The sequence below is a fragment of the Planococcus citri genome, chromosome 4 (genome assembly GCF_950023065.1).
Source record: "Planococcus citri chromosome 4, ihPlaCitr1.1, whole genome shotgun sequence".
Classification (NCBI taxonomy): Eukaryota; Metazoa; Arthropoda; class Insecta; order Hemiptera; family Pseudococcidae; genus Planococcus; species Planococcus citri.
Genome location: NC_088680.1, coordinates 64,909,861 through 65,054,039, shown reverse-complemented (window position 1 = coordinate 65,054,039; position 144,179 = coordinate 64,909,861). Strand labels below are relative to the sequence as shown.

The 144,179-nt window shown below is 34.4% G+C and overlaps 8 protein-coding genes across 14 annotated transcripts; 4 read left to right on the top strand and 4 right to left on the bottom strand.

Annotated features, from left to right (window-relative positions):
* Nucleotides 1–55,045: 55,045 nt before the first annotated feature.
* On the bottom strand, nucleotides 55,046–66,040 carry ssp3 (short spindle 3). The gene is made up of 21 exons (XM_065359940.1): nucleotides 65,726–66,040; nucleotides 65,461–65,619; nucleotides 65,253–65,378; nucleotides 65,056–65,162; nucleotides 64,822–64,968; nucleotides 61,793–64,750; nucleotides 61,499–61,711; nucleotides 61,236–61,352; nucleotides 60,998–61,107; nucleotides 60,666–60,873; nucleotides 60,258–60,481; nucleotides 59,968–60,169; nucleotides 59,768–59,880; nucleotides 59,563–59,686; nucleotides 58,045–58,108; nucleotides 57,788–57,920; nucleotides 56,470–56,598; nucleotides 56,131–56,362; nucleotides 55,873–56,025; nucleotides 55,609–55,779; nucleotides 55,046–55,539 (listed from the first exon to the last, which is right to left on the bottom strand). The coding sequence occupies exons 2-21, from the start codon at nucleotides 65,573–65,575 to the stop codon at nucleotides 55,468–55,470; spliced, it is 5,718 nt and encodes a 1,905-aa protein (XP_065216012.1). The 5' UTR covers nucleotides 65,576–65,619; nucleotides 65,726–66,040; the 3' UTR covers nucleotides 55,046–55,467.
* A 135-nt stretch (nucleotides 66,041–66,175) lies between these two features.
* LOC135844405 (zinc finger CCHC-type and RNA-binding motif-containing protein 1-like) lies at nucleotides 66,176–70,981 on the top strand. Its single transcript, XM_065362606.1, has 4 exons — nucleotides 66,176–66,432; nucleotides 66,566–66,677; nucleotides 66,759–67,067; nucleotides 69,524–70,981. The coding sequence occupies exons 1-4, from the start codon at nucleotides 66,320–66,322 to the stop codon at nucleotides 69,629–69,631; spliced, it is 642 nt and encodes a 213-aa protein (XP_065218678.1). The 5' UTR covers nucleotides 66,176–66,319; the 3' UTR covers nucleotides 69,632–70,981.
* A 9,622-nt stretch (nucleotides 70,982–80,603) lies between these two features.
* On the bottom strand, nucleotides 80,604–101,914 carry Pur-alpha (Purine-rich binding protein-alpha). Of its 4 annotated transcripts, XM_065362605.1 has the most exons (8): nucleotides 101,710–101,914; nucleotides 101,520–101,587; nucleotides 100,571–100,633; nucleotides 84,539–84,651; nucleotides 84,346–84,448; nucleotides 83,962–84,086; nucleotides 83,540–83,767; nucleotides 81,506–83,255 (listed from the first exon to the last, which is right to left on the bottom strand). In XM_065362605.1, the coding sequence occupies exons 2-8, from the start codon at nucleotides 101,560–101,562 to the stop codon at nucleotides 83,103–83,105; spliced, it is 828 nt and encodes a 275-aa protein (XP_065218677.1). In that variant the 5' UTR covers nucleotides 101,563–101,587; nucleotides 101,710–101,914; the 3' UTR covers nucleotides 81,506–83,102. The 4 variants fall into 4 exon arrangements, with proteins under 4 accessions (XP_065218674.1, XP_065218677.1, XP_065218676.1 ...); XM_065362604.1 differs by lacking the exon at nucleotides 101,710–101,914 and having other exon boundaries at nucleotides 101,520–101,667; XM_065362602.1 differs by lacking the exons at nucleotides 100,571–100,633; nucleotides 101,520–101,587; nucleotides 101,710–101,914 and adding an exon at nucleotides 94,067–94,737 and having other exon boundaries at nucleotides 80,604–83,255.
* An 86-nt stretch (nucleotides 101,915–102,000) lies between these two features.
* LOC135844403 (uncharacterized) lies at nucleotides 102,001–105,685 on the top strand. Of its 3 annotated transcripts, none has more exons than XM_065362600.1 (17): nucleotides 102,001–102,127; nucleotides 102,235–102,450; nucleotides 102,517–102,690; nucleotides 102,764–102,862; nucleotides 102,944–103,072; nucleotides 103,157–103,242; nucleotides 103,379–103,527; nucleotides 103,605–103,699; nucleotides 103,783–103,946; nucleotides 104,020–104,148; nucleotides 104,254–104,329; nucleotides 104,415–104,512; nucleotides 104,586–104,719; nucleotides 104,796–104,843; nucleotides 104,948–105,175; nucleotides 105,262–105,438; nucleotides 105,538–105,685. In XM_065362600.1, the coding sequence occupies exons 3-17, from the start codon at nucleotides 102,529–102,531 to the stop codon at nucleotides 105,666–105,668; spliced, it is 1,905 nt and encodes a 634-aa protein (XP_065218672.1). In that variant the 5' UTR covers nucleotides 102,001–102,127; nucleotides 102,235–102,450; nucleotides 102,517–102,528; the 3' UTR covers nucleotides 105,669–105,685. The 3 variants fall into 3 exon arrangements, with proteins under 3 accessions (XP_065218672.1, XP_065218670.1, XP_065218671.1); XM_065362598.1 differs by having other exon boundaries at nucleotides 104,251–104,329; XM_065362599.1 differs by having other exon boundaries at nucleotides 102,056–102,127; nucleotides 102,219–102,450; nucleotides 104,251–104,329.
* Nucleotides 105,686–106,434: 749 nt separating this feature from the next.
* On the bottom strand, nucleotides 106,435–107,914 carry LOC135844406 (uncharacterized). 2 transcript variants are annotated; one of them, XM_065362608.1, is made up of 4 exons: nucleotides 107,603–107,914; nucleotides 107,080–107,206; nucleotides 106,818–107,018; nucleotides 106,435–106,748 (listed from the first exon to the last, which is right to left on the bottom strand). In XM_065362608.1, the coding sequence occupies exons 1-4, from the start codon at nucleotides 107,697–107,699 to the stop codon at nucleotides 106,625–106,627; spliced, it is 549 nt and encodes a 182-aa protein (XP_065218680.1). In that variant the 5' UTR covers nucleotides 107,700–107,914; the 3' UTR covers nucleotides 106,435–106,624. The 2 variants fall into 2 exon arrangements, with proteins under 2 accessions (XP_065218680.1, XP_065218679.1); XM_065362607.1 differs by having other exon boundaries at nucleotides 106,435–106,746; nucleotides 106,813–107,018; nucleotides 107,603–107,900.
* Nucleotides 107,915–108,662: 748 nt separating this feature from the next.
* LOC135845994 (mitochondrial-processing peptidase subunit beta) lies at nucleotides 108,663–110,974 on the bottom strand. Its single transcript, XM_065364910.1, has 8 exons — nucleotides 110,795–110,974; nucleotides 110,435–110,665; nucleotides 110,192–110,363; nucleotides 109,951–110,107; nucleotides 109,685–109,878; nucleotides 109,322–109,602; nucleotides 109,032–109,235; nucleotides 108,663–108,904 (listed from the first exon to the last, which is right to left on the bottom strand). Exons 1-8 carry the CDS (start codon nucleotides 110,861–110,863, stop codon nucleotides 108,764–108,766), a joined length of 1,449 nt encoding a protein of 482 aa, XP_065220982.1. The 5' UTR covers nucleotides 110,864–110,974; the 3' UTR covers nucleotides 108,663–108,763.
* A 182-nt stretch (nucleotides 110,975–111,156) lies between these two features.
* On the top strand, nucleotides 111,157–113,734 carry LOC135845997 (uncharacterized). Its single transcript, XM_065364912.1, has 9 exons — nucleotides 111,157–111,639; nucleotides 111,722–112,026; nucleotides 112,111–112,270; nucleotides 112,347–112,459; nucleotides 112,531–112,671; nucleotides 112,752–112,956; nucleotides 113,044–113,188; nucleotides 113,263–113,377; nucleotides 113,458–113,734. Exons 2-9 carry the CDS (start codon nucleotides 111,835–111,837, stop codon nucleotides 113,611–113,613), a joined length of 1,227 nt encoding a protein of 408 aa, XP_065220984.1. The 5' UTR covers nucleotides 111,157–111,639; nucleotides 111,722–111,834; the 3' UTR covers nucleotides 113,614–113,734.
* A 604-nt stretch (nucleotides 113,735–114,338) lies between these two features.
* Gen (XPG-like endonuclease) lies at nucleotides 114,339–116,815 on the top strand. The gene is made up of 9 exons (XM_065364911.1): nucleotides 114,339–114,495; nucleotides 114,575–114,727; nucleotides 114,818–115,013; nucleotides 115,103–115,192; nucleotides 115,349–115,620; nucleotides 115,689–115,748; nucleotides 115,876–116,029; nucleotides 116,107–116,413; nucleotides 116,502–116,815. The coding sequence occupies exons 2-9, from the start codon at nucleotides 114,576–114,578 to the stop codon at nucleotides 116,690–116,692; spliced, it is 1,422 nt and encodes a 473-aa protein (XP_065220983.1). The 5' UTR covers nucleotides 114,339–114,495; nucleotide 114,575; the 3' UTR covers nucleotides 116,693–116,815.
* Nucleotides 116,816–144,179: the final 27,364 nt, after the last annotated feature.

Below are 144,179 nucleotides of genomic sequence, written 5' to 3'. Positions count from 1 at the left end.
TCTCTCTACTCGCTATACGAGTATAAAATACACATCAAACAACTGAGCCGCTTTTGTAAGTAGGCATTATGGAAAGGCGAGTCGAAAAAGCTTCTTGAAATTTCAAAAAGGGGGTGCAAATTTAAATACGCGTCAAGGGGCGTTTGATCGGCTAAATTTTAAAATAATAGACGTTCATTGACCGAAGGGTGCGTATCGCAATAATACATTGTAATTTAATACGCGTTGATACATTTTAGCGACATGCTTTCCACAGGAGCAGGTGGCTCCAGCTTCACTTGGCAAAACGGGGTTAGGATCGCGAGCAGCGAAAAAAAAAAGACGAGAAGATATACGTATATAATAATAATAACAACAATAATGATGATGATAATAAACGTATAAACGAACGAACATATTGATGTTTTTTTTTTTACTTTTTTTATTCGCATCAAAGAAGTTAGTTTTAAAAAGGGGGTGAATAAGTCTGACAACTTAATCGGCGCATCTGCGCGAATCGTATACGCGGAACTTTACTGCTGTAAAAAAAAACAAAAGAGAAGAGGGACGTGGTTTGACGATTTTTTTTTTAATGCTAAAAAGAAAGTATAACCATTTTTTAGCCCGCCTGGTATAATATGCATGTAGATGTTGTAGGCAATGTATTTTTAATGAAGGCGTACACGAAGCTTAATAGGTGCCTAATTTAATATCTTTGTAGGCTCGACTCGTATAGTACAGTAAATGAGAAAATACTGCGTCGGTCCATCAAGTCAGTCAGTGATGTAATTATGCTAAAGGGTGGAACCTGGCGAAAGGAGTAAACCTGCTACATTCATCCACCTTTCATATACATGACTTATCTATTTTGCAACTGTATGAAAAAAAAAAAAACTAGAATAAAGTAGGTATGTATAGTGCTAGGTACTCTGACTATGAGTCTATTAAACGAGTTGAATTTTTTCCACGTGATTGAACTTTTTATATGCATGCATAATCATTACTTACAGATGGTTTTAAATCGAACGACCTTGCCCTTTGTATCTAAATAGGGTGGAAATTCTATTACAATGAAAGAAATTAAGTGGTCAAATCTTCTTACCATTTGTTGAACCTTAAAAAATCAAGTCTAGGAAGGGTGTCAATGAACATTGAACAACGTGGGGAATATTTTTCATCCTTTTGAAACTAAATATCCGTTAAAAATGTTTATTTTTGATAGAAGATGAGATTTTGGAAATCAGAATATTACAAATAATTGAAAATAATAAGTGTTCCTCTTTTTTAGAGCTTATAGTGGAAAATAGGTAGGTACACTATATGTGAGAATGGAAATTGAAGATTACCTAGTTAAAACATTGTGATTTTTAAAAGTCCAATTCGAGTTTCTCACTGAATCAAATCATCTCCAGAAGTCATTTTTGAAAAAAATGAAAAATTTACTGTTCTCGAACAAGTGGATGAAAAAAACTGAAATTTGGTTTGCACCCTATTTTTGACCTTCTCAATCGATTTACCTATTATGATTTCGAACAGTTCTCTAATTGAAATTTAGTACCATATAAACTTGGATTTACCACTCAGGAGATTGACAATATCCAAATTCGAGCATTTTTCAATCAAACGTTCGCGAATGCCGAATTTTTTATTTTTTTTTAAATGACAAAACGAGAAAATGTTGTATTTGGACCATACAATCTACTTTTAAAAATATGTGCTCGAGTCAGTCAAGAGGGTCACAAGTATGGTAAATTCGAGTTTGAAGAAAATATCAACAGAATCATCTTCAAAGCCTTTTATGGCACGGTATACCCTCAAATTCCAACTGTGATAACAGAACACGTAGATATATCCATACAACTATCCTGTTATTTATAACATTGCGCCAAAATATTTACGTATTTCAATTCTCCCATGGTGAGGAGAAGAATTGGAGAGGTTAAGGATAGACTGAGGAAACATACTGTCAGGCTCTGGCAAAGGGACTGGGATAAAGTTGAAGGAATGGATAATTTTGTCAAGGAAATGTTTCCTAGCTTAACGAAACGCTTAAAAGTCCCTGATATTGCTGTTCTTCTCAGATTCTAACTGGATATGGTAGCTTTAGAGACCACTTGTGTACAATTAAGTGTACCTTCAGCAGGGGTGGACCGGCCCAAAAGGGCCTACTGGGAAATTATAGAAATTGGGGCCTATTTGTACTTAAAGGGCCCATTTTCCATAATATTTTCAATCAGGGGGCCCCCAAACTCTTACTCAATACCGAAAAAAGTTGCATACTTTTGAATTTTATCCAAAATTTATAACTAATTGGGCCCATTTTTCACCAAATGGGCCCACTCTCTACTCAAGGGCCTACTTTTTTCCAGGGGCCTACTGGGATTTCCCTGGTAGCTCTTATGGTCAGTCTGCCCCTGACCTTCAGTTGTAACTGCCCCTGTGGTAGTGAGGTCCAATACAATGATCACATAGTCTACAAATGTCTGTATTCTCTGCCTATTACTTCCAAATACCAGTTCATAGACCAAACAAATAAGAAGATTACTTTTGATGAAAGGTTTCACGCCGTGGCTCACTGCTCAATAGGTTCAAATCAGAATATGAGGCTCGTTTACTTAACTAGCAAGACTAGCCATGCCCCTGACACTGACTAGTATCCCAATTAGGGCTTCACATGGAATAGGTATTCTTCTCTTCTCCACGTTGAGAGGTCATTCCCATACTTTTTTATTTTGTTTATTTTATGTAGATTGACACTCCTTCCTAATTTTCCTTTTTTATACCTCGTTGATTTTACAATGTGCAAATCCAAGAAAGCACAATTGAACAATTGCATGATTGCACAAATGCATATGCACGATTGCACAGCTGCACGATTCCACAGCTGCACGATTCCACAGCTGCACAATTGCATGACTGCACTATTGTACAACTGCATGATTGCACAACTGCACAATTGCACGATTGCACGACTGCACAATTGCACGACTGCACAATTGCACGACTGCACAATTGCACGACTGCACAATTGCACGACTGCACAATTGCACGACTGCACGATTGCACTACTGCACAATTGCACGACTGCATGATTGCACAATTGTACGATTGCACGACTGCACAATTGCATGATTGCACAACTGCACGATTGCACGACTGCACGACTGCACGATCGCACAACTGCACGACTGCACGATCGCACAACTGCACGATTGCACGATTGCACCATCGCACGACTGCATGATTGCACAATCGCACGACTGCACAATTGCACAACTGCACGACTGCACAATTGCACAATCACACAACTGCACGACTGCACGATCGCACGATCGCACAACTGCACAACTGCACAACTGCATGACTGCACGATCGCACAACTGCACGATTGCACGATTGCACGATTGCACCATCGCACGACTGCACGATTGCACAATCGCACGACTGCACGATTGCACAATCGCACGACTGCACAATTGCACAACTGCACGACTGCACAATTGCACAATCACACAACTGCACGACTGCACGATTGCACGACTGCACGATTACACGACTGCATGATTGCACAACTGCATTATCGCATGACTGCACAACTGCATGTTTGCACGATCGCATAACTGCAAGACTGCACGATTGCACAATTGCACAATTGCACAACTGCATGACTGCACGACTGCACGATCGCACAACTGCACGATTGCATGATCGCACGACTGCACGATTGCACGACTGGACGACTGCACAATTGCACGTTTGCACGATCGCAAGACTGCATGACTGCAAGATCGCACAACTGCATGACTGCACGATTGCACGACTGCACAACTGCATGTTTGCACGATCGCATGACTGCAAGACTGCACGATTGCACGATCGCACGACTGCACGACTGCACATTTGCACGATCGCACAACTGCACGACTGCATGATCGCACAACTGCACAACTGCACGACTGCAAGATAGCACAACTGCACGACTGCACGATTGCACAACTGCACAATTGCATGACTGCACGATTGCACAACTGCACGATCGCACGACTGCACAATCGCACGACTGCACGACTGCACAATCGCACGACTGCACAATCGCACGACTGCACGATCGCACGACTGCAAGACTGCATGATCGCATGACTGCACGATTGCACGACTGCACGATCGCTTAAATGCAGGAATGCTTTGGAAAATAATATAGCACAATCGCACGACTGCACGATCGCACGACTGCTAGACTGCATGACCGCATGACTGCACGATTGCACGACTGCACGATCGCACAAATGCAGGAATGCTTTGGAAAATAATATAGCACCTAAAAAGTCCAAAATAATTTATACACCCTTCAAGACAAGAAAATGGGGAATTGGTCACAGTGCATCTGATGATGCATGAATTGTGGCCATCCACCCTGAAATACAATTCAAACGTCATCCAGCCTGTACCTACATCACCTCCAAATATATCTGCTACAGAACAAAACTAAAACAACACTCAAAAGTCAAATACCAAAAATCACAATCTACAAAGTTAGACAAATTGTCAAATAAATTAAAAACAACAAATCACCTGGATATGACAAAATTGATGAAAAAATCCTCAAAGAAGTTCCACCTTGGCTGATTTGGTATATCACACAAATTTTTAACATGCTACTAACAACTTTACTGGATTCTATCCCAATCAATGGAAATATGCTGAAGTTAATCTCATCCATATGCCAAAAAACCAGAATATGAAACCTCATTGTACAGATCTATCAGCTTATTGCCAACCCTACCTAAAATCTTTGCAAAACTAATTTTGCAATTAGCTATGGCCAATTATTCTGCAAAAGAGAAAGCTGATTCCAAATTACCAATTCGGATTTTGTTTGAAACATAATACAGTAAGCGCCGCTTAATATGATCGGGTTGGGATCGAGTGGTTGCTATTCTATTAACCGAATTATTCCAATAAACGAAGAATAAAAAAAAGATGATTTATTGAACTGAATGTTCATAATGGTACTTAAAAACATATAAAAAGGTGGGAAAATGCCGGCAAAAAGCAAGAATGACAATTTTGGCAAAAAGCAGATTTTTATTGGCAAAAACATTGTACTTACTTTTAATTGCAAGAATTTTTTTAAAAAGCCAAAATGTGGAAATTTTGGGAATTACTGGGGAAGTAATGACACTTCTTCATAATTTTTTTTCGAAAAATGTGAGAAGTTTTTTGCATTTTTTAAGTGAAAGAATGACATTTTTTTTTGCAATTTTTGGCTATTTCAAGGGAAAACAAGAACTAAAAAGATGGATTTTTTGATAATTTTTTGAAAATGCAGATCTTTGAACAATTTTTAGAAAAAAAAGGCCCTTTGAACTTTTTTTCAAAAAGCAGAAAAATTTGACAATTTTAGCAGAAAACAAGTTTTTTTTTCAATAGGTAATTGGCAGGAAACTACTTTTTTGCAATTTTCGTTGAAAATGGGAGATTTTTTCCAATTTTTCAGTTAAAAAACGAGACTTTTGTTTGTTTGTTTGTTTGTTTTTTTGACAAAAAGTATTCCTATTTCATTGATTTTTGAAAAATTTCCAATTCCATTAACCGACTTCATTCACCTTCGATTACCACATAAAGCGAAATTCTATCAATGTAAAAAGATACAACCGTTCCGTCCCAACGACTTTCCATTCTATTAAGCGAATTATTCTAATAACCGCAATGATAATAAGCGGCGCTTACTGTACTACATATTTTAGCAAGTAGGTACATCATCTTGTCAAAAAAATTAACAACTCAAAGATTAAAAAAAATTATGCTGCAGCTTATCTTAATGTAAGCCACTGATAAGACTATTCGCCGTCCCCACCCTCCTGATCAACTTGAACGTACTTTTCAAACATGAATTTTCGTCTGTTTTTCATTTTTATCAAAAAATTAATTATGTAGGAGTAAAATAAAAATCATTAGGAACAAAAATGGGTAAAATTTTTAAAAAAATTAAAAGTGCACTTTTTTCTTAAAATTGTCTCAATTTTACAAAAACTTGGTGAAATTGACAAAAACATATGAAATATTTCTTTAAATTTTGAGATAAATAACAAATTGGTCAAAATGCAGGGAAATTTTGAAAATTAAAATTGTAATAATTTCAATGCTCATAAATCGTCACAGATGAATGTAAGCACTACATCGTAAATAATAAGATAGCTGATAATCCAGGCAGCATAGACGAATTGCAAACACACCAGTGTAACTATTCAACACACAAAGTGGGAAAACTTGTCGCGGAATCGCGCTTAAAGCTTATCAGTATGTACATCGTAAGTATGGCAGTATGCACTATACACATATGTAGTAGCAGTATAGCTATAGCCAATAGGCCTACTACGATTATAAGCCGAGTAAAGAGGATTAAAAACGAATCGTTTGCGTTGTTATAAAAAGAAGGGACTTTTTATTTTGTACTAAACTCGTTCCGACTTCTCGCGTGCTCGACTGCTTGTATACACATCGACAAAAATATCAAAGTTATTCGTCCATCTGCCATATGAATACAACAACAAGTTATCACTTGTTGTTATCAGTACGACATATGGAGCTTCGCTGTTTTCCTTCTGGCTTTATGGGAATACTATATAGGATGCATCACCAATCATCAAATTACCTTTCTAGTGTCTGATGGTCACCCTGTATTGTATGTGCAGCTTTCGCACTTCTTTCTAGTCTTCTTGTATCTCTAATTGGTAATTGAGTATCTGCAGCTGAATTGAATTGGCATCTCATTTTGATATTTTTCAAGCAGACTTGAAGGAGAATCTTTTGGGAATGCCCTACTCGATTGGATCTAAAATTTACGAATAATTTGACCAAATTAGCTTCACAATATTAGGTAGGTGCATTTATTAAAAATGTCGACCATTTTATGAAATTTTTAAAATCTCACAAAGATGTAACTTTGAGTAATTTTAGGCCGTTTTTTAGGCTCCAGCAATTTTTTTGAAATTAAGTACACAAATTCTCTGAAATTAGTCAGTCCGGTCAGTCGTTTTTGCAGCTAGAAAATGAGCAAAAAAAGTTTTGGAATAGGTATTCTAATTTTTATGACGGATTCTGATTAATTCAAAGCCGCTGATTTCAAATATAACGTCAAAATCAACGCTGGCATTTTTGATTCCGAGATAAATGCCAAATTTCCGTGAAGGGAGGGCGAGCGCTCAAATGGGACAGCAGATTCGGACTAGGTGACCTCGAATTAGTCGAAAACGACACTTTACTCGATTTTCCTGGAATTTAAAAAAATCCAAAAAATGCAAAGGGCTAAGATTCCTGCATTTTTTTTGGGCAAAAAAACTTCAGGTCTCAAATCGAGCTGAAAATTAGGCTATGGAGTTTTTTTGGGACGGCGAATTTATTTCCAGTGTCAGATTGTCCCGATGACGCTTACTTCTACTTACTGATAATTTGCCATTTTTTGGACTCAAAATGAGCGAAAAAAATTGTCAAATTTTGTATTTTTTATGACGTTTTCTGACTAATATGAGGTCGCTGAATCCAAAAATGACGTTCGTTTTGCAATCGGACTCGTATTTTACGAAATACAACTGCATGACTGCACGATCGCACAACTGCACGATTGCACGATTGCACGATTGCACCATCGCACGACTGCACGATTGCACAATCGCACGACTGCACGATTGCACAATCGCACGACTGCACAATTGCACAACTGCACGACTGCACAATTGCACAATCACACAACTGCACGACTGCACGATTGCACGACTGCACGATTACACGACTGCATGATTGCACAACTGCATTATCGCATGACTGCACAACTGCATGTTTGCACGATCGCATAACTGCAAGACTGCACGATTGCACAATTGCACAACTGCACAACTGCATGACTGCACGACTGCACGATCGCACAACTGCACGATTGCATGATCGCACGACTGCACGATTGCACGACTGGACGACTGCACAATTGCACGTTTGCACGATCGCAAGACTGCATGACTGCAAGATCGCACAACTGCATGACTGCACGATTGCACGACTGCACAACTGCATGTTTGCACGATCGCATGACTGCAAGACTGCACGATTGCACGATCGCACGACTGCACGACTGCACATTTGCACGATCGCACAACTGCACGACTGCATGATCGCACAACTGCACAACTGCACGACTGCAAGATAGCACAACTGCACGACTGCACGATTGCACAACTGCACAATTGCATGACTGCACGATTGCACAACTGCACGATCGCACGACTGCACAATCGCACGACTGCACGACTGCACAATCGCACGACTGCACAATCGCACGACTGCACGATCGCACGACTGCAAGACTGCATGATCGCATGACTGCACGATTGCACGACTGCACGATCGCTTAAATGCAGGAATGCTTTGGAAAATAATATAGCACAATCGCACGACTGCACGATCGCACGACTGCTAGACTGCATGACCGCATGACTGCACGATTGCACGACTGCACGATCGCACAAATGCAGGAATGCTTTGGAAAATAATATAGCACCTAAAAAGTCCAAAATAATTTATACACCCTTCAAGACAAGAAAATGGGGAATTGGTCACAGTGCATCTGATGATGCATGAATTGTGGCCATCCACCCTGAAATACAATTCAAACGTCATCCAGCCTGTACCTACATCACCTCCAAATATATCTGCTACAGAACAAAACTAAAACAACACTCAAAAGTCAAATACCAAAAATCACAATCTACAAAGTTAGACAAATTGTCAAATAAATTAAAAACAACAAATCACCTGGATATGACAAAATTGATGAAAAAATCCTCAAAGAAGTTCCACCTTGGCTGATTTGGTATATCACACAAATTTTTAACATGCTACTAACAACTTTACTGGATTCTATCCCAATCAATGGAAATATGCTGAAGTTAATCTCATCCATATGCCAAAAAACCAGAATATGAAACCTCATTGTACAGATCTATCAGCTTATTGCCAACCCTACCTAAAATCTTTGCAAAACTAATTTTGCAATTAGCTATGGCCAATTATTCTGCAAAAGAGAAAGCTGATTCCAAATTACCAATTCGGATTTTGTTTGAAACATAATACAGTAAGCGCCGCTTAATATGATCGGGTTGGGATCGAGTGGTTGCTATTCTATTAACCGAATTATTCCAATAAACGAAGAATAAAAAAAAGATGATTTATTGAACTGAATGTTCATAATGGTACTTAAAAACATATAAAAAGGTGGGAAAATGCCGGCAAAAAGCAAGAATGACAATTTTGGCAAAAAGCAGATTTTTATTGGCAAAAACATTGTACTTACTTTTAATTGCAAGAATTTTTTTAAAAAGCCAAAATGTGGAAATTTTGGGAATTACTGGGGAAGTAATGACACTTCTTCATAATTTTTTTTCGAAAAATGTGAGAAGTTTTTTGCATTTTTTAAGTGAAAGAATGACATTTTTTTTTGCAATTTTTGGCTATTTCAAGGGAAAACAAGAACTAAAAAGATGGATTTTTTGATAATTTTTTGAAAATGCAGATCTTTGAACAATTTTTAGAAAAAAAAGGCCCTTTGAACTTTTTTTCAAAAAGCAGAAAAATTTGACAATTTTAGCAGAAAACAAGTTTTTTTTTCAATAGGTAATTGGCAGGAAACTACTTTTTTGCAATTTTCGTTGAAAATGGGAGATTTTTTCCAATTTTTCAGTTAAAAAACGAGACTTTTGTTTGTTTGTTTGTTTGTTTTTTTGACAAAAAGTATTCCTATTTCATTGATTTTTGAAAAATTTCCAATTCCATTAACCGACTTCATTCACCTTCGATTACCACATAAAGCGAAATTCTATCAATGTAAAAAGATACAACCGTTCCGTCCCAACGACTTTCCATTCTATTAAGCGAATTATTCTAATAACCGCAATGATAATAAGCGGCGCTTACTGTACTACATATTTTAGCAAGTAGGTACATCATCTTGTCAAAAAAATTAACAACTCAAAGATTAAAAAAAATTATGCTGCAGCTTATCTTAATGTAAGCCACTGATAAGACTATTCGCCGTCCCCACCCTCCTGATCAACTTGAACGTACTTTTCAAACATGAATTTTCGTCTGTTTTTCATTTTTATCAAAAAATTAATTATGTAGGAGTAAAATAAAAATCATTAGGAACAAAAATGGGTAAAATTTTTAAAAAAATTAAAAGTGCACTTTTTTCTTAAAATTGTCTCAATTTTACAAAAACTTGGTGAAATTGACAAAAACATATGAAATATTTCTTTAAATTTTGAGATAAATAACAAATTGGTCAAAATGCAGGGAAATTTTGAAAATTAAAATTGTAATAATTTCAATGCTCATAAATCGTCACAGATGAATGTAAGCACTACATCGTAAATAATAAGATAGCTGATAATCCAGGCAGCATAGACGAATTGCAAACACACCAGTGTAACTATTCAACACACAAAGTGGGAAAACTTGTCGCGGAATCGCGCTTAAAGCTTATCAGTATGTACATCGTAAGTATGGCAGTATGCACTATACACATATGTAGTAGCAGTATAGCTATAGCCAATAGGCCTACTACGATTATAAGCCGAGTAAAGAGGATTAAAAACGAATCGTTTGCGTTGTTATAAAAAGAAGGGACTTTTTATTTTGTACTAAACTCGTTCCGACTTCTCGCGTGCTCGACTGCTTGTATACACATCGACAAAAATATCAAAGTTATTCGTCCATCTGCCATATGAATACAACAACAAGTTATCACTTGTTGTTATCAGTACGACATATGGAGCTTCGCTGTTTTCCTTCTGGCTTTATGGGAATACTATATAGGATGCATCACCAATCATCAAATTACCTTTCTAGTGTCTGATGGTCACCCTGTATTGTATGTGCAGCTTTCGCACTTCTTTCTAGTCTTCTTGTATCTCTAATTGGTAATTGAGTATCTGCAGCTGAATTGAATTGGCATCTCATTTTGATATTTTTCAAGCAGACTTGAAGGAGAATCTTTTGGGAATGCCCTACTCGATTGGATCTAAAATTTACGAATAATTTGACCAAATTAGCTTCACAATATTAGGTAGGTGCATTTATTAAAAATGTCGACCATTTTATGAAATTTTTAAAATCTCACAAAGATGTAACTTTGAGTAATTTTAGGCCGTTTTTTAGGCTCCAGCAATTTTTTTGAAATTAAGTACACAAATTCTCTGAAATTAGTCAGTCCGGTCAGTCGTTTTTGCAGCTAGAAAATGAGCAAAAAAAGTTTTGGAATAGGTATTCTAATTTTTATGACGGATTCTGATTAATTCAAAGCCGCTGATTTCAAATATAACGTCAAAATCAACGCTGGCATTTTTGATTCCGAGATAAATGCCAAATTTCCGTGAAGGGAGGGCGAGCGCTCAAATGGGACAGCAGATTCGGACTAGGTGACCTCGAATTAGTCGAAAACGACACTTTACTCGATTTTCCTGGAATTTAAAAAAATCCAAAAAATGCAAAGGGCTAAGATTCCTGCATTTTTTTTGGGCAAAAAAACTTCAGGTCTCAAATCGAGCTGAAAATTAGGCTATGGAGTTTTTTTGGGACGGCGAATTTATTTCCAGTGTCAGATTGTCCCGATGACGCTTACTTCTACTTACTGATAATTTGCCATTTTTTGGACTCAAAATGAGCGAAAAAAATTGTCAAATTTTGTATTTTTTATGACGTTTTCTGACTAATATGAGGTCGCTGAATCCAAAAATGACGTTCGTTTTGCAATCGGACTCGTATTTTACGAAATAGTCGCAATTTCTCACTAAAGCAGAGTCCCACGACACAAATGGACACTAGATTTGGACTCGGCGACCTCGAATTAGTCGAAAACGACCCTTTATTCGATTTTTTTGAAATTTAAAAAAATCCAAAAGATGCAAAAGAGACATCAGTTTATGCATTTTTTCAGGCAAAAAAATTTTTTGTCGCCAATCGAGCTGAAAATTTGGCTGGGGAGTTTTTGGGGCGGCGAATTCATTCCCGGCGTCAGATTTTCACCAGTGTGCACCGTTCTTGCGGAAACATCCTTTTTTTTGGGCTCAAAAATGACCTGAAAAAAATAGTAGAATCTTGCAATAAATTTTTTTTGGCAGTAGAAAACGGCTGAACCAATTTCGATGAAACTTGAAAATTTTTGGTGAATCATTCATGAACGAATTGATCAATTTTTTGAAAGAATTCCATTCGCTAAAGAATCGATTAATTCTTTAATTTATGAATCAATTCGTTCGCAAATGATTCACAAAAATAATTCAATTCGTTCGTCAATGATTCGCCAAAAATTGAGTAAATGAATCGATTCGTTCGCGAACAAGTCACTTATACGAATCAATTCGTTCGCGAATGATTCACCAAAAATTGAGTAAATGAATCGATCAGTTCACGAACGAGTCACTTATATGAATCAATTCGTTCGCGAATGATTCATCAAAAATTGAGCAATTGAATCGATTCGTTCGCGAACGATTCGTCAAAAATTGAGTAAATGAATCAATTCGTTCGCGAATGATTCAGTAGCTATTGATCGACTCGTTCGTGAATGATTCACCAAAAATTGAGTAAATGAATCGATTCGTTCACGAACGAGTCACTTATATGAATCAATTCTTTCGCGAATGATCCACTAAAAATTATTCAATTCGTTCGCGAATGATTCATCAAAAATTCAGAAATTAAGTCGATTCGTTCGCGAACGAGTCACTTTTACCAATCAATTCGTTCGCGAATGATTCAGTAGCTAGTGATCGACTCGTTCGTGAATGATTCACCAAAAATTGAGTAAATGAGTCGATTCGTTCACGAACGAGTCACTTATATGAATCAATTCGTTCACAAATGATTCATCAAAAATTGAGTAATTGAATCGATTCGTTCGCGAACGAGTCGCTTATACGAGTCAATTCGTTCGCGAATGATTCAGTAGCTATTGATCGATTCGTTCGTGAATGATTCACCAAAAATTGAGTAAATGAGTTGATTCGTTCACGACCGAGTCACTTATATAAATCAATTCGTTCACAAATGATTCGTCAAAAATTGAGTAAATGAATCGATTCGTTCACGAACGAGTCACTTATACCAATCAATTCGTTCGCGAACGATTCGTCAAAAATTGAGTAAATGAATCGATTCGTTCGCGAACGAGTCACTAATATGAATCAATTCGTTCGCGAATGATCCACCAAAAATTATTCAATTCCTTCGCGAATGGTTCATCAAAAATTGAGCAATTGAATCGATTCGTTCGCGAACGAGTCACTTATACCAATCAATTCGTTCGCGAACTATTCGTCAAAAATTGAGTAAATGAATCGATTCTTTCGCGAACGAGTCACTTACAAGAATCAATCCGTTCGCGAATGATTCAGTAGCTATTGATCAACTCGTTCGTGAATGATTCACCAAAAATTGAGCAATTGAATCAATTCGTTCGCGAACGATTCGTCAAAAATCGAGTAAATGAATCGATTCGTTCGCGAACGAGTCGCTTATACGAATCAATTCGTTCGCAAATGATTCAGTAGCTATTGATCAACTCGTTCGTGAATGATTCACCTAGAAATGAATCAGTTTGTTCAATCGCCAATCGGTTGTGAATGATTCGATTCGATTTGATTCACTTCACTTGAAAAGAGATCAATTTCTTTACAATAGTTTCACAAAAACTGAATCATTTACTAATTGATCCGTTCGCGAATGATTCACCAAGAAATCATTCAATTTATGTAATCGCCGATCGTTCGTAAATATGATTCGATTCGATTATAAACAGATCAATTTCTGTACAAAATATGTTTCAAAAAATGTGAATCAATTCGTTTGTAAAAGATTTTTATTTGAAGAAAAGTCGGTCTTCTCACGGTAAAAGCGTGTGTTTTTTTAAATAAATTTCTTTATCGTTTTCAAGGATTTTTTGTATGAATTTGACTTATTTTTGCCCACAGTTCAAGGTTTTTAAAAACAAAGACTTTAATCAAAATTTGTGGGTACATAGCCCTTTTTTCATTTTTTTTTCTTGTTTCTTGCTTTTGTCTTAGAAATGGAATTTAAAAACTGTATTTTTGAAATTGAGTGATTTTTACCCCTCCATCTCTCTTCTCTTCCACTTCTCTCCAAAAAATAATCTGTTCTATTTCGAAAACTACCCTACTAATTTTATCACAAAATTATGAAAGTTTTCAAGTCCTCATCTTCCAACCTTTCTAAAAGTTCATCATTTTTGGCTAAAATGAACTAATGTAAGAAATATTGTTTCAAACACCTCAACCTGTTGCCAGAATTCTACTACAGCCAGCAAAGGCAATGATATGAAGCTCAGATCTACTCGCACATATACCTAATTGACTCGGTGAGCTATGCCTATTGTGTTTAATATCCCACCAGTCCCCCCCTCCCCCAAAGAAATCCTCGATTAAAAAGACCAACTATTGTCAATACAAATAAATGCTGATACGATGATCGAAAGTCACTTTTACTGGTCGCAGCGAGTCCTTTTTAATTATTTATAAACGAACATCGTATACGCGGAGTAGGTACTTGCAATTATTATACTCTCGTACAAAAAAGCTTAACTGCGGGGTGTCCTCGACCTCGTACCCCTCTCTACTCCGATTTTTCATCTTTATTACTCGTGCTGGCTGCTCTATCGGTTCATTTTGCCTCGCAATCGAATCATATAGTAGGCCTATACTGTACACGACAAATATACTCGGAGCAGTTTCGAATTCGACATTCGGCTCGATTGGCTTCTGTCCCACGCCCACGATATTTGCCATCTCTTTCTTCACTCTCGAGTCGTCGTCGTCTCTGTCTATTTCATTTTTATTATTTGCTCGATGCTCGTCATATTTTTCGCATTATAAAAACCAGCGAATAATAGATAGCGTATTTTCGAACGCAGCGCCGCTTAAAAAAAGCAACGACAAAATTTGTTGAAAGAGACAGAAAAACGTTTTTCCCATTTTCCTATTCACTTTTCTTTTCTTCTTCTCGTTCATTCATTTTTTTTCACGGTCGTGCTCGTCGTCGTTTTGTTTTTCTTTTCTTTTGTTATATTTGTACGTAGTGTATAGCTAAGTATGCTGGCTTTTTTTTGCGCGTGTACGATGAAGGCGCTGCGCAGCGTGCTGCGAACTCTAAAATAGAAAGCTCCTGCTCCGGTGCCTCTGTCACAATAGGGACAGTCGACAATCGCATCGAACAAGTGTTATATTAGTAATAATGAAAACATTACGCTGTCGCGATGCGGCAGGGTCTTTTATTTGTTTAAGAAACTGCGAATGGGAACGACGTCATCATCACCTCTTCCACACAAGTACTTAGTACTTTGGATATATACACAGTATATGTGTATAGGCTCTAAGGTTATATGCTATATATACATACCATAGTTGGCACTTACTTTCTCTTTCTTTTTCACTCCCTCGACTTTTCTGTCTTTCTCATTTTGCTCGACTCGATCCCTCGCTCGCCCTCGTTGTAGGCATATACTTGAGGCATTACGAGACACTAGGTAAGTATTTTTTGTCACTAACGCATCCAAATGTGGGGTGTCTCGGTGTCTGTGTTCCCTCATCTTTTTTTTTTGTCTCTTCTTACTTATACGTGTTTACTCACTTACTTACTTATACTTATTCGGATACTTAGCGACGTTAAGCCCGCTAGCGCTATCTTCGTATAGTGTGAACTTTCCCTTATTTTATCTTCTTTCGCGTTTCCCCTTATTTTTTCCACATTCATTTTTACTCCCTTGGATGTCATTTCATCGTGTTTTTTTTGTTGTTGTTTTACGGTATTTTTTTCCTTACTGCAGTGTGTGCATATCGGATGAAAATGGCTTAAAAATGAATTGCATGTGCAATATAGTTATTGCCATGTGGCAAATTTTGCCAGCATCTTGTGGTTCAAATTTGGGTAGGTGCTTTGATTTCCCTCGATTGAAAAAAAATTCTCCGGAGTAAAAACTTGGGAAGTCATTTGATAATTTTTTCCCAATTTTTTGCATGAGATGAGAAAATACAGTCTACGAATGGTCTCTCTGCTTTTCATATCTTTATCCAATGGGAAGGGGAGGGGAAGAGGTAGGTGAAATGAAGCACAAAGAGGATGTAGGTACTCAAATTTGGTTTTACAATGGATCCCTTCTGAACTGACACTCTTTGATTTGAACAAAAACAAGCTAGATACAGAGAACATGGTCTAAACTGCCCCTTTCATAATCAAAATTCCAAATGTTAAAATTTGTTTTTGGTTTTTTGTTGAATTTTTGAAAATTCAAAAAATGTAAAAGAGTTGTTTTAACGGTCTGCGCTGCTCCTGAAAATCCAAGAAAAAAGAAAACTGAGAAGAAGAAATTAAATAAATCATCTAAGAAATTGAAGGAGCTCAAATTAAAAATAGATAACGAAACTTTCCAAAGTTATCTAGAGAATTTATCTCTAGACAAGCATGATGACTACTCTCTCTGGAAAGCTACAAGATCATTAAAATATCAAAGCAGGCCCTCCCCTCCCATTAAGGACGAAAATGGAAAATGGGCAAGGTCAAGTATGGAAAAAACTGAAGTATTTGGAAAACATCTTCAAAAACTTTTCACTCCTAACCCTTCAGATCAATTGTCAGTGGAAGATCATATTCGTTCTAAATTGGAGGAACCCTTTCAGATGACTCTACCAATGAGATGGGTAAATAGCCAAGAAGTTAAACCTCATATCCAGCAATCTTCCACTAAAAAGGCACCAGGTTATGATCTCATCACCTCAGAAATTCTCAAAATGCTGCCTAAAAAAGTTACATCTTTCATTACCTCACTATTCAATGCCATAATTCGACATAATCATTTTTCATCCCAGTGGAAAGTAGCTCAAATCATACTGATTCCAAAGCCAGGAAAACCTGTCAATTTACCAACACCTTATTGGCCAATCAGCTTGCTTCCATTGCTGTCAAAGATATTTGAAAAAGTTTTGTTAACTCGTTTAAAAGAAGACCTTAATAAGCACAAAATAATCCCTGATCACCAATTCAGATTCAGAGAAAAGCACTCCACAGTTGAGCAAGCAGAAGGAAAGAGGTCTGTGCTGCCTCCTTTCTTGACATTCAGCAGGCCTTCGACAAAGTGTGGCATCTGTGCCTCCTCTACAAAATAAGGCAATTACTTCCCTATCAATTTTACCTGTTTTTTCAATCCAACTTAAGCAAGAGGAAGTTCATAGTAAAGATGGATAATGAGCTGTCCTCACTTTTCGAGATCAATGCTAGAGTACCTCAGGGCAGTATTTTGGGCCCTTACCTATATACGTTGTTCACTGCAGATATACCCACCAATGAGGCAACAGTCTTGTGCACATTTGCAGATGATACTGCAATTTTGAGCAGGAGCAAATGCATAAAGGAAGCTACTCAGCAGATGCAGAATCATTTACAAGATATTGAAGCATGGTTACAAAGGTGGCGTATTGAAGTACATAAATCCCACAAAATCTACAAATATTACCTTCACAATGAAGAAATGCTCTACTTTACTAATTAGGTGGAATGGTACAGAGTTGCCAATAAAAGAATCAGTAAAATACCTTAGTCTGCATTTTGATAGGACTATGACATAGAAAACTCATATCAAGACAAAGAGAAAGGAAATGGATTTGAAATTCAAGAAAATGCTTTGGTTATTGGGCAGAAAATCCAAGCTTTCTCTAGAACACAAACTAGAAACTACTCTTGTACAAAAGCATAATTTGACCAATTTGGACCTATGACTGCCAGTTATGGAGCACTGCTAAAGGCTCCAACATTGAAATAATTCAACGATTTCAAAATAAAACCCTGCGCTGTATTGCTGAAGCTTCATGGTTTGCAACGAACCAGTCCATCCACGATCATTGCAACATTGAAGCAGTCAAACCAATTATCACAAAAATTAGAGAAAAATATAAACTCCGGCTGGAAAAGCATGAAAATATCAACGCTGTTATGCTATTAGACAACAGCACAACCATAAGAAGACTCCAAAGACAGCATGTGCTGGACTTATGATTAAAGTGTTGCATCCAATGGGATGTAGCGCAGATGTTAATTAATTATACGTATGTGTTCACTAAATTAATTAAGGCCCAAGGCCACTGTAATTTTAAATTGTAAATTAAAAAAAAAACGGTGGTTTTTAGATTTTTCATCGAATATAAATTTGACTTGAAACTGCGTCCAAACCCCAGCAAATTCAGCTCGTGACTATAAAAAAGATGTATCTTGGTACAGTATGGTTTCATACAATAAAACTGATAATTCTTTTTAAAAAAAAAGTCTTCGATTTATTTCATCAAAAATTACAGTTTTTTAATTCCCTAGTTCAAAAAAAAAAACTACCTACTTATAATTTTGTAATAAAAATTGGTAGGTAGGTAAATTTTGAAATACAACTGATTATTTTTTGGAGAGGGATTTGAAAAGGAAAACAGGAGTAAGGAAGGTCAAAATCACTCAATTTCAAAAACACAATAAGTTTTCAATTTGCTTCATTAAAGATTACAGTTTTTAAATTCCCTTTCTCAAAAAAAAGGGGGGAAGGGAAGAAATTGAAAAAAAAAGACTACTTCACAATTTTGATTAAAATCCTTGTTTATGAAAACGTTGAAATCTGGGCGAAAATTTGGAAAATTGTAACGAAAATCGTTGAAAACGATAAGAAATTTAAAAAAAAAATACTTACATAACCAATCAAAATTTCAAGCTTTAAAGTACATTTTTTGATTTTTGGTGAATTTTTAAAAATCAAATATACTTACTTACTTGAGTCAAAAATAGGGTTAAAAAAAAATCAAAATTTCACCAAATTAACATACAACGCTGAAATTTGGTATGCACCCTGTCTTGAGACCCCTGAATTGACTGGAAAACGGTTTTGAACCACTTCGAGCAGTTCTGAAGCCTCCAGCAAATTTTTAAGAATTGAAATTTCCATCAAGTTTGACCAAATGAAGTTGAAAAGTTAAAATTTCGTGTATACCTTTATTTAAGCATGTTGAGTAAATTGAAGTTGGTTTCAAGACGACCTGGAGCCTCCAGCCATATTTTGGAGATTCCATGTTATTAAAAAATGTCATTTCAAAGATTTCCAAAAAATTGCTGGAGGCTACAAAATGGCTTAAAATGACTCGAAATGTCAAAAATAAGAAGTAAACTGAATTTCACATCTTAACGTCAAATGATATAAGGAAAAAGTGAATTTAATAAAAAATTTCAATTATGAAATTCGCTGGAAAAAAAATTATGGTTTCGAACTGGCAAACACTGATTTTAGAAACATGGGGGTAAAGTCTCCTCGTCAGGGAAAGTTTAAAATTATTAATAATAGTCTGAAAAAATAGGAGGAAGTATTTTTTTTTTCGTTTCAGCTCCCTTAAAAGTCGATCGATTTTCTTTCAAGTTTGTAAAAATCTGGCCTCTGTCTTACAATTTTTGAACTGACCTCCGATTTCAAGTTCAGGAAACTTAGACACAGGTACTACCTAATATTAAGAATTCGATAATTTTTTTTCAAAGTTTTCAAAGTCAGTTCTTAAAAAGTTTGGACAGACCCCCTCGACTAAAAAAACATTTTGGATCGTAGCCTACGAATGAAAATCCAAAAAGGATCCCAAAATACACCTTTAAACGAAATTTTGGATGGCGAACTTTGTTTTTTAATTTCTGGAAAATTTCTAAAATTCTAAATTTGGCTAATTTTTTATTAGGTATGTACCTATACTAATAAAAGAACCAAAATTTGGTTACATTGAGGTGAATATTGAAATTAAGTTTCAACTGGATTTTCAACTTCTCAAATCGGTTGGTGATATTTTCGAATCGTTTTTGGTGTTTTTGACAAATTATTGAATTCTTCAATATTGGAAATATTCCATTATGAAAAGAGACACAACGAAATAATAAATTACCCGAATCAAATTGGAATAAAAGATAGAAATTTAATTGAATTAAACAAATCAAAAATGAATTGAAAGTAAAATAATTTAAATCAAACCGAATTAAAATCATTTTCTATTGAAATACCTATGACAAAAGAAGCTCCTTCGAGTACATATCTCTCGTTACATTCTACCTACATATGTGCACTAGTAGGTACAAGTACACATCACATAGGTACGTGTACAATACATTATGTTCATCTAATCTGGTATTTGGCTGGGTGGATCAGGTTAAGAAACACGATGCGAGCTCATTGGTTACCATAATATTACCGCATTTACTTCGCCATAACATTCATTGGAGAGATTTTATTCATTTTTTGTCTGGTTCACAGACTATGATCTCGTAAGAACAACATTTCTGTCTCTAGCAGTCCTCCCAATAGGTAAAGCACCTTACCCCGTACTCTGCTCTTTGCTTTGGCACGAAGCCTCCCATGCTGTGCATTACCATTACCATGAATACCTGAAACCTTTACCATTACCTATCTCTTCATCATCTATGGTATATCTAGGTGTAGATATTGTTACCACCACCATCACGATCATCGAAATTACTACGTACCAATACACAGGTATCTCAGGTATGTGATTTAGGTTTGCCTGCCTATATATTATTGTGTATTAGTGTTCATATGTATTATGAGAACACATATTGTACTCGTGAGTATAGTTTATCGCTCGTACGTACGCAAGTTTACTTACTTATGACCGCGACCTATATTCATGCGTATCAAGTATCATGGGCGATATGGTGTGCAGCGAACAGGTAATTAGGTATATTTACCTTCATTATCAGTGAGAGGAAGGGGGACTGGGTGCATTGCAGCGGAACCTCGGTGCATAAATATCTATACTGCATTTATTTGCCGAGGCATACACGTGAACCTTCATGGCATACATTTATCATCGAGGAAATAATGACACCGTGACACATACCTACTGATAAACGCCAACTAAAAGCTCAGAAAACTTTCATTTGAAAATAAAAAAATTTTAAAAAAAATACCGGAGGTCACTTCTTTTGTTCATTTTAGCGAATTAATTTTCAAAATGAGATTTCAGAGGCAGGAGGCTTTTAATTTTGACCAAAGTTTTATAAAACATTCTCAAACTAAAATTTCAAATTGATTTCTACTGAAAAGTTTAAAGCGCTGAGTTCGAATTTTTTCATCTAGTTTCATTTTCTCATGTGTTTAAGGATGCTAAATTCAACGATCTGTAGCATATCACCCAAACTTCAGAACCTTTTCACCTGCCAAAGTTGATTTTTTGATTTTTGAGGAATTTTTGAATGTGGTGGAAATAGCTTCTTAATAAGCAGGCATATCAAGAGTAATTTTCAACAAAACAATTAAACGTACTAACGTAGGGATAAAAATCTAGTTGAAAATCAACCTTCAAACAGCACTTTTAAATATTTTGAATTTTCAAAAATTCAACAAAAATCCAAAAATGAATTTCCAGCATCGAAAATTTTGGTTATGAGAGTTTTAGAACATGCTCTCTTTAAGTATGTAACTTTTCTTTCAAGTATTATTCACATTTTATAATTACTTATTTCTGCCCGGGGGAAGGGGGGTATACGAGGTAAGTTCGATATTCTCAACACAGGTGAGTAAAATTTCTTTCGATTATAAGCATCATTTCTCAAGCCTATCAATATGGAAGAGGAAGAATAGGTAGACTAATTAGGCCCCAGGTACCATATACGCATGTAAATGTAAATGATACGCATAGTGAATTATGGATTGTCGGACAGGTGCGTGCAAATAGACGGGTAAGTACCCACAATTAATAATCGTATATTAAGGTATTCACACTCGTACGTAGTTCGTTGACTAGGAACTCGTATGTACAACCAAAGCTACCAGACTTTATGCTGTGGGTTCTGGAAACGTTTTTCCGGTATTTAGTCGTATACGACGATGTAGTCATCATTTAGCACCTGTTAGAAAAGCATATGACTCTAGGACTTTACATACGTGTACATGGTTTCGCATGTAAGCATCGCGGTAGTGCTCAGGCATCGACTCTCGCAGACAGGAAGCTAAATTCAAAAAACATGAAACGTAAAATCCGCCGACAAACATATTTGTACATTTCTTCAGCACCCATTCGTAATCGTATGTATGTATTAATGTACTACAACGTGGTTAACAACAAGTTCATCGCGGTCCGGACAGAACGATGGTAATTACTCGACGGTAATTTGTCGTCGTTATGAAGCTCTTTTAACCTTTGGTACCTACCTTAAGGTACATCAAGTTCATCCACACCGGTTTCGTTTCCACATCTAAATCATAAATGTGTAACTTGACCATATCCAGACCATTTTGAAAAGACTTACGAGGGATCTATGCTGTCAAAACCTTCGTTGGTTGAAACTGAACAAGCACTTGTTTTTAAAAAAATATAATAATTATTATTAATGTTTAAAGTTTAAAAAATTGTTCAAATCTATGTTTAAATTTTTTGATATTTTGAACGTTTGATGAAAAATTGAGAAAACAAAAAAAATTGTTGAAATTGAAGTACCTTCTTAGATGGCAACAAACATTGAAATGATTAAATTTTGATAGACTTTTTTTCGATACCATGGTCCAAAATGGTAAGTAGGTATCTCTGCCCGACTTAACTCCCTAGAGTTGTCACCTCGGGTGAGAAAATCACGCCACGAAATATTCAGCCCCCTCGATGAGAAATAAGACGTGAAGTTAGTGAGCCTCTCCAATTTTACAACACATGAAAAAAATCGAAATATCACAGAAAATCTTTAAAATTGCATACTTTCTAGTTCAAACACCTCAGTCAAGTCCCTACTTAATTTCTTTTTCACTTTCCCTAATCCTTAAATTTGGTTCATTTTCATTAAAAATATTGTTGCATTTTTTTTCACCCCTCTACATGATGAAAAAGTAAAACTCACCCTCTTCCTTGAAAACAAAAAGAAGAATATTTTCATGTTTATTATTATTATTATTATTATTTTTTTTTTTCAATTTTAATCTTTGAATTTGGTAGATTTTTATCAGAAAAACTCCAAGGTTAATTATTCCAACGGCCCGCACCACCTACGCGATGAAAAAGTGGAATGTGGTCCTTCCCTGAATTTCTGAAAATAATATTTTGATTTGTTGAAAAATGAATTTCAATACTTAATAACTTATTTTGATTTTTCAAGTTTTATTGACTTATCGAAATGAGTTGAACTGGCCAAGATTATTGCTTGGGAGACCGAGAAATGAAAGTAGATACTTAATTGATCACTTTCAGCATTATAATTGCCAATTTTCCAAAATGATAACGAAACATTAAACAAATACCTATTAAGGCATTTTTTCTGGAAGAAAGATCATTTAAAAGAAATCTGAGAAATTATATTCACAAAAAAAAATTCTGATTTGTTCAAATTTTTTATTTTTTTCAACTTTGGAGATCTGTCCATGTACGTGGCCAACATTGTTAGAGATTTTCTCGAAAAAAGAATTATCCAGAAGCAGGGTGTGTTTTGTGAAGACACACTGAAGAAATATCGAAAAATTGCCACGAACACTGAAAAAATATGAAATAATTTAGTGGAGGATAACACTTGACAAAACAGAAAAACTTTTGAAGTAATTTTGTAAGGAAAACAAAAAAAAGAGGACTTTCGATTGGTAAACTTCGAAACAGAAACAGGACTTTTTAGGCAGGCAAGGCAAAAATCAATTCTTTTCGGATATTTTAACAAAAAAGCGAAAATTTCAGATCAATTTTGGCAAAAACTGCAAACATTTGACTAATTTATCAGAAAATTACTTCCTGAGAATTTTGACGAAAAAACATTACAATTTTTCGTAAACTCGCCAAAAATTGACTCCCTCTGACAATTTTGACAAAAACGGGGATTTCTTGACAATATTTTAGTAAAAATTGGCACATTTGACAATTTCACCAAAAATGGTCACTTTTGACAATTTTGACAAAAATAGTCACTTTATTTGACAATTTTGACATAAATGGTCACTTTTTGAAAATTTTGCCAAAAATGGTCACTTTGGGCAATCTTAACAAAAATTGGCATTTTTGACAATTTTGACATAAATGGTCACTTTTGGCATTTTCGACATAAATAGGCATTTTTTGACAATCTTGCCAAAAATGGTCACTTTTTAACAATTTTGACACAAATGGTCACTTTTTAACAATTTTGACATAAATGGTCACTTTTGGCAATTTTGACTTGAATGGGCATTTTTTGACAATCTTGCCAAAAATGGTCACTTTTGGCAATTTTGACATAAATGGGCATTTTTTGATAATCTTGCCAAAAATGGTCACTTTTGGACAATTTTTCCAAAAATGGTCTCTTTTGGCAATTTTGACATAAATGGGCATTTTTCAACAATCTTGCCAAAAATGGTCACTTTTGGCAATTTTTACATAATGGCATTTTTTGACAATCTTGCCAAAAATGGTCACTTTTTAACAATTTTGAAACAAATGGTCACTTTTTAACAAATTTGACATAAATAGTCACTTTAGGCAATTTTGACTTGAATGGGCATTTTTTGACAATCTTACCAAAAATGGTCACTTTTGGCAATTTTGACATAAATGGAATTTTTTGACAATCTTGCCAAAAATGGTCCCTTTTTGCAATTTTGACATAAATGGGCATTTTTTGACAATCTTGCCAAAAATTGTCACTTTTGGCAATTTTGACATAAATGGCATTTTTTGAGAATCTTGCTAAAAATATATCTATCTAAAAATGGTTACTTTTGGCAATTCTGACATAAATGGGAATTTTTCAACAATCTTGCCAAAAATTGTCACTTTTGGCAATTTTGACATAAATGGGCATTTTTTGACAATCTTGCCAAAAATGGTCACTTTTAGGCAATTTTGCCAAAAATGGTCACTTTTGGCAATTCTGACATAAATGGGCATTTTTCAACAATCTTGCCAAGAATTGTCACTTTTGGCAATTTTGACATGAATGGGCATTTTTTGACAATCTTGCCTAAAATGGTCACTTTTAGACAATTTTTTCAAAAATGGTCACTTTTGGCAATTCTGACATGAATGGGCATTTTTCAACAATCTTGCCAAAAATGCCAAAAATGAATGGTCACTTTTGGCAATTCTTGGCAATTCTGACATAAATGGGCATTTTTCAACAATCTTGCCAAGAATTGTCACTTTTGGCAATTTTGACATAAATGGGCATTTTTTGACAATCTTGCCTAAAATGGTCACTTTTAGACAATTTTTCCAAAAATGGTCACTTTTGGCAATTCTGACATAAATGGGCATTTTTCAACAATCTTGCCAAAAATGCCAAAAATGACAATTTTTGGCAATTTTGATATAGATGGTCACTTTTTGACAATTTTGACATAAATTAATGCTTTTTGACCATTTTTGAATTGAGCAAATTTAGGTAGATACTTACTAAGCTGAAAACAATAACAAAATTTGAGCAATTTTGTCAAAAAATAGGGGCTTTAGAACAAAAATAGGAATATTCAAACAAATAAGGCGAAAATCAATATTCTCTTGGAGGTTTGTAGTAGGGTGAGGAGGGAGGTGCAAAAATGATGAACCTACAGTTTTCGAGCATTAGCATGCCCCCAAAAAAGAAGTGAAAACAAGGCCCGTTTAAAAGTATTCTACTCAGATATGACAATTTTTCAATTATTTTGTACCTACAGACATCAACTTGGCATATTTATTGTTATTTTTCAATTTTGGGGGCTTCATACAAGGAGACCAACATCATTTGGAGGACCAAGAGAGGACTTTTCTTGAAAATGTGCTTTTTTGAAAGATTCTGCACACTGAAAAATTTTCAAAAAATGTCTACAAACATCAATGATTTCGAGGGCTCCATATACAAGACAGCCAACATTATTTGGGGGTCCAACGAGGCATGTATGTAGAACAATCATAAAGTGGTAATGAAATATACATACCTACCTATTTTCAAGAAAAAATTTCTGATTTTGATTTATTCTCATTTTTTTTATTTTTTCATGGTTTGAAGGCTCGGGGGAATTTTTTCTTTAAAAAAGGATTACATAGGTGTTTAGAAAAATTCTGACGCAGAAACATTGAATTTTCATAAATTGAATTTTTTCTTTTTTTTCATTTTTTTTAACTCGAGGGGGGAGGCTAACGGCGCTTTTTTTTTGCCAATGGGAAAAATATAAAATAAGGAATTATTTTCTCACCCGAGGTAACAACTTTGAGAGACGAGAGGTGGAAAATTCCAACTTTGCGAGGTAAGGTACGCCCTAGAATGCATAAAGCTGTACATATAATATGTAAGTACTGTAGGTAGCGTGGGTTGCCTAATTTCACTTTAAAAGGCACTCGCAGACGGCGAGTTGTTTTAAAGCTCAGGTGCCGGTTGTTTTGTATTATTTGATTATCAACTTGGAAGGCAATCTTCCCTTCTGCGACTTTCGATGTAATATTTAATAGGCCAACTGGAATTTTCCGCTGCAATGAAAGCGATATGGTACTTGCTGTGCGTTCGTCTCGCATAAATGACACGTGCTTGCGCACTTGGGTATACTATACGATGATGCGTTGCCCATTGCCCATAGGTATAGATATACCCAAGTTTTCTATTCGTGCATTCCCAAGTGTGCACTCATTCACAAGCACGTGTAAGATTTACGCCAGTGTGATCCTCATCAGCGTTTTGTTGGAGTTATTATTTTCTCTGTATTCTGATAGAAATTACGAGTGTGGTTGAGTGTAGATTGAATTTTCAAAACGCAAATTATGAGTAGGTGGTACTTGTGGATTAGACTCGTTTTTCTTACTCCTACATTGGCATCGAAATCTTACTAAAAACTCAAACCTCACCAACCAAAGCTGCATATAGAATTTAAACGTTCAAATTGATAACTAAATAAATTGACTAAAAATAAAATAAAAATTATTATTATTTCATAAATTAAAAATAAAATAAATATCCTCTTTTCAATCAAATTTTAGGTCCTTGTATCTGCTATTCCTTTACTCAGCTCGGTTATTCATTTCTTCTTGTTATTGTTAGAATGTTAGGTTACGTACATCATCTTATTCCTTTGATCACACAGAACTGAAAAGACGCTGCCGCTTGTAGCCAAGCTGAGATGAGAATAACACGAGTAAGTAGAGAAGGCGGAGTACACCGCTTTAGCGTAATTGAAAATAGAAGCGAGATTTTCATTCGATTACGAATGTCAGATTTGTTTACAGTATGTCGGTCGGCGTGTATCGCTCATATCCAACATCGAGGGGTGTCGGTGTCGCAGCCCTGTAGTCATAGATGCATTATTCGAATTTACAGAGAACGGTGTATACTGTACAAGTGTTGTAGTAAGTCTATGTATAGGTACCTCTGCTTATACATAGACATACTGGATAATACGCTGTTTGCAATACAGCAAGGGAGAGAGAAAAAAAATTAAAGAATCAGCGCAAAAGAGGGTCGTGATTTCTTTCTGCCGTCGCCGCTTCGCAATTCCGTCTACTGTCTGACTTGCATTAAGTAAATAACATTATATATTCACGAAACGAATTTATCGCGCGTATAAACCCAAAATAGACCATAAAATGCAGAGCCATCAACTATAAAGCAGATCTGACAATTCGACGTATGAGCTGGTGCGTTCGAGGCCCAACTGCCCAAGAAGCGGAAAATGAAAATTGGTTGATTGTAGGACTATCTATTGGCTGAAGTTCATCTTTATATCGTGTACGATTTATGTATTTGAATTGATTACCGCATATTGCAGCTGGTAATGGCTGAAAAAATACCAGTTTTGAACTGACTACAGACTTCAATTTGAACCATATCAAGATAGATCAAAAGGATATGCCCAGTGACTCTCCCCCCTCTCCCACCCAAAATTTTAAGGTCTAAAGTTCATTTTTAGATTACATAGATATTTTTGAAAATTTAAAAAATTCAAAAATGCTGTTTCAAAGTTTTGCGAATGTATGAATTTTTTTGAGCAAAATGAACAAAATCCGAATAGGTAATAATGACCTTCAATTCAACACTCACACATCATAGGTACCTCCTAATTTTGGACCATTCTGAGGCTCCCAGCGATTTTTCAATTTCTCCAAAAATTTCAAATTTCTCTTAAAAGGACCCAAAATGAACTGCAGCTTCTATAAATTTGGTCAGGGGTTCATTTTCCCATTCTTGATCGTTTTAGGTGGTTGTATCAAAATTCCGGGAGTGCTAGTTCAAAACTGAGTTTTTGGCCGACTTGTTAATTCTAGAAAAAGGGGGAAAAGTCAAATTTTTGGAGAAGAATATGAAGAGCGAATTCCTAAAAATACATCTGGCGAGTCTACATATACGATCATTTGACCCTAAAACAATTCCAATTTGACCTCTTTGGAGTCTCCGACGATTTTTCAAATTTCTACGTAAATCTAAAATTGCTCCGGAATAAAGTTTAAATCACTCTTGAAACAAATTTTTTGGAATTTTTTTCATTTTCAAAAATTAGCCAAAAATCTAAAAATAGGTTCAACATCTGAAATTTTGGTCATGAGATTTTCAGGAATTAGAATCCGCTTTTTTGATTCAAGTCGAAGAGTGTCAACTCATAAGGTTTTCTTGTAGGTGAGTTGAACAATCATGAATAAGAACTCCTTAGGGTGTCCAACTGTCCATCTCTGATTTGAACTGGAACCTGGAACCATAATTTCTTGAAAAGAATCATGGTCTGATACATCCTTGACTAGAGTTTCAACTGCCAAAATTTATTTTTCGATTTTAACGAAATTTTGAACATTTACGATTGATTATTTCTCACGATTCGTGATTTTTAGTAAAATTGAAAATTTTCAATTTCTCCAGAAATCGCGAAAATTATTTTAGGAGGCTAAAAATTGAATTAAGGCGTTTCCTGTGCCAATTGCATTTGCAATAGAGATTATTTACACTCATAAATTCAAAAACTTTCTGTTCTCAGGAAAATTGTTGAAATTTGCAGCACAAATGTCTTTACCTACCTGGTTTGAAATACATTGTCACATTAAAATTTCACCATTTCAAGTCATTCTGGAGCCTCTACATACGTATGTAGAACGATTTCTGATTTTTCCATACTCGTAATTTTATAACTTCTGTAGAAAGCGTAGAAATTATTTTGGGCGCATAAAAATCGAATTGTGACTCTTTCAAGGCTCACTTGAGGGGTTTATCCAGATTCAAGCCAATTTCCAGGTGGATACCTCATTCTCGAGTTGCACTGATGATTAAAAACATGTACTCAGCTCAAAAAAAGGCACTCGATTCAAAAACTGGTAAACCCTTCATCCATTTTTACGCCTTCTGGAAAAATTTTCAAATTCTGGAGAAATCTAAAATCGCGCTGGAGGCTCCAGAATAGCTTGAGACGGGTGTAATTTGGATTGGGAGAGGGGGTAGTATTAGTTTCAGTTTAATAATGTCAGGACTAATTTTGATCATTTTTTTTTTTTTTTTTTTGCACAAATCACTGAAAATGGTCAATTTTGGATTTTTTAAAGTTTGTCGAAAATGAATTTCAGCTGCTGAAATTTTCATTATGAAGTTTCAGACATATGATCTTCCTTCTTACTAAAATTCAAAAACTTTGAAAAAAATCCCAAAGTTGTACCTACTATTAGTAAAAGGTCATCTCTCATCACTAAAATTCGTTCTAGATCATGGATTGGTTCAAAATCAGAATATTGTCCCAAAATCAAGATAGGTAATTCGTTCGTTTTGGCAAAAATACAGTTTTTTTTATAACTACGAAAAAAATAAATTTTGACAATGATTGGGCAAAAAACTGGAGTTTTTAGGATACCTAATTTTGGCAAAAGCAAGAATTTTTGCCAAAATCTTGGCAAAAAGCAGGAGTTTTTTTGGAAATTTTTACAAAAGTCAATTTTTTTATAATTTTGACTAAAAAGGAACTTCTTTACAATTTTGGCATGAATGAGATTTTTTTGACAATTTAGGCAAAAACAGAACTTTGCGGACAATTCTGGAAAAAAACATAAAGACTTACAGGAATTTTCGAAATTTTGGCTAATTAAGTACAAAGCTTTTTGGTCATTTCTGCAAAAAATATTAGGACTTTTTAAATAACGTCAATAAAAAGGTATTTTTCGACGATTTGGACAAAAGTATGGATTTTTTAATAATCTTTTCAAAAAAGAAACTTCTGTACAATTTTAGTAAAAATGAGACTTTTTTAACAATTATTCTGGCGATAAGATTTTTTGACATTTTAGCAAAAAAACATGTGCTTTTTTGGGAATTTTTACAAAAAGTTGATATTTTTTGATAATTTAGGCCAACAACAGGGTTTTTAATTTTCCAAATCTGGGAACAGGGCCATTTTGACTATTTTACCTGGGAATACCTTTTTTCTGTGAGGGTGGGGGGGGTCAGATACCCCCTTTTCGGCACGTCTCTAAATTTGTATCACTTTAACATTTTAGGCAATTTTGAGTCACCTTTAGAGTTCCTCTGCATCGATTTTTCAAAATTTTCACGGTTTTCTACCTCATGCCTCAAAAATACAGTCATTGACTTATCATCGCATTATATTTTGTAAATTCGACGAAAATTAGTTCGTATTACTCGCGCTAACGAGGGTTGTTATAAAAAAAAAAAAGAAGAAGAAGAAGCGACAGCACAAACAGCGGTAGCAGCAGCACTAGTAAAATAGAGTAAATCGGGGAAAGCAAAGAGGAAGCAAAAAAGAGAGAAGAGACCACCGCGATGCGAATGTAATATCAACATTAGTATTCAAATTAATTCTCTTCAACATCAAATCAAACAAAGGTAGACCAGATTTTCACCCTGCAAACAAACACCGACGAGCATTGTATAAATACGACATCGGCATCGGCAGAAGAAAACAAATAAATCTTTTTCCAAGGCAGGCGATGAAGGGGTTAACGTCACGTTCCGTTTACCGTTCGCCGTTTGCGTACACTTCAGCCCCTGCCCCCAGCCCCCGTGTCTTTCATCAGGAAAGCAAGCCGAATAAACAAAATTAAGTAGATAGCACATAAAAATTAGAAAAGAGGGTAGCGGTATATGGTACGAGTATTATGTGACAGCGACACGTATACATATGAGACTGTCGTGAAAAAAAAACATACTTATAAGTACTATCTTGTAGGTATCTTTTTCTCGAAGAATCGATTTTGATGTTTTTTTTTCAGGATTTCTGGTAACAGAAAAAATATGGAATGTGAATTTTTTCGTGCAATTTAAGTCGAAAAAATTGAAGGAAAAAATTTCTGAGATGTGATAAGACAGATAATGGGACAATCAGGTCTTTAAAATTGAGATTTTTCATCTCTCAGAATTTTTTTCACTTGATAGTTCTACTTCCTTGATTTTTCACCCGAAAATACAGGTAGGTATTCGGTGCTTTATTTCGATGTGAAATGAAGAAGACACCTTATATTCTTCATCGGGAAGCAATAATAGGACCACTCGAGGCTTGCAAGCATGCACAGCCAGTTTTCCATTAAAACTAACAAATTCGATTCGCAAACAACGAAAGATTAAAATTTCATTAAAACTCTATTTCTAAAAAGTAAAAGTCATCACGTTTCAGTTTTCACGTTGTTTGCGATTACAACACGCGTCGAGCAAGTATGCTTAGGTACACATTATGCCCTTTATTCATCACCCCTACTGAATCATGCAGATTAACTAGTTCATCTTATTCAAAATAGGTAAATGCGTTTATTCGAAGAAGGTGTATTGATGTAATCGCTAAGCTAACGGTATTAGTCTGATGGTTTTGAAAAAATTTTGGGCTGCACTAAAAAACATCTTGAACACAAAACTATTTTTTTTTTTTTTTAAGTAGGTAAAGGATGAACCAAAACTAAGGAGTCCAATAATTGAGTGCTCTTGCCTGATGATAAAAAGTTGTACTTTTTGAAAAGATCTTTGCAATATAATAGTCCGGCATATGGCAATAGGTTCAACATAGGACTTGTACGAACTTTTTCATACTTTACAAAGGTAGATCGAAAGATCATGCAAAAATTTACCACCTGTCAAAATTTCAAGTGCTAAAGTGCGTTTTTCGATTTTTGGAGATTTTTTGAAAATCGAATTTAGGCCAAAAATGAGGGGAGAAATCCAAATTTTACTAAATTGACCAAGAAAGCTGAAATTTGGGATATAGGTACCCTATTTTCGACATACCAAATCGATTGGAAACGGTTTCAACCCGTTTTGAGCAGTTCTGGAGCCTCCAGCAGATTTTTGAAACTCGAAATTCCCACAAAATTCCATCAAATTGGAGTTGTAAAGCTAAAATTTATTCTAAAAACTAATTTCAATACGCTACGAAGTACTGCAGGTGAATTTCAAGTCGTTTTGGAGCCTCCAGCGACTTTTTGAAAATTCCTTAAGCCTCCAGCAGATTTTTGAAACTTAAATTTTCACAAAATTTCATCAAATGGAGATGGAAAGCTGAAATTTACTCTACACTCCAATTTTAACACCCTCTGAAAACGACTTCTGGCGGATTTCTAGTCATTTTGAAGTCTCCAACGACTTTTTTGAAAATTACTGGAGCCTCCAGTAGATTTTTGAAACTTTATATTTCCCCAAAATTTCATCAAACTGAGATGGAGAGTCGAAATTCATTCTGCAAACTAATTTCAATACGCTACGAAGTTGACTGCTGGTGAATTTCTAGTCGTTTTGGAGCCTCCAGCAACTTTTTGAAAGGTTGTACTCGTATGACGTTTTTTTGGAAAATTGAAACTTCCTAAAAGTAGCTGGAAGCTTCAAAACCATTTGAAACCACCATGTAGCCTGCGAAGTAAATTTTAGCTCGCCAACTCCATTTGATAAATTAATGTTGGGGAAATTTCAAGTTTCAAAAATCTACTGGGGGCTCCAGTAATTTTCAAAAAAGTTGCTGGAGGCCCTAAAATGACTTGAACCCACCTGAAGTCGTCTTCAGAGAGTGTTAAAATTGTAGTGCAGAGTAAATTTCAGCTTTCCATCTCCATTTTGATGAAATTTTGTGAAAATTTAAAGTTTCAAAAATCTGCTGGAGGCTCCAGTAGAGTGTTAAAATTGTAGTGTAGAGTAAATTTCAGCTTTCCATCTCCATTTGATGAAATTTTGTGAAAATTTAAAGTTTCAAAAATTTGCTGGAGGCTTAAGGAATTTTTAAAAAGTCACTGGAGGCTCCAAAACGACTTGAAATTCACCGGCAGTACTTCGTAGCGTATTGAAATTAGTTTTTAGAATAAATTTTAGCTTCACAACTCCAATTTGATGGAATTTTGTGGGAATTTCGAGTTTCAAAAATCTGCTGGAGGCTCCAGAACTGCTCAGAACGGGTTGATACCGTTTCCAATCGATTTGGCATGTCGAAAATAGGGTATATCCCAAATTTCAGCTTTCTTGGTCAATTAAGTAAAATTTGGATTTTTTCCCTCATTTTTGGCCTAAATTCGATTTTCAAAAATTCACCAAAAATCGAAAAACGCACTTTAGCACTTGAAATTTTGACAGATGGTGAATTTTTGCATGATCTTTCGATCTACCTTTGTAAAGTTTGAAAAAGTTCGTACAAGTCCTATGTTGAAACGCAAAATCTACGATTTCGGCAGACCTTTCAATCAAAATGGCCGCCATTTTGTAAGTAAAGCCAACTTTTTTTTGGGCAAGTTTGCTTTAAAATGTTCTTTAGGATGTCCCCTTTAAGAAAAAAGTTGTCCCGGAGGATCGGCGGGGGGATGCAATTACTCCTATCCTATTGCCATATGCCGGACTATATAGCTTAAAAATAAGGAGAGAGTTTTTTGTTTTCCAAATATAAAAATAAAAAAATGTATACCTAGGCATTTTTTTAAATGTGATACTCGTATTATGTACTTATCATCAAAATATCATCGAGAAATGTTAAAATAAAAAGTTACAAAATTGTGCGATATTTTATGAAAATTTGAAACAGTGATCTAAAAATAATTTGATCAATATTTTGATGTGACTTGATGAGATCCATTTATTTTCCGCTGAGTTTGCAGAAAGGCATGCTAAATATTTTAAAAGACAGTAAAGACACGAACATTGGCATTAAAAATAAAATTACTTAGGTACATACAAAAATGGGTAAAATTTTGACAACATTGTAAAAAAAAAACTCGAATAAAATTTTATGAAAAAACAACTTTTCAAAATGCCATAAAATGATTTGAAAAGGCTAAAAATTGATGAAATATTGCAAAATTCAAGCAAAATGTAGATAAATATTTTCAAGAATACTTTCTTGCGAAATTTTGAAGAGTTTTGAATCCAAATAAACTGAGTCACGATTTTCAGAATCTTTTTTTTAAAAAAACAACGTTGGTAAAGTTTTTGAAAAGTTGGAAGAAATTGTTAAGAATTTCCATCGATGAAATTTCAATTAGTAATGAGTTGAAACTTTCCACGTCGAGAAGATTTTATTTTATTCTTTTTATTTTTTTAATACCTCCATTTTTTTTTTTAAATAAAAATATTTGTTTGCGTCGGTTATATTTGGTTGCTTTCTATGTTAAATGTTTCTTAGTTTTTTAATTATTGTTGGCTACTCGCGCCTTTCTTTCTACACTTGCTCGATTTTATACTCGTATTTCATTTCAATATGGCAGATGGCTTCAATTTGTTTCGAGGAATGAAATTATTGCAGAGGATTATTCTGGTTTCAGATGAGGAGAATATTGAAGTTGGTGATGTTTACGCCCATAAAATATCTACCGATGGAAGATCATTTCTGTAAAACTTACAGCATATTGTTTTTATGTTTTTGGAATAAAGACACCTGGACAGGGATTGTACTCGGTTAATTTTTAGGTAAGTAAGTAGGTAACTATAGTTACTAAAATTACTAATACATGCATAGTAATGTAAAATTTGGTTAGGTAGGTACTTTTTAAGAATTTTGGTGTGCTTTAAAAAAACTACCTATTGATTTCTTTGCTGTTTGCTCACATTTTGTGGAATTGTGATTTTTCTTATTCCATAAGTCGTAATTTTCTTTAAATTTTGAACATTTTTAATTTTATGGAGGGAGACTAGCGTCTTCAAGATTTGGTGAGTTTTTTTTTTTTTCATTTTCACATTTTGTAGTGTAGGTATTTTTTTGCATTTTTATATCTTTCATTCGTTGATCCCTCTCTCCTTTCCTTTGCCCTTTCCTTTCAATTATGCGAGAAGGTCCTCCGGATTTCTTCTCTCTCTTTGAGCAATTTTTCTTTCATGTTCCAATTATTTTCCTCTCTCAAATCCTCTTGAGTTTTGCTCGAAATTTTTCTCAAATTTTATCGATTTTTTTTCCGAATTCATTACGTTTAATTCTCATGAGATCTCTGTTCTGAATTTTCAGCGAATTTTTCCTGAACTGGATTTTCGAGAGATTTCCATTTTTATTATTTTCATTATTTTGTGTTAAATTTTATTGATTCGTTTTTCGGCCTAAATTTTTTTTTTAATTTTGGCAAAACCTTTTTTCTCGAATTTTCGTGATTTTTATAAAATTTACTTACTCTCAATTTTGCCCCAAATTTTAGTAACTTTCTGCTTAAATTTTTGTGGGATTCCCTTTTCTATTGATTTGGGGGGGGGGGGGTTACGAGAGTTTATTTTTAACTTCATTTCGCGTTTCATTCTTTTGAGTTCTCATAAATTCTATTCTCCAATTTTTTCAACAATTTTCCCCGAATTTTTATGTTTTTTTTTTTTTTTTTTTTGGTGCCTACCTAGGTAAATTATTGTAAAATTTCTGCAATTTTCGTGAATTTATGTTTTTTCTTGAATTTTAATGGTTTTTACTATAATTTTTTTGGAGAAGTTTTTCTACTTCTAATCGAATTTCTATTCTGGAATACTTGTGATATTTTTCAATTTTACAAATTTTACCAGAAATTCAAAAGAAGATCATAGGGAGGTTTTTCAACATTATGCATTAGCTAATTTTTTTTCTCTCCAGATCTTGATCTTTTCTTTGTTTCCTGTTTCGGTCATTTTTTCGCCATTTCATTAATTTGGTTGCATTTTTTCCGTTCATTTTTTGAAATCAATGTCAATTTTTGCCAGGTTTTGATGTATTTTTCTTGAGAATTTAAGGATTTTTTTTCTTTGGTACATTTTTTAGTATTAAAAATTTTTTAATGATTTTCACAAATAACTATTTTCTTGAATATACGAGTAGATTACAACCCCTCCCCCCTCTTCATCTTTGTTTTTAATCACCTAATTTTTTACAAATGGTTTATTCTTTCTCAACACTTGAACAATTTTTTTCATCACGTGTTCGCTCATGTCAAAATTTCTGCAATTTTACAATTGATATTTTTGTGTTTAATTTTTCAGATGATTTTTGATAAAAAATTTTATTTTGTTCCTCTCTATTTCAGTGGATCCTCCCCTTTCTGTTTTGAGCTTTCACTATAGATTTGAATTTTGAAGATTTTTTTCTGTTTTTTGAAAAAACTACTATCAAAAAATTTGTTAATTTTTGTTAATCTAAAATAAAATGTAATATTACGTTTGGATTAAAGTTTTTTGGTCACCTCATCTTTTTATACATTAAAAATTTTTTAGGTCACTTTGTGGGTACTTTTTGGTTACTTTTTCCAGATTTTTTGGTTACAAAAGTTATGTACTTTTTTTGAGAAAAATTTGAGTACAAGCCCTGCTTGAGATCGTCTAGGTTTCATATACCTACTGTTGTAAATAATTTTAAATTCTCATATCTGTTTCAGCTGCATTGAACACAGGTATCCTGATTTCTGTTTTATGAGTTCTCATTTCAACTGTATGATGGACCGCATTTAATCAATTTCACCCAGGATTATCATACTCTGCCTTTTGCTGCCATGTACCGTTTTCTGCTGAATAATGACCAAAATTGATCTAGCGATTTTGATCTGTGATCGAAATGAACGTTGACACAACTTGCAATTTCTTCTAATTGTTTCTCTGGGGGATTTTTCGAACATGATTCCGTTTTGATTATCAGGCATGCCAGCTGTAAATAAACTGCGCCATAAGTAAGGAGCATGTCCGCTCAACATAGCCACAACTTGTTTCTTGTCAACTTTTCCAGAAGAAGCGCCGAGTAAAAAATGATGTGTACGTGGTAATAATAATAATAGATATAGGTAATGATATGAAATTTCATTAAACATTGTAAGCACAATACAAGTCAATCTGAAATATGCAATGACCCCTGTCCCTGATTGCCTGAAGGCGAGATGGGGAGCCAAATTACTAATTAACAAAACACATAAGTAGGTAATTTATACATAACACAGCACCCCATAAACAAATACCTCATTATATGAATAAATAAAGTAGAATAAAAATGAATAAGTAAAATATTTAATAATAATATATATTAATTACATAATTATAATAATAGGTAATAATAGCCGTTATTAGAACTACACATACTTAGGAACTTACAGTGTCATTGCATGTAAAAAGTAAACATACGTAGTATGTACATAGTTCTAGTCCCATCTTATGGGTGAAGGCCTCTCTCAAATACTGCCACTTGGCATGGTTTTGAACTACTCCCTCATATTGACTCTAACATGTTGTCATTTTGAGTATAGTAGGTTGGTACTAGGTACCCAATAATTTATTGCGCTAGTCCATTCATTCATCAACACTTTTGATCCGTGATCAAAATGACCGTTGACACTACTTGAAATTTCTTCAAATGGTTTCATACCTTTTGCGAGCATTTTTCTAATAGCAGTTCTTAGAGCCGGTTCAATCTTTTTGATGGTTGAAATTTTAGAACTACAACACCGTTTTAGATGATCATTGCCAGGTTTAAATCTATATTTTACTTCTCTGTCTTTGTATCTGCTCTGGATCCAAGCTAAAAATATTGTTAAATTTTTCTATAGCTCTTTATAACCTTGATTGGCTTCCTCTTGAGTTATGGTGCCACTTGACACCGCAGCTTCAAGGTCGCTTCTCAGATTATCTTTATACAGGGTGTCCCAACTTTGATTGGAAAACCGACATGTGTTGATAGTACTCGGTGAGACGAACAAAAAACGTAATTATGATAAAGTTGTCTATCTTGTGAATTGAAGGCGCTACGTTCGTCCCAAAACTAGAAATTTACTCATTTTGTAGGTATAATCAAAAACAAGGAAAAGTTTGAATCATTCAAATTATACCCAAAACCCATAGTACATAGGTACTGGAATGGATGAACAAAAAATGTTATTATGACAAATTACCTATCTTCAAAATTGAAGGGGCAAACTAGAAATTAAAATTCACTAAAGAATTATTTGCACATTGATACATGCAAATAACGAACTGGAATCTTCAAAATCACCTTACCTCAGATAGAGAAAAACCAATAAAAATCTTCGCTGCAACTGGAAGATTTGATTTGATATTATTGATATTTGATTCGTATGGTCATTTCGTAATTGTTACTCCGTGTTCGTTACTGCAACTGGAAGATTTGATTTGATATTATTGATTTGTGGTCATTTCGCAATTGTTACTCCATGTTCGTTGTCTTGTTAGATGTCTCACCGCTGCGGCTATCGTTACTAGAGTTGCGCCCCCCCCCCACCCAATAAATCATTCTTCGGCTTCGGTAAAGCTGGTCCGTGGAGGAGGTAATTGCTGCGGTTTTCGTCTCTTGGTAAGATCACCTTAACGGAGTTTATATAAATTACAGGTCTTATAACCGTAACCAAAATAAAATGAATCGGTTACGGTTACGGTTATGGTTAAAAAAATTAATACTAATAATTTTGGTTAAGGTTATGGTTAAAAAAATTTTAATCTATAATTTTGGTTATGGTAATGGTTATGGTTACAAATTTTGCCTCATTTTAGCAGTTAAAATTCATTTCAGTTAAAAATTTCGGTTATGGTTTCCATCCCTGATTTTAAAGATGAGCAATTATTTGTCATAATTACATTTTTTTTGTTTGTCCATTTGAGCACTATGGGTTATTGAAGTCATTTTCAATGATGCAGACATTTTCTTACTATCTAGTGTGTTCTGTAAATTGAAGAAATTACACCATTTTTGAGCAAAAATGTACAGAATTTGAAAAGTTGACTTGAAATGAGAAAATGTTTGGATCATTTAGGTCACTTTAGTAACTCGTAGTATTCGAGTGGACAATCAAAAAAAGTTGGGTACTATGACAGATTGCTTGTCTTTAAAATTACTTTCTTGAAGTTTTTTTTATCTCTCAAATTGAAGAGGTATACCTACTAAGGTACTAATTTATAAACCATGGAGGGACCCACATACTCGTTTGCATGTTTGTATTGCCTAATGGTTAGAAAAACTAAATTCAAGATTTTTAAATTTTTGATACATTTTTTATTATAATTTTAATTAGGTACCTAAAGAACATAGAAAATCTCTGGTTACAAATACTGCTCAAAGTTACCTCCTCTTCACATATAACACTCGCGTGCATGGTGAAAAATGCAGTGGAGGACAGTCATCTTGCTGAAAAAATGTATCCTTTCTCAAGCTTAAAGGAACATCTTCAAGGAAAGCCTCCATATTTGTTACCAGAAATTCTTGATAATACTAAGTATTTAATCTTGGAGGCAAAAAGTATGGCCCTGCAGAACACGGTTCCCTATTATACATAGCACCCAGACATTCACCTTAATTTGATTTTGAAAATTCCTGGAACGAGTCATGTAAGGGTTTGAGGGTTTGACTCAGCCCAAATCATGTGATTGCGGCTATTATGAACAGTTTCTTGGGTGAACTGCGACTCATCACTGAATATTATGTATTTGGCCAACTCTATCTTCATTGGGTATCTGTGACCCATCTTGCAAAAGTTCTTCTTCTTTGAGAGTCAGCTTGTTGCAGTTCTTGAACAGGGGTTGCGTGAAATGATCTTAGTCCTGCACTGCTAACAGCTTGATGGACACTTTCTCTTGGTATAGATAATTTCAATGAAACATCACAATGACATCACTTGATGGACAGCTCGAAAATCTGCAATGTGATTCGCCGATGCCAAAGCAACAATTGTTTGAAAGCGCTTTTGAGTTTTGACAACATTTTTGGCCCTAAATTAACATTAGGTTAAATGGAGAATTTAAAATCTATAAAGAAATAAGGGTAAAGCATGTATGATTTTAGGGTCATTTTTGACTCAGAATCCGAATTTGACAGCTGTTTTCCTCATTTCTTAACAGATTTTAAATTTCCCATTCAACTTAATGTTAATTTAGGGCCAACAATTTTATTGATAATGCTATCAGTCAATCACAGCGCAGCTGTCCGTCAAGCGATGTCACTGTGACATTTCATCAAAATCATCTATTTGCGCAAGTTGTCAAACAGTAGCCAATGGAGTGTCCTCAAGAGCGGCTTCTACTGCATCAACTTGGCTAGCTCTATTCACAGACATTCCTTATTCATGTCACCCAGGAAAAACAGAGCCATGTTCAAGCAATTGAGTGTGCACCTCTTGAACTGTTGAGGATGATGGCTTTTTATTGTAAATTCAAAATTGGGTAAAATTCAGCAGCAGCTCTACTTATGTTAGACTCATGTTTTCCATACAACCTATGCATCTCCACATATTTTTTTACAGAGTAGGTAGATGGTCCCAGTAGACTGGCAAACCACTCGTAATATTTTGTTAATAGGAGTGAGGAAATTTATTTATTTAAAGGAAAACGTTGAATAAATTTTGAAGATATCATACATTCTTGAAATCCTGAAAGTTCATTCTACAAAATTAATCATCAGCTCCTGGGTTTGAGTTGGAGCTTTGTCAGAGAACAATGATTCGACTATGGGACTCTGGCCTCAATTCTTGCATTGACTCCAGTTTTTTCAATTATGATGTTTTTGGTTTCTGGTTTTTGAATACTGAAGAAAGCTGCTGTTGCTGGTGGTAGGTTCTTGTATGCCGGTTGTCGCAATGAGTGATTTCTTGCCATATTCAATGGAACAGGAACAAATATTTCTCTGAGGTATTCCCCCGGACTGTAGTAGTACTTACTGGCGACAAATGGTCCGAAAGTATCAACCATTACCTTATCAAACTCAGCTGGGATTCCTTTGAACGCCGGAATCGACTTAACTTTCATTGAGTTTTGAGTGGCTGCGCTGAACGGTTAGGTATACATGTACCTTGTTCAGCTGTTAAAGCGGCTAAACTTAGTCAATGATAGTAAAGCTCAATTGTACAGAGCATGAATATAAATAAATTAACTCTTTGAACATGCTGAAATGAATACTCAGGGTGTGGGTAAGGGTAATGTGGGATAATTGTATATTATTACATTTAATATCACAATAAATCTCTGTATAATATACAATCAATTTGCCTTCAATGATGTATTATTTTATAAATTTTATGCTAAATATTTCAATAACATTTTTCTTATTCTTATTTATTTTTTTATTAAAAATTATTTTAATGAATTTTTGCATTTAAAATACGGAGAATCGTCGATAGTGATAGTATTACTTAGTGGTAAAAGATTAATTTCATTATTTCAATTAGAATTATTTGTCTGAATACGAATCGTCAGATTCGGTATATTCTTCTTTGCCTTTGTCAATGATAGGAGCAACACATTCTGCGCAAACTTTTATTTTTTTGTGATGTTTGCCTCATACAGCTTTAGAACACAAATTGGAGTATGTTGTTGCATGAAGATTATGGTTTGAAGGGCACAGTTTGCATCTTATAGTCGATCTTGCAGGTCTTGGTCTTGGTACTTTGTCTTCAGTTTCTGTACCTTCAACTGTGTCCTCTTCATCATCTTTTTTTTAGAAAATCCATCATTTGAATTTTTATGAGCAATGGAATGCTAGCGTTTCTTGATTGTCAAGTAATTAGCAGCTCTACTAACTTGTATGCAAGCGTTTTTACTTTTTAGAAAATTATCACGACTTATTTCTTCTTTGATATTCTGAATAATATGGGCATTGATCCCTGCAGCATCCAAAATAAAGTTGAAGACTCACATAGGCCAACAACGAGTTGTATGACAAGTTGACCAACGTTTCATTAGCAAATCAAACTGATCAACGCCACTTTTTTGTGAGTTATAGTCTAGTATGATCAGTGGTGTGTTTGTTTCTTCGTCAATTCGATTAGTATTGTGGGCACTGGACATCATCAATACAAGCCTGCGAGGTTTTGGTACCTTCGAGGCAATCATTACGTATCTTTGAAAAGCAAAACTGGTGACTTGTGAAAATACTGCTCCACATCCACATTGCTTGAATTCTTCAGGTATCTCCGGCTGATTTTTACGAACTGTTCCAAGTAGAAATAAATCTAAGTTTGACAACTTGGAGCACAATTCTAATGATGTAACGTAGTTGTCACAAGTGACCATTGGTTGGGTATTGCAAAATGGTCAAACAAGTTCAAGCATGTATCTCGTTGTTTTCAACAAGAGAGTTTCGATGGTTGCGGCAGGTGCATCTCTAATTGAAGAAGCTGCCTGCGCTCATCCTCGTCCTCTAGGGTTTGTACGGCTGAGGTTGAACTGCAGATGATGATCTTGCTCGGCCTCGAGTATCAGGATGTTCTCGGGTATCAGGACATTTCTGTCTTGATTTCCCAAGATATGGTAAAGAATTGCAGAGATAGCCGGTGCAGATGTCGCAAACACTGTACAGTTTAAGACCATACTCATCAGGCTTGACTTTAGGTAGGTTTTGAACATACAGTTCTCACAATAGCCCAACATAGTTTTGTCGGCTGTTAAATACTGAGATGGAGAATAATTTGCGGTGCACTTCATGATGAAGTGGTCCCATATGTGTCCTGTCTGACTGTAGAGGATTTGTCTTGTTTGGTTTGAATTGCAAAGTCGTCAAAACGTAGGCATCTCAGCAGGAATACAAACCAGTTTCAGCTCATTGCAAGCCTAAACATTGGTGGCCCATAGATACGAGATCACAGGTCTGTGGTGCTTTGGCATGAGCTTTTAAGGATGGCTGAGTAATACAACAAGCGAAACAGGGCTTTGATTTCAACTATATCTGTATTATTCCAACACCTCCTATAAAAGAAGGCCTGTGCACTACCTCCAAGAAGTCTACGTGATGTAGACAAAGGAGGTGATTACTGTTGCATTGTCTTATGGGATATTGCCCAATTTCTTAGTTTTTCTTGAATAATTTTTGAAAGGTTAATGCTACAGATTTGAATTAAAAACCAGCTTGTAAAGGAAAAAAAGTAGATCATTTTACATTCTTCAAACACCTATGTGCTCAATCAAAATTTTGAAAATTGAAAATTTGATCGAGCACATAGGTATTTGAAACATGAAAAATGATCTACTCTTTGTCCTCTACAAGCTGGGTTTTAATTCAAATCTGTAGCATTGACTATTCAAAAATTATTCAAGAAAAACTCAGAAATTGGGCAATCTCCTATAAGACAATGAAGCCGCAATCACCTCCAGTTGTGACGTCAGAAAACCAGTGCTCTGGCCTTCTTGTATGAGGTGTTGATTATTCGCGTGTTTTTTTCTTTTAATTCGGTTATGGTTTCTTATTTCACAAGCTCGAGCAATTTTTTTGTTTGTGTACTTGACCATGGTTCTGATCATATTGTTTGTAACAAAAAGTAGAAAATGCTTCAACAGGGTGACTGCTGTGTCCATTAGTTCATTAACTGAGTACCTCACAGTATTAGGATTTTAGCTGGTTGCTGCATTTCGCCTACAACAACTGGAGCTGGAGACCATTGTTGTCCGTTTCTCAATGCCAAGATTTCTGGTAGGATAACTTCTTGTTCGATTTCGTTGGCATCTTGTCTCAATCTCATCATCACTGTCATTGATGGTAGGAGCATTACATTCCCCTGACTCACTTGCAACATCATTGTTACATTGTTCTGAATGATGAATATTTGTCTTCTGTATCAGACATGTTTAATTTTTAATATCAGCATTAGGTATTAAAAAAAAACTTTGCATCATGTTGGGTACCTACTTACTTTTATATCCATGGAAATTGTAAATTGAAACGTTAAATTCGTTCGTTTCAGGTTCTATACTCCTCTAAGAGAAGAAAAATTACATTGTAGTGCCATTTTTGGCACGTTGTGGTTTTTTTTGGTGGTCTACACAAGATTAATCATAATTAGGTACAAATTATGCAATTAAAACCAAATCTGCCGATTAATATAGCACACAACAATAAAATATAAACTAGGTATAGTAATGAATAATTAATAAACAAGTTGATTTTCAATTGAAATTATTATTTATAACATTGGTACATTTTTGATTTTGCTAGTTATCACTTTTATCATTTGTATTGAAAATTTTCGACAGGTTTCAACCACTGTGTTGATGGCCAACAGGTGCTGAGATGAACAAAATTTTGAAAAGAGCGAGAGCGCTCTCATAAATTCAGCGACAGAATGACAAACTATATTATCTTATCTGAAATAGTTGGTTTATGCCAAACTTGGTCCCTTTTTTTTTACCATTGAGTTGAACCCCCATGACTTCTATGGACATGAGGGTGCTTATTAACGTCACCATATTGCAGTGAAACGTGGAGCGAGACATGTTCATGAATATATCGAAGTTTCCAATGGAGATTATGAATCACTTCATGAAAATTAGGTAGGTATTTTGGTATGAAAGATGAGGTGCTAGTGTGTAGACCCATATTTCAGCAAACTAGACACATTCAGCATTATTTTAAGCTACTTAGCATCAAATTTCAGTGAACCCTGCCTTTTTGAGAGAGGTTTGAAGTGTTTGTTTACATTAGATTTTGAAAATGATGATGAATATTTTCATGTGTTTGAGGGTCTCTGACTCTCTGATGAGTAATTTTGGTTTTGAGTTTGACGCCCATTTGACACCCAATGAATGTCAAAAACACCATTCCAATGAAACAAAACTCGAAATTTGAACAAAAAAATCGAATGTATACAAACTATAAACCAACACTTCAAACCCCTCTCAAAAAGGCATGTTTCATTGAAATTTGATGATGAATAGCTTAAAATGATGCTTAATGTGTCTAGTTTGCTGAAATTAGGGCCCAGACCCTAAATTTTGGCTTCGTTTTAGAAATATAAGCAATTTTAGCACTTCATCTTTCATACCAAAATACCTAATTTTCATTTCAACCTTTCTATATTAAATAATTGAGATTTTAACATAAAACTTACATAATTTTGTAGAATGAACTACCTATCAGGATTCCAAAAATGTATGATATCTTCAAGATTTATTCATTAAATGAATAAATTTCCTCTTTCGCATTAGTAAAATTGTACAAAATTACAACGAAAGTTTCTTGGTATCGCACCTCCCTTCCCAATAATTTATTGCTTAGCAAAAATGAACCAGTGCTGCCTTCATTGAAAATGTAGGGAACTTTTTATTCACTTTTGTAATGTTAAGGTTGCCATAATTATTTGAATTTATTTACTCATTTCATAAATCAAAACAAATAGAAGTAAAATTCAAATATTCAATTTTTGAAAAAATCGAAATTTTATTATTCTTATACAAATATCTACTCAACTCCTTCAATTTTTGGATTACATAGTTGAAGCACATAAATAAATGTGTATGTTTTATGAAAGTTAATTCAGAACTGTTTTTTTTTTTTTACCAGACCAAAGTTACATAAAAAAGACAAAAATTGAAAAATTATAAAAATCGGCCAAAATAAAGGATTTTATTACTTACCTTTAAAGTCCCATAGCCCCTTCAATTTCAATGATAGACTACTTGTACACATAACACATTTTGTTTGTCTTGCTGAGTACTATGTGTTTTGGGTATAATTTGAATGATTCAAACATTTCCTTATTTTTGATGAATACTACAAAATTAGTATCTAAATTTCTAGTTTTGCGACGAATGTAGCGCCTTCAATTCACAAGATAGGCAACTTATCATAAGACGTTTTTTGTTTGTATCGCCGAGTACTACATCACTACATGTTGGCCTTCCAATCGAAGTTGGGACACCCTGTATAATTTGGCAGCTCTTTCTTGCTTGTTCAGAGATACATCCTCCAATTTTGTGTACTACCTACGTATGTTTTATCATGGCATGTACCATCTCATGTATAAATGCAGTGTAGTATTCTCTGACAGAAAACCCCCAGAGAGCATCCTGAAAATCGTCTCTGGACATGAATTTGATCTTGAATTTTCTAGTGGTGCTAATATTTAGCAATTACTCCATTAGCGTTAGTAAGTTTGGAATCTAGTATGTAATTTAGCTTTCAATATACCAACCCAAAAGACAACATTTCAAGAGTGGGTTCTTTTTCAATTTTTCTTATTTTCTGGTGGATTAAGACGTATGGAATACTTGATCTTGCTCTTCGGTAGTAACGGTCAAATGAAGTGGTACAGTCCACCGTCCAACTCTACCTATGTATACCTTATCAGACAAAAGCCCTCGAGCGTCTTTTTTATTTCTTCAATTTGAAATAAGTAATCTGGGAAGAAATATGAGAACTGCACCGGATTCATTGAATCATTGTTACTTTTTCTTTTTTTTGTGCTGGTGCTGGTACAGATCTTTGTACTCGTATGTACCGATAGTGGTAAGGGTCAAGTGTTACAGTCTACCAATTCTATTTATGTATCTATCAGATAAAAGCCCTCGAGCATCTTTTTCATTTCTTCAATTTGAAGTAATCTATAGGAAGAAATACGAGAACTGCTCTGGATGCATTTTTTTTCCGACTCTGCTTTTATGGCAACGTTTGTGTTCATTGTTGTTGTCACTTTCACACTTGATCTGGAACTAAGCAACCAGGTAGTTCAGAACTGGTAGTTGCGTTGTTTGCTGCTAGTGATGGCTGTTAGCCCTGCGCTGCTGGCCTGTGCTTAGTTGTATGCATTTCACTGTGGATATGGATGTATATGTACATAGGATAACTTCAGGTACATAGCTTTAAGCTATGATCTTATAATTATCCTAAGCTTTTACCTCAGGATCATGATGTTGAAAACTTATTAAATGAATCATATGAATATTCACATTAAATACTTTCATGTGGGAGCTTCCCATCCCATATTTCATCGTGTATAAATAATAAATGAAAAATATTTGTGGGTGTGATTTGCATAAGTTGGTGCAAAAATCATCTGCCAAAATTCAACTATATATAGGTACTCGAGGAGACGCCAAAAAACATTTCATGACTGGTGGCCTATCCTGCGAATTGAAGGAGCTACGTGCTAAGCAAAACTCAAATTAACTCATTTTGAAAATATCATCATAAATAAAACACCCAAAAGGAAACGTTTGAATCATTTAAAATTATGCCCATAACCCACATAGGTACTACTCGAATGGACGAAAAAAAATGTTATTATGACAAATAGCCTATCTTCAAAATTGAAGGGACAAACTTGATTCAAAATTTCAAAATTTGTCATGCGCTAGATTTTAAAAATTTTGAATTTTAAGATTGTGTTTGCGCCTTCCATTTTGAAGATAGGCAATTTGTCATCATGATAATTATTGTGTATGCCCACTCCAGTATTTTGGTTCGTGAGTATTTTTGAATGATTCAAACATTTCCTTATTTTTGATGATCTTTTCAAAATTGGTACATTTTTTTGAGTTTTGCGAAGTGTTTAGCTCCTTTAAATCACAAGATAGGCAACCAATCAGAAAAACGTTTTTTTGTTAGTCTCCTTGAACATTCTAGATATCTACAGTTGAATTTTGGCCGGCGATTCTCGGAACACCCTGTATTACTTATTACATAGTTGCATTCGTATGTTAAATTTTTCTTTACAGTTTCTTAGTTATTGTTCGCCTCCTGCGTCTTTGCTTCTAAGATTGCTAGATTTTATTTTATTTAACTATGATGTTATTTTTATTCTATTAAGAACATTGTGAAACGAACTTGTGTTTTAATTATAAAAAATCATGAATTAAATCATCATCTACTACTTGTAATTTTATTTCTCTTTCAGACTTGAGTCAGTTTTCATTTGTAGGGGAGGGGGTCTGGGGTACAAAGTTGGGACAATTTGGCGGAAAAAAGTTGGGAAAATTGTAGTAAAGCCCTCGGTTGCATGTTACGTTACCTATATTGTTGAGACTTCTTAAAATGGAACTGAAATTATAATAGAACTAGCATAAACAATAAACATTTTTGAACCGTACAGAGGTTGATCGAAAGAGCAGGCAAAAATTCATCACCTGTCAAAATTTTAAGTGCTGAAATGCCATTTTCCATTTATGGTGAATTTTCAAATATCAAATTTTGGCCAAAATGTGAGAAAAAAAATCAAAATTTTACCAAATTGACCTAGAAAGCTGAAATTTGGGATATACTCTATTTTCGAACTGCCAAATCGATTGGAAACGGTTTCAAAACGTTCTGAGTAGTTCTGGAGCCTCCAGCAGATTTTTGAAACTCGGTATTCCCACAAAATTTCATTAAACTGAGGTGGAGAGTCGAAATTCATTCTTCAAACTAATTTCAATACGCTACGAAGTGGACTGCTGGTGGATTTCAAGTCGTTTTGGAGCCTCCAGCGACTTTTTGAAAGGTCGTATGACGTTTTTTTTTTGGAAAATTGAAATTTCCTAAAAGTAGCTGGAAGCTTCAAAACCATTTGAAACCACCATATGTATAGTCTGCGAAGTAAATTTCAGCTTGCTAACTCCATTTGATAAATTAATGTTGGGGAAATTTCAAGTTTCAAAAATCTACTGGAGGCTCCATGGCGGCCATTTTGATTGACAGGTCAGCCGAAATCGCAGATTCTGCGTTTCAACATAGGACTTGCACGAAATTTTTCAAACTTTACAAAGGTAGATCGAAAGAGCAGGCAAAAATTCATCACCTGTCAAAATTTCAAGTGCTAAAGTGCGTTTTTCGATTTTTGGTGAATTTTTAAAAATCGAATTTAGGCCAAAAATGAGGAAAAAATCAAAATTTCACCAAATTGACCAAGAAAGCTGAAAGGGTATAGGAGGATTAGGTACGGTTTTGGGCCCAGAAATGGATTTCGACGAAATTCACACCAAAGGTTACCCATGATGAGAAGATACGCTCAAAAAATTTTCAGACCCCCAGACCTTTTTTCAGGGGGGGGAGGGGCCAAAATGTGTTTTTTAAACTTTATTTTCCAGTGTTTCGCCAAAAGTAGATAAAAATTTCGCGTTTTTTTGTATCGATTCTTAAGGGTAAGGGGAAGCCCCTGAAATTTTTTCAAAATTTTTCGGACCATTTTTCACCAAACTGTGGCTTTTTGAAAATTTTGAGCGGCCATTTTGTAAAGAAGTTGCGGAGGTACAGTCGCCATTTTTTTTCCTAAAATACGTTATTTAGTCAAGATTATACTATAAAAGTTTCAACGAGTTTGAGTTGGTGCAACACTGTCAAAAAAAATAAAAACTGACCACGCGTCATATTTGCCGGGGGTTGGGCATGATAGTCCACGGCGCTATCGTGGGAAGTTACGTAGCGTTCGCGCGCGTTACTGTCGTTCGTGGTTGTCTCATAGTCCAGTCAAATAGGGGGGAAAAATGGGTGAACCACATACTCGTTATTCCGATCAAATATTTTTTGGTGAATATTGTCAGAAATGTCAACCCCCTCCCTTCATATATACCCCTCGAAATGGCGTTTTTTCGTCTTATTTCATGTTTTTTAACAATGAAAATTGCGAGGAACAATTTTCTAAACATGTTTTTTGGATGTATTTACGACCCCTCAATATCATATATTTTTTCGAAATTTTTGTTTTGGCAGGTCCGTCATGGTGAAAATTTGAAAAAACGAGTCATAGAGGGGGTAAAATGAGTATTTTGGAAGAATTAACTATTAATGAGTGAGGTGTCTTTTCCGCATGATTCGATACCACTAAGCACGAATATGACGTCAGATTTTCTGCTGCACTCATCAAGCCCCCCCCCCCCAAGTGTCTTCACTCCTTCAGCCTCCTCCTCAATTTTTAATATTTTTGAAATATAGTTATTTTGATGATATTGGTGTTTTCATATGTTTCAAACCTACGGAGCACAAATTTTATGTCAGATTTTGTTTTGCACCTACCTGGCCTCTCCAGGGCCTCAGTCCCCTCCTCAATTTCTACTGTTTTTTAAACGGAACTACTTTTATAATATTTGTGTAGTTTTCAAGTGAACCGAACTACCTGAATGGAAATACAAACGTCAGATTTCGTTTTACTCGCACCCAGCCCCTCCGGAGCTTCTACAGGGGCCGGGTAAGTGTAAAACAAAATCTGACGCAACATTTGCGCTTGGGAGGTTCGAACGACACCAGTATCATAACGTCATTATGAGGGGGTAAATATGAAGGGAGGGGGTTGAAATTTCTTATGGGTACACCCCTTACAAATGTTTACAACGTACTTAAAAATGAGAAAAATCGGTTCACATGGGGCTGAGAAAATAATTTTTATTCCATTCCAGAAAAAGGGTGTTTTTCAAAAATGGGATGAGGGGGTCTGGAGATCTGAAACTTTCAATGCGGAAGTTCCTCGTTAAGTACCTTTACCTACCTAGTACCTACCTACCTAACATGCAAATATCAATCCAAAAGCTCACAGAGCCCATTTCTAAAAATTACGTCACTTCGAGGGATCGTAGCGTCACCCCCTTGGGGCTAGGGAGTTGTTTGATAGATCATTCGATAGGTATTTGAGAGGACATAAAATGATCACAAAGCTCATTCGACTCGAAAGTTGATATTTTAGAAGTTTTTAACGAAAATCTGATTTTGAAGTGGTGTGATCCACTGTGGGAGGGGTCGGGGGGATTTTAATATGTTGTTCACCACACTACTCTTGACAATATTCACCAAAAAATATTTGATCGGAATAACGAGTATGTGGTTCACCCATTTCCCCCCCCCCCCTATTTGACTGGACTATGAGACAACCACGAACGACAGTAACGCGCGCGAACGCTACGTAACTTCCCACGATAGCGCCGTGGACTATCATGCCCAACCCCCGGCAAATATGACGCGTGGTCAGTTTTTATTTTTTTTGACAGTGTTGCACCAACTCAAACTCGTTGAAACTTTTATGGTATAATCTTGACTAAATAACGTATTTTAGGAAAAAAAATGGCGACTGTACCTCCGCAACTTCTTTACAAAATGGCCGCTCAAAATTTTCAAAACGCCACAGTTTGGTGAAAAATGGTCCGAAAAATTTTGAAAAAATTTCAGGGGCTTCCCCTTACCCTTAAGAATCGATACAAAAAAACGCGAAATTTTTATCTACTTTTGGCGAAACACTGGAAAATAAAGTTTAAAAAACACATTTTGGCCCCTCCCCCCCTGAAAAAAAGGTCTGGGGGTCTGAAAATTTTTTGAGCGTATCTTCTCATCATGGGTAACCTTTGGTGTGAATTTCGTCGAAATCCATTTCTGGGCCCAAAACCGTACCTAATCCTCCTATACCCTTTGGGATATACCCTATTTTCGACATGCCAAATCGATTGGAAACGGTTTCAACCCGTTTTTAGCAGTTCTGGAGCCTCCAGCAGATTTTTGAAACTCGAAATTCCCACAAAATTCCATCAAATTGGAGTTGTAAAACTGAAATTTATTCTAAAAACTAATTTCAATACGCTACGAAGTACTAAAGGGGAATTTCAAGTCGTTTTGGAGCCTCCAGCGACTTTTTGAAAATTCCTAAAGCCTGCAGCAGATTTTTGAAACTTTAAATTTTCACAAAATTTCATCAAATGGAGGTGGAAAGCTGAAATTTACTCTACACTCCAATTTTAACACCCTCTGAAAACGACTTCTGGTGGATTGCAAGTCATTTTGGAGCCTCCGGTGACTTTTTTGAAAATTACTGGAGCCTCCAGTAGATTTTTGAAACTTGAAATTTCCCCAACATTAATTTATCAAATGGAGTTGGCAAGCTGAAATTTACATCGCAGACTGTATGGTGGTTTCAAATGGTTTTGAAGCTTCCAGCTACTTTTAGGAAATTTCAATTTTCCAAAAAAAACGTCATACGACCTTTCAAAAAGTCGCTGGAGGCTCCAAAACGACTTGAAATCCACCAACAGTCCACTTCGTAGCGTATTGAAATTAGTTTGAATAATGAATTTCGACTCTCCACCTCAGTTTGATGAAATTTTGTGAAAATTTAAAGTTTCAAAAATCTGCTGGAAGCTCCAGTAATTTTCAAAAAAGTCGCTGGAGGCTCTAAAATAACTTGAACAAACCTGAAGTCGTTGTCAGAGGGTGTTAAAATTGGAGTGTAGAGTAAATTTCAGCTTTCCATCTCCATTTGATGAAATTTTGTGAAAATTTAAAGTTTCAAAAATCTGCTGGAGGCTTCAGGAATTTTCAAAAAGTCGCTGGAGGCTCCAAAACGACTTGAAATTCACCTGCAGTACTTCGTAGCGTATTGAAATTAGTTTTTAGAATAAATTTTAGCTTTACAACTCCAATTTGATGGAATTTTATGGGAATTTCGAGTTTCAAAAATCTGCTGGAGGCTCCAGTAATCTTCAAAAAAGTCGCTGGAGGCTCTAAAATGACTTGAACCCACCTGAAGTCGTCTGCAGAGGGTGTTAAAATTGGAGTGTAGAGTAAATTTCAGCTTTCCATCTCCATTTGATGAATGTTTCAAAAATCTGCTGGAGACTCCAGAAATTTTCAAAAAAGTAGCTGGAAGCTCTAAAATATCTTGAACCAACCTCAAGTCGTTGTCAGAGGGTGTTAAAATTGGAGTGTAGAGTAAATTTCTGCTATCCATCTCCATTTGATGAACTTTTGTGAAAATTTAAAGTTTCAAAAATCTGCTGGAGGTTTCAGGAATTTTCAAAAAGTCGGTGGAGGCTCCAAAACGACTTGAAATTCACCTGCAGTACTTCGTAGCGTATTGAAACTAGTTTTCAGAATAAATTTCAGCTTTACAATTCCAATTTGATGGAATTTTGTGGGAATTTCGAGTATCAAAAATCTGCTGGAGGCTCCAGAACTGCTCAAAACGGGTTTAAACCGTTTTCAATCGATTTGGCATGTTGAAAATAGGGTATATCCCAAATTTCATCCTTCTTGGTCAATTTGGTAAAATTTTGATTTTTTCCTTATTTTTGGCCTAAATTTGATTTTCAAAAATTCACCAATAATCGAAAAACGCAATTTAGCACTTGAAATTTTGACAGGTGATGAATTTTTGCCTGCTCATTTCCCTTTAAGGAAAAAGTTGTCCCGGAGGATCGGCAGGGGGGTGCAATTGATCCTTATACGGGCTCCCTGACTATTATTGTGAAATTAAAATATGTACCAAAATTTGGTAAAAAATTACAATATTTGAGCAAAATGAGATGGGAAAAATTTGTCAAGGGAAGCAAAAAAAACATTGAAATTTGAAGGAGGGTTGATTAAGAATTGCTGCAAAATTGTATAAAATTTCGCAAAAAGCAATAAAAAAAACTTCCAAACTGATAAAAATTTATCGAAAATTGTATAAAAACTCATAAAAATTTCTTAAAACTTCACAATGTTGTTTAAAAGTTAAAATATATGGATTGAGAATAAATTTCGTCAAAAATAGTAAAAATTGGTTCAAGTAACAAACATTTTTCTGAAAATTGAAAGAACGTTGATTGAATATTGGTAAAATAAAATTAAATAAAATTTTCATAAATAAAATAGAAATTAAAACCTCTAAAATTGGCTAAAAAATTACAAGACAAATTGAAAATGTTGATCAAAATTTTGAAACGTAGCCCAAAATTTTCAAATTTTTTAAGAATCCATGAAGATAGAAAAATTTCAAACGAATAAAAACAAACGAAATATTGCACAGCAAAACTCAAAATACAAATAGACAACGTGAAAATGGTTTGAAAATGACCAAAAATAGATCGAACTTCATAAAGAGTGAAGGTAAAAAACATTGCCAAGTATTCAAATCAAGCAACTCCAAAAAAAAAAAAAAAAAAAAATGCTTAAATCACGCTCTGTTCTGAACATCGAATGATTCGTATTATATCAAAAAAGAAAATTATAAATTTCCATCACACTTTCACCAAAGTATACCATACTTATTTCTGGTACAATTATTTCAAAAAGTAAAAACCACGTTGAAAAATTAAAACTCCGATTCCGCGACTACCTTTTTTTTTCTTTGAACTTTCAGCAATCTCCGTTCATCTGTTTCGTCGAGTGTAAAAAAAAGCTAAATGAATCGTAAATAATTTCGACTTGGAACGCATTCGTGTATGAATAATGAATAAATGAACGCAACCCTTGAATAATTTGCAAGAAGTCTTTTTTTTTCTCTCCTGAACTCTGAACTCTTGGGTTTTGCGAATATGAAAGCCATAAAACATCAAATTGCAACAATTTCAACTCATCGTTTAAAGTTTTGAAAAGTAAAGATGCACGAGGTCGAGTAGAGTCTGTACACTTTTGGTTATTTTTATCCTCCCTTCGAAAAACGTAATAATATTTTGAATAAAAGTCGTCTATAGCTCATTAACTCGTTTCGTGAAGCAGAAACAAGTGCAAAGGAATACATTGTTAGGTGCTTAAATCATTTCAAAATACTTTCTGAAGAAAGAGAGCATTTTTGAGAAAATCGAAATGTTCTGCTTAGGATCCCAGAATAGGTGGATTTTATTTTCAGTTGAAAAAATGCGATTATTGAAAAAATATTTCAATTTTGTTAAAAATAACGTAAATTTTTAAAAAATTACAAAAAAAATTAATTTTTCAAAAATTACAAAAAAATTAATTTTTTAAAAAATAACAAAAAAAATTTTTTTTTAAATTACAAAAAAAAATTGGGTAAGTACCTTAAATTTTGATTATGAAGGCATTTCAACATTATCTCCAAAAATAAACTTTTCGTAAAATTCCGCCAACTTCCAAAGTCAGAATTTCTTCCTCATAAAAATAAAAAATCATTTTTTTTCAGCGGTGCCAAACCCATTTATCTACCCCCCCCCCCCCCCTTTACCTAAATATTCCATCACCATAAAAACGTAAACCAACATTAATAACTTCTTAGTATGAAATTCTTTTTATTGAATGCACATTTGCATTAGGTACATATCTAAAATTAGACACGATACAATATTCATCTAATAAAATTCACGAAGTACAAAAAGGTTTACATACGAGCAGATTTAGTATCACGAAAGTAAATTAAGGCGAAAGAAAAAAAAAGGGTTAAAAAAGCATCTAAAAAATGAACGTAAAAAAAGGAACGACGGATTCGATCGCAGTTTCTAATAAAACCAAAACGTAGAACAAGTGACGAAAGACGATGAGAAAAATAAAGGAATGTTAGTACGTAATTTGAAAATTGAAGGAAAAAAAAATAATAAAATAGAACAAATAAAACTATAATAACAAGTAAAACATTCGAGACTAGTAGGAATTAGTAGAGAAGAGATTTAATTGAGATTATATTCGACGATTTATCAATTCGTTTGTAGTAATTTTATCAGTGGAATATTTTTAGATTCTTGAGCGTTTTGAAAATCTTCCAGTAACTGGAATATAAAAATAGAAAGTGAGATATGTGAAGAGAGACTAAAGACCGATTGAATGATTAAAATTACCTGGTAGGAGACTTCTTGATCGAGTATAGTGCGATTTTGTGGATTACCAACGCAGCAGGCTAGCAAAGTAGGGAATAATATCTTGACTAAGGCTGGATTGCTGAAGTAGGCGAATGGTAAACTGGACAGCTGTTGCAGTACGGTAGGTGTTGAACCGGATTGGAGTATGAGCTTTGGAAAAAAGATATTTAGATTAATTAATGTGATTTGTGTATTTTAAATAGGTAGAAAAAAAATGAAAAATAATTTCCAAGAAGTAGGTACCTGATTATCTGTATGATGAATAGCGAAAAATCCAATAAACTCGATGACTTGATGAAGTAGATCTTTACAGCTATCATTTTGAGCGCAATATCTGAGTAAATAACTAATAATGTGTCGAACTTGCAACGATATTCCTTCAGCTCCCAATATATTCTACGCAAACAATACGAAATTGAATTTAAAATGATGAAAAATTGAGCCACTATTCGTCATGTGTAGAGAGGCTATAAAGATGGAAATGAAAAAAAGAACGGATACCTGGAAGAATTTCAAATTAAGCTCGGCGACTTTACTGAACAATTTCAAGGTGGCGATTATAACGTTGACCACGTCTGGTCTAAGGACGGCTGAAACGGTCGAATTATCATTGGACATGCTGTCTTGATGCAGTAACATGGCGTACAGCATTGAAACGGCGCCTACTAGTTCGGTGGCTTTTAATGTGGCCATTAATTGCGTACAGTCTTCTTTATTAGTGATGTTACCTCGTCTGAAAATGAGCCACAGAAACACATACGTGAAATATTAATCAAACAGAATTACAGACTGTGCTATAATAAAAAGTTGCTAACTAGTTGGCATTTTCTTTAGGCATACCTTGTTTCAACCAGCTGCGTTAGTAATTCCATGCAGTGTAACAAGAAGTACGAGTCGGCCGATTTATTATCATGAACACTGCTACAGTATACAGCTAATTTATCCACGATTCCGGTACAAACTACGTAACTGAAAATAAAACACATCGAAGTCAATTTTTAAGAAATTTTAAATAATAAATCAGGCGTTTCATCGAAAATTTTGACTTATTTTGATGAAAATGCAGCAACCCTCACCTAATGTCGATTTTTAAAAAAAAAATTAAATTAAACTAAAGTAAAATTTCCTAATTTTTTCACATTTTTCCAATTTTCAAAAAAAATGGGGTTTGGTATTTTATTTTTCCTATTAATTTGGGGCCAAATGAGTTCGAATCTGGTGTCAATTTTTGGCACTTGTTGCTCCTTAATTGAAAACAGATTATTTTTCTTTTAAAAAACGTGATTTTCACGAAAATAGCGAGTCAAATCAGTTAAATAATATTATTAAAAAATAAAATTTTTGAAAAAAAAATTATTCTCAACTTTCGGTTCAAAAATTGATCATGTTCAAGGGAAACACTCGTTTCTAGATGAAATTTTGTCGATGTAAATGAAATCCTCCCCAGCCAAAGCGTTGACTCGATTTGTGACACATCCCCCCCCCCTCCACTGCATGAACAAGTCTCTTAAATTTTTTGATTTTTTTTTCAGTTTTCAAAAAAAAAAAAATCAAAATTAGGATATTTTATGACTAATTTTAGGTCGCTGAGTCTAGATTAGGTTTCAATTTTTAACGTTCGTCACTTCTTCAGTCATTAAAAAAAAATTTAAAAAAATGGTTTTTCAAAGAAATTTAAATTTTTTCATGGGGCTCAATTTGGACATTTTTTTGAGTTCGATGATTTCAAATTATCCAGAAGACTCGGTGAAAAATCACTTTTCCAAAAAAAAAAGTTTCAGCATAGTTTTGAGCCCAAACTCTCACAGAAGTTTTTTGATTTTTTTTTTCAATTTTTGAGAAAAGACGAGATAAAAGCGTTTCATTTCTAATTTTAGAGGTGGCTGAGTCCAAATCCAGTATCTATTTTCAGCGTTTGTCGCTCCTTTATTGATAATAGACCTTTTTAGAAAATTTCAATCAATCATGGCCCCTAGGAAATTTTGAAATTGGGCTAAAAATTGAAAAAGACTTTTTTGGAACTTGTTCAAAATTCTATGTACAACATGATTGAATTATGTTATTATTTAATTTGATTTATATTTTCAATTAGAATTCGATGAAGCAACACCCAATTCAAAAACTGAGTAGGTCTACAAATCCACATTATAATAAATACCTGACTACGTCTTGTAAATGAGCCGAAACTATTTCCAAGTCGCAATCGCTTCCACCGCCATCTTGGTAATCGTGATTCGAAGTCAACGATGTGATGATCGATAGCACATTCGAACACACGTTCATCAAAACATCTAGAACCAAAAAAAAGGATTATAAGACCATACAAACACATTGAAATTTGTCAATACATTAAAAGGGCTCAGTCGTCCCTGTTTAGGGTGATTCACTTAATAATCGTGTAAAATATGAAATTACCGGCTACTGTATCCGCTTTATAAACCACCATTCCATTTCTATCGTCGCTGTTTGGCATTATGAGCTGAAATGTGAAAAAAAGGCCAGTATAAGTTTTGCGTAAATATTTCACACGTACAAGGATCAAGCACTTGAAGAAACCAACTTTGATTTTAATAATTAAAAATAAATTTTTTAAAAAAATAATGCAGATTTCAAAATTTTTGAGTTCAAAATATTGATTTTTATAAGTTTTTTAATTTTTATTACATTTTTGAAAAAAAAAATTATAATTAGGGCTTCTAAAATCTTAATTTTTGTATTTTTTTGAATTTTCACTCAAATTTTGAGAATTTATTTTTTTTTAAATTCAAATTCTGAAAATTTTGATTTTTTGATTTTTCTTTTTAAATTTAAATCACCAAATTTTTGGACATTTTTTGTCTTTTTAATTTATACCTATTCACAAAATTTCGATTTTTCTTAATTTTTTCAATTTTGATAACATTTTTTGTAAACTTGACAATTTTTTAAAAATTTAAATAGGTAGTCAAAATTTTGATTTTACCTATTTTTTTAATTTTTACTGAATTTTGAGGATTTTTCTAAAAATTCAAATCAAAGAGATTGATTTTTTCAATTTTTACCAAATTTTTGAAAATTTATTTTTTTAAAATTTGGATTACCGAAATTCTGATTTTTATATTTTACAATTAGGGCTCCCAAGATAATGATTTCTTATTTTTTTTTTAATTACCAAGAAACTTGATTTTTCCGATTTTTTCAATTTTCATATATGAATTTCTGAAAATTCAGTTTTCAAAATTGAAATTCCAAAATTTTAATTTACTTAATTTTTTTAGTTTTAATTAGATTTTTGAATTTATTTTTTTAGAATTTACGCTACTAAAATTTCGATTTTCCCAAGTTTTCAAATTGTTATTAAGTAAAGAAACTTTTGAGATTTTTTCAAACATTTAAATCACTAAAAGCTTGATTTTTTCTGTTTTCATTACATTTTTGAGAATTGACTTCTTCAAAATTTGGATTGCCAAAATTTCGATTTTTCTAATCCTTTTTGAGTAGGTAAGTATTAAATTATTCAGAATTTTTTTCTTTTCAATTTCTATTACCAAAATTGTGATTTTTTTCAATTTTGATCACATTTTTGTGAACTTGCCAATTTTTTAAAAACTTAAACAGCCAAAATTATTAATTTCACTCATTTTTTCAATTTTTATAAAATTTTGAAGGTTTTTTTTTTCAATTGAAAAAAGTGATCAACAAATTTTTTGCATTAGAAAAAAATTCAGAACCTCTCCACATTTTCAAAAAATTTAGTTACGACAAAAATCCAGTTTATGGTGCTACTTTTTATACCTCTTTACCGATTTCGTTTCTTTATTTCCTCAAGACATTCTACTTGGATATTTTTTAGATCATCAAAAACACCCACATAAAATGTAAGCTTTTATTAAAATCGAAGACTAAATACCTCAAATGCTTCAAGCAGTACAGTCTTCTTAAGTAAGTACTTACGTTCAAACGATTCAAAAGGAAATCCAAAATCTGAATCAGGTTATTCGACAATAAAACGTACAAGCAATTTTCAACATTTTGATTACACGCAACAGCGAACAAATTGGATGCTACAATGAAACACCTGCAACACGATTCATCAATGGAATTTGAAAATAAATAATCGTACAGTTTCTTACTTCGTGACAAAATAATAATTACTTACTTGAGTGGCAAATAAGGGCTCATATTTTTCGGTAAATCGAGGGCTAAATTATAAACTTTCGATAACATTCCGAAACCATCGAATTCTTTGAACATACGTTGATCATCAGCGTGCTAATAACAAATGAAAAGAGCAAAAAAATTATTCATCAATTAGACTCGTGAAATAAAAATATCTAAAATGCTCAATCAAAAACTTACACTTTTTTCCAAAATACGAATTATCTCGAATAAATTTCTCTCCAGGATGGTAACAGCATTATTCGGCCAGACTCCGTTACCTTGAGTGCTGAGTAATTTTTCTATTTCTTTGATGGATTTTAATATTCTACCCTTATTCGATGAGTCGACTTTCTTGCACTTGTCTTTTTTCGTCGAAATATTCTTCAAATATTCTTCACTCCTACAAAACAACATCACCAAACAATATGTGAATATAACAGCATAAATGGGGTGAGAAAATACTCCAGCAGCGTTCAGTGACTCGTTACCTATTGGATAATCGATGTCGTATTTTTTTGCAACGTTTACGTAGTGTATTTTGCCTTTCTTTTTCGCGGCTTCTTTTTTTATGTAAGACATCAGCTGGGGCGTTGGTGATGATGGAGCATTCGTTGAATTTGACGTTAGCTTCGAACTGTTCGCGATATTTCTTTACAGCTTCTTGGTGGCTTCTTCCTTTCAAATGGCTGAGTAGGAATACTTCGGAGTCGATCTGTTGGATAAATTATCGAATTAATTGAGAATCAGATACCACAAAATTTTTTTGGGGTGAACCAGAAGGTATCTCATTTTTCGAAGGAACAAAAAAAATTACATAAAATTTTTTTTTGATTTAAAATTTTTTTTCAAAAATTGGGTAATTTTTTGCACATTAGGTATTTTTTGCATTTGCTTACCACAACATTACAAACTGAACACAATTTATTAATTTGATACGGCGTCAATCGAGGAGTTCCGATCTCGATAGCTTTTTGACGAATCAACTCGATATTTTCTTCGTGACGTCGAGCCGAATTTTCTTGTTTCTGTTGGATTTTTTTCTGCAACTCTTCCGCGTTGGCGATTTGAGCAGCTTGTAAAGCTAATAGACGATCTTCTCGATCCCTGGAACATGACAGAGTCCACAATTACTACCTTATTTTTACATTTGTGAGTAAATGTTCGTCTAATCGAACTTTTTCTCCACACAACGATAAGAAAATTGAAATAAAATATTGGTTTTAATTACCTAGCCTTTTCTCTGGCTATTTTAATTCGTTCGCGTTCTTTTTCTTGAACTTCGCGATCAATTCTTTCTTCTCGTTTTCTCATTTTTTCTCTAAGCTCTTCGGCTTTTTCCTGAATGAAAACGTCAACAAATTGAATAATTTTAATACGAATGGGACTTCGTAGAAGGAATCGAAATACAAACAGACTCCATAAAAATAGATTAAAAATTCGTACAGTTTTGTTCTAAATTTTCTCACCTGTCTTTCGGCTTCGATAGCTTTCCTCCTCTCTTCTACGGCCGCTTCTTTGGCAGCTTTTTCTTCCTGACGTCTCTGTCTGTCTTCCAAAATACTCTGCAATCTATTTTCTTGTTCCTGGAACGAATTCGAATCGAAATAAATAAAAACTTACACGAATTGTAAAATTGAAATTGAGAAAGATATCTCGAAGACTATCGTCACTTGGTCTCATTCTTAAATAACCCCCTCCCCTTCTCCCAATTTACAATACAATAACGTACCTGACACAAAGCGTAAAAATCGTGCCGTTTGTTCTGAGCTTCCAGTTCGTTGATGAAAGCGATTTCTCTTTGCTTTTTAGCTTCATCGTGAGCTTTCTCTTGAATATTTTTCAAATGCAGATTTCGATTTTCTTCGGCTTTCTTCAACTTCTGATCTAATTTTTCTCTACGTTCGTTCGTTAACTGAGCTTGCATAGCTTTTACTTCGGCCACCTGTACAAATAAACAAAAACAACGAAAATAAACACCTCCTAAGGCTGAATTCGCAAGGGAAAAAATGAACTCGACGTTTACCTTGTTCAATAATTCTCTAACTTTGGCCGATTTATCTCTTTGCAGCTGTTCTCGATTCTGTTTAGCTTTAGCTTGCCTGGCTTTATGTTGCAAAATAGTGCTATCGGGACTGGTACGTTTTCGCGAAGGAGAAAGGAATCTCTGATGTAATTCGTTAGCTCGGCCGGGGGCTCTACTGACCAGATCTTCGAACTGTTTCAACGTGGTGAAATTCTTGACGAATTTTAGACATTTACCACTCGGATCACGAATCAGAAGTTCCTCTAGTTTATCCAAAGTATCAGTTCGTTCAGCCCATGACAAATTGGTCAATATGTGATCGTATTTCTCTTCCAGTACAGCTCGTCTGGTTAGATTATTATTATTACACAAGTCTACAATTTCTGGATCAACTTCTGTGCTGTCTGAATCGGCATCTATGTCTATTTCTGTATCTGCGTCGCCATCGGTCTCTAAATCGGTATCTTTTTGTAACTCGTTGATTTCGTTCTGGAGACTGATTTCTTTCTCGTGTAGTTCTTTGCTTTTACGTAAAGATTCTTCGTCGTCTGATAGGTCTTCGTTCGAGGTGGGTTCTTTATCGTGTTTATTGGGGCTATTATTGATCGAGGTGGTATTTTTGTTTTCTTTTGTGGCTCCTTTAAGTTTACGACTATCTTTTTCGTTGGGTTTCTTTTTCTTCGGTTGGATTGTGGTGAAAATAGCTGTATTACTAATGATCGGTCGTTCCTTTCGTAAATTGTAATTATTGTAGTTAGTAACACGAACTGATTGGTTGACAACTTCGTCGGTTTGTTGTTCTTTTTCGTTCGATTTATCCGAGACTGGATTATGTTCTCGGTTTCCGTTACTGTTGTTACTATTGTGGCTGTTGTTTCGATTACGATGTTTGTTATGACTTTTTATCTCGAGAGCTGATTTAGATTTGCCATCGATATTATGATTCGGTTGTTGCTGACGTGGGACGTTTTTCTCTTTAGTATTAGCTCCGGCAGAGGCAACGTTGCCTGCTTCTTCATCTTCCAGAACGAGTATTGGAAGCGATGTGGACGAACTAGGTTCGTTGAAACGATTATTCACATCGAATGATTTACTCTTAGCGTTGAATGAGTTCGGAACCGATCGTCTGGATTTACCGATTACCGTCTCCCATCCATCGATATCTTTGGAGCTGCGTCTATGGCGAGGCGAATCGTTCTCGTTCGATCTAGCTGCCTTATCTTTGGGTGGAGCGCTTCTGCATGCATTTGCGGCGGCGGCTCGATTTCCACCGTTGGTGGATTTCAAATCGATCGAGGTTTTGCTTCGAGTAATATTATTCGAGTATTTGCCATGAGCAGTACGTTTGAAACCGTCTTGGAACGAATTCGATTTCGTTGCGGGCATTGAATGGTTATTATGCGAATTGAACGAACGCCATTTTTCAGCTGGGCCGTCTTTTTTGGCAGTGATTGGTTTATTAGCTGCGGGTAAAGGTGTAGTGGTTGAGGGGACGGTTGGATGTTTCCCTTCGTTCTTATCCACGTCACTTTTAACGGAATTGTTCGTAGCTGGGTCAGTTTTAGGCTTCGGTGTTGATAAAGTAGTCGTTGGACGACGTTCTGGGGCACCAATGGTTCGATTTTGAGGATCAGTCTGACGACCCCTGGGTCCATTTCGTGTCATCGGAGCTCCACCGTTGACGACGACGACGTTACGAGTATTCTTTCTCATCGTATCGTATTTTCTTCCCGTAGGGTTCGTAATTACACCAGTGTTGGGATGTTTCTCGCCAACGATAGCATTATTTAGAACGGTGGAAATTCGACTATCGGATTTAGCTGCAGGTTTCGGGGCTGTTTTTGCCACTACGACGATCGGTTTCGTGACAGGTGGTTTACTGGCGGTGGTACTAGGTCCAGTGACGACTCCGGTCGAGGCACTGGGAGTGGTGCTAGGTCCAGTGACGACTGCAGTCGTGACACTGGCAGTGGTGCTGGGTCCAGTGACGACTCCGGTCGTAGCGCTGATCGAGACAGGCTCTTTCGGTATTCCAGCACTAGCATTATTACATTTATCAGTTGGCTCGACTTTTGGAACATTTTCAGGCACCTTAGTCTCGTTAGAAGGTTGAGAAGTGACAGTAACAGGAGCTTCGGTAATTGGAACTCGTTCATTTATAACATGTAACGAATGAACGGAAGAAGCTAACGGAGGTACCGACGAAAGAACGAGACTGGAGACTGCACCTTCGTCGTTATCATTCTTAACACATTCCGCACTCAGATACGGTTTCTCTTGAACGACAATTTTTTTACTACTAGCTCCAGTATCGAAAACAGGATCAGATTGACTTCGTGGAATTTTACTCTTGATAATAACAGGATCGTTGAACACGGTAGCAGTTTTCGGTTCGTTAGTCGTAGGTGATTTGATATCGGCGACTGGTAGTTTCCGGCGAGGACAAAATACAGGAGCAGCGACATTAAAACCTGGAGCTACTTTACGAGGCGATCCAATCGTCGGACCACGTTTGGCCGCCGGTAACGATGAAACCGACGCAGATGTAGTCTTCGTCTCGCAAGTGTTCGTACCAGGAATGCTTCGACCCATTTTCTTTGCGTATAGCGCACTTCCAGCAGGCATTTTCCGGCCGATATTCGGCAGCTGCTTTTTCACCGCTGAAGAGGCTGGATCGTCATCTGTCTGCGATGAGTTCTCCACCAGAGTTCCGTTATTCGCTAATGAGTCTTTGATGACCGGAGCTACGGGTTTTTCACATTCGACAGCTTCTTCGACGGATCGGTTTTCTGTCAGGACGCTATTCGTACGTGTGTTCGATTCTACACCAGCGTTGAACGATTTAGGCGATAAATGTTCGATTGCTTCGGCTGTAGATAGAGGGTTTTTACTCAACTCGAATAGTAATTTTCGACAAGCGACTCCGTTGAACGTGGGTTGATGATTATTGCGAATAAGCTGTAAAATAACGGAATGAAAATATTTGTATTGAGGAAGATTAGAGAAAGTTGGAATATGAAAACTCGTACTTTCAAAGGAGATGATTTTCTAACTTCCCAAGCAAGCGAATTCGGCCGCTGCGGTCCTGGTGTATTTTCGTATTCCCATTCTACTCGAAACCATTCGGTTAGATTGTGAAAATCTCTCGTGTAGTTTTCCAATACCAGAATAACCTCCTGTAGCAATAACACAAAAAATTCCAAAAATTTCAAAAAAGAAAATTATTCACATTCGAGGAATTTTCCTACTCTGACCAAACTTACTTTACATTCCGAGATACTTTCGTCCATCTCGCAGGTTTGATACAATTCGTCGACAGCATGTTGCAAGTTTTTAAATAGAAAGGCCCAATATCGCGCTTTCAAGTCGTCTAAATCAAAACATAACGAATTTATAAAAATCGAGAAATCACACAATAAAAATACACGAGTACAAAAAAGAAGTAAAAATAGACACAAACCGGATTTTTTATCTCTTCCCAGCGAAGCGGATCGAGTTTTTCCTTTCATGTTCGGCAAACCAGATGTTTTCAGCGAATTACTCAAACTGGGTGATCTACGTAAATTTCTATGGGCAACGCCACGATCTGAAAATGCATTTGAAAAAATTATTCAGTCAAGACAGACGATAGAAAAGTCGATGCCATTCATCTTTTTAGCATTACTCACCAATATCACTAGCTGTAGATTGAATCGAGCTGACCGAATTTAACGACATGTTTTCGACATTAGAAGGACACTGAACGTTCTCTGGAACAGATCCTGAGGACGAAGACGACGCCATCGTAGGAATGTATACTGTTATTTCACGATGTAATGAAACTAAAGCTGTAAAAATAGGTAATATTAATACAAGAATGTTGAAAATGTGGGCAGAAATGCAGCTTAACAAATACTGGACATGGAACCTCAGTCCTTGATTTTGAATACTTACTTCATTGATAAGTTCACATTGTAAATTATCAATCGTTTATGCTACGGTTAAAATGAACAATTTAATGCTTTAGGAGAATGAAAATTAATAATTTAGAACAAAAATTCCGACCACAGATACGGTAATTTTACTTAAACGATGAAGTTTGCAACAGCCCAACAGGGCATACGAAACGCTAGATTAGAGAACTAATGAATTTACATGCATCAAAATTCAATCGAAATTTAGAATCAGCTTTAATAATACTTTCCAAACACGAGTACGCGAAATTTGAAACATTTTTTTCAATTTTTATTAATTTTTTATCAAAATTTTAATTATGTCAATAAAAAACTTGTTCAATTTCACAGATAAATGAGATTGATCAACAACGTTGCGCATGCGCACTCGAGTCGAATTCGCTTTCGATTCCGTATTTTTGCTGTGATCTGTGACTGCACTGCAGGAAACAGCTGATTTACAAAAAATAAATACAAAAATATTCTGATAAAAACATGATAATAATTTTGAATTATTTTGATGAATTTTCAAACACGATTTTCAAGTCAATTAATTAAATCACCCATGGTCTAGTATGCTCATTCTACGTCCATTATGAGCGCTGGATTAACTCCCAACAAGTGTACAGTTTATGTATCCAATCTACCATTCTCACTGACGAATAACGATCTGCACAAAATTTTCGAAAAATGCGGCAGAATCGTCAAGTAATAATAATTTTTCCTCATTATTAATATTAAATAACCTCCATTTGTTACTCTAATAAACTCTATTCGTTGCTAAACGATGCTTCTACCGTATGCTCAATAACTAACGACTGCCTTCTGTTTAAAAACACAGAATCACCATCATGAAGAACAAACAGACGAGAGAAAGCAAAGGTGTAGCTTTCGTTTTATATCTAAAAGAAGAAGATGCTCGGAAATGTGTAGAATCTTTCAACGAAACTCAGGTTAACATACTTCTTGCTCCTCAGACTGAAGATATTGCTTTGCAGAAAGGTATCTGTAACCGGTTCATTTTCTATTTCCAGGTCGGTGACAGAACCATTAAAGTCAGCATCGCCAACGATAACGGCCGAAGCAAAGAGTTCATGAAGAAGAGAACTTACGAAGATAAATCAAAATGTTACGAATGTAATGCTGAAGGGCATTTGAGTTACCAGTGTCCGATGAATTCTTTGGGACCTCGTCAGCCGGCCAAATCCAACAAGAAAAAGAAGAAACCTAAACGAGACAAGCAACCTCAAGTTGAAGATACGATGACTGCATCCGATAGCGAAGATGATCGACAGCTGGAGAATTCACGTTTGGAAACCTTAGGAGCTGTTATAAGTCTAGAGGTGAATTGTCTTGAGATCAATTTCTCATTCGTTTAGCTACACAAATTCAAATTCTGAATATCGTACATCGTCAAGGTGGATCAATTTTTCCACCGGTATTGTTCCTTGAACATTGAAGAAGCCCGATCCTTCTACCCTTTAGGTTTTGAATGAAATTCTTAGACAAGTTCGCCAAATTGGCCTCACTGACTCCAACTCATAACTGCTTACTTCATCATTATAGCCCTAATTAGTCCGGCATATGAAAATAGCAGTAATTGCACCCCCCCCCCGCCGATCCTCCGGGACGACTTTTTTCTTAAAGGGGACATCCTAAGGAACATTTTAAAGCAAACTTGCCCAAAAAAAGTTGGCCTTACTTATAAAATGGCGGCCATTTCGATTGACAGGTCAGTCGAAATCGCAGATTTTGCGTTTCAACATAGGACTTGCACGAAATTTTTCAAACTTTACAAAGGTAGATCGAAAGATCATGCAAAAATTCATTACCTGTCAAAATTTCAAGTGCTAAAGTGCGTTTTTCGATTTTTGGTGAATTTTTGAAAATCGAATTTAGGCCAAAAATGAGGAAAAAATCAAAATTTCACCAAATTGACCAAGAAAGCTGAAATTTGGGATATACCCTATTTTCGACATGCCAAATCGATTGAAAACGGTTTCAACCCGTTTTGAGCAGTTCTGGAGCCTCCAGCAGATTTTTGATACTCGAAAATCCCACAAAATTCCATCAAATTGGAGTTGTAAAGCTGAAATTTATTCTAAAAACTAATTTCAATACGCTACGAAGTACTGCAGGTGAATTTCAAGTCGTTTCGGAGCCTCCAGCGACTTTTTGAAATTCCTGAAACCTCTGGCAGATTTTTGAAACTTGAAATTTCCCCAACATTAATTTATCAAATGGAGTTGGCAAGGTGAAATTTACTTCGCAGACTATATGGTGGTTTCAAATGGTTTTGAAGCTTCCAGCTACTTTTAGGAAATTTCAATTTTCCAAAAAAAACGTCATACGACCTTTCAAAAAGTCGCTGGAGGCTCCAAAACGACTTGAAATCCACCAACAGTCCACTTCGTAGCGTATTTAAATTAATTTGAATAATGAATTTCGACTCTCCACCTCAGTTTGTTGAAATTTTGTGAAAATTTAAAGTTTCAAAAATCTGCTGGAAGCTCCAGTAATTTTCAAAAAAGTCGCTGGAGGCTCTAAAATAACTTGAACCAACCTGAAGTCGTTTTCAGAGGGTGTTAAAATTGGAGTGTAGAGTAAATTTCAGCTTTCCATCTCCATTTGATGAAATTTTGTGAAAATTTAATGTTTCAAAAACCTGCTGGAGGTTTCAGGGATTTTCAAAAAGTCGCTGGAGGCTCCAAAACGACTTGAAATTCACCTGCAGTACTTCGTAGCGTATTGAAATTAATCTGCTGGAGGCTCCAGTAATCTTCAAAAAAGTCGCTAGAGTCTCTAAAATGACTTGAACCCACCTGAAGTCGTCTTCAGAGGGTGTTAAAATTAGAGTGTAGAGTAAATTTCAGCTTTCCATCTCCATTTGATGAATGTTTCAAAAATCTGCTGGAGACTCCAGAAATTTTCAAAAAAGTCGCCGGAGGCTCTAAAATAACTTGAACCAACCTGAAGTCGTTTTCAGAGGGTGTTAAAATTGGAGTGTAGAGTAAATTTCAGCTTTCCATCTCCATTTGATGAAATTTTGTGAAAATTTAAAGTTTCAAAAATCTGCTAGAGGCTTCAGGAATTTTCAAAAAGTCGCTGGAGGCTCCAAAACGACTTGAAATTCACCTGCAGTACTTCGTAGCGTATTGAAATCAGTTTTTAGAATAAATTTCAGCTTCACAGCTCCAATTTGATGGAATTTTGTGGGAATTTAGAGTTTAAAAAATCTACTGGAGGCTCCAGAACTGCTCAAAACGGGTTGAAACCGTTTTCAATCGATTTGGCATGTCGAAAATAGGATATATCCCAAATTTCAACTTTCTTGGTCAATTTGGTAAAATTTTGATTTTTTCCTCATTTTTGGCCTAAATTCGATTTTCAAAAATTCACCAAAAATCGAAAAACGCACATTAGCACTTGAAATTTTGACAAATGATACATTTTTGCATGATCTTAAGATCTATCTTTGTTAGGATTGAAAAATGTCGTGCAAGTCCTACGTTGAAACGCAAAATCTGCGATTTCGGCTGACCTGTCAATCAAAATGGCCGCTATTTTGTAAGTAATGCCAACTTTTTTTTTGGACAAGTTTGCTTTAAAATGCTCCTTAGAATGTCCCCTTTAAGAAAAAAGTCGTCCCGGATGATCGGCGGGGGGGGGGGTGCAATTACTCCTATTGTCATATGCCAGACTAAATGGTTAATTCATCAGTCTCAAAAGAGAGATTTCTAGCTTTACAATGAAATATTTTCTATTCGCAATAATTAATAAATATTATATTTCTTTACAGGGTGAAAGTAAATACCCGAGCAACGATTGGATGCACGCTGAACAACCAAAGAAGAAACGTATCAAAAAAAGTTCCTATTTCAGCGACGAAGAAGAACTCAGTGAATAATAAATCAACGTATTCGACTCGACAAATGATTGTCTAACGTGATTTACTCGAGTTTAAATCCCATCTTTGTTCAGACGTGCGTCAAAACACGACGATCTAGAAATCCCTCGTACCTTTCATTCGCTCCTCATCGAAGAAATCTGAAACGAGCCTACCAAAATCATCTCGATCAGTTCGATGAGATGAAGTAGAGACGAAAAAAAAAATCGACAAACGCACCCACACAATAGAATATGTTTATTATTAAATAACATTTGTCTAATTTATTAGTCTAATACTCGTGTCACTAAGTATACTTCTTATATGAATAAATGTTAAAAGAGAAAAGAAAAAAAAATACAATTCTTTATGCTTAATTTTATTACAAATACATATCAATTTACAACGCGAATATATTATAAAGTTACAGACGTAAAAATCTTTTTTTTTTTTTAAATTCTTTGTCGAACTAAGCTTTCTTGTATACTGTTTGCAATATTGCAAATAATGCTTTCATGTACTATTCGGGACGACGTCGCGTCGCTTTGTTTTATATAGCCGGTAATTCAAGTTAATTGGCAGTGGTTTACAAAATACTTTTTTTTTCAAACCGTTCTTTCTCATCAGTATGGTCCGTACGTAAGGATTAAAATCGAAACAAACGAACAAACGAGTAAATAAAAAAAAAAAAACAAAAGTCAAACGATGAATAATGGCACATACACGCATACGTGTACGTACTCGTATTAAAGCGACAAAATTACGTAATCATAGGTAATAATTTTTACTATAGGTACTTTTGTAATTTATGGCGAATCGCTACCGAACTATTCTACAAAAGGTAGCAGCAATAAATGTTCGATCGAATTCTAATTTCATGATCTTGTTTAGTTCAATTTACAGCTAACGAATAGAAGCCTAGTATGATCGAGTCAAATTAGATGGAAAAATCATTCGGATTGCTTCATGATATAATCTGGTAGAGTTACTCAAAAAGGAATGATAAAGAACCGAACAAAAAATATTATTCGGAGAAAAATTCCTTCGTTCAATTGAACTTCGTGAGCTGCCAATGCATATAAATTTCCAACGTACAATTCAATTCACAACAGTTCTAGAAAATTACTTTCGAGTTCTTTTTCAACACTAACTCTTGAAAAAGTCTCCTCACTTATCAACGTTGATAGTACAGGTAGCTTTAGTGGTAAAGATACAGATTCTAGTACAATTTTACAATATATACGATGATGTAGAATTACAGATAGTTCAATAAATGCATGCATGTTTCGTGACGGTGTAAAGTAAACTGAATGTTGGTATGTAAAGCAAAATAAAAGTAGCTATGAATGTACTTATACGAGTAGATGGTAAGTGTTTGGAAAAAATATCAAAATAAAGTTCTACGGTGAAACCAAACTCTCATTCTTATCACTTCTAAAGGATATCCGGTGAGATTTGATATCAAATCACGAGCTTTCGTAAAGAACGAATTCGAAGATATTAAATTCTCAAGACTTGACATCTGCTCACCGAACAGCAGAGGTGCCGAAATGGCATTTTTTGAGTTTTTGAGGATCGATTGGTCAAAAATGAACCTAAGATTCGAGAGAAACGCATTGAGAAGAAAAAGGGATTATTTAAATTCATTTGTAAGATACTAAAACGAAAAGGTTTCTCAAAAATCCGAACATTCAGCTTTAAATGATGCATCCAGCCACAATAAAAATATGCCAATAGATTTGCATAACCAGTCTGCCGTAAATACAGTAAATACATTGAAGATAGGTATGTTAATAAATTTGCATAACCAGTTCGCCGTAAATACAGAACAGATTTTTTTATTTTTTTATTCTTTTTGATAGTTTGGTAAAGTTTCCGTTTCAACCTTCGAAAGGTAAGTGAGGAAGCTTTTTTTTTGCAAATATCAAACTTTGAAGGGAGAAGAGGAGGTTACGACACCACTGCCAGATAGTCAGACATTCATCTAATAATGTTCAAACATTAAAATTCAATAACATCAAACACGAATCTAATACTATTAAATAGCAAATAGGCATTTATAAACCTGTCTCTGAAAACAAAACAAAACAAAAAAAAATGATCGTTATTAAGAATTTGCACCCAAAGTTGAAACACATTCACACACATTCTATGCTTTTGTACCATGATGAGAACCAGCACCAGCGAGATCTTCAAATTATATATCAAAATTTCACTGAACTTTAAAATTAGTTACCAAATTAAAATTGGAAACGAGGAAAAATTAATTTTCCTTTTAAATTTATAAATTGTAATATTCCACACTTCGGTGCAAAATGTTTTAATAATCATCCCTGGTGCCAGTTTTTTTTATATGTAGCTTACGATAGTAAAGAGATATACAAATACCACATAAAATAAAGATTAAATAATTAAATAAAATAATTATAGGAAAAAGAAAACAAGCAATTCAACACAGCAACTTGATTACATTTTAATATAAATAAATTTTACATATACACATAGAACTTGGTAGATAATAAAAGTACAACTTGATCGATCAAAGTTTTATATAAATAATGTAACTACCTTCTGTTCGATAAATCGAAGGGAAAAATATGTAATTGTAATTTTAAAAGGACGAAATTTCCATATGTTCTACATTAATTTATAACAACTATTCGTACACTTACTAAACGACAAATAGAAGAGGGATGAAAGGGAAAGGGAGGATAAAAAGCTAATTTTCAAATCAAATACTCAGATAATAAGGGAGAATATGTATGAATAAATTTACACATTCGAGGTACCTACACAAACAAAAAACATGTACACTTAAGAATTAAGGTAAAGTTGTCTACGTATACGAATTATTATACATAATATAATATATAATAATTCATCCACCTAAAACATTCTTATAATTAGGCAGATCGGTATCTATTTAAGAATTTCATAAAGATGAAGGATGCGAAAACCTTGAACGAATCAAAAATCACCGCAATGTAACAATTTTTCTAAATTTAATAACCTTTATAAAGTCATCGAAATAATCGCATCCTTGATAAAACCATAAGTAAGAAGAAAAAAATAAATAAAATAAACAAAAACCTAAAAAAAAAAGAAAAATACACGAATAAATCACATCACAATTAAAACACATATTTTTCTTAAATTTTATAAAGGATGGGTATACCGTCTAAACGAGTATGAATTTTTAACTTCGTCAAGTTTAAATTGAATGTTGCGTTATACAATATTACACACGTACTTATGTTTATATTCTTATAGACGTACATAAAATTTAATTATAAATACATAAAATTACGTAAATATATATTTTTATCTAGGTAGATTTTTTATTTATAGGTATTTTCTATATTATATAATATTCTAATAAAAATAAATAAACAAACGAAAAATTACAATGCAGGTAGTATTATAATAATTCATTCTAAAAATGAAATAAAACATTTTCAAGATATTAACAAATGAATTATTAAGTAACATTGAGAAAAGACTTTTCACAATTTTTGGTAACGTTATTGCATTATTTTTTTCATTTTATAGTACAATACGATCAACCAAAGGTTATTCGTAGTCGCTTGCTATATGGTATATATGGTAATTGGTTAGGTGAATGTGATTTTGATCTTCATAAAAATGGTAGGTAAAATTTCAAGATACTGCATTAATAATTTAATATTGTAGCACATTATGAAGACGTAGGTATATCAATAGGTACACAGATAGATAGATACCTTTATTGTCTATTACAACAATGTGAAGATCAAGATGGCAGTCAAGTTAACTTACAAACTGCTGAGAAATTTGCATAAGATGATATTAATACATATTAACATAAGTAACTTCACCTACCTACCATTTGTACTTAATTCACTGGCGATTGGCTATAAATTCATCGATTGCAATTATTTTAGCTTCAATTTATAACTCATAAGATAACACTTTTCATACATAAAATCCACAGTTCACAATTCATTAATAGAATATGGCAATAAAACTGAAAAACAAAAAACATTACATTGGTTTCAGTTTTCGAATATTTCCATGCCTATTTTGGATACCAATGAAGATACAAGAATGGAATTTATTGTGATTAATGCAGTGATTCGGATCGAAATTCACAAAATAAAATCTAATCAACGAACAATAGGATAGGAAAAAAATCATTCTACGATTAGAAACAGAATGAAAGATTTATTGGTCAGGAAAGGTAATCGATAAATTACTCGTACAATCAAACGATTGTGGGGATTAATTTTTTTTAAATTTATTGATCGATAGACGAAGAGTTCGATGTCCTCGTAGTGGAATAAATTTTCACAATATTCACCACCAAAAAAAAATTCCAAAAATGCACTAAAACACAAAACACAAACAATTTTGAGTATCACTATCGACCATTCCATGACCAGACTGGGATGAACAATGATTCATTTACGATTCTTTTTTTCAACTTTTACGACTGAGTTATAACTCTATAGGTTGATCTTTTTTACTGAATATTTCATCTAGTCAATCAAAACTCCGAACATACGGTAACTAAACTGTAACTCCAATACAGTGCCAACAATATATCTAATTTTTGCTCCCTTTTTCGCACAGCTTTTTTCGGTTCATTTTTCATTTTGATTTGTACCTGATTCACACCTATTCCATCACTTTGCATTCATCAGATGAAGTCAAATCATGCACCAGGTGTTTTGAAATGTACATTGAATAATTCCTTTAGTGGTAATACAGCAACCCGAATTACACTAGTGTGAAATGGTTTGCGTAACTTGAAAATCGGAGGAGTAAAATACAACACCGTGTTTGAAAGTTTCAATCAATCGTAACCTTTGAAGTTGGAATTGATTTTGAAATGAGCCTAAAATTAGAAGAGAGTCAAGAGCACCTTTTCTGATGGTTATTATCACATTTTTCCTCAAGTTCACAATTGTCAGGACTTCAGTAATTTTAAAATTTCGATCACTCGTAAGATCTTACAATTTTCCAAATACAAAATTTTTTTTCTTTTTTTTAAAAATATATATATTGAATAGGTAAGTTTAAAATTAATGGCGCCAGAGCACTTTGAAAATGTCAATCAATCATGGCAACTTGAACTTGAACTTGAATTGAAATTAATAATACTTCGGGTCTGCTTTTTTCAATTTTCTAAACGATGTTCACAGTTCAACTCATATATTTTAATCCATCTAAAATATCTCAGGAATTATATTACAATCTTAAAAAATCAAAACCAGAAAATATTTCACAACTTTCCCCCCTCTAACTTCCCAAATCTGCAAATCAATTCATACTTGTGTAGTTTGGGTTACTGTATTACTACCCAAATTATTAAATGCCTATTACGGAACACCCTGTAGTCTGTACATCAGGATGGATCTCAAAAAAAAAAAAAAAAAAAAAATGAAAAGATTTTGACCAAATTCAGTCAAGTTAGACCTTCATTTTGAGTTGAAAGTTACTCAAAAAAAATTTCAACTCTGAAGGTGTTTCTGGAAGAGAGAAATGGGTGCTCCAAGAGAGAAATTTTTGGGGAAAAAAATCATGGTTTTTTCACTCTGGCCCCTACCCAACCTGTTCTGGGGAATATGGCCCAGTTCTAAAAGATGGTATTTGAAATTCTGCGTTGACGTTGACTTAGGCTTTCCTAAAAGTGGTCTTGAATTTTAATGGAAATGGTCTAGGTAGATGCAAAATTTCAAATCTTTCATTTGGACTTGGAGCAGGGCCATATTCCCCCAAAGCAGGTTGGGTAAGGGCCAGAGCAGAAAAATTGGAAATGTCCTCTCTTTGAAGACTCATACCATTCATATCTCTCCTCCAGAGCTACCTAATAAAATAATGTTTCTGAGATACCTACTTTCAACTCAATATCAAGATCTTTGCTGAATTTGATCATTTTAGGTGTTCCTGGAGGAAAGAAATGGGTCCTCTAAGAGTGGGATTTTTGAAAAAAATTATGTTTTTTCACTCTGGCCCCTACCTAACCTGTTCTGGGGAACATGGCCCAGTTCTAAAAGATGGTATTTGAACTTCAAATTCTGCATCAACCTGGGCCCTCCTAAAAGTGGTCTTGGATTTTGATGGAAATGGGTTAGGTCGATGCAAAATCTCAAATCAAATCTATGATTTGAAGCAGGGCCATATTCCCCCGAAGCAGGTTGGGTAAAGGCCAGAGCAGAAAAATTGAAAATGTCCCCTCTTTGAAGACTCATCCCATTCATATCTCTCCTCCAGAACTACCTAATAAAATGTTTCTGAGATACCTACTTTCAACTCAAAATGAAGATCTTTGTTTGCTGAATTTGATCATTTTAGGTGTTCCTGGAGGAAAGAAATGGGTCCTCCAAGAGTGGGATTTTTGAAAAAATCATGTTTTTTTCACTCTGGCCCCTACCTAACCTGTTCTGGGGAACATGGCCCAGTTCTAAAAGACTGTATTTGAGATTCTGCATCGACCTAGGCCCTCCTAAAAGTGGTCTTGGATTTTAATGGAAATACTCTAGGTCAACGCAAGATCTCAAATCTTTCATTTTTTTGGAGCAGGGCCATATTCCCCCGAAGCAGGTTGGGTAAGGGCCAGAGCAGAAAAATTTAAAATGCCCCCTCTTTGAAGACTCATACCATTCATTCATATCTCTCCTCCAGAGCTACCTAATAAAATGTTTTGTTTCTGAGTTACCTACTTTCAACTCAAAATCAAAAATCAAAATGAAGATCTTCGCTGAATTTGATCATTTTAGGTGTTCCTGGAGGAAAGAAATGGGTCCTCCAAGAGTGGGATTTTTGAAAAAATCATGTTTTTTTCACTCTGGCCCCTACCCAACCTGTTCTGGGGAACATGGCACAGTTCTAAAAGATGGTACTTGAAATTCTGCGTTGACCCAGGCTCTCCTAAAAGTGGTCTTGGATTTCAATGGAAATAGTCTAGGTCGGCGCAAAATCTCAAATCTTTCATTTAAAGTAGGGCCATATTCCCCTGAAGCAGGTTGGGTAGGGGCCAGAGCGAAAAAAATTAAAAATGCCCCTCTCCTTTTTAAGACTCATATCTCTCCTCCAAAGCTACCTAAACCTAATAAAATTTTTCTGAGGAACTTTCAACTCAAAATGAATATCTTCGCTGAATTTGATCAAAATCCTTCGACATTTTTTCTTCACACAATCCACCCTACTGTACTTTTTTCTATTCATTTTACATAATTTTCAACCCCACAAAACCCCAAATCATCAATTTCATAATTCTTTTCATAAAGGTAGTACCACAACATAACAACACTCACTTACCTATATACACAGGTAGGTAGAGGAACAGCTCGCATTTGGCACGGTAAATTTTAAATGCGACCGGCGGTGCGCATTTTCATTATTAATTGTTTAACAAAACAATAATATAAGTAGATAGATTTGGTAGGTAACAAAACGACAGTATTATTTTACCATCTGTCTCTCTATATACAAATAAGACGTATAAGAAGGCATTTTAAAATCAGCTTCATTAAGTAAATTGAAAATTAAACATTTTATTTCGTCATCTACGCGACGAACGGAAATAAATTAAATACGAAAATGGTGACAATAATAATTAAGAATAAATACTAGGTATCTAAAGTAATAAACTTTAAAATGATAATAGCCATATAATTACACAATAATATTTCAAGTCTTTTCGCACGTTTTTAGAAATTAAAATATAGGCTCTGGTACGAGTATTAAGGCATCTATCAGCACTTCTCTCTCGGTATATTAAAAACATCAAAAATTGGTCAACCTACTACGCAGAACATTGGAATCATTTTTTTATTGGTTATTTTTCATCAGCTCATATTTTAATTCTAAAAACGCGCGTATGAATCGTGAGAATAGAGACTAAAAATACGTATGTAGATTGGTACTAGGTACCTGAATTACATTCTTAAATCGATAATACGTAAAACGGAATAATTAATAAAAATAATAATTAAATAACAAAACGATAATAAATAACAAAAATAAGCGAAAGTTCGCGTACACGTACACGTATGCGAATGTACAGAGTGATCATAAGATGCACTCGGAGAAGTTATAGAGAAAAAGTAACACACAAACACATACTACCCACGAGTAAACCAAGTATAAAGGTAAGGTGCTCTATATACTTATACCTATTAACCTAGTGCTTTGGTATTCTGACCACTCGATGCTCACACAAATTAAATCCAGACTCTCATTGATCGATTTGAACTTCGAAAAAGAAACGAAGAAGATCGTTGAAGTATCTTTTTAGGAAGGTAGTTGTTACAAAAAGAACTGAAGATATCCATTCAGCATTAATTTAGCTGAGTTAGCAGTTCAATTAACCAGGTAGTCACTAAAGAAGACTTCAACTCACTTCTTCCTTCTTCGTTGAATCGAAAACGAACATCTGCAACCATATTTTAAACAAATGAGACAGGCTAGGCCAGCTTCTCCACACCGAAACACCTCAAATAATAATTCAAATTCCAAAACCTCTTCGTTAAATCATCAGATAACTAAATACGATAGTAAAACTAGGCAGGTATAAGTATATCATCTGTATTCTGTACGACACGAACACACTCCAGCATTACTCTCGCAGCCTAAGACTGAAACCAGTTCAAGGTACATAAGTAATATTATTGTGATTTTTCGCCACCTTTACACGTATTCTATCTACCTATTTGTTACTTTCATTTCACGAAAATTGTTCTGAAAAAGCAACGCTCGAGAGAAAACAATCGTCGATGATGACGATGCGAAAATTCGTCAAACCAAACGTGAATTCGAACGTCAATTCTGATGAAGGATGGCGATATTATTACTGATATCGTACGTTAAAATTCAATCTTTCAGTGATCAGGGTTTTAGCTTTGGCTTTTAGCTTATAAAATTTTAATGCAACGATATCTTCCAGCTTTTTTCGAGAACTTCAATTTGGTTTCTTTTACTCATTCTAATTTTGTTCTTCATCTTTGACGTTCTCCAACAGCTCATTCCTTCGTTCAAAAATCAAAACTGTTCACTGAATCATTCTTTTCATTTCTAAAATAATCCTTCTTCGATTAACTCCCTTACTGAAACCTTCATCTATTGAAACAAAAACAGAATAAGACTCATATCTCTCCTCCCCTGTTCTGGGGAATATGGCCCAGTTTTAAAAGACGGTATTTGAAATCCTGTGTCGACCTAGGCCCTCCTAAAAGTGGTCTTGGATTTTGATGAAAACAGTCTAGGTCGATGAAAAATCTCAAATCTTTCATTTAAAGTGGGGCCATATTCCCCTGAAGCAGGTTGGGTAAGGGCCAGATCAAAAAAATTAAAAATGCCCCTCTCCACACAAACTCATTCCAACACCGAAAAAAATATTAATACTTTGAAACATCAGATAAATCACCATCTTACTATACTGCTACTGCTGGACCCTGTTCTGGGGAATATGGCCCAGTTTTAAAAGACGGTATTTGAAATCCTGTGTCGACCTAGGCCCTCCTAAAAGTGGTCTTGGATTTTGATGGAAACAGTCTAGGTCGATGCAAAATCTCAAATCTTTCATTTAAAGTGGGGCCATATTCCCCCGAAGCAGGTTGGGTAAGGGCCAGATCAAAAAAATTAAAAATGCCCCTCTCCACACAAACTCATTCCAACACCGAAAAAAATATTAATACTTCGAAACATCAAATCAATCACCATATTACTATACTGCTGGAGTTGGCCATTATCCTTCGCATTCGAATCGATAAATTTTCATAGGGAAATTTCAATTTTAAACCGGTACGTATTACGTAGCGTCGCGTCGTCACTTTCAATCGCGAGTACTTTTCTGCTTTCTTTTTCGTACCTATCACAGAAAAAAAATCATGTAAAATGAGAAAAAAATGGGGGGCAGGGGCAGGGGGTACGAAACGAACGAACTGTTTTTTCTCTCTACGCGGCAGCGAAATAATAACTTAATAATTATTAATAAGCATCACAAGAAAAAGAAGAACAACCGCACTGGAGTTGAACGAAAAAAATAAATAAACGAAGCCGATATTACGCTGATTTTCAACCATCAAACGAAACGAAAAAGTATAGATAGGTATATAAACATCTAAATGCATTTTAAAAATGCCATCGCAAACAAGATTTCGGCTTCGAGGTAAACACGAACGACGAAAACATGATAAAAAGCGACAAAAAGGGTATATAGGTAACGGAAAAGGCGTTTTGTAAAACATTTTCAACACGTAATCAACAAAATTTCCATTTAAAATGGAATCCAAAACAAGTGTATACCTAAAACAAACGTAAATAATTAACTAAGACTTATCCTTACGCGAATTAATTTGTACATAATCGAAGCTTCTCGGTTTTCATATGAAAGCCCCCTCAAATGAAAAAAAAAAGAAAAAAATTTTTTTGAAAGGAACTTACCCAAATACACCTATTTTATATACTAATAGAAGAATATTAAGACACTTACTAGGTACATCGAAATTTCTACATTACAAGACAGTAAAACGTCGTTCAACTTTTTTTAAACATTACGTACCTACACAGTATTCTCGTAAATAATAATCGATAATTATTTTATTATTAAGCACCTGGGTGGCGGTGTTGATGAGGGTGATGATGATGATGATGTTGTTGATGATGATGATGATAATGATGATGATGAAGAAGATGATAATTATAATCATAATAATAATAGTAATAATAATATTGGTACGAACGAGTTTGTTCAACGTACAATGTGCACCAGTTTGCGATACAATTTAGCCAAATATTCGCGTATAATATTCCCGATCTCGATTCTCGATCATTTCTTCGAATACATTGGTAAAAAAAAAACGTTCGAAGAAAAGAACTAACGAATCAAAAACCAGTCAAATTACACGAACTCGAACTGGACCGAACAAAAAAACAGAGGGACAGAGAAGAAAAACCCAAACTAAAACATCGATAGGTAGGTAAAAACAAAACAAAACCAAAAAACAAAAAATAACCATAATTTCTTGATGCTTTACTAAAATTACATACGTAGTAGGTACTCGTACAATATAAGAACAATTGAACAAATAAACGTACGTATAAATTAAACCAATTAAACATTTTCGATTAGTAAAATGGCAGTAATTATCAACGCAAAAAAAAAAAAATGCACTATTGAAACAACGTTCGAATTAAACTTTGCAAACTGTAACTACAAACATCAAACAGAACAGATTTCAACATTCTACGAATACAAATCTACGGTTAAACGAGAATAAAATTTTTAGAACTGACGTTCGTTATTATTCTAAAATATTGGAAAGAGAAAGAAAAAAATTATAACGAGAAGAAAAAAGGAAAAAATACGTATAAATTAAAATCGTTTTAAACGATGGATGGAGTAATAATTTTAAAACAACTGTCACAAGGAGAGCTACACACACATTCACAAGTCCGGTTACGGTTTTCAAATCACCTACAAGTACACGTAAAGTTGAAGAAAGACTGAGTGGAAAAGGATCAAAGGTTGCTACATTTCCACGAATTCGAATAGAGGAATAATTCTATCGAGTAAATACTAAATAGGTATACGAGTGTGGTTAACATCGGGCTCACTCTTTACGTAAAACACATCACTGGTAAAACTATAATACCTCATCTAACAACACAACAAAACAAAATCTGTCCCAACTTTCAAGCGACAAAATATATGGACGGTAACAGGATGAAAAATCATATTTAACGACACTCGAGCCTCCAATAAATTTTGGTCCCTAGAGCGACTATTCATCTTTCTACCACCAGGTTGGATCATATGATAAACACGAAATAAAAATGGAGGAAGTATTTCGAAGGAGTCGGCTATATAATTATATACGAAAAAAAAAGGAAAATGGGGAAAGAAAAAAAGAATTTGATTCGCACAAAATTATATTAAATATAATTAACAATGATGGTGAACGTGCGCGCGCGATTTTTTCCTTTCTTTTTCATTCAGTTTTACTACAGCTACGAATACAATGTATGAATTAACAATATATAATATTACAAATTATTCAAATAATTAACAAGTGCTCAATTTACAGTATTTTAGCTATCATCGTCTATGACGAATCTCAACAGAAAACAAAATAAGAGAAAAAAAAACGATAAATTGACTGAAATGAATGTATGAATGAATAAATAAATAAATAATAAATAGGTAATAAACAAATAAACGCCCAATATCGGCGATAAAAATTCATCGAACAGAAACGAAAAGAAAAGAAACAAAAAAAAATGAAGGGTGAGGTTCGGTAATTAATTCATCGGAGACTCGCTCCAAAAAAAAAAAGAAAACGTAATACTAATAAACAGATACGAAAAAGAAAAAAACTCTCACGACAGAAGAGTGTTCTAGAAAGAAGAAATAAATCGAAATCGAAAAATAAATAAATAAATAATAAATCAAAAAAAAAAAATTATACACGCGGGCAAATGTTTGTTTGTTTTCGTTACACACTTTAAAGCGTTATTAAGAAAAATAGTACATCAACTAAATACATTTATAATAAATATATATAAATTAACAGTGGTAGGTTATTTTAAATGGTAAGAACAGAGAAAAAATACGTAAGCCAACCGTTCTAGTTAAACACTAAGTCAAAACCAAAAAAAAAAGAAATAAACGAAATAAACCAATCACCAATCAACAAACAAACGTACAAGAAAAGAAAAGAAAAAAAAAGAATTCAAAACGTAAAAATAACGCAATTAACAAAAAAAATAATCATAAAATAAAACAAAATAAAACAAAATGTATCCCTTATATTGGAATTTTCTTCTTTTCTTATCGAACTTTTATACGAAACTACTACCAAGTATTACTAATACTTCTACTCCTATGTATAGACGAATTATTAACCATTATTATTATCGTTATTGTTATTATTAGATATTATCATTATCATTATTATTATGATTACGATTACAAATTATTTCCTTTTCCGTTAATTTACAAAAAAAAAATCAAGCAATCGTGTGTATTTTTGGCGTAGTAGGTATTATAATATTGTAATATTCTATAAGTGGAATTATCGCGACACAACGTGAGAAGGAAAAAAACGTAGGTACCGGTACATACATAATTTTTCAAAGCACCATCGGTTTCGATTTTGGTTATTAAAAACAAGAGAACGAAAAAAACATATTTAAGAGATGTTGATAGAAAACAAAAAAAAAGTTGTAACGTTTCCTCTTTTTCTTTTTAGTACACCGCAAAAAAATCGTATATAAGTATACGCGTCATAAACTTCATAATCTGGCAGATTTTTTCACATTCATTTTGTTTTGTTTTGTTTTTCTAATTATCTTTTTCGGATTATAACAATCGTAAAATTATTCGTTTAAATAATGAACTTAAAAAAATTTACAAAGAAAAAAAAACAAACGAAAAAAAAGGAAAAAGTAAATAACGAAAGAAAAAAAAAGAGAAAAAAGAGAAAAGAAACCGTCTAATGGTAATGATTTTTTAGGCAGAACTGGAACCAGCGGCATCTCCAGTCGAGGCCGTATCTTTCTGCGCATTTTCTTTCATCTTATCGCAATAATCAGCAAAATAATCGCGAAAACGAGCCCACGATTTTTCGGGTACCGTTATCGCTGTCCGAAAATTTGTCTTTACCTGGATTGGAGAATAAAAATACAGATTAGTAGTTGAAAAAATAGCTTATTTGTTCGTTGAGTCGTGAAATTTGAAAATTCTAAATATCCAGACTCATTTTTGAGACATTCTGAGGAGCAAAATGTGAACCCCTCCCCCTCCCTTCCCTTCTCCTCACATTGCAAAAATTCCAAATTCCGTTAAACGAATTAATTTTTTTCTAAAATGACGTTTGTGATTTTTTGACAATTAATTAGCCAACGAAACGAAACAATATTAAACTTATACTTAATGAGAATACGTACTTCTGAAATACGCATATAAACTCCGCGGTTATTTTGACCGATGTCGAAGTAGAAATTTTTATTATCGACACGCATATGTCTTCCTTCTGGTAACTCTCCTTTAAAACCGCCATCGTCGGTACCGAATTCTTCTAATAGATCTGTCAACGCATCTCGAAATTCGATCATACCTTGCGCTGGAATCGCGACATGCGAACGAGGTCCGCCTCGCAGGATAGTTTGCGATACCTGTCGGAACACGAGAAAAATCGAATATTGTGAATTGACATATCGTATAGACAGACGTACGTACTTGCGATATCGATTTTTCGCTAATGGTATATTTACAGTTACACTTAACAAAAATTTACACACTTGAAACGTCAACGCGATAGCTATAGAGATAAGGTTATACCTACATACGAATATTAAAAAGATATTACCCCTACCCTGAGGAACCTTCCGCGTGTATTTTCTTTTAAATCTAAATAATAACGTCGGTTGTCTTTTATTATGACTTCAGATTTCAGTTTACCGTCTTCGGGGACGTGGTCCGGATTCGGAGGTCCTAAAACAGCATAAGAGTCGCATTAGAAAGAGATATTACATAAGCATATTATACTCGTGGTGCGCATGCGCAGACGAATAAAGAACGTGCTGCGCATGCGCAGATAAACAAAGTATGTGCTGCGCATGCGCAGATAAACAAAGTATGTGCTGCGCATGCGCAGACAAACCAAGTATGCACTGCGCATGCGCAGACACAATATTCATGTATTGCGCATGCGCAATAGCCTTCTTTTATGAAAAGTAATGTGAAAACTCACCCAAGCTAGAATAAAATTCGCTAAATAAATTCAGATTATCACGAAATTCGGCCGCCGTCGAAAGGGTGAGAAATATCTGATTTCGTCTCCCATCCAGCGTCACCTAAAACAAATTAAAATATCGAAATTAAATTTGACCAAAATATATGTATAGGGTACTCGTACGAGAATAGAGCTATGCTACAATTCGCACCTCGGCCACTTTGATGAAACGACCTCTTCTGTTTTGTTTCACATCCAAATAGAATCTTTTATGTTGTATTTGTAACATTTTCGTGGCCAGTTCTGTTTCTTGTTGTTGCTGTCCTGTAATCAAAAAAAAAAAAAGAGAAAAGAATTAGTAGGGAATACGAACATTACAAAGGTAGGTAAATAAAAAAGGGCCTAAGGCACTAAAAAAGTGCAAAGGGTTTCTAAAATTGTCAGTTGGTTCATTTCGTAAGATCATCAATCACGTTCTAGCAATCATTACCAGTGGATACGACTAAAGAGTCGATTTGATTATACAACTATGAGTAAACAAAAGTGAAGAATCTTGAGTCCCATCTTGAAAGACACTCATCTTTTCCTGTTTATCCATAACGTTCAACCCCATCCACCCTGTGGAGGCATTGATCGATGGGCAAGGGGATTGACATTTTGATAAAAATTTCTCACGACAAAAAATGTCACAGGAAATCAATACTTCTTAGCTCTCTGAGTCATTTAAGAGAGGCTCCAAAGATGATACAAAATTTAAAACTATTGAAAAAGCCCCATAAACTACACTTTCTTGCAGAAAACGAGGGGCCAGGGTTCGCTTGAAAAATCACAAGCTCTCAATAGCATATCTAAGACACCCTCCAAATATAAATCCCAAATTTCAGCTTCCCAGGTCAGTTTGAGGAGGCTCCAGCAATGATATAAAATTGAAAAACTACACTTTTCTGCAGCTGGAAGGGTGCAGAGATGGGTTGAAAAGTCAAAACTTTCAAATGACATTTCTACTTACAAGGGAACCTTTTGAGGTGTCACACTCCGATTTGAATGGGACCGCGATTTTTGGAAAGAGCATAGTCTAAAACTCCCAAAACCGAATTTTCAGCTGCCCAAGTTCATTTTTCGATTTTTGGCGAATTTTTGAAAATTCAAAATTGACTGTTTTTGGCAATTTATGCTTTTTTTAAAAAGTACGTATTTGATCAATAAAAATGGTCAAAATAAGTCCCAAAACTAATATTAATTACCCAAATCCAAATTTCACCATTTTCAGCCATTCTGGAGCCTCCAGCGCGATTTGTCAATTTCTTCAGAATTTTGAATTTGCTCCAGAAGGCGTGAATATGAGAAGTTGGACAGCTAAAAATCGAGTTGTGTATTATACTCGACTTGTTTAACGAGTTTATCCACATTTGAGCCGATTTTGGGAGTGACACCCTCAAGGGTGGTTTTTTGAGGTGTTACTCTCGGTCCAAAACGGCTGGAAATGGTAGAATTTGCGCTCCGGGGGTTAGTTCTTGAAGAAATACAGCGATTCGCGAAAATTCCAAAAATTTCCGCACAAACGGTTATTTTTTGGATTTTTTAATTATGAAAAAAGCTGGTCAAAAAACCACTCTTGAGGTGTCACTCCCAAAATCGGCTCAAATGTGGATAAACTCGTTAAACAGGTCGAGTGTAATATACAACTCGGTTTTTGGCTGCCCAACTTCATATTCACGCCTTCTGGAGCAAATTCAAAATTCTGGAGAAATTGAAAAATCGCGCTGGAGGCTCCAGAATGGCTGGAAATGCTGAAATTTGGATTATTAATATTAGTTTTGGGACTTATTTTGACCATTTTTATTGATCAAGTACGTACTTTTTTTTAAAAAAAAAGCATAAATCGCCAAAAACAGTCAATTTTGAATTTTTAAAAATTCGCCAAAAATCAAAAAATGAACTTGGGCAGCTGAAAATTTGGTTTTGGGGGTTTTAGACTATGCTCTTTCCAAAAATCGCGGTCCCGTTCAAATCGGAGTGTGGCACCTCAAGAGGTTCCCTTGTTAGTTAAAATTAAAACTCTCATTAAAAAAATTTGTTGTTACTGGAAGGGGGAGGGGGGTGAAAAGTGAAAAGCTTTGAATGGTACACCTACGCTGCATTCCAAATTTACTTAATCAAATTTCAATCTTTCAAGTTCTAAGTCAACGTTAACCCTCCTTCCTCCCTCCCTCCCTCCCTCCTCAAAAAAAAGGAAATTTTGAGCACCCTCCAGATACCCCTGCCAAATTTCAGTTTTTAAAAACATTCATGGAAAACAGACCAAAAACACATCATTTTGTTAATAGGAGAGAGTGATAAGTGGGAAGGGGGGAGGGGGTTTGAAAATTTAGAAACTTCAAAAGACACATTTAGAATTTTAGAGCAGGTACCTTTCAAATTTACAAACCAAATCTCAACCTCTTAGGTCAATTTTGGATGGCTCTAACGATGATACAAAATTAAAAATGATTGCGAAATGCGCAAAACCCCAAAATTTTTCAAGCTGGAAAAGGGGTACGAGGGGCTGAAAAGTTAAAACTACCAAAAAAACACATTAAGAGCACTCTTCAGATGTACATGACCATTTTCAAGCCTGCAAGGGAAGCTCCAGAAATACCACAAAATGAAAAACCATTGAAAACAATGCAGATTGTGACTGGATGAGGGTGGGGAGAGGGGCTGAAAAGTCAGTAGTCCTAAAAAGCTAATCCAAGGAGTCTTCCAAATCGTCCATCACAAATTTCAGACACCTACATCAATAATTTAAGGATTTTAGAGTCTCCCAAGTTTTAATAAGGTAAAACAAAGCAAAAGAACTAAAATCCTCCCAATTCCCTCCCCTCCCCTTCCCTCCGAAATGCTGACTTTTTTGGGAGGGGGGGTATGTCCCACAACTTTTATAAATTTTTTTCAATTGATTTGTATTTTCATTTTTTTTTTTTTTTTGGACAATTGTATCCTTCTACAGCCTTTTTAAAAATTTGTAAATTTTGGGTCAAGGTCACCCTCATTCAAACCCTTTTGATAGAACACCAAATCTAGCCTATAAATACTAACCAAACATGAATAGATTTTGTGAAAATGATTTTGGGTGAGATGTTCTAAAATTTCGGTAATGAATTACTATAAATTAGAGCGGTTTAAAATTAATGAAAAAAGATTTTTGGTACCATAAAACAATTTCATCACCAGTTTCATCCCCTGCTGCTGGTTAGATTTTTTTTAATACTATACCATTTATTTCTGTTCCTAACCTAAAAAGGTTATTTACAAGTTACTGGAAATAATGAATTTTTTTTTGAGGGACGCATCATGTAGGTACATAGGTACAAATTTGTAAAAAATTTGATTAAAAAAAAAACAACATTAAAACCTTCACAATCAAAATTTAAGATGCTAAAGTGCATTTTTCGATTTTTGGTAACTTCAAAAATCAAAATTTAGATCAAAAATGTGAAAAAATCAAAAATTTACCAAATTGACCAAGAAATCTACAATTTAGTACACACCCTGTTCTTGACCACCTGAATTGATTGAAAACGGGTTCGAACCGTTTAGAGCAGTTCTGGAGCTTCTAGTAGGTACATTCTTGAAAATTAAAATTTCCACGAAGTAATGGTTTCAAGCCCTGGAGTCTCCAGCAATATTTTGGTAATTCCAAATTTCCAAAATACAGTTTTGAACCAGCAGTAACTGGTTTTTGGAAAAGTATTGTATAATGGGTCAAGTTAATTTTGAAGTTTTTGTGGCACTTTTTAGAAATCTGGAATTTTTAATATATGGCAGGAGGCTCTAAAACGCCTTGAAACTACCTTCAATCTACTCAGCATGTTGGAATTGAGGTATATTAGCTTTCCAACTTCATTGAGTAAAATTTTGTGGAAATTTCAATTTTCAAAAATCTTCCAAAGGGTCCAGAACAGTTCAAAACGGTTCGAAATCATCTCCAATCTATTTTGAGGGTCTAAAAAAAAGTACACAACTAACTTCAGCTTTTTTGGTCAATTCGGTAAAATTTTGATTTTTTTCACATTTTTGGCCCAAATTTGATTTATCAAAAATCTAATAGTACTCGTAGCTTTTTCATTTTCAAACTCAAAAAATCGTCTCTCATGCCAAGTCCAACTTACTCGTATACTTCATCCTAAAAAATATCTCTCAAAAGCTCCACAACACAAGAAAAAATTTCAGCTAAACTCTCAAAATTTGAAATTCCAATAAACCAAGATGCATTCTCTTTCCAATGACCCTAGATTTATTCTCATAACTTTATTAAAACCCATACCGGGGATTAATTCCACCAGCCTATCTCTTTCATCAGGGGACCCACACACGGTATCCTCATTGACCATTGCACAACGCCAATGACCGCCAGCAACACCCATAGACACGGACAAGACGAACATGGGGAACATCATCAGCTGCTGCCCAATATAATAAACATACTAGTACCTAAACTAAACCCTATCAACTCGTATCATCTTTCTACGTAATACACTATAGTGTACATTAAGAAGAGTACAAAGTGCAACAGGAGGAGCAACAATGATTCGTCATCGTCTTAGAAGAAGGTACTCGGTACTGAGTACTTGGAAATGGAAAGTCGGTTTGTACATTATCACTTCTTCACTTCGTACTCGTAGCATAAGCACTAAGCAGCCGTAGCAAAGCAGCGATGAGTAATGGTAAAAACGATATGACTAACGCGTAACGTATCGTAACGTCTTCAGCAATAATGGTCACGTCGGTCGCGTTCACGGTGTCAACGTCATTGAATTTCGCGAATCAAATTGGCGTCATCGATTCCAGGAAATGATGCAAAAAGCAAAACTCGTCTGTACGTATTTTTCGTCTTTAAATTCCGGCCGTACGGCTGTACGTATTGGCCAAAACACCAGCGCTGTGCATTATTCGAGTATGCCTATCTACGTACATACATCTACATTGTAATGTACTCGTAGGTACCTGACACCTTAAAATCATAACTTCATCATACATAGACATTGTACGAGTACCATACCACCACATACACTCAGCGCCAACATTCGTACCCCTTCTCTTACAAACCATTTACCGCCACCATTTTTCAAGTAGATGTATTTTACGCCGACAAGGACAGAACTAAAAACCAGTAGAATGAGCAGATGGACGATGGTACAGGAGAGACAGAGACCGATGCCATTGAACGGGATCGCTGTGTCATCGCAGCAACAATGACGTCAGCTATCCATTCCATTCCATTGATAATATTCGAGATTATGTTGTAGCTAGCAAGGCGGCAGTGGTTGTGGTACACGATCCGAGCAATATGTTTGTACATCTAGATGCAAATGTACAACAAGGTAGGTTGGTAGAGAGAGATACAACAGAGACGGGGGTACGTAATTAGAATTACGTGCATTGTACATATAATTCACTACAGTGGGTACATTAGTACAGCTAGGTATAGAGTAGTGAGTAACTAAGTTTAGGTTGACCGGTTTACATTTTACTGTATGATTCAGTATCAGTTGCCGCAGGTACCGGAGCCGGATGCGGATGGTAAATGCCCATTATTACGCCTTATTTGAGGCATAATATACGATTTCGTAATAATTACTCAGTGCCTCTTTGCTGAGCTGAGAATGTCAATCTCAATGAGTAAGTATGTGGATGTACAGATGTCTTGATACAATATGCTCTCTCAGTCTGTGCTTTCTAATTTTCTGATGCAATTTGAGATCAGCTTGGCTCAGAGCTGTTTATTTGCACATCCAGATAAACTCCCAAGTGTTCTGGGGTGATCTGGTAAGCCTTGGTTAAATATTTCATTTCTCATACCTCAATGGGCAAGATGAACTTGGCAAACCCACTCAGTGTTTTGAAGTAATCCAGTAGGTACATTTATCAGGATGTCTACCAAATCCAAAAAACAGTTTCATGCCTTTTTTTGAACATATACCACTATGAAAATGTGACAATATTCATAATTCACTTATCTTTGGTAGAAAAAAGTTGATGTAAAAAAATTTTTAAAATGCGGGTTTTCTTCATTTTTGATTTTTTTTTTTTTCATTTTAAAAATCCTTCCAAAATTTTGTAAATTTTGTAAATTTTGTACATTTTTGATGGATTTTTTGTAATTTTTAGGGCATTTTCCAATTTTGTGCTCAGAGACCAGAAACAGCTAGCAGTTGAAAGCAAACAGCTAAAAGCCGTTAAAACCCGATATTTTAAAGATTTTTGGAAGATACAAGAAAGCTAAGCTTTATAAATTTGAAGGCCAAAAGCTATATTTTTCCAGCTTTCTTGCAGTTCCAACGGTTTTTTACTGTATTTTAATGTATATATTTATTGTATTTGCTCAGTTTTCAGCTTTAGTGTGCAAAATTTCAAATTTGGCCACAATATCTTGAAATTATTACCATTACTTAACAAAATATTGTATCAAATTGGTAAAAATCTATTGAAAAAATATAAAAATCAAAAATTCAAAATCAGAGAACAGATGAAGCAACTGAAAGCAAAAAGCTAAAAGCCGTAAAAACCCGATATTTTAAAGATTTTTGGAAGCTAAAAGAAAGCTAAGCTTTATAAATTTGAAAGCCAAAATCTTCGTTTTTCTACCTTTCTTGCAGTTCCAAAAAAACTAAAAGCCATAAAAAGTCGATATTTTCAAAAATTTTGGAAACTAAAAGAAAGCTAAGCTTTATAAATTTGAAAGTCGAAAGCTTTATTTTTCTAGCTTTCTTGAAGTTCCAACAGTTTTTTACTGTATTTCAATGTATTTATTGTGTTTTGTTCAGTTTTGAGCTTAAGTGTGCAAAATTTCAAATTCGGCCACAATATTTTGAAATAATAATCATTACTTAATTTAAAATTACAAAATTGGCCTTTAGTATCAAATTGTTACAAATCTATTGAAAAAATAATATGAAAATCAAAAATACAAAACCCGAGGACAGAAGCAACTGAAAGCAAAAAGCTAAAATCGGTAAAAACAGGCTTGTCGGACCGGACAAAAAAACTGGACTGATGACCACAACTGGACCCAAAAATGCACACAAGACCGAGTGGACCAGACCAGACTTTAGACCTCTAAAAAAAATTTATGTAAATATTAACCGAACAGATGACTCTTTTCAGAAAAAATAACAGGGACAGACAGAGACCGAAGACCTTTTTAAAAAATTGGACCAATGACTGTGGTTTGGACTTCAGTTATGTCCAATTTTCAATATTTATAATGCCATTTTAGATGCCTATTTCAAATAAATTTCCATTGTGATTTAATTTCTTTCGAAGTTTCAATGTTTTGAAAGTAAAAATCCCATTTTTCAACTCATGTGTTAGGGAAGCTTTTTTCCTTCTGAAAAATAAAGACCGTTTTTTGGACCTGGGCTGACTCGACCACAATGAAAATTTCTGGTCAGGACTGGACTGGACCAACCTACAAAGGCAAAAAATGCAGAACCAAATGACCAGACCGGACCGTTTGAAAGCTCCAAACTAGGACCTTGATTTTGGAGCAACCGCAAAACCTGAGTGGTCCTACAAGCCTGCGTAAAAAGTCAAGATTTTCAAGATTTTTGGAAACTAAAAGAAAGCTAAGCTTTATAAATTTGATAGCCAAAGCCAGCCAAAAGCTTTATAATTTTCATCAGAAGCTAAAAGTGAAAAGCTGAGCTTAATTTTTCAGCTTCCAGTCTCTGTTTGTTTTGAATTTTTTTCCCCTTGAAAATTTGTAGTTTTTTCAGCCAGTAGACATCCTGATATTGTTCAAATATTTCATTCCTGACTTCGTCAGGCCTTCTTGAGTAAGGTCAACATGACATACTCAGTGTTCCCTGGAACCATCTAGTAGTGAGCCTTGTCCAAATATTTCATTCCTCAGGCCTCCACAAGCAAGATCAACATAGTATACTCAGGGTTCTGGAGTCATCTAGCAAGTCTACTTTGAATCACAAGTTGAAGAAAGTTCCTTCCTGAGAACTGAGCTCAGAGTCTTGAGACATGAGTGGCTCAGAATTACAACAGAATCATGAATATCGAGTCTTCAATTAACAAAGGCATTTCATGCATCTTGTGCTTTTCTGAGATAAAAAGTCAATGCAGTGACAAAACCCGTTAAAAACGCCAGAAATGCTGATTTTTAAATATTTAGGGTCATTTGTCATTACAACATCCTTTGACTATGCAGTATACATGTAATACAGATAATAAGGACTGAGCTAGTTGGGAAAACTTCACGATTGAGAGTGAATTTTCAGGGGTCCATACTGCGCATGCGCATAGACCATCCGTACAGTATTGTCTCTAACAGTGATTCAAGCTGTCTCATTTCATTGTAATTTTTAACAAAAATGGGGTTTAACCATTAAAATGAGCCAAAAACTGTAACCATAACCATAACAGAAATGATTATTGATTTAGATTAGAATTTTTCAACCATAACCTACAATTTTGGAAAATTTTGACAACTTTTATTGAAACATCCACTTATTGATGATTCTCACTTTCAGAAATTTTTTCAAAGTCTCAACATCAAGATAAGTTGAAAAATTTTCCAACAAATTCATGTGATTCTGGCTCAATCCTGTTAAATTTTACAAAATAATTATCACTTTTTGGTGATGTTGAGTAATAATTTTGATTCAACAAGCTTTTTTGAGTGTTTTTGCCTCATTTTAACACTTTTTCAACACTTTTTCTAGCACTTTTGCAAATTTTACCAATATTATTTTTTGGTCATATTTCACTGGTTTTCAACATTTTTTCATGCCATTTTGGCAAATTTCTTCCATATTTCAATACTTTTTGGCGATTTTTATGATTTTTGCATTTCCATAATGAAAGAATCAAGGAAAAACCAAAACCTTTATTTTTTTGGTCATTAAAAATTTCTCAATGCCAAAAATAAAACTATTGCTAATTAAAAAATCTGAATAAGTTTTATAGAAAATGCCATTTTTTACTGGTTGTAAATTAATTATGCACAGATCCAATGTCTCCAAATGAAAAAACTACAAGCCAATGCACAAAATCTCTTCCCTATCAAAATAGGAAAATCAAAACCACAAGCAATATTTTCTCAAAACAGTAGCTAACCAAGTAGAAAACCAAAACTTCGAACTTTTCAAAACCATAATCAATATTCATGCAGTTTCAGAGCTTTGGAATGTTTTTCAGTGCAAAAGCATGATAAAAATGTTGAAAAACTTGATATTTTACACAACTGTATTTGATATTGATTGAACTTTTCCTCCAGGTACCTTAAGGAGAAAACTGGAAGCACTTCTAAAGTCAATTTGGAACATAAGATTTCATACTTGGCTCAGTTTTAAAAAATTCAAGAAAATTGTTCATCTTCTGTAAGGTAATCATTGATCAATCAGTTGAATTTCTTGAAAAACGAGGCAATAATTTCAGACTTCGAGTACCTACTTTAAAAAACGAGACTCGAATGAGACATCCTGCATGAGTCACCACCATCGCAACGTATTCGTAGGTCAGGTACACCGATTTTCACACTAGATTACATGCCAGGATGAAAATAACTGCCTAAGAAGGGCATAAACTATCAAATGGACACCCACTCATACATCTGATCCACCTGATCATACCAGCCACAACCACCAAACACCAATCAGACAAATTAGCTCCCTCATACTCGCATTAGAGACTGTTGATTGGAAAAATTGACTAAGGTTATGGACAAACGTGTAAACCATAATCAAACCTGCCGGTTGCCAGTACTGTATACGACCACGATTCCACCAGTTTTTGTTATCATCGCTGCTAACTGTATCTTGGGTTAGGGTTTTGGTTTCATTCGCGACTATATCATCATCGATGTAGCCATCTGTATGATCGGCGACTCGACTCGCGCCGAGGATGGTTTTATCGGCTTCGTCTTGCACTAACATCTCTCCTCTTGTGTTGGACGATTCAGATTCGCAGCTGACCCGATTAACCGACAGCACAAGCACAAATCATAATCGCGCAATTCGATTCGACGACGTACCACGAAACAAGTTGACTGGGTGCTCCGCAGCAGCCACCCACACCGATAATATGTATACTTATACGTGAGGCGACGACACGCTCGGCGAACGCTACAGACAGACGATCGCGAACTTCAACTCCAATTCACACAACTGTTGAATGTTGATGCCGGTTGAAAAATTTTCAACTTGAAGCTCGGATGTCTGGACACGTTCGAAAACACCAAGTAGACCGCGAGCCAGCAGCCAAGACGTTAAGGCGAACAGCTAACCTTAGGCTCATAAGTGTAACCGGTTTCCTATTTCCGACGCGAAAATACCGAAAGAAACCGTACGATGGGATACGATACGATACAGCACCACGTCGTTATTATACGGTACGGTAAAATCAGCTAAGCTGTAGAGTATATAATGTTAATGTAGAGTACCGACAGAGCCGATGGATGAATAATTTTGATCGTCTCGATTCGATTAGTAATACCACGTTATCATGTGCGAATGCGAAAGACGAATGAATATGGTGGCGGAGATGAAGAGGGTTTCGAGGCTCGATGACGAATACTGAAAAACTGAACGCGATTCGCGAGGCAAGGAGATGCATACGTTTACGTACGTCCGCTCATAGCATGGAGCTACATATTTTAGCACCACGTGTTTCGACACGTAAGACTAATGTTGCTAAAATGCAGTTCGACGATATTTCATTGTGTTGGTCATTTCTCGCAAGCTAAGATATTCAAAGCTTCAGATAATGTTTAGCCCAGTCAAATGGTGGAAAAAATGGGCGAACCCAAATATAATTGCGACCAAAGGATTTTTTGGCGAATATTGTCTAGGGTTGTGTAGTGAATACCATACTAAAATCCCCCACCCCTACCTTGGGAGCTAAACCTCCCCCTCCACAGTGGATCAAAGACCCTCAAAATCAGTTTTTTGTCAAAAACTTCTAAAATATCAGCTTTTGAGTGGAATGAGCTCAATGATCATTTCATCTCGTCTCAAATACCTATTAAATGAGCTATTCGACCAACTTCCTAGCCCCAAGGGGAGGTGGTGCTATGACCCATTAAGGTCATAAGGTGACGTGATTTTAATAATTTTACATTTCATGACTTGGGACTTGGAACCTGTTCTAACTGACCAAATAAAGTCAAACTTGGGGACTGGGATTCTTTTGGGAGCTAGAGTTGACCCCTGGAGTGAGGAGGGTCAAAGTTGAAAATTACAGAAAGGTCATTTCTTGGCATAATATGGCCCCAAATGGATGAAAATGGTCCAAAATCGTACCATTGGTCAGTATCCGCATGGCCCATTGTGATCAACATATCCAAATTTCAGCTTCCTGGGCCATAGGAGGAAAAACTCGAAAATTGGGGTAAAATAAGGTGTTTTCCAATTTAAAAGTATTGGGGATGACCTAGAAAGCTGGACGATCAAATAAGTATCTCAAAATTTAGACGAAATTTTACAGAAAACGCTTAAAAATAAGTATTGAAAATTGAAATCATCAAAAGTTGACCAAAAATTCCCAAAATTGAACGACGATTTCCCAAAAATGAAAAAATTAGTGGGATGAAACGTCGCAAAAATTGTGCAAAATAGAAAATACGTATCTTAAAATTCCTCAAATGAATAAAAAAAAAGGTCATTGAAAAATTTGTGAATGATATAAAAACATTCAAAAATGACCACAGCTTCATGAATTATGAAATATCTCGAAGTACCTACGAGTAAAATCTTGCCAAAATTGCTAACGTATTAAAATATGTATTATTTAGGTTGAATACTATTTTCAAAATCGAATGAAAATTTGTCAAAATTGTAGAAAGTGGTATAAATTTGGTCGAATATTGACTTCTTTTTTTGAAAAGTATCACAAGATGGATGAAAAAATGAGCACAAACGAACAAATTTTGCAAAAGAGGCATTATTTTGTTAAAAGGTCAGGACCACAGTTGCAAATTACTAAAATTCGAGGGGAAATATTCCAAAATTTCCTAAACCGTACAATTAGTATCTGACAAATTGTGGAAAGTTGTGAAAAATTGACGAAATAAAAATTTCAGATATGTTTCTTCCCCCCCCCCCCCTCTATAACAAAAAAAGAGGATCCCTTTGAGATTCAAATTTTCTAAGAGGGTCCAAAAATTGATAAATTGATGAAAACATCCAATTGGATTATTTAAATGTATTTCAAAAAGTACATTTTTTCAAAAAAAAAAAAAAAAAAAAAAAACTTGAAAGAGAAAAAAATTAATTTTTGAACCAAAGTTTTTTCAAAAAAAAAATCCGGTACTAAAACCTCAAATGAGCACTGGACGGCTATAATTCTGGAAAAGCTCTCACAAGGTCATATTTCAACTACTAAAAAGGGAGGTATACACGAACTGGCGAAAAAATTTTCGAATATGACAATACTGAATTGAAAGAGCAAGCAAAAATACTTCACCAGCCAAAAAATATCAAAGGGCTCGAGCGAGGGTATTTTTTCGCTTTTTGAAAATTTTCTAATAGATACCTACTCAAAATTTGTGCCAAAAAAAACCATCAAAATTCCGTCACATCAGCCAAAAAAGCTGAAATTTGGCATGTACTATATTTTCAATCCCCCCTCCAGCTCCCTCTCACAAATTGATTGAAAACAAGTTTGAACCGTTTTGAACGATTTTGGTGCCTTCAGCAGATTATTGAAAGTTGGAATTTCCACACAAAATTTTACCCAATGAAGTCATAAACCTAATTTTGAACATCGAACCAGCAGAAATCAGAAAAATAGCGAGTAATTGGATCATTAACAAGCATTATTCGTATTAATACGCGCTTAAGTCAATTTTGACGTTTTTTATGGCACTTTTTGGAAATCAGGATTTTTCAAAATATAACTGGAGGCTCCAGAACGGCTTGAAACCACCTTCGATCGACTCGGCATGTGGAAAATAATAGTATAAAGTAAATTTTAGAATTCCAACTTCATTTGGTAAAATTTTATGGAAATTTCAATTTTTAAAAATCTGCTGGAGGCTCCAGAATTGCTCAAAACTGCTTGAAACCGTTTCCAATCGATTTGAGTGGTCAAAAATGAGGTATATGTTAAATTTCAGTTTTCTAGGTCAATTTGGTAGAATTTTGATTTTTTCACATTTTTGACCCAAATTCAAGTCAATTTTGACGTTGTTTATGGCACTTTTTGGAAATATGGATTTTTCAGATTATGACTGGAGGCTCCAGAAAGGCTTGAAACCACCTTCGATCGACTCGGCATGTGGAAAATAAGAGTATCTATAAAGTAATTAACATTTCCAAGTTCATTTGGTACAATTTTATAAAAATTTCAATTTTTAAAAATCTGGGTCAAAAATAAGGTATGTCAAAATTTCAGTTTTCTAGGTCAATTTGGTAGAATTTTGATTTTTTCAAATTTTTGACCCAAATTCAAGTCAATTTTGACATTGTTTATGGCACTTTTTGGAAATCTGGATTTTTCAAAATAAAACTGGAGGCTCCAGAACGGCTTGAAACCACCTTCGATCGACTCGGCATGTGGAAAATAAGAGTATAAAGTAAATTTAAGGTTTCCAACTTCATTTGGTAAAATTTTGTGGAAATTTCAATTTTTAGAAATCTGCTGGAGGCTCCAGAATTGCTCAAAACCGCTCGAAATCGCTTCCAATCGATTTGAGGGGTCAAAAATAAGGTATATGACAAATTTCAGTTTTCTAGGTCAATTTGGTAGAATTTTGATTTTTTCACATTTTTGACCCAAAAAGTAATTTTTTTTAAATTTACCAAAAATCGAAAAATGCACTTTAGCAGATGAAATTTTGGCAAGAGATATGTTTGTTCGGTTTAAAAAATTGTCTATCGGTTGGGAAGTCCTCCTTGTAAGATGTTTTATGGAATCCACTTTCAACCTTGGGAAAAAAGTACATTTTTAGTTTCAAATTTTTACAAAAAAATTCAAAGTAAAATGTGGAAATGTGCAACTGATCTGCTGCGACCTTGAGAATCTTTTTTCTGGGTAATTTTTCAACTATCAATCACTTTAGACGTCCACTTCAAACGCAAACGAGAGAAGGAGTATTTTTGAGCCCAAATTTTTTTCAGAAGTGCACTAAAATTTCGAAACCAGTAATTTAGCAGATTCATTCTTGAGCCCTCTAGAGAGAAAAAAAAATTAAAATTCTTTTTGATTTCAGTACCTATCTAGTCTATAAACTATTAAATAAGCGGATCATATTCTAGTCTAATCACAATCGCCTTCGGAGAGCAACTTTTGACACGAGTGAAAAAAAATACTAATAAATGTATTTTAAGACCCAAATATTCTCTTACAAAATTCCATAAAATTTAGAAATTTGAAATTGAGCAGCTGCAACTCTGGTCATCTTACATATCATGAATTATACTCTCTCTGGTTTGAAGGCCACTTCTGATAGAGTAAAAAAAGTGCGTTTTTCAACATTTTTGAAACGATTTTTGAAAAATTTGGTCCAGCAAATGAGCAAAAAATACTTTTATTACGAACTCCAAAATTGTGTGTCTCTAAATACTGTGATTGTAATTCAAATGTGACTAAAAATGAGGCCTTTTTTCTGGATTAAATCTACTTAAATATATTTTGAACACTAAATTTTCATCTCAACCTTATTGAAGGAACTCAACCATAGAATTTTCCAAATATTTTCTATATCGAATATACTTTTTCATCTTCTCATTAAAAATTATCAAGGAGAAGGAAGAGATAATAGACAAAGGAAGATTTCGAACTGACAAAAATCCTACCACACTGAAAAATAGTTGAACGATACATAAATCAAAAAAATCAATTGTAGAAAATTTTCGAATTAGATAAGTACATGCTTAGGATCACCTATCACAATTTCATCAACTTCAACAAGGTAGAATTAATTTTAGAAAAAATTCAAAAATTTTCAAGCTTACTCGACTAAACACCGTTTTGGCCTAAATTTTAAAAAAATTGTCCAAAATCAAGTAGGTACTTGTCGAATGAATATTACAGAAACTTCAATCATTACCTCTTCATAAACAGTTTTTCGATGAATAAATTTGACGAGGAAAAATTTCTACAGGACAAGTTCCAGGATTATTTCAATCACTAGCAACCTGTTAGTCATTTTTGGATTTTTTTTTTTTTTTGTTTAAGAATTTGGGCTTTAACCACTTTTTACACATTTTTAGTTGAAATAATTTGCATGAAAATTCTCAACTACAAAATTTTTCCATTTTTGACAAATTTATAAATAAAAATTTGCTTGCAACGATAATCTTTAAAAAGTTTCCAAGAATTAAAAAAAATGCATAAAAACAGTTGGAACTTTGGATTCTAAATTTTCAAAACATATGTTCCTTCCAATCAATGGTAGATGTAATTGAGAAACTTCTCTAGAACTAAAAAAATGAAATAAAATATTAGATGAATATGTTGCCTAGCAGTCAAACTGAAGGAACAGGTGATTGCTCAAGAAAAAAACTATTTTGGACACATTCTCGACAACAAAAATGAAAAACGTTTCACAAACTAAACGTACGTAAACCTAGGCATATTGAAAAGACCTCTCGAAACAGAGAAGATTTCAGAGATTCACTCACAAACAACCAAACAGCATACGAAAGTCGCCCAATCTGATTGGTCAATCATACTTCAATATTCCTACATTCAATCAAACAGAATATCTTACTTAATTTCGTCATTTTTTGAAGCTATCACTGACCAAAATCCAAATTCCATCAGTATTCATCCACAAACATAAGCTCACATAGGTGATACTCTAGCCATATACAGACTGTACCTATAGTAATAAGGCCACTGAATGACCCAAAAATCCATCTTAGAGAGAAGCCTAATAGATTAATGAGCCACAAACATTACGTTGGGATGACAAATGAACTAGAACCAGGTGAGATGATGTAAGGAAGATGATGATTTGAGGATATTCACGTCAATACTGGCAATCTTAGACCTCCGCATCACTCGACAAGCTAATAAAAATATTAAACGACGGATACCAGGAGGGAAAAACATGCACATAAAAGTGGTCCTCAAAATGACCATTGCTCAGTGGAGTATCTCAAAAGATAGGTAGGTAAGTAGGCACACTTGGGTATATGAATATAGCACACGACTCATACGAGAGGAGACCATACACTAATGTACCATAATCGATACGAAATGAACCAACTGACATGAGAAATAGAAACTAGGGAGAATGATTTGTTACCTGAATTATAGTCAGAGTTTGTTCGGCCACTGTTGGATCTAGAAGCACCTCCATTTTGTGGTCCTGAAACAACAAGGGGGAAAATTATCAAATGGGCAAAAAAATCACAAAATAACGACTCAAACTTTTAATACATCTAAGAATTAATTATACAGTGGGCCTAAAATGAATAGGCGACATTTTCACTCAAATTGTCGAGTAATCTGAGATAGAAATCAAACTACATAATGTACATTATACCTAGAATTACTTCAGATTTCAGCATAGATATGGGAAATCGAGGCCACATCAACTGTTGAGAGATAAACTCGAGTATAATAATACTACGAAATAAAGCAATATGATAGTACTTTAGTGCTGAAAAATTCTGCAAGTTTCGAAAGTTCGACTACTATAAAGTATACCTAACGACTACAAAACTTTTCAAGCATTAATTGTTAAACAACGAATCGAATTACACTATACGTAATATATATACGCCTTTCTACGACCAGTTTTTTTTACCCACTGGTATTACGAACTGGTGAAAATCTAAACTAGTAAACTTGCAAAAACATAAGCTTCGCAAAGCTGCTGGTCTAAAATTCGCAGCTTTCGTCGAATTATATACATCGATAAGACGCTTATGTTATATAAACTTGGTATTGATAAATACAAAGAAGCTCCATATACGATGGGACGGGCTAGCTACGGAGTTATTTTAAAATATCGTTACGTATGTGATAAGGGTGAAGACGATTTTCAGCATTTCTAAATGCTGACATCGAACTTCGACCAATATATGTAAAAAGAAGGTACTCGAGATTACGGAGTCGGCCATATTGGTGAACTATATTTCGCGAAAATATGGTCTACGTTGAGCGAAAGGATATTAGCGATGCGATTTTAGATGATAATGAGGACAGTGAAAAGGCTCGAGGTAATTTCTAAATATTCAAAGGATTCTTACTTTGGTCCTGAGGTCGCTCATCAGCACTTCCTCGGTCCGACATAATTCACCACATCCACAACCCCACTCTTTTCAAACGACAGCGAAAGTCATTGCCATAGGTAAAAAATATAAATTGAACATTTTTTCAAAATAGCGAAAGTGAAAGTTAAAATTTCAGAGAAAATTACTTATGGAAGTGACCGCGTACCAGATATCTCGAGTAGAAACTTTAATGGTGAATAATTCCAGAAATGATGCTTCAACAAGGCGACACGATGGAGTTGACGATGAGTTTCTGCTACTTCTCAATAAATGGACGATGATCTTCCGGCAAAAGCTGCTGTAGTGTTGGGGATGCTGAGATCTGCCAAGATGGTTTCAGAAATTCGATAAAATCTGCAAAATAAACTCGAAGAAAAAAGGATGAAATTAGATGAAGAAGACTCGGATTTCTCGGAAAATTAAAAAAAAAATAAAAATCATGGCTACTCAGTGTTGCCAGATGTTAAACTACCTTAAAAACTGAAAAATACCATCGATGGCTACACTGATGAAAACAGTGATAAAATTTTGATAAACAAAAAGTGATACATTTTTTGACCAGAGAAGCGGGAAAAACTCAATTTGTAAGTATTTAAATTAATTTTTAATTAAAATTAGTTTAATTAGAATATTCAACCGAACAGTACATCGAATAATCTCAACTCAAACTGATAGTTTCTGTTTCTTTCAGATCATCGTTCTGTTCCATCTGCCTGCTCGCTGGATCCTTTTGGCCAAAATACATTCAATTCGAGCATTTTTTTCACCTTTCACGTCGGAAATTAGATGATTTACTATAAGTACAGTCTAAAATTTGGTTAGCTTGCTCGAGAAGACACTAATGAACATCTGGAGCTGTGAGATGCCACCGTAATATTGACCGATTCGTTTAATTAAATGGTGAATTGTGAGTATGATTTTGGGTAAATTCGAATTAAAGATAAGCAAAACACTAAGGAATGTTTGATTTTAGAAATCGAGCAAAATGTCAAGAGGGCAGCCGAGTAAAAAAATACGCCTAGATCGAGAGATCGCTACAACTTCCCGCAATCAAAAAAACGATGACGAATTATGGGGTGATGATGATTTGTGTTTGGATGATGATGTTATGCAACAGATCGAATCACAGGCCCTATCTCAGTTTCAGGTTAGTTTTCGAGTGTTTATTTTCTGCCCTGATGTATCAATGGGATAATTAATTAGCTGTTATGTTTTATTAGATGTCCAGACCGATTCAAACGCAGAATTTTTCAGCCCATCCTCAACGTACGAATAATTACGAAGAACTTGAACAAAAGCTACAAACGAAGCAAGGAGAAGTTGGTAAAATTTTTATATCGTTGAAATGCTGTTTCTGTGTTGATATCTCCCTTTAATCTGTTCGTTTTCATTGCGAATAGGTAACGAATTTACGAATGGAAAACAGCAGAATTACCAAAGAATTCAAAAATCAACTGGACGCTAAAAATGAACTGATAGAAAATCTCAACAAACAGTTACGAGGCAAACAGACTGAACTGGAATTTCAAGTAAATTGTTGTAGTTTTAAGTAATGAAAAAAATCCTCGAATCGTTGATACGTTTAATGAGAAATTCTCTTTTTTTTTGTTCAGAAAGCTGAAATGAAATCTCAAATATGCAGAACACCCAGATCATCAAAGGTGCAGCAAAAAGTGAGCAATGTCTCATTTCACGAACGGTGAGAAATTTTGCAAACTGTCGTCTTAGCTGAATTTCAACTCCAGTTTTTCCTCCTAGATTGACTCTGCCATCTCGTACTTTTAATTTATGTATAAAAATTTATAGAATTAATAACCTCGTTATTTTTTTTACAGGTTCCAGTTCACTCAAGGTAAAGGTCTGGTTAAAGATGGCAAAGTTTTTAATTTCGGAGGCCATTTGAATAAAGGCGATATCCTATTTAAACTCGTACCACGTGCATTTAATGTAAACGAAGTAAATCTCAGTCTTCAAATCGACAGAGGTAAAATATTAAAAATTTCCATGCTCTTTCACTTGAAAAAAACATAATCTGAATAATATTTTGTGAATTTGTTTCAGGAAATAGTTTCGCTTTATTTTTAAATTATTGCCTATTGAAATTGTGCGGATTTACTTCTTTTGATAAACCGAGTGCGAAAGAATTAATAGCCTTGGTAAGGAAATTCTATTTTTGTTTCTCAACGTTCGCGAATACCTACATTGTTTTAATTAAAACCAAACGTGATTTAATTAACAGGTGATGTCGAAAAGTCGTGAAGAACTATCCACCTTTCTGAGAGAATTGGTCGTCTCTGATGAAAAAGATATACACAAATTCTCATCGAGAAACTCGAGAGTGTTTGTTTTATCGAAGACTCGAAAAGACTGTGATGTTAAAACATGTTTGCTTCTAACGAATGCGTAAGTTTCGAAATACTGAAGATTCTTGAGTTGATGACGAATCAGATTATAACATTCATTTCGATCTGTTTAGGAAATGGTTCTCTGAAGAAACAGCAGTCGCAGTTCGTCAAACTATAGCGATGTTAGCGAAATTAATTCAAGTTGAAGAGTCGCTTTTGAGTAGGATGGCTGTGAGAGTGAATAGATCTTACGATAGCAGGTAAATCTCGTCCTTTAAGACCAATCCTAAGTACGAATGTTTAATCTGAGAAATTTCTTTCAATTTTTTCATGTTTCAATCATATCAATGGACCTAATCTAGTAGAGATTCCGAGCAAACTGAATATATCTCCGATCTTATCGAATTGCTGGACAAAATCGTCGGTGAAATTGCTCTTCAGGTATGTAAAGTGCATAGGACATCCTTTAATTTAGAATTTAAATTCACTTTTTGTACCTAAATTGACATATTTGATTAATTTTCAGAAAAAATCCAATCAATTCGAAGGCGTTTATTCTTCCATATTGTATTTTTCTTATATATTTTGTGCTCGTCATAGCTCCAATATTTTAGGCGATAGACAGTGAGTAATTACCTACTTCTCTAGTCAAAATAAGGATCAGACTACGAATTAAATTCATTTTATTCGCTTTCAGTATAACTCATCTGGCGAATATATTGAAAAAAATATTATTCTCGTTGCCTGGATTTGTTGCTGTGCGATATATTGTTAATTTTTTAAACTCGAGTGCTCGGTTCGGTGTTTCTGATCAATTATGTCACAGATCAGGTAGGTAATGAAATTTCAACGCTTTCGTTTTGTATTAATTTCAGTGACGAAATCATTTTTTTCTTTTTTTTTGCAGCTGCTGATACATTTTCGGAGAATTTCACTAGTTTTTCATTTTCCCAAGGTGAGATTGATTCAGTGCTCTTTATTCGTTGGTAGGCTTTTTTTGCCTCTTGTGATATTGAAATTTATCTGTCGATTTTATCGAATGACGTATTTTTGTTACAGATACATGTGCCCTTCAAGTATTATGCGCTCATATAGAAATAATCGAAAAGTCGCCTTATTTTATTAACGTATTCACAACGTGGCTAGTCAAAATGACCACTGCGTGTTCACGACGTATCAGGTGGATGGAAAATCAAACCGATCCTAAACTATGCGAATGTCTTCCAACTTTAGAGCAAATAACGATAAGAATTATGTTACATTGCGTCGAATGGAGTGAGGATCGAAGTAAGTCGAATAATACCGCTGAAATTTATCCATCGGTAGATCAATGTTTATAAAGAACTGATCTGATCTCTTTTTTTCCCCTTTAGATTTAACGTCGACGGAGAAATTATTGCTTAATTCGTCTATCAAACGATGTCCTCGCATATTCAAACAATTCAAATGGCAAGATGACCAGTTCCATATTCACATAGCTAATTGTTCCATAGAATACGAAATGCTGCTATTTCATTTACTACAAATCGTCAAAGACGATGCTACCAAAAGTAATAATTATATAGATTCTTCCTCCACACCCCCCCCCCTCCCGCTTTAAATGCCGAGTAATTAGCTGTCATGAGTTATCTGTGCTTTGTGTGTTTCAGCATTTTTCACCGAAGAAGCGGAATTGTTACGAAGTGATAACAAATTTCAACCACATTCAATCACGAATATTAGAAATCATATTAATTCTGTGCTCGGATTTTCTCCTATCATCGAACTCGAGTCGTATTAAAGAGATTTACCTACAAATTTCGTTGTTATTATTTTCATGGTATAATGTGCAAATAATTCTTGGTAATAGTTTCTTTTGTGTTGAGACTTCCTTAAAGAGAATCTATTCGATCTGATCAGATTTAATACGATCAATCTTGCACGATACACAGATGTACATCAGAATCAGAATGTATGATCTGATCAGTTCTGATGAAAATCTGGTCTGGTCAGATCAAGTTAGATTGGATCCAAGAAATGTCACGATCTGATCCGATCAGATTTGAAGTCAGAACAGTTCTAAACCGATCAAAATTTTTGATCTGATCAGATCAAACTGGAATCAGATCCATTAGTTCTGAACAAATTTGATCTGATCAGGTTTGAACAGATCTAATCCGATCAGAAATTTTGATCCGACCAGATCTGATTGAATCTGGTCTGGTCAGATTGGATCCAAGAAACATCAGGATGTGATCAGATTTGAACAGACCTAATCCTATCACAATTTTTTATCTGACTAGTTCTGATTAAATCTGGTCTGGTGAGATCAAGTCAGATTGGATCCATCAAGAAGTCACCAACCAGTCGAAATAGATGATGTGATCAAGTCCTCAGTCACTTGGATATTCAAGCAACTGCTGACGATAGTTTGACCATATCTGATTTTGAATGAAGTACCAGAGACCTTCTGGAATTATCTTCGATCGTCGAATCAATTGCTAGCGGTTCTCGCTGATTATGGAACAATTTGTACGTAAATTCGATGTTAGAATAAAAAGAAAGACTTCTGACTATGTAAAAAAATGTGAAATTAACTTTATATTCGAATAAAAAAATATCACTATTAGAAAATGGGGAAAATACACTTTAAAAGGAACACGTAAATTATTTCATCACAATATAAAAAAAAAGTCATTATTAAGAAATTAATTTTCGAACTAGTCTTCGTACTTTTGATTAAAGCGAATCAGACTTTCACTCGAGGTACATTATCACAGCTGCGATAATTTGTAGCAGTTTATAATCAGTACAGTTGCGGATCATGTAACACAACTCAGTGCTTAGTTGAACTCGATCGTCGCTGGAAAGGTCGTGCGCTGAAAAAAAGAATTACAAATTAGCTAACACGTTCAAAAAATATCCAACAAAGAGTTTGTGTATACCTTCATCTTCTCCATTTATCAACCATCTATTGTAATCTTCGAGTTTTTTCAACATACTATTATGTTCTTCGTCTAGTAAATTGCTTGGCCGTTTTTTATCGTCATCCTCTCCCATCTGGTCGACGCTACTGCATTTTTGGCTCTCCATGGTATCGTTTGTAGAACTCTCTGAGGAACTAGTTTCCATCCAATCGCGATCCCTAAAACTATACACAACGGTTAACGTTACGTTGATTTCAAAAAATATGTATACTAATTGATACTCACAATGTAACCATAGCAGTTATTAATTTCTCGATCATCTTTAACGTTACAATTCTTCGACTGTGTACCAGCAGTTCACTGGCCTTTCGACAGAGTTCTTCTTTGTCTATAGAGAATGATGTTTCTTTTCCTGCAAAAATTGAAAAGTCACAGTTACCTATCGTCGGCTTAGTGCGGAAAGGTGCCTCGTGAAATTCGTTACTTGACACCTGTGTAAAACGGTCTTTCCACTCTGAGCACCATCTATCAGTCCAAATGTTCAAACCAAAAGTTATGTTACCTCAAGGCACCCTTCCCATCACCTAAGATGCCTTTAGATTTGAACTTGGACTGATAGATGGCGCTCAGTGTGGAAAGGCAGTTTTACACAGGTATCAAGTAACGAATTTCACGAGGCACCTTTCCGCACTTAGCCGACGCAGTATGCTATCGATTTCTCCAAGTTAGGTCTATCATCATCATCGAGTCGTACAACCGCTCGAGAATTCAAATACTGATTTTAAGAAATGATTGATTTCACACTCACTTCTTTTCTTCTGCTTGCGATGATCTGAGTTATGAGGTCTTTTCGACATGACGACCTTTTGGCGGGAAAACCAGCAGGATTTCGTTAAAGTTAGCATTGAATTTAATGTTAGACTAAACTATAAACTGCTACAGAATACCGAAAATTTTAAAATTAATTGAACAAGAATAGGTAGAAATTAGAAATTAGAATCGAGTGAGATGTGTTTGTTATGGTGTGTTATCAATAATGCAATTTGACTATCAGCTATCAGCTCAAAGAATGACCCTGACCTCAGTAATTCACAAACTAAAGAAAGATACAAACTAAATACAAACGAAGTGCCATCATCAAAAAAAGGGAAAAGATAAATTTTATTTTTTTTGGATCCAAGATTTCCAAGAACTGTCACGATCTGATCCGATCAGATTGAAAGTCTGAACAGTTCTAAACAGATCAAATTTTTTGATCTGATCAAATCTAATCTGATCTGGTCTAAGCTGATCATTGATCAAATCAAACTGGATTCAGATCTGATCCATTGGTTCTGAACAAATTTGATCCGATCAGGTTTGAACAGATCTAATCCGATCAGAAATTTTGATCAATCCGGTGTGGTCAGATTGGATCCAAGAAATATCAGGATCTGGTCCAATCATTCACAGATCCCGATCAGTTCTGAACAGACCTAATCCTATCAGAATTTTTCATCTGACCAGTTCTGAGTTCTGATTAAATCTGCTATCTGGTCTGGTTAGATCAAGTCAGATTGGATCTAAGAAAAGTCACGAACTCACGATCAGCTGATCCGATCAGATTTGAAGTCTGAACAGTTCTAATCCGATCAAAACTTTTGATCTGACCAGATCTGATCAAATCGAATTGGATCCAGATCTAATGAAATCCATTCCTTTTTCGCTGGGATTGAAAATGAAATGCACCAACTAAAAAGTGTAGGTACTTAATTGATTCTAATCCTTTGGCCACCATCTCCCTGGAACCTTTTGTGTTCATTGATGGTTTTTTTTCGAATATGTTTTGAAGCAAAATTAAATGGACGAAAAAAAAGCCAATGAAAGAATACACCTATAATGAATTTATTTTAACAATTCTTACAGTTTAATACAAAATTAGGAGTTACAAGCGATACAAACAGAGAAGTGTTGTTTTATCTCTATTTCTCTAGAATGCCGCCCAGAACATGTACGAACGAACCATAGCGTAATCGGTCATTTCTTCGGTGGGGCCTACTGCTGCTACAACGGGTTCTTGATCGTAATAATATTTCATCATAACTTGGTGAATATCTGAAGCTGTTACTCTCTGCATCATGAAAACAGGACAAAACGAGATGAATTAATCACAAAGAAAACGATAACAATCGAGGCATTGGTTTTTCATCCGTCAACAGATTGAGAATCTAGCTCGAGTAGTCATTATTTTTACTTACATCAATACGTTCTTCTAATTCGTGAAGAGGGATCCTTCTGTTATAACACAACATTTGTCTACCGATATCCTCGCATACGGGCGTTGTACCGTCTAATTGCAATAACATACTAGTTTTCAATAAATTCTTTCCTCTTTCAACATCTTGAGGTGTGACTGCGGTACACAGATTTCTGAATTCACCTTGGACGGCGGTCATGAAATCCTAAACACGAGCCAAAATCCATTCATTAGACGAGACACGTGAGTATAAAGACCGAATATCGAGGTGAAAATAGTAAATTAAATTACATCGATGTGTTCTCTGGGCGAAACGAAGTAAATACCCCATAATCCGGTATCTTTGTAACACGTGTTGAAAGCTTGATAGCTCAATGCTTTTCCTTCAGCTCCAGCTCGGGCGATTCGGGAAGCGTTCAACGAACCGATTCCTTGAGTTCTATCCCAAGCGCCGATAATGGTGCTGGCGATCATCAATGGAATGTTATCTGGATCGTTCCATCCGCAACCTTCGACCGCAAAGGCCACATGAGCGAAGGGTATATCGTCGTCTCGGTGTTTCAATTCAGAACCTGGTCATTCGCGTAATAAAATTAAAACCCAATTAAAATAGATAGAAAATATTAATAATAATTAGTTGGTGGTTAAATTTACCAGTGTATCTGCAAGGTTTCATGTTCAGGTTTTCTAAAAGCGGATTATTGGTATCTGCTGGAGGTACATTGAAATGCTGTTCGGCTAATTTAACCAATTGGTCGTGGTCAACTCCGCCAGCACCGGCTAAAACCATACGAGCTGGTTTGTAGAACAAGCTAACGTAATCAACTAGATCCTTTCTCGAAATCGATCTGAAATTAAATCGCAAATAAATCAGTAAAGATTTAATTTTTGCATAATTTCATCGAAATAACATCACGTACTGGATATTTTTAGTCGGTCCTAAAATAGTTCTTCCTAAAGGTGTCTGTTGGTAAGCGGTAGCGTGTAAATAATCGAATACAACTTCTTGCAAATTCGTGTCCACTTCTTGCATTTCACGTAAAATAACGCCTCTTTCGCGTTCGATCTCCGATTCTCCTAAAATAATCCAAATATAACACGTCGTTAAAGATCGTACGAGATTAATACAGTAAAATATACAACACGTGAATTTGCTCGTACCTAATTTAGAATTGAACAGAATATCGGCCAAAATTTCCACAGCTTTGGGAACATCATCCTTCAAACACTTGGCATAAAACACAGTCTGCTCCCGAGAAGTATAAGCGTTCAAATGCGCTCCCATGTTTTCAATTTCCAATTCTAAATCTACTTGCGAACGTTTACCAGTTCCCTGTACAGAAAGAAATCACAATTTATCAACTCGAGAGTTCAGTAAGTATAATTGATAACGTTAAGATTTACTTTGAAAGCCATGTGCTCCAAGAAATGAGCGACACCGTTATTATCTTCGGTTTCCCATCGTGAACCAGCATCGATCCATAAACCAACGGTAGCTGTTGGTGCACCAGAATCTTCGGTGGCTACTTTCAAGCCGCTGCCAAGTTCAGTCACCGTTGTTTGTGGCAAATTCAATAACTTTTCTCTTAATTCGTTGGTGGCTAGATTCGACACACACCTCCATTGCCTACTCAGCTGAAATACAAACAGAAGATACGTTTTAAAACACGCGAACGCATGAAAACGAAGAATTTAATATTCGTCTGCCTCATACCTTAGTAAAGGTCACGAATACGACTTGAAATTGATAAAAGGAATACTTACGTTCAAGACTTTATTTTGTTTGGATAAAGCTCTCAAAGGATACCGCAGATTGACTAGTCGAGATGCCATTTCGATACTTTAAAGATGTAATATAATTAATTCTTCAACTCTAATTTATCCGATAATTTATAAAAATTACAAGATGTTATGCAGACTGGCGGAGTGACAGAGAAAAAAAACGATTGATACATGAGCATACGACGTTCATCCATATAACTGGATGAACACTACGACAAAAAACACCAAACAGAAACCGAAACTAGAATTCAACCAATCACGTTCGACTTTGATAAAACAATAACGTTATTTTCCATCCAGTTTATTTAAAAATATCATAAGTCCATATTTTGATAACGCAGAACTCAAAATTTTTCAGCTGTAGAAAATATTGAGCTGTTTTTTTGAGTTTTGAGCAACAAATAATTAATTATTTGACGTATAAATGCAAAATTTTCAATAACTTAATTGATTTTCCAAGTATGAAAAACAATTAGGAATCAATTAAAGGTGTTAATTACGACTTATACAATCGCTATTCTTCGGTGAATGTACAATATTGATGTGTGGGGATTAATTATTTTTTCACGCTAATTTTTTGTATTTTAAAACAATCTGGATTGTTGTACCGAATATCTAGCTGAGAACTGAACGTAGAAATAATTCATGACTATCGTTTTCCTTCTCTCTAATGCACGTAATGATCGAACGTATTGTATCAATAATTCATAACATTGACTCGATTTCATACATCATCTAATTTGTCGGTGTGTACACAATATACTCTGTATATGTGATGAATTTGTAAACCTGGAACGCAAAACTATCGCTTACATTCCTTACATGCAGTAAGTAAAACCATCAGAATTTTATTTCAAACTCTTCGTAATCCGTATTGCTTCTTATTAACGTTGAATTTCCATTTTCCAGCATCACTTAGTCAGAAATGGAGACCAATCTATACAAACTCAGATCATCATTCGTGAATGTTGCAACTACCTGCCTTTGTTGACTTCCTACCGTATTATAATTAAGTCTATAAAATGCCTAGACGTCGTTTTCTCGGTAAAACGTCCCGAATCGTGGGTCTATGTTCCATCGCTAATTTTATCAACTCGGCCGATCGAGTGATAATGCCCATTGCCATTGTACCTATGGCAGAGCAGTTTCACTGGAGTTTACAGATTCAAGGTTGGATTTTATCTTCGTTCGCTTTCGGATATTTAACCAGCCAGGTGAGGTGCTAAAGACCGAAGAAAATGCTTCTCTAATTTGATAATTTATAATATTCTTGTGTGTGTTTTTGTGTTTCTATACAGATCATAGGAGCTTGTGCTGCTCAGAAGTTTGGAGGAAAATCAGTTTTATTTTTTGCTGTTTGTTTGTGGTCTTTGTCGACAGTAGTGACTCCTATTTTTTCTCATTCGGCGACTGCTTTGATAATTTGTAGGATTATACTTGGTCTTGGAGAAGGTTTAGGTAAATATTAAATGTGTTTCTTTGTGTATATAGCCTGTGTAGTGATCTGGGTTTTAAATCGATTAATTTTTTTCAGGATTGCCCACGATATATCTCATATTTGCTAATAATATTCCAATCGAAGAACGATCCCGAGCTTTTGGGTATCTTTATGCTGCTGGGTCAATCGGTCAGACGATCGCTTCAGTAGTGAGTAAACTCATTTCACGAGGTACAAAATTAATCGAAAAAACGTATTAACTTCTTGGTGTGTTTTGCAGATATGCCCTCATTTAATGTGGGAAACCAGCTTCTATGTGTTTGGTATTCTAGGAATCATATGGGTATTGTGTTGGTTACTATTTTACAATGAAAGCACTCCGTTGATGGGTAAAGATGAACTTCCCCTCATTACTCCTAAAGTAAGAAAACGTTTGCCATCAGTATGATTAATTATTTGAAGACTATGGTCTGTGTAACCAATATTGTTATTTTCTTGTAGGTCGTTAGTTTTAATATCATGTGGGTGGAATTCTTCCGGCATTGGGCTCTTTGGGCCATTTATATAGCGCAATTTTCGATGAATTGGTCCACATATATCATAATGCAATGGTTACCTACATATCTGTCTCGATATTTGGGCGCTAATAAAGAAAGCATCAGTTTCACCGCCGCACCTTACATCATGAATTCACTAGTTGGAGTTGGTAAGTCAGCAATAAAATAAATACTTCGTCTTTCATAATTTTAGAGTACATGTTTGTGATCAAAATGTGGTTTTCTTTTTCAAAAAGGTGCCGGCCATTTTGCGGATGCGTTAATTAGTCGTCGATGGACGGTGCTTTCAGTCCGCCGTTTAATGACTGGAATCGGTCTTGTTGGTCCTGGTTTGTTTCTGTTGGCATTCTGTACTATGGACAATTTACTAGCGGCAGTTTTGTACGTTGAAGTTGAAGCTCTAAATTAATTTCATGATGTATCGCTTGTATTGACTTTTATCTTTGACTTCCTAGATTCGTCTCGATTTCAATGGGATTCTGCGCCTGTAATTCAGCCGGCCATCTGAGTAATCACGCAGATATTGCGCCAAACCACGCCGGAGTTACGTTTGCCATATCTAATACAATCGTAAGAGAATGATACCTTAACTCTACAGCAATTACCGTACAATTGGTATAGCTTTAATGTGCTCATTTGATGTTAAATAGGCTACAGTACCTGGGATACTAAGTGGCCCCGTCACAGCTGAATTGGTCACAGCATCACACGGCAGATGGTTTCCTGTTTTTGTTCTGGCTGCAGCCGTGAATTTCACCGGCGCCATTATCTATTACAGCCAGAGTTCTGCTTCTCAAGTTCTGTGATAAAAAAAAGGTGCGACAGGGGAGAGTGGAAATGAGGAGAAATAAATGATGCTAAGTCATTTTATTTACATTGTTCCGTTTTCGTTGATTTATTTATTTTATTAAACGTTTTTATCGCGAATACACATTGTTGTTTTTCGTAATGTATTTTGTAGGTAATTGAAAATAAAATTAATCACGTTTTCATTGACGTTGTAGTGTCTGAGAGATGGAATTCACCATCTTTAAATACTCATTTAACTAAAATACGATACAGGGTACTCGTAGAACCCACAATATTACAGAAATTGTCCTGTGAAGCTCTTGGTTTGATCATTAAATTTGATCTGGAGAGATCAAAGTGGATCTAGGGAGTATCTGGATCTGATCTGATCAAAGAAGAACAGTCAGAACCGGTCTTATCAGATCAGATTCAATCAGGGTTTCCTTTCTCCTGTTGGATCTGACAAGACTTGGGATTAGGTCTGGTCGAATCGAATTGGAATTTTGTCTGATATGATCAGATTCAGATTCAATCATTTTCAGATGGGCTATTTCAGATTCCAGAACCCAATAACCAAACGCCAACATGAATAATTTCAATCATCTCTCATAGGATTTCCCAAACTGATCAACGTTCATTACTCATTAGGCACTGAAATACCTAATACCTAATTAATAATTAATTAAATAGATACAAAAATGTCCAGTTCGATGATGGCACATTCTTTGTATATTTAATTTTGTAAATATACCCTATACCCAAAGACTCCCCCCTTACCCTCCCTCCCGATTCCTATCATGAGTGATAAGAAGAATGGAGATGATTAATATGTACTTTCAAATTTCCGGCGATGTCTCTAGTCCAGTTTACCGGTTCAATTAATCTTTAAGGAGTTGAATGTAAGTCTCCATCTCATATATTCGAGTCTAATGTAGTAATATCTCAATTCATTGTTTTTAATTTAATCCTATTCTTCAGCATGGGTGTAAAAGGCTTATGGACGATATTGGCTCCCACCGCTCAGAAAAAAGCACTATGGGAACTGAAAGATCAAACGGTAGCAATCGATTTGAGCGGATGGATATGCGAAAACCAGTTAATAGACAACTTCAACGCCAATCTCTACCTAAGGTATCTGGTTTAAGAAGGAACCATTTTCAAGTCTCAATATTGATATCATTCGATGAAATTAACGTCTTATTTGTCGGCAAATGTTGGCAGGAATTTATTTTTTCGCACCTCGTACATGTTATTGGTTGGAATCAAACCTATATTCATACTGGAAGGTAAAGCACCCACTTTGAAGCACAGCACGATTGAGCGAAGAAGAATTCTCAGTGGATCCTCTACCGTTTCGGATGAAAACTCTAAGAAAAATCGAGGCAATAGGTCGCGTTTAAATTCCATGCAAAAGCAGGTATTACCTTTTCAAATATGGTAATTTTATACTGAAAAATATCGAGAATACTTTCGAAATAATTTATGTAAATTCAATGTATTCAACAGTGTGAAGATTTACTGAAATCCATCGGTGTGTCTTGTTACTATAGCGAAGGAGAAGCAGAAGCTTTATGTGCTTTGTTAAATAAAGAAAATGTGAGTAAAATATCGCATCTATAATATCTTCATTCGAGTTGAAAATTATGCTTCTAATTCTACGTTTTGCTGATCTAAATACGAGCAGTACGTGTATCATCGAAATGGACCAAAATACACACAGATTTCTAACATATGATCACTATTACCTTACAGATCGTAGATGCTGTAATAAGTCAAGACAGCGATTGTTTTCTTTACGGAGCCAAAACTGTTTATAGAAATTTTACCATCGGATCATGCGGTGGCAGTGTAGAAGTGTATACTCTATCGTCGATCGAAAAGAAATTATCCCTCGGTCGTAATAAGTTGATTGCTCTATCACTGTTGTGCGGATGCGATTACAACGATAGTGGAATTTTGGGAATTGGTAAAGAATCTGCGTTGAAATACCTCTCCATGTGTACAGATTCTGAGGTTTTAACACGGTAAGATTTATCACCAGTGGCATCGTTGCTGTTAACTTCAACCGTTCTATTTTCTGTTCTTTTTTCAGCCTTTCTTCTTGGCGTTCGAGTTACTCGTCTGTGGTTCAAAGCAATTCAAATGTAACGTCGTAAGTACAAACTTTTGTGAGCTGGTGGATCATCTACCGCAGCTACGATCGTAATTAATTACTCGTTTTATCGAAGATAACGCTGGTGAATCAAGCTACATTGATTGTGTTCGTTAATATTACGCAGACTATCGAAATTAGAATGGAATTTGGTACGAAAAGCGTTGCAGAATCCAGAGTTTCCCTTTTTGGAAGTACAGAAAGAATTTTTAGAAAATCAAAGTACCATTAAAGGCGACGTCATTTTCGAATGGAAGCAACCAAATATTAAACATTTTGTGGTAAGACTCCGTATTCAAATACTAAGTTCATTATACACAGTCGTGAGCGTAGATACAACTATTACAATATGTTGCAGATGCTGACTGAAAGATTACTAGGCTGGAATACGAACTATTCGTTGGAAAAATGTGTACCACTTCTGAGTCGATGGCATCTTCTCTACGATAATTCTTCGAAAGAAAACATCGCCGGTTCTATACAACTAGAACGTGTTGTCAAAAAACGAACTTTACGTAATGTACCATCTTACGAAGTCAAATGGAAGGATTTTGAAACTACGACGATAGAACCATACTGTATTTTTAGAGTTAAATACGAAAACGCAGTGCAAGATTACGAAAGCACGAAGAAGAAAACTAATAAAAGCAAGAAAACCAAGAAAAGTAAGAGCAAGTTGTCACTGCTGTGTAATTTTAAAGCATTTGATCTCGAATTTGAACTAACATTCTGTTTTATTTATTGTTCCATTAGAAGAACCGGAGAACTTTATGTTCGAATGTGACCAACAAGTCGAAATAGACGATGTGATCAACAACCTCAGTCACTTGGACATTCAAGCAACTGCTGATGATAGTTTGACCGTATCGGATTTCGAATGCAGTGCCAGAGACCTTTTGGAATTATCTTCGATCGTCGAATCAATTGCTAGCGGTTCTCGCTGAATGTGAAACATAATTCGTACGAATGTAAATTCGATGTTGGAATTATAAAAAAGAAATACTTCTGATTATCTAAAAAAAAATGTGAAATTAATTTTATATTCGAATAAAAAAAATATAAATGTTTCTTTCTCTGCAACATTGAAAAGTCAGAGGGTTATCCTCGTATTTTCGATTTCTCCAAGCTCCAAATTCAAATTCACACTTCTTTTCTTCCGTTCGCGATGATCCGAGTTTGAACTTTGAAAGTCTTGGTCTTTTCGACACGGCGACTTCAACCTTTCGGTGGAAAAAAGAGGACTTGGTTACAGTCAACAATATGAAGATGCTGTTTTTTCATTTCGACTAAATTATAAACTGTTGGTGAAACATGAAAATTTTGAAATTCAACAAGAATAGAGTGAGATGAGATTTAGATGAGATGTATCTGATTTTGTTGATTTGAAATTTGAATTTGAAAATTGAAAAATTTGAATCTCGCCGCTTCCAGACGCGGGAGATTCAAACCAGTTATAAACCAACCAATCAGATCAGAGAATTTCTGATAAGGAGTTAGTTTCACTGCAGCCCGTTCAGATAGAGCAACGCTCCTCAACCACGCGCCTGATAGTTCTTTATAAAATTTTTATTTTTAAAAATAATTTTAAATGGAGTTGTCATTGCCTTTAATTTGACGTTGTCATTTTCATTTTCGTAGATTTTATTTTGGTATGTTTGTTGTGAATTGTCTCTTCTGTTTTCACTTTCATAAAGTTCGACTTCAAAGTTCAAACTGATCGTAAAAGTAAGATCTAAATCCTCCGGCTTTCGCCATCCTGGTCCTACGAAAATCAAAGATTTCAGCTTGAATTCGATGACTGTTTGAGAAGCTCTGGAAACACTATAACAGGTAATTCTGTAACCTTTTGGCTTTTATATGTATACTAGTACCCTAAGATACCTAAGTATGAATGTTCAATTACTCAAATCTCAGCACTTGAGCACGTGATGGAGAAATTTTACCTTCTCACTTCGTTCATAGAATTTGTAGTCGTAATAATTGTTTCTTATCTCACGTCTGTCGAGTGTAAGAACTATTTACTGTGAAATGTGAACCAACTTACTAATAGTTTTCGTGTAAATTTCAGGTTGTGTCGGAAGAAATTCAATACTTACTTGCTCAACCACTATAAGTAGTACCTTTCGTTTGTATTTTCACACGAGATGGCCGATTTTTTGACGAAAATTGACGTACGAAAAAAATCTCTACTGCCTTTTCAACGACGACGAACCACAATCAGATGTTGTCCTAGCAGCTTTAAATCCAAATGACGACGATATGGAACAAAACTGGCGTAAGTGAAAAATGAACTTCAAAACTGTTATGTATCTAATCTGACATTCATTCGGTGATTCTTAATATTCTGCGTCAAGAAACAAGGACACAAATAGCGTAGAAAACTTCATTTCCATTCCGTTTTTGCGAATCGCTGTGAAAAAACCAATTGTACGTCGTAATTGACAATTTAATTCAACTATGATTTCTATTGTTTCATCGATAGTGTAGATAGATTTGTATCTGTAGCTGCCACAAACTACGAAGTTTAATTATCCCTCATAGAAAATCGTTATCGTTACTAGTGTTTTCCAAGAACAACTAATGTTTCCTAAAAAATTACTACCGATTCCTAAAACATTAGTAGTGAAGGTAGCAACCTTTGATAATATATATTGTACTAATCAAAAGTAGCGAGAGCGATGTTACTAGCGACCGGTATGACGCTACAATTGTGAATGAGCCAACGTTACTAGTGATTGAGCTGACACTAATAGCAACTGAACTGATGCAACTAACATTTAATTTAATGCAATTGAAATAGCATCTAAAAGTAAATTCTCAGAGAAAAGTGCTAGCAGTGATCTGATCTCTCATGACTGTCAGCATTTCCAAAAAAGTTGCTAACTGAAATAATGAATTAAGCTGCAAAACTATTTATTACTTCCCTGGGTGAAATAAAATGTGGTCTCTGAATGAGAATCACTTTGAAATGCAAAAACAAAAAATGAATTAGTACATAGTATTTACATAGGTACCTATTACAAAAAAAAGAAAAATGAAACTTACTTACTCGCTAAAGAAAATTTAATATTGAATTCCCTAAATATTTCCAACTTGTGGAACGAAAATACAAAATTAGTTAAGATTTTAAAAGAATCAAAATAACCATCATTACTCTATCTCGTTCGTAGGTACCTGTAAAAAATACGTAGAGAAACAACAACAACAACAACAATCATATTGAATTTATTCAACAAGATTCAAATATTCAAAATAACATACTAATATGAATAAAAAGAGAAATTATACTCGAAACAAATAGGTAGAATAAATGGGAAATTTTGGTAAAGTAAATAAGTATGAAATTTGAGAATTTAAACGAATGTATAAGAAATGAATCGAAATCTAAATTGGGTAATTATACAAATATTTTATATACGAATCAAAATTGAGAACAAAGGCTTTGAGTTAGATCCAGGTTTCGAACCGCGGCTCGGAGCATCGACGAATACAACACCACATATAAAATTTCACGAATCAATTAACCTGTAAAAAGATGATTTTCAGCAATAGGCTGGTAAGTCACTAACTACCTATCCAAATATTCCTAAGTTTCCTATACCTACAACCTTTAGCGCCTAAAAGTCACCTGTCTAACCGAAATAAAGCTCCTTATTAGCATCCTTAAAGTTCTAGAAGATCAAATCGAATAAGTATAACAAGAAATCTACGTGTCTGAGACCATGAACATATTTAGTAGGTAGGTACTGACCTATCTAAATGGTTCAGAGTCGATCAAACACGAGACAATTTGCTCGGAGGATAATGTAGGTACTGCAGGCATCGCAAGTGGTCATTTTAATAATGACTTGGTCATTTTTTTCAATCTTGGTCATTAAAAGTCATTTTTTTCGAGAAAGTCATTTTTAGGTCCTTATTTTCATGGTTTTCCCTCGTCTTAATTTTTTTTTTTTAATTTTACACAAAAAAAAAGAAAAATGTAACAGTTATTCCAAATATTTCATCATTTTTTTCTATTTTCATACTTTAATGGAAATTGATGTTACTATTAGTTGTTAGTTTCATGAAAATATTCCAAATAAAAATACAATAAAAGCTCGTTATAACGCTGATTTTCTCTGGTCCCTAGACAACACCATTTAAACCAATGTAAAATTATTCGCGATATAATGCTCATGAGCGATTATAAATCGCGTTTTAACGCTCCAAAATTTAAGAAAAATCACATTTTTAAAATGATTTTGACAACATAAAACCAATTTTTTGTGACAAAAAAGCTTACTTTCATGTAAAAAATTCTCACTTTCTGAAAATTTCGGCCGCAAGAACAGTTTTTTTGTGCAATTTTTACAGTTTTGATTTTAGAAACAGTAAAAAAAAACTTATATGGCAAAATTTTGCAACAGTTGCAGTTATACAAACAAGTAAAATTACTTTCGATTTTGGCCAGAAAAAGTAAGATTTTTCAATAACCTTATCAAACTTTAATAGAAGCTTGATTACAATTCTTACAAAAAAGGCAGTTAAGTATCTAGAATTTTTACAAAAGAGTAGAGTTCTAAATTTTTTGTCATAATCTTGAGAAAAAAACTGAAAAGTGAAATTTTTCAAAACTTTGGTAAGCTATATTGATTACTTTTTAGTTTTTTGGAAATTTTTGAACAAGAATGCAAGGCTTTCTGAAAATTTTGACCACAGAAAACAATTTTGTAAAACTGACATTACTATATTCATTTATTATTTATAGCAGACCTCAAAATCAAAGTAAAATTTCAGATTTTTTTCATTTTCAATTGGAACAGCTGTTCAAATTCAAAATGAAGTTCACGTTTTCACTTCTTTTATTACGCTCTTTTTGCTTTAAAACGAAAAAGAATTCGCGGTATTACGCTCATCAGGGTTAAAACGAGACTTTTGCTTATAACGCATTTTGGCTTATAACGCTCTTTTTTTTTGATCAATTGAAGAGCGTTATAACGAGCTTTTACTGTAATTTCAAAGCTTTTTTGCCGCGTACATTTTTAGCTTGAAATGTTATCAGTTCATAGCCAATAAAATGAATTGTGTTGGTTGATATAGGGTCTAAACATCTAGAAATCGAAAATATTAAGGTCATTTTTTAGTCATTTTTTTGGTGAAAAAAGGTCATTAAAGTCATTATTTTTTTTCAAAATTCAATTGCGATGCCTGGTACTGTAGAAAGTACCTACATTCACTCCTGAGACTTATAATCGTCTTGTACTGGAAATAAAACGAAATGGAAAAAGTGTGAATCGAAATATACAACGAAATTATCCCTAACAAAGACAAAGACAAAGACACCTACGACTACAGTAAGATGCAATATTGAAAGTAAGAAATTTTACGAATAAAAAGAATAGCGAATAGGTAAAAAATTGCCACTGCTATATATATCTACGAAAGCAAAAGCAAAGCATCGAAATGTAATTTAAAAGGAAAATTGAAGAAGGTAATTATTGTGTGACTTACAGTATTTAAAGCACCTCCGCCGCCATTACCAATATTACCGATATCACCGTCATCATCAGCCATAATTACTCGTGAATAAACAATTTTTAATAAAGATTAAAAAGTTTAAAACGGGATAAAAATGACTAGATTCGAAATAATAAAAGATGAAATAAAAATGGTAAAATTCTAACTTGAGAAATATTTAAAACGCACGACGCGAATATAGCACATCTTCAGCTTGCGAGATTAAAATAGACAAAAGCCTCGAGGTCTCGTAGAAGTTGCCTTTGATGGCGTATACTCAATTCATCCCTCCTCTTGAGACTTTTGAATACAAAGAAGTCTCAAGACCGAGGATGAATTAAACATAAAAACTTGAACCTACCTAATCCAAAGAGAAGTAGGTTTAGGCTCGTGACGTCACGCGTCATCGAACGAATTGAATCGTTATAATATGAACGAAAGGGACTCTGTGGTTTTTACACAGAGTTGAAAATTATCGATGAGTCGATTATAAATTTTCAACACTCGCATTGCCCAATCGTTGAAAGTTACGAATATGTTGATTCATAATTTTCAACAATACTGGAGGGTCAGGAGACACCTCGCATTCCGCCATGCTCTCTCATGCTCTTGCGTCAGACGTATGGTGAAAGGTGGCGTTACGTAGGCCTTATCCGCAATTATAAATGCCTGCTGTTCGGAAGATAAATTTGACAAATTACCTTTCAAGAGGTTTAAAAGTTGCTGTTGAACCTGTTTGTTTATAAGTTTCTGAATTTCAGGAGTAATTATTACAGGGTTTTCTTGGTCTCTAGGCAATTTATCATCTCCACCACCTGATGGATGTCCATTCTTGGATCGCGTCATGTTGAGTAGATTTTTAAAGATTTTTAACAGGAGAATAAAATAAATCAACAGGATTTTATAAGACGTTTATTTTACTTTATTTTTATTTGAATTTTTCTTCAATTCTAGATGTACGTTACTCCTATTCTGAAAAAAATGAATAAAATAAACACACAAATTCAAAAGAAAAATTTCAGACACAAATATTTACCCTTTTTCTCAAATCAAAATCCCCCCTCCCAAACAAAAAAAGCAAAATTCAAACTTTATTGCTACTGGCCTTTTTTTCTCTCTCCCTGTAAAATATTAAATAATCACTTCCCTAAATTTTCCTACAAGAAGGCAGACAAAGAATTATTTCCCTAACTATGAGTACGAGCCAAAGATAATATGAACAAAAATTGCCTTCGTTTGAGTCTATAGTACCTATATTGGTAAATGAAAACATAACATGAGAAATAAACCATTTATAAATGTATTTATTAAAATTGATTATATTCAAATTGAATTAAAACAATACATATAAAGTATTGAAAGAAATAGGTAATAATACGAGTAAAATATTTTAGAACACAAATATGTACTAAAAATTGGCTATAAAAATACTAGGAAAAAGCTCCAACGACTCGACTTGACCCAACTACTCCAAATTGGATGAATATGAATTTTAAAGACTATTTCCCTGTAACTGAAAAGTACAAAAAGTTCAAACCTACGGGTTTGAGTACTATAAATAACTATTAATCAAAAGACACCTAAAAGAAACCTCAAAATGAAATAAGACCCTAATTGACTACTTATCTACCAAGAATGACGATATTTGAAGAAAATCGAATGAAAGTTTATAAAATATGATGAAATAATAAAGACTAGACACCTACCCAGCTATAATGAATAAGAAGCATAAAAAAATGCCACTGCAAATTGAATTTTATAAATTTAATAAGCAAATGCGAAGCGTATAAAAAATATTGAATAAAATAGAAGTTTAAAAATGAAAATGATCGAAGACTTACATAACTAGGCTGGTTGTCTTCGCCACCTAAACCACCACCACCGAGATCATCTTGACCATTATCGTGAATGGACATTTTATTCTTAGATATTTAACACATCAAATAAGTGGATAATCGTGAAAGTTTGAAAAAGTACATGAATATCAAAGTTCAAAAATTGCCGCTATATCGCGTAATAAAATTTGTTGTGAGAAATAGTGAGAAAGAATTTTAATAAAGAGAAAATAATAAGCTGTTAAGAACACAACGACTAGATGCGAATATTTTGACATATAAAGAACAGAAGCTAGGAGAATTGTTAGAAATTTCACTCTGTGGCGTATTTCAACATTTCCCCTTCCTTGAACCTTTTTGAGACAAAGATTTGCCTGAAGTGGATGGCCAGTTGGGGATGAAGATTCTTTGTATATTTGTTGAATCTTTATCCTACCAAACTGGGCCAGGGGGAAGTAGAAAGGTAGTTAATAAGTTTGTGACGTTATTCACGTCTAAACGAATGTTCAGTGAGAATGACAAACAAACAATTCACTCTATGTGATATTTTCATTTCATTTCACAATTTTCAACACTCATTGCCCAATGGAGCCGCGTTTTCCCCTTTGGATCCCAGTATTCTTAGATTACTCTCTGCTCTCCTCCAACTATAGTAAGTAACTGAATATTGGAAAAAAATATGAAGCTAAAAAAAATCTGGGTAAAATGAGAAAATAAAACAAAACAAAAACAGAAAGAATAAAAAAAACAAAACAGCACAACATTCTTACCCCTGTTTGGCCAATTTGATCCTCTTCAACAGCAGGCTCGATTTCAGCTTCTGACAGTGTTGAAGGCCTATTCACAGGCTAAATCTTGTACTGCCTCTTCTCCCCCTTCCAATTCCATGGGCTCTTCACCCTCAGCAGGCTCAGGCCCCATTGGCTGCGGAACAATAACATTGGTTGATGAGTACTCTGGAGGGTCAGGAGACTAGGCATTCCTCCATGGCCTCCAATTCTGAAAAAAATTAATAAAATAAATGTACAAGTTCAAACAAAAATTTTGGACCCAAATATTTACCCTTCTTCTTAAATCAAAATCCCCCTCCCAAACAAAAAAAGGGAAATTCAAACTTTTTTTTCTCTCCCCTGCATTTTTTTTGTGTCAAAACAAACAAAAAAAGAGAAGTTCCAATTTTTTCCTCAACAGAATTCATTCTCTTTTCTCTCAAAACTATGAAACTCCAAATTCAAATTCACCTATTTTTCCCTCACCCAAAAAGGAAATCCAACTTTTGTTTTCATTACAAGAAACAATATATTCAAAAAATGTATTTGAATGATGCATAAGTAATTAAGTAGGTATTCTAATTTTTTTGCAAAAGAAATCCTAAAATTGATCAATATTTCTCAAAAATCAAATCTGATATAAGTATTCATGAAATTTTTTTCTCCAATTCAATTTCAAAAAAGAAAGAGTTATGCAGACTTTGTAAAACTCAGAAACAAAAAAAAAATACTTACAAAAATTTTAAGTAAAATACCTACTGTAAAGTGTTCAGGCACTGCTTATGCTGTAGTGAAGCATCCACTTCCGCATCTAACAACTCAAGAATATTATTATTCCTTAGGAGATCATCAAGGTTAATAACTGCTTCCATTATAAGTCTACAAAAAAAAAAAAAAATTGAAAACTGCTGGAAATGAAGAATCACAAGATCAATACCTCTGAACAGAATCAATCTTTTATGCTGAAGAATTTTAGACTTCAATGCGATGACTTAAAAACAAAGCTTTAATTTATTGAATAGGTTATCAAACCATCACAATAAGTACGAGTCACGAACTAACATTCAAATCCTAAGAAAAATCATGTTTCATTGTTGCTACACTTAGCACAACAAATGAAAAAATGAATATTAGAATAGCAGCGGCTGACTGGTCCCTTTTATTTTGAATAAAAGTAATAATAATACGATTAAAGTACCTATATTACTGAGCAGTGTTATAGATACAAGAATCACAAACCTACATTCAATGGGCCGAAAATTTGTCGTATTTTTGTCTTCTATTTAGCACCCTCCCCTCACTGGTACTTTCAAGGTGCGATATTATGTAACAGATGTTTGGGGAGGAGACATTCCTTTTTCGGAAAATTGAGTATAAAATTGAATAGACCTAATCATTTTAAAAATATACAAATTAATTGTATAAATTATTGTGTAACTCGCGAAATCACTTAAGTATAAAGGTTGAAGCGAGGATAATTTTAAATAAAATAAATAAATAAAAATGGGTGTTTGAGTGCATTTGGTATGATTTTGATTTGCCAGACGAAATTTTTTAGAAGTTAAATTTTGATAAACAAATTCGAACTTACCTGAGATTGTTCAAATGCCCCAATTTAATTTGAAAATGTGTAAGTAAATTTTAATGTTAAATTTGGTGACAGATGGATTTCCGTGCCTTTTTCACGATGTAAGGAAGTTTTTCAACTAGGGGGTGAAATCTTGAACCACATCGCTACCTGTGTAAGTACCCTGAATTTTATTGCATAAAGGGTTCAAAATTTTTGCTAATCTGGCGCTGGCTTGATTTTGACGCCAAGCACACGTGATTGGTCAATGTACTTGTACTTGGTAGTTTTTCTGCTCTGGAATTTGTATTTTTAAGGATTTATTGCACCCCACCCCCCATGTCAATCCTCAGGAACAACTTTTTTCTTGAAGGCAGAGTCCTACGGAACACTTCTAGACCTTGTCCTAAAAAAGTGGCCCTACTTACAAAATGGCGGCCATTTTGATTGGCAGGTCAGTCAATCTCGGAGAGTATGGTGCGAAGTGTCAGTTCATCTAATCCAACAAGGTGTTCATACACTCTGCCCATCCATGGTGAGTGTTCCAGTATGAATTTCCACTGGAAATCGTGAGTGTAGGTAGTTTTGAAGAATTTGCTAACTGCGGCGCATTATCACTTACAATTAGCGTAGGAATGGATCGTCTGGCAATGACTCGGCGTAATGCGAATAAATTGTATATTTTTGATGCTGTTCCATTCGCTATGGAATAGATCGAATAAAGAGCATAAAAAATGCCACTGCAAATTGAATTTTATAAATTTAATAAGCCAAAGCTAAGCGTATAAAAAATACTGAATAAAATAAAAGTTTAAAAATAAAAATGATCAACCTTCCTTGAACCTTTTTAGACAAAGAATTTGCCTAAAGTGGATGACCAGTTGGGGATGAAGATTCTCTGTATATTGTTGAATCTTTATCCTGCCAAACTAGGCTGGAGGGAAGTAGAAAGGTCCCAGTATTCGTGGGTCACCCTCTGCTCTCCTCCAACTATAGTCAACTGGGAGTGGAATGCCTGGTGTGCTTTATTTGTTCGAGTGTCTCTGCCATACACAGATATTCACTCTACTCCAATATCTAAAACACCAATTTATTGTAAAAATTAGGAAACTTGTCATTACCTTTTCAGGTATACTGTTATTTTTGAAAACACACTTTCAATCCAATATCTTTGGACATAATTGATGAATTCTAGAACCTGTGGTGTATTTATGTTGTGTACATCTGCATACAACTCTACCACATCTAACCCTTCTACTATTCTATTTGCAGGAAGTAGGGACAAAGCTTGAACTCTTTTCACTAAAGATTCTACTGCATCATTTGCTACAACTACAGGCTGGAGGCCAAGCTTCCACATTTCTTTCTCAGTCGCCAGAAATATATACCTATACCTACATAATTAATTAAATGAAGTAATAATTACGTTCGTGAAGTGGAACTAACACCCTTGAAGCAAAGCATTTGGAAATGTTGCATTAATAGTGGCAGCAGAACCAGTTTCAAAATGTACAATTGAAAAATCTGGATTCCAGTTTGGGAACCATAATTTAAGGTGATTAAAAATCCATATATGAGGCCACTAGAATCAAATCTCTACTTCTCCATTTTCGAACTTTTTGAGAAAAACGCAAAAAACCTCCCTAGCATTTATCGTAACATAAAATACCGAGGTAATATGTCTAATATTTTTGTACCAACAAGACGATAGTGACCCACATGTTTGTTTTACCCTACGCGTTGCCGTAAGAGTTCCTGGGCAGTTTGAAGTTAGGAGAAGTTAAGTTTTGTCTCCAACCATACACTTTTTACATCGTTTTAGGGCACTTAATCAAAAATTTTTCTAGTAATATGGTGCTAAAAGTTGAAGAAAGCTTGGAAAGTTTGAGAAATTAAAATAATATTGCATTTTTGACCATTCATTTGGAAATTGAAATTATTTTCCTTTTTTTTCAAAGTAAAAAAAAATAATTTTTGTTAATAAAAATGAAAGGTGTTTTTTGGGGGAAGGGTCCTCACTTGATGAATTTATTCAATTTCAAGCCTAATTTCAAGGCATAACACTAGTGTTTCATTCGAAATCCGCCAGGTTCGTTTGAAAACTCGACTTCTCCATTAAAAAAGTAGAGTTTTGATTCTAACCCCTAACTTTACACGCTGTTTTACCATACTTCCTTGACCGAAATTCAAATGTTGACATTTTCATCAGATGCGGGACATGTTGTAGTATACCAAACCATGCTTAACTCATTTTCGAAAAAAAGTGGAGAAGTAGACATTTGATTCTATAGGCCTCATATGATGCCACAGTTTTATTAGCCATCAGGTAGTATGCAATTGAGCTATCAATGCTTCGAATCGAAAAAATGATGAGAATCTAGAACCAAAACTATTCAGCATGCTGAGTAACATTGAATTTTATACAATCACATACTTTTTCTTTCAGTGGGTCTAGGTAAGTAACAACTTGCATGAAGATCGGGGAAGTACAGGGTGTTCCAGAATAACCTTTCACATTTTGGTGAGCACTGATCTGCGTTCAAATGGTGTTAGGGGAATGGTAAAAGCGGTTCCAGGTAGCCAACACATGCCGAATTATGTTTCAGTATTAATTTTTTACCATGGAGAAGTGGACGGCTGTGCAGCGCGCTTTTATTGTAAAGGCCTTTTTCAAAAATAATGACTCTTACATTAGTGCAATTCGTGCCTTCCGCAAACATTTTAAACTTACCGGTAAAAGTGAAGTGCCATCGAGGCCAACAGTGAAATTATGGGTAAAAAACTTCGAGAAAACCGCTCATGCTTGTAAAAATAAGCCTACAGGTCGGAAAAGATCAGTAAGAACGCCAGAAACAACGGACCGAGTAAGGCATTCAGTACAGACTACCCCTACCACTTCAATACGTAAACGAGCGTTAAATTTAAAAATCAAACCAACTTCTCTGCAACGAATTTTATCTGAAGACCTCAGTTTCCATCCATATAAGATTTTAATCATTCAAAAGTTACAAAAAACTGATTTTGTGAGAAGAAAATCATTTGCCGAGGATATGCTTACAAGAATTGATACTGGTGAGATTCCATTGAACTCGTTACTCTTTACTGATGAAGCTCATTTTTATCTAAACGGTGATGTGAATAAACAAAATATGCGCTACTGGTCGACAGAGAATCCGATGATAATACACGAGAAACCTCTACACTCCGCTAAGTTGACTGTTTGGATGGGCGTGGCTAAATTCGGTATAGTGGGACCGTATGTGTTTGATGAAACGGTGAACGGTGAGAGGTATCGCAAAATGTTAAACGAGTTTCTCATTCCTGAATTGAAACGCAGACACAAGTATAGAGTTACTTGGTTCCAACAGGATGGCGCTACCTGTCATTCCGCAACGGACACGATTTCTTTATTGCGTGAGCATTTTGGTCATCGAATAATTTCGCTGAACACAGAAATTTCATGGCCACCTCGATCCCCTGATTTTTCAGCATGTGATTTTTTTTTATGGGGTTACCTCAAGTCAAAAGTATATCAAGATGATCCTAGGACTCTGAAACAGCTCCTAGATAATATTATTCGTGAATCAAGACTGATTAGAAGAGAAATGCTCAACAAAGTGTTCAATAATTTTAAAAAACGTTTGGTCGATTGTGTCAAAAATGATGGAAAACATCTTGGTGGAATAATTTTTAAAACTTAATTTATAATGAAAACTCAAATATATGGTCTAAAAACGGCACATTTCTACTTCATTTTGGTTATAAAAAAATTTCCGTAACCATTTTTCTCTCAGAGCTACTAATAAAACAAAAGTGAAAGGTTATTCTGGAACACCCTGTAGGTCATTACAGCTTCAAAAAATATCAAATCTGATGCTATAAAAATTCAGTCATACTACAAATTTTCACTTTAATTAGTTCATAAAATACCTTGCTGTTTGTTTCCTTCATTTTTCTAGTGAATTTATTGAAATAGGTAGTAGGTAGGTAGGTACCTACTAGTTGAAAGGTATTCAGAAAGTGAAATAATTTGTCCCACTGCATTTACACATACATATTTGAGTTGTGAGAGTATTATTTATTTCAGAGGGCTTGCTCTATCAATGATATGTGAGAAAGATGAATTTTTATTCATCAGAGGAGGTTATATTCACGCCAATTACTTAGAGCAATCAACAGCTGGAATACACATTTCCTGGTACTGACCTCTAACTATAGCAAGTAAATTCAACAGATTTGAACATACCTACTAGGAATTTAGATAAATAGTAAAATTACATTTAAAAATTAATTACTAACTCAATTTTTTCATCAGGTTATGTTCTCATGTAGTTCACTAAATTTACATTCATTCATAATCATAACTTCAATAACATGAATGTACATTATTATTTACAATATTTCCATTTATTTTAATTTATAACACATGATCGCATCAGTCATCAGTGTCATCACCTTTTCTCCACACTTGTCATATTCTACTCATAAAATGTATTAATTGTGGTTCAGTAATGTTTTACATCGCAATCAATTACTCCACCATGTACTGTCTTTCTAAAATACCATGTTAAAAATTAAATAATTTGGGAATTTTTAAATATATAAACAACATTATACAAAAAAAAAAAAAAAAAAAAAAAAGACCCACTTGCATTAACCAAATCTGAGACATCATACTAGTATTTCAATAAATAATTATTTCATAGAAAGTACAAGTTTTTTGAAAGTTATATTATTCAAATAATCACAAGTACATACTTCCTAAAAATGAGCAAAACACTTTTGTGACAAAAAGCAAACTTATTTCTAAACAATAGGAAATGCATTCAAAAAACAGTACAAAATGGAATTGTCATCACAGAGATTTGTAGAAGAGAACTCATATTCTAAAAATTTGCTAAAACTAGAGGAATACAAAAATAAATGCATTTTGAAAAACAGTACAAAATAGAACTTTCATCACAGAAATAGAGAAGAGCTTTTTTCTAAAAATTTGCTAAAACTTTAAGAATACAGAAAAAAATGCATGAAAAAACTACTACGAACATATATCTACTCTGTGGATAAGTTCATGGATAAGCGCAATTTTTTCCTCTGCAGATCTAGCAGGTCAATTTCCTCTGCATGTCTTTTGGTTTGGTGTTAAATATGAAGGGCGGTTTTCCAAAAAGCGATAAATCAAAAATCATGATTTCGAGATAAATGACGTTTTTAGTGCCCATTTGAAGCCATGATGCACTTGGAGTATGCAACCTGTCCTGCATGTTGCATTAGGTCTACCTCAACACGTATGTGTTGGTTTCGCGGTGTAACTCGAGTTCGCAGCGCTTCTGTGGCAGAAAAAGTAAACTGACTTATCGACTTTTGGAAAAACGATTTTTCAGTTTTTCATTTATATGATAAAACCAGTGGTGCAAATCGATGTAAGTCAACTGTTAATCACAAAACAAAAGTAGAAAACCAAAAAAAATCGATTACAAAAAATTTAACCTGTATTTTTAACAAAAATTATCCATTTTGGCAATCAAATAAAAACAAAAGTACCTATATTACGATACTATCTAAGTATTGGGAAAAAACAATTTTCACAGCTCTACTTCAACGAACATGAAGTATTACAGTAGGTACAAAAAATTTAACCCATATTTTTAACACCGAATTCAAAGGTTCACTGGATAAATGGTGACTTATCGCGTTTTGGAAAAACGATTGCGATCTGCAACTTACGGAAAAGCTGGATTGCGAGTAAATAAATAGGTATTTTGGGTAGGTTAGGCATTAAATAGGTGAGATACAACCTACAGAACACAATGGCGTGAAAAACTCAATTTTCAAAAAACTTGACTTATCCACTTTTGGAAAACCGCCCTTCATATGCAGTTTCACCTCATCTGCCATAAACTTTGTGAGGAGTTGCTCTCTCTCTAGCCTTGCCTTTGAGATCTGTTCTTCTGCTTTGAGAGATATTTCATGTTTTTGTATTTTGCAGATTTTCGCTTTTTCTTGGGTCCACACAGACAACTTATCATTATATATAAACTTATCTCGTTTTGGGCCATATGTCTTATCGTGATCAGCACACTCCAAAACGTCAAGAAAACCCACCCCCACCCAAATCCTCAACCATCATGACAGATACAATACCTTACTTTTCCGTTTCAAGGCAAAGTCGGTAAAACTGAATGTGAAGGCATATCTAGATATGTATTGAGGCTTTCATTCACAGAATGATGTTTTGAATGAAGGCATGAAAACAGTACCTGTGGTGGCTTTCATTCTCACAATGATGGTATGTTGGAGAATAATAAACTTATTGAGAAATGGAAATGCACAAATAAACACTGGATATAATTGAATAAACACAAAGATAATTTATGGCATACTTAATTACAAGACAACAATGGCTATGTATGTGTGTACCTCCAATAATCATTGGAGATTTTTTGAATAAAATTATCAAAAAAAACAACTGATGAATTTTAAAAGTGTACCCTTTGCATCTTTTGGTTCTTAAAATGATGTCTTTTTGAATAAAGTTATCAGATAAGCTTATGATGGATTTTAAAAGAGTACCTGTTGTGGCTCTCATTCTCACAATGATATCATTTTGGAGAATAATACATTTTTGAGATATGGAAATGCACAAATAAACACTAGATATAATTCTATAAACACAATGATATTTTATGGCATGCTTAATTACCAGACAATAATGGCTATGTATGTGTGTACCTCCAATAATGATTAGAGATTTTTTGAATAAAATTATGGAAAAAACTGAATGTGAAGGCATATCTAGATATGTATTAAGGCTTTCATTCACAGAATGATGTTTTGAATGAAGGCATCAAATAAACTTATGATGAATTTGAAAACAGTACCTGTAGTGGCTTTCATTCTCACAATGATGGTATGTTGGAGGATAATAAACTTATTGAGAAATGGAAATGCACAAATAAACACTGGATATAATTCAATAAACACAAAGATAATTTATGGCATACTTAATTACAAGACAACAATGGCTATGTATGTGTGTACCTCAAATAATCATTGGAGATTTTTTGAATAAAACTATCAAAAAAAACCTGATGAATTTGAAAATTTTGGTTCTTAGAATAATGTTTTTTTGAATAAAGTTATCAAATGAACTTATGATGGATTTCAAAAGAGTACCTGTTGTGGCTTTCATTCTTACAATGATGTTATATTGCACTATAATAAACTTTTTGAGATATGGAAATGCACAAATAAACACTGGATATAATTCAAAAAACACAATGATATTTTATGGCATGCATAATTACCAGATGATAATGGCTATGTATATGTGTACCTCCAATAGTGGTTGTTACATTGGAGATGCTTTGAATAAAATTATCAAAAAAAATGCAATATGAATGCATATTTAGATAAACATATGTAGAATAATAAATTGAATATAATAAAATAAACTGAAACAAATTTGAAATCTGAATGTGAATATGTGTCGATTCTGCTTGTTAACAAAGTAAATATATTGAAATTCTAACTAGCTGTTGGTAATGTTGCTCAAATATTAGTTGAGAACTGGTGTGTCTAATCATTACATCTATTTAGAAAACAGTATCAAAAATTTTCAGAGATGTTTACCTTCAAATAAATTCAGCATAATTTGGCCTCATATTAAAGCCTTTGTTTTCTTTAAATACAAATTCAGTAGCTTGGCGGACTTTAATGCAATCTGGGGACAAATGAGACACATTACCTTTCCTAACAGTTTTTAAAAAATATAACCAGTAATATACTGTGTTACATCATTTACATACCTAGAGAGTTGTTCATAGTTAAGAAGCTCATTACCATCAATATTGTCAATATCACAGTCTGTACTAGCTTCATTTATTCCAATGCCAGGATCCACAGTTGTTAACAAAGATATTTTAGTAGCATGTAAAATTCCAATATCATTTATTGAACAGTTACCAGATTCAAATGTTCTGGTTTTAATGTGAATTAGCAGTTGTTTATAGGCTACCTCAAATAATCTACTTGTTGGACTATTCGAGTGTCCTCTAAGACTCCTGTCTCATGACTGCACAAAAAAAATTCTCCTGAGCATCTTACAACAGTTTATATGTGAGTAGATAAGTTGGACTTGGATCCAATTTTTCTATGGCTTCAAAAATTGGAATTGAATTCTGCATACAGATAATGAGCCCAAGGGATCCAATTTTTCTTCCACTTCTAAGAATGTGTTTCTCAGTTAAGGTCACATAATTTGATATAATTATTTCTCTTTCCAATGGTGTCAACATGTCAGGATCAGGATTGTCCATGTCTTCCTCCAGCCATTTCTCGTCATCCTCCTCCTGATTTTTTACATCTTTAGTCTCATCAATTTTCAGGTATTTAATGTAGTCTATGAAAAAATTCATGTTTTCTTGCATCTGGTATTTGGTATCATTGCTGACAGATTTCTGACCATAATGTTTGGAGAACTTGCTTCAGCAGTTACATACACATGTCAAATACGTCGTTCACAACAGAGCAAAATTGAGCTATAGCACTTTTTTTAGGAAAAGGGCTGGAAATGTTCCTTGGACTCCTTCTTTAAGATAAAAGTTGCCCAGAGGATCAATGGTGGTTGCATTAGATCCTTATGCAGGCTCCCTAACTATGGCTGCAAAAGATGAAATCTCTGTTAACCAAAGTTTGTGAACCTTTTCTCTGCCACACCAATCTATAAGTACATATTACAAATTAATAAATAAATGACATTCATTATTCTATGTGATTTTTTATTTAAAAATGAACTTTGTACAATAAAGATGATTGTATTACTATTACAAATATAATTACTGTGAAACCAATACAAAAATGTAAAAATAAATTAATAGAAATTCACTTTTTCTTTTGAAATTGCTTTATTACTTGCATAATTGCAATGAAGCATTCTAATTTCTAACTCTTCTTTATGAATTTTAGTCAATTGGCGTGAAATAATTAATGTGTAATCTTCATTGTTATCTGTCAGGACATGGTTATTCAATAGGACATAGTCCCTCATTCTAGTAGTTGAGTACGTTTTTACCAGAACATTGTATGCCTCAAACACTGATTTCATATTTTGTATCAAAAAGAAATTTGATTTTGATAGAGAAGTTAACAGCACATCACATCTATTTTGACTGACATGTACAGTAAATGCGCCTCATTCACTTTTAATAAATGGGAGAAGCATCAAAGCTTCCAAACTCAATTGCAGCTTAGACTTCCAGGCTTTAAAATATTTGTATCCCTGAAGTTTTTCAAATTCTTGAAATACTGGGATGCTGAAGGGTGGGGTGTGGTACACTTTGTCCAGTCTTGCATCATCATTTTCACTACTGGAAGCAACACCAAGAATTTTAATTTGGCCACTTTGAATTAAAGTAACAAAAGACAAAAATTGACTATTTATCAAATCACAAAGTTGGTCTGCAGAAAGCCCTGCATTTAGAGTACTTGCATCAGAATTTTCAGCTAAGCCGCCATCATCAAATACGGATGTTTGGCTTGTGCCTGAACGGAGGTTTGGCATTTTAAAAGGTTTACTTTTAACACAGTACAGAGAATTAAAAAAAACACGTTCGTTTTGTTTACAAGATCACGATTCAAAAACAAAAATCTTATAATTTAAATTTACACTAATGCATTAATATCAGGACATTTACATTTACACCACTGCACCTTTTATGTGCGTATATTTCAATACAAGCCGTTTCAGAGAATTCTCCCTATTCCTACACTGCTCCGCATCTTGTGCATATTTTTTCTCTTGCATAAATTTTGCAATTACTTCCCATTTTTTTTTTTTTTTTTTCATTTTATAGACCGGACCTTCCATCACCTCTCTGTAGGTGGCCAAGTAGAACAGATTTTCAGCCTCGTCATCCCATTCTAAAAAAAAAAATATACCATAAATTTTTAATAATAATTCTCAAGCTCAAAAGTGAGATGTACCAGGGTATCTGTCTTACTTGATGAAATATCAGCTGACTCTGGCTCTGGCTTAATTTCTTCATTATTTTTTTTCTCATCTTCGTTACCCTTATCCAACATCTCCGGCAATATAGTTTTTTCAAAATTTTGCAGATCCGCCTTTTTCGGCAGTACTGTTTTCTCATCATTCTGGCATTTCTGGCGATCCTTCAGTTCACCATGTCCGGCAATGTGCTTTTTAGTTTGTTCATTTTGCACAAAAATATTTACATTTAGAGGAATAAGGGTCCCAACTTTGGTTACCACAGTGCCATTTGTCTCCTTCACTTCCGCCTTGAAGTATTTTTTGTTACCTACAAAATGAAAATAATGAGTGGCGTTTTCAGTCAAGTAGAAATTAGAAAAATAAAAAATTGGTGTTTGGATTCTATTTTTTTCAAGGTTGAACTCACCATTTATATCTTTTATAAGAATCACCATATTATCATCAGAGTACATGGGTTTATTATCTGTCCCTAGAACAACCTGCACCTTGTTTGAGCCCATTTTCACTATTTTCAGTCTTATATTTAAATTTTATAATTAAAATCAAATAATCAAACACAGAACAATCAAAAAAATTGGAATTCGGAAAGAAATAATGTGACTGATGATAAATAGCGGGAGTTTAAGTTGCACAATGTTATTCGAGCACTACTTGCACATATATTTGCTTTTTAGTGCACAGGCGTGTGCATCTGACATCATCTATGCACATACCATGCCACTTGTGCAGGTAGCCTGAAAAGACCTATACATTCCCTAGCGTTATCACAACAAGAAATCCTCAATTTTACACCAGGATGATCCGCTTCAATCATCATAACATAGTCCTTAAATGAAGTCACAACTTCCTTTCTTGAATTCAAATTTTTTGAAAAAATTTTGATTGATATGATTTTTATAAAAATCTTGACTTTATTGACTTGGTAAGAGTAAGATCCTAAGTTGATACTGTCACAATGACATCACTTGACAGGAAATTCCCCATCCAACGTAATCAGAAGTAGGACAACTCTTTGATTTTAACAGTTAGTGACTCATTTGGCAAGCACTCTTACTTCAAAGTTGAATAAGTTACTATTTATGGAGTTTTAAGTTTATTTGAGAATTATTAATAGCCATAATGCAATGGAAATGGAGAAAAATCACTTCAAATCTCATGTAACATGTTCTGTATACAATTATAGCACACACAGATTAAAATTATGTAGATATGTATTTCATATCATAAGTAATTAAAGAAATTGAAATAAAAACATGTGACATACAAGTGAGGATGCAAACTAACAACATAATGAATAAAATAGTAAAACAAAAATGAATAAAAATTTAAACAAATTTAGAATACATAATTACATACTTAGTAGAACATAAAATTAAAGTTCCAAGTGTTATATTCCTCAATTTCGAAATAAATAAAATTCGAAAATGTAAGTTTAAAAGTTTAATTTGATAAATTCAATTTATAAAATTTACAAAAATTTAGATAAAAATCGTTTTAAAATTTAATTAAATAAAATTCTAAGTCTACCGTTAAAAATCGGAAATGTTTAGGTATTTATTTACACAAATAAAAATTGAATTTAAAGTTTATCAAAGTAAATAAAATACTTAATTAAGTTTAGGCGAAGTGAAAAATACTAAAATAGAATAAATGAATAAATAAAACTCCAAATGGAGACTTACCAAAAAAGATGAGTAAATTGTAAAATAAAATTATACAGGAATTACAAGTTGGAAACTTCTAGTGCCACTGGAATCACGAAAATCGAATTTCTCAGAATGATATCGCGGAAATAAATAGTTATAAAATGCGCGATTAAATAAAACGTTAAATTCGAGAATAAAAATTATTCAATTAAACGATTCGCAAATACTTTTAGCGATTAAAAATCTCCGAAAACGATAATCAAAAATTATCGCACAAAAATAAACAAAATCGTGAACTCGACAAATGAAAAATTCAAACTTCGACAATTGAAAAATATAAACTCGGTAAAACGAAAATTGCAAACTCGGTAATTGTAAAATTCGTAACGAACTTTTTAGAAATACAAAGTAGTCGAAAACGAACCGCAAGAATAGAACTCGAAGTATCTATTTAGAGATCCGAAAAACAACTGAGGATTAGCTAACTCACCCTAATTGTATTTATAATAAAATTTGATCCGATTTTGAGAGGGAGGATTTCAAACTCGCCAAATTGGTTTGACAGTTGGTTAAATTTAGTTTGGGAAAGAATCAAAAATGGATGGGCAATTTCGAAATGCGGGTGACATTTATGAGCTCGTAAAATTGCAATTTGGAGGGTACGTGTGCGCGACAATTGAAAAAGGGTTCAATATCAAATAATTAGTAGGTAATAAAAAAGTCGTAAAAGTCATGTCAAAATGTTTGGATGTACTTGCGGTTAATTTTAAGAAGGGTTAAAAGGTACTTAGAGCTCATTAGCTCTTGTACAAATTGTTGCAAGTGTCATTTTTTATTATGTGAATTATTCAAATCTCGGTTTTGCTAATATCGAAAATGGTTGAGGCGCGAGCGGAGCGCGAGCCGAAAACGTGAGCCCGGAGCCATAATGATTTCAAATTTGACTTTTATGAGCTCCGAATTATCGTGTGAATTGCGGGTGCGAATTATCGTGTGAATCGGGGGTGGCTGTGGGAAACGAAGAGCCCACAGCTTCAAAATTTTATCGTCTGTTAATTGACTCGGAAACCGTGGGTAAGAGATTTTTAATTTACAAATGTTTAATGAATTTGGATGGCGTGAGTAAATAATTTGATTTATAATATTTGATTAAATTAAGGGATGAACGAATTGAATTAATTATATACGATTAACGAATTGAACCGATTATTTGCGAGTTGGCTGATGAAATCTAGCCAGAATATTACACCTCCCCCCTAAAAAAATTTTGAGGCACGAGAAATTTCCAAAAAAAAAATTTGTAAAAATAAAACTTAAAATTGTACAACTTAATGTAATTTACAAGTACTCATAATTTGGGCTACCTCGGCATCCTCAGCGTCCCCTTCTTTGTCGTAAGTTGTGGTTTGGGGAGTATGCCAGTCTGGCACAAAATTTACTCTCCCTAAACCCGCTATTTGCTGAAGTCGAAATTCCGTGTATATCCGGAATGCCAATCTTTCATCCTCTGACGTAACGGACGATGTAGTACTATACGGCGATGGGGTACTGAATGGACGATCGGACACTGGCGAGGCCCCTTCTACTACAGGTTGCTCGGTGTATTCGGGGGTACGAGGTCGGAAAACAGGCGATTGGAACCCTGGTGACAGGATTTCCGGTGATTGGAACCCTGGCGACAGGATTTCAGGCGTTTGGAATGCTGGTGGCCGAAATTCAGGCAATTGGAACGCAGGGTGTTGGTGACAGTGATTCATATGTGTTTGGAAGTCATTTTGGATCCTAACAGTATTCAGCCATATTTGTGTCATGGTAGCAGTTATTTGTTCTAATTTTCGGTTGATTTCGCCATTCCTCAACCGATCACACTGGGCCTTGGACCTTTGATAATTTATTGCGTTTTCCTGCATCTCTTCAATTGCTTTAAATAGGTTTGGGATCGCCCCTTCATCGAATTTTATTCTTTTTGCCTCTGAGGTGGTGATTTTTGAATTTGCTGTCCTTTTAGTGGCCATTTCTACAACGAAATAATTATGCATGAATTATTAGATTTTATTAACGTTTCGTTTGTTGCTCGCTTGCTTTTTGTTTATTATTATTTATTATTAAATTTTTTTTTTTTTTTTTTTTTTTTTGAAAATTGAAATACTAGTTATGAGGTAACAGTTTTCAGTTCTGATTTCTCTTATTAATTTTATAAAGTAAGTAGTTATCGTGTGTACGAGTATTTCATCATTGACCCTCTACTTACTTACCTCAATTTGTGAACAATAAGAATCGTTTTATTAAAATAAAAAAAAAGTCATAAAAAAATGGCATCTTATTAAAATTCATTTTACATGAAATTTTTAGACATAAATCTTATGTACCTTATCAGGTACTACATAAAACATAACTGTACAATTTAATCGTGTTAAATTTAAGAAAGCAATTCTCATACTTAATTTTCAGAATATTACCACAAAAATAATCGTCATTTTATAATAAAAGAATTACATAGTAAATAAAAATCGTCATAAAAAAATAGCATTTTATATAAAAATAGAAGGAAACTACATGATTTCAAAAAAAAAACTATACTGAATCGAATTCGTAAAATAATCGTTTTAAATTTAAGAACAATAAACTTATAAACCAATTCTCTTCGAAAATAATTACTCAGCAACTATACATGCTTAAGTTTTTATTAGTCATAAAAAGTTTCCTTTTTATACATACATGGATAAAATGAACTTACTCTAAACGATATATATATAAAACCAATAAAAATATGTAAAAAAAAAATGGGTACAGGCATACTTAGTTAAAACCTCAATATCGTATGTGATTGTACTTTTGAAACGAAAAACGTGATCAATATAATAAGATATTTATTATAAACAGTAATACTATTATTGATAATAAAGTGATAACGATTAAAGTTAAAATTAGGATGTTTACGTAGTTGAAAGGTGGTTGATCCGGACACATCTCATTAATTAATTCCCTGCATGTTCTTTGGTTTCCTCGTATGGCGATTTCCATAGTCCTACCCTTTTCGGAAACTCCGATCCTTTTTAGGCGCGTTCCAGGCACAATTCTACGCATGGATCCGTTAATGGGCGTAAATCTGTCCCCGTGAACGGATTCTATAAATCAAATGTATGCATTTTTGTTCATGATTCCATTAAATACACCATTTTGCGCGTGATCATTTACTCGGATGTAGCTTCTGATTGAAATCTCTCGAGGCACTTCGAGTAGGAAAAGGTGCGTTAGGTTTTGCCTCCTATAACCTAATATCCTGGGATTTACTGGGAGTCTTCTTAATCGTGGATCCCAGTTGATTCTATAGCGGCGCAAACGAGGAAAACGAATTGTATTTCTGAACATTTTAAATAGAACATTGCCCATACTGAATAAAAATATGGCTAACAAGTGAAACACTATTACACAATAATTTGTTACAAATAACGCACATAAATCGACTACTTTCTATTGATCAAATCGAGACACAAATGATTCAGTCTTTTAATTTTTCTACTTTCTGCTTGACAAAAAGAATTAGAGATAAGGGAACGAATTTTGGTTGGCTATCCATTTTATTGCAGACAGACAAAGTCGTCAGTCTGCCGAGGTTTTTATTCCTGGAAATTCTGCGGATCAGTGCAATATCGAAGATACCAAGAATAAAATGTAAGGGAACTGATAAGGAACGCCGATTTTCGTCTTCGTAAGAACGGTAGGGTTTTATATGAGTTGGAGAGAGAGGATACGCGCAACAGAGAAAGAAAGAACTATACACGTGCGTTTCAAGCAGGTTTTGAACGTGTAGGGTTGAAATGGGTAAGTACAGTTGCATAGCCAAAAATTAAATACGGCGTTTTCGTTTTTAGGCGCGTTTGTCAATACGGTACTCCGTTTTTAGGCGCATTTTGGCGTGATTTTGAATTTCCTTGTTATGGGATAAAATGAAAAATGAAGAATTTAGAATTATTTAATTTTTGAAGTAAATTTTTCTATTAAAAATCGGAGATTTGAAGAGAATTACTTCGATCCTAAAATGATAAATTTTAAAATAATTTCTATGCAGTTTGATAGGAAACCAGGTAAGTATTATATGTGATTTGCGTGCTTATTTTTGAAGCGATTTCAGTACAGTTTCGAGCAGAAATTTGATGAGCATTAAAATAATTTTGAGCAAAAATACATTTTAATTATTTTGTCACGTTTTGGGTCGATTTTAACGCGAATTTGCGACTATAAAAATGCGTTAAGTATTCAAATGACAATATGTACTAGTTGTTTAAGATGCCATTCTTTGATGAATTTCTGGCATAATATTATTGATATATAGCTTGTTAGTTGAATTAGAAAATAATTCCTGAATGTACTGCTCCTGAAAGGGTACTTCAATTGTAACAATTTTATCTACTTTTTCACAAAAAATTAGTATGGCGTTGGCTTTATTATCTTAAGTAACCCAAATCCTAGTTGAATGTGAGAAAAAATTTTCCCATATGATTTTAACTCAATACGTCTATAATTTGTAATCTTTAAATAAGTAAGACTACTAATATTAGTTCTTGTGGTTCTTGAATCCTGCCTCCTTTGGACATTTCACTTCTAACACAGTGTAATGCCCATCACCACTTTTTAAGAACCCATCTGGGCTGAACCCAACCCATAGGGAGCTAGAATTGATAATTGAACCAACACTCTCAATAACAGTGCAATTTTCTGCACCACAGAGGTTGGTTTTAACCTGAGAGTGAGACTAAGCAATTGATTCATTTTTGATTCCATATATCATGTCTGGGGTAGGTTTAATGGTCTTGAATACAGGGGTCCCAGTCCTTGTTCTTTCTATAAGTGAAGAACTCATGAGCAATACTCTCAGCTATTCTCACCTTTGAAGTTGATGAGAAAAATTGACAGTTATATGAAGTAGTTGATTAGAATATTTTAAAAAAATATAATTAAAAGGATCACTATTCTTAATTTCATTTTTCAAGCCATATCTCATCTCTTCTTTGGTTGAGAGTTTCATGACAGATTTCCACTGCACTTAGAATAGCCATAAGTTCATTTAGATCTAGTGTTTTTTTCATATCAACAGTATACACCTCCGATGTAATATTTCTTGTCATTTTTTGTTTGAGAAATGCAGATTGAGAAAATGTTACAAACTGAAAATTTTAAAATTAATCAGTATTATGATGAATTTGATTCTATTTTAATATTTTAAATTTTATTAGATGGGTACCTTTATTTAAAACGTCATGAGCTTTACTCAATGCGGCCACTTTAATAGGAACACCATCTTCAGTGAATATTAAATAAACACACAAGTCATTTTTTCACATTTATTCAATTTAAGTTGGGAAAATATCACAATCATTTCAACAAACTAGCTTAAATCTGATGAAATCTTGACCAACTAAAACATAACCAAGGATCTTCCCATGGCTTGATAACTATGGAGTCGTAATTATGGAGAAGTGACTGCTAACAACTTTTTCATTTTTTTTTCAAAGTGTCAAACACTCATTGACATCCTGCCACCATTGGCATTGGTGCCATCCAGCATCAACAATGCTCTGTCTATGTCAACAAGCGGTATTAGGTTGTACAATGCACTTCAGGACAGTGCCATTGTGGCAGATGACATCGACAAAACGCACTGCACCCTGGTGGTCAGGGTAGGTGTGAATAATTTGGCCCAATGGCTACTGTAATGGTGAGGTATCCTCCTTAGTGCATGGTTATAGTGGAGTGTAGCGTAGCTGCCCGACTTAATGTTGCCTCAATGCAAAAAATTAATAGTGGTTATAGTGGCGCAGCTCTAAGCAACACAAAATCCTGCACTGTTATCAGTTGGTGCAGTTATTAGTTTGTTTTGATGGTTTTCAAACAATTTTTAAAATTAAATTTTAATAAATTTTTCAATAATGAGTAATATTGAAAATCTATAATTATAATAGGTAATACGAAACTTAGATATAAATTTTAAAAAATGAAAGAGAAAACAACAGTTTCCAAATTACTAATACAAAACTTGAATAAAAATGTAAAAAAACATCGAAGTAACAAACTAGGGGTGCTAACCTTAATTATTTTAATTACGATTACAGTTTCACTCTGTAGGACATATACAAATATGTCAGGCTGCTCGAACATATCCGTTGAAGAGTATATATTGGCTGGTATCGAGCTTTGGCACCCCGTAATACTCTCTAGAAAGTCCTCTATACACTATTAAAATGATAACAAATTACATTTTAAGGTTTTATTCTCGAATTATAATAATTGAATACTCCGAGGTAATTAATACATGAATCGTCATTGCTATTCTCTCTAGCTCACACGTATACAAAAGTCAAAGTCATTCTATCTTTCACACTTTGTTATTACACTGTATTTGTGTCCGAACTAGTAATTAGGTCACTATATGATTCGGTGATATCGTCGGATGCGTTTTTGAGGATGTTTTCGAGATCGGTTTCTCTGGTGCCATTTGGTTCTTCTGGTGTTGGTTTCCACGGACGTAGTTGTGAGATATGGAGATCAATGAGACCAGTCAGTGTGCCTTCTTGGCGGAGGTCCTGGATATGGTAGATATTGCCGCCAATTCTTTCGACGACAACTATGGGCCCGCGAAATTTAGGCGCTAGTTTTCCTGGAGTCGGTACTTTGTAGAAAACTATTTCGCCAAACGGTGAGTTCATCTTCTGTTTGGGTTTTGGTTACAGTTTTCAGTTTTTTGCGGTTATGGTTAGCACTCCTGTACAGGGATGGAAGAGCCGGGAGCGAGCCGGAGCCAGAGTCTGAAAGAGCCGGGAGACAAACTTTGTTATCTATAATTATAGTAGGTAATACAAAACTTAGATTTAAATTTTAAAAAATGAAAGAGAAGAATGTGATGTAATTGAATTAGATCCGCTTGATACAGGCACAGGAACAGTTGACTGCAATTCTTGCATTGCCACAGATTGAGAATTTATTTCAGAAAAATTGTCTTCGGTATTCTGGTTAGCTGAACATAATATTATAAGTAACTATCAGCATACTGCAGCTGTGCAACATCTGGTAAATATTATGTATCAGCTTACTTTGAAAATTAGAATGC

Coding starts and splice junctions, on each gene's coding strand:
- LOC135844406 (XM_065362607.1), bottom strand. CDS start 107,699: ATGCTAACTTTAACGAAATCCTGCTGGTTTTCCCGCCAAAAGGTCGTC. Junction 107,207..107,602: donor TCGCAAGCAGAAGAAAAGAA/GTGAGTGTGAAA, acceptor CAATTTTTGCAG/GAAAAGAAACATCATTCTCT. Junction 107,019..107,079: donor ATAACTGCTATGGTTACATT/GTGAGTATCAAT, acceptor CGTTGTGTATAG/TTTTAGGGATCGCGATTGGA.
- LOC135845994 (XM_065364910.1), bottom strand. CDS start 110,863: ATGGCATCTCGACTAGTCAATCTGCGGTATCCTTTGAGAGCTTTATCC. Junction 110,666..110,794: donor AACAAAATAAAGTCTTGAAC/GTAAGTATTCCT, acceptor TTTGTATTTCAG/CTGAGTAGGCAATGGAGGTG. Junction 109,879..109,950: donor GGACCGACTAAAAATATCCA/GTACGTGATGTT, acceptor ATTTAATTTCAG/ATCGATTTCGAGAAAGGATC.
- ssp3 (XM_065359940.1), bottom strand. CDS start 65,575: ATGGCGTCGTCTTCGTCCTCAGGATCTGTTCCAGAGAACGTTCAGTGT. Junction 59,881..59,967: donor TTCGTATTTTGGAAAAAAGT/GTAAGTTTTTGA, acceptor ATTTGTTATTAG/CACGCTGATGATCAACGTAT. Junction 55,780..55,872: donor TTCATCATACAGATAATCAG/GTACCTACTTCT, acceptor TTTTTTCCAAAG/CTCATACTCCAATCCGGTTC.
- LOC135845997 (XM_065364912.1), top strand. CDS start 111,835: ATGCCTAGACGTCGTTTTCTCGGTAAAACGTCCCGAATCGTGGGTCTA. Junction 112,672..112,751: donor TTCCCCTCATTACTCCTAAA/GTAAGAAAACGT, acceptor ATTTTCTTGTAG/GTCGTTAGTTTTAATATCAT. Junction 112,957..113,043: donor GAATTCACTAGTTGGAGTTG/GTAAGTCAGCAA, acceptor TTTTTCAAAAAG/GTGCCGGCCATTTTGCGGAT.
- Pur-alpha (XM_065362602.1), bottom strand. CDS start 94,253: ATGTTAGTGCAAGACGAAGCCGATAAAACCATCCTCGGCGCGAGTCGA. Junction 84,652..94,066: donor ACAGTACTGGCAACCGGCAG/GTTTGATTATGG, acceptor TTTTGATTACAG/GACAGCAACAACAAGAAACA. Junction 84,449..84,538: donor GTTTCATCAAAGTGGCCGAG/GTGCGAATTGTA, acceptor AATTTGTTTTAG/GTGACGCTGGATGGGAGACG.
- LOC135844405 (XM_065362606.1), top strand. CDS start 66,320: ATGAGCGCTGGATTAACTCCCAACAAGTGTACAGTTTATGTATCCAAT. Junction 66,678..66,758: donor AATCTTTCAACGAAACTCAG/GTTAACATACTT, acceptor TTCTATTTCCAG/GTCGGTGACAGAACCATTAA. Junction 67,068..69,523: donor GAGCTGTTATAAGTCTAGAG/GTGAATTGTCTT, acceptor ATTTCTTTACAG/GGTGAAAGTAAATACCCGAG.
- LOC135844403 (XM_065362598.1), top strand. CDS start 102,529: ATGTCAAGAGGGCAGCCGAGTAAAAAAATACGCCTAGATCGAGAGATC. Junction 104,330..104,414: donor TCGGTGAAATTGCTCTTCAG/GTATGTAAAGTG, acceptor ATTAATTTTCAG/AAAAAATCCAATCAATTCGA. Junction 104,720..104,795: donor TCAATTATGTCACAGATCAG/GTAGGTAATGAA, acceptor TTTTTTTTGCAG/CTGCTGATACATTTTCGGAG.
- Gen (XM_065364911.1), top strand. CDS start 114,576: ATGGGTGTAAAAGGCTTATGGACGATATTGGCTCCCACCGCTCAGAAA. Junction 114,728..114,817: donor AACGCCAATCTCTACCTAAG/GTATCTGGTTTA, acceptor AAATGTTGGCAG/GAATTTATTTTTTCGCACCT. Junction 116,414..116,501: donor AAGCAAGAAAACCAAGAAAA/GTAAGAGCAAGT, acceptor TTGTTCCATTAG/AAGAACCGGAGAACTTTATG.